The 139,608-nt window shown below is 35.1% G+C and overlaps 3 protein-coding genes across 8 annotated transcripts; all 3 read left to right on the top strand.

Annotated features, from left to right (window-relative positions):
• The first annotated feature begins 20,463 nt into the window (after positions 1-20,463).
• On the top strand, positions 20,464-58,525 carry LOC128243531 (uncharacterized). Of its 6 annotated transcripts, none has more exons than XM_052961359.1 (3): positions 20,464-20,669; positions 52,212-52,816; positions 52,980-58,525. In XM_052961359.1, exons 1-3 carry the CDS (start codon positions 20,485-20,487, stop codon positions 56,504-56,506), a joined length of 4,317 nt encoding a protein of 1,438 aa, XP_052817319.1. In that variant the 5' UTR covers positions 20,464-20,484; the 3' UTR covers positions 56,507-58,525. The 6 variants fall into 6 exon arrangements, 3 of the variants coding, with proteins under 3 accessions (XP_052817319.1, XP_052817321.1, XP_052817320.1); XM_052961361.1 differs by lacking the exons at positions 52,212-52,816; positions 52,980-58,525 and adding exons at positions 39,782-39,888; positions 40,784-43,675; XR_008262842.1 differs by lacking the exons at positions 20,464-20,669; positions 52,212-52,816; positions 52,980-58,525 and adding exons at positions 27,205-27,362; positions 39,782-39,888; positions 40,784-43,674.
• A 16,850-nt stretch (positions 58,526-75,375) lies between these two features.
• On the top strand, positions 75,376-78,407 carry LOC128244828 (uncharacterized). Its single transcript, XM_052962919.1, has 4 exons — positions 75,376-76,160; positions 76,506-76,650; positions 77,301-77,486; positions 78,065-78,407. The coding sequence occupies exons 1-4, from the start codon at positions 75,710-75,712 to the stop codon at positions 78,405-78,407; spliced, it is 1,125 nt and encodes a 374-aa protein (XP_052818879.1). The 5' UTR covers positions 75,376-75,709.
• Positions 78,408-118,361: 39,954 nt separating this feature from the next.
• On the top strand, positions 118,362-128,038 carry LOC128244037 (putative uncharacterized protein DDB_G0271606). The gene is made up of 9 exons (XM_052962055.1): positions 118,362-118,459; positions 120,387-120,474; positions 122,805-122,860; positions 123,153-123,517; positions 123,757-123,828; positions 124,189-124,457; positions 125,165-125,265; positions 126,540-126,675; positions 127,790-128,038. The coding sequence occupies exons 1-9, from the start codon at positions 118,362-118,364 to the stop codon at positions 128,036-128,038; spliced, it is 1,434 nt and encodes a 477-aa protein (XP_052818015.1).
• The last annotated feature ends 11,570 nt before the right edge of the window (positions 128,039-139,608 follow it).

Genomic DNA, 139,608 nt, shown 5'->3' with positions numbered 1-139,608 from the left:
AAAGCAGTAGTCGAAGGTAAGTATATATTGTCCCAGTCATGTGTTTAATATATATATATCTAACATCCATTTGCAGAATTATGCGGGCTTAACCTAAAATCCCACAATATTTATTTTTCACTCGCTTTTTGCGAGTATGCGCGTCTAAATTTAAACCCTGAGTTAAGGTAATAGAAATTACAATATTAAATAGTTTAGTAATAATATGTAGTATAATGCACAAATAAAACACGCACTCATCTGTCCGTATTTTCATCATTTATTAACCTTCCTAAAAGAACTTCAGACATCAACTTCAATAGCATTCGTCGCTACTGAACAAAAATAAAGGAGCGTCAGCAGTGTTAAGGTCTTGACTTATAGACCCAGAATGCGGTGTTTAGGTATGGTAAGGGGAACCATCCTGGGTCGTGTCTGATCAACTCAGAGGTGTGTCGGGAATAGTAAGGGGAAGAAACATTGGTCGTGTCTGAAAGACTTAGAATGCGGTGTTTAGGGTATGGTAAGGGGACCTAACCTGAGCCGTGTCTGGTAGACTCAGAATGCGGTGTGTCGGGTTTAGCGGGGGGAAGTAACTTGGGTCATGTTTGATAGACCATGAATACGGTGTTTAGGGTATGGTAAAAGGCATAGGAGGTATGGTCATAAACTGATATTCAAATCACAAAATGGTACATGCACATTGATTTATAACCATTTAAATATTGGCCTCGGTTGTCATATAAACAATTGATGTAATTAGTCACAATCATTTTAAAATCCATCAAAAATTAACTAGAGTCTACTTAATCAGTACAATCTTTGTATTCAATAAAAAAAATAACAACATGATAAAATATTACATTATAAACAACATAATAATCAATAACGATAGAAACATTTATTATATGCCTATCAAATTCCTTTTCTGTATCCAGCAGTGAAAATTCAGCACGCAATATCGGAGGGATTTATAACTACGTCATTGCTCTCTGCTATATTTACCACGTGATACACAATTTCCAGGAAGGTAGTACAAAGAAAGTAAACAATGGCTACTTCTGATCAGGTTTTTGCAGTAACATTCACTGGAAATGATCTTCCTGGTGCCTTCCATGACTTAAAACGCTTTCTCCACTCAAAAAATATTAGAATTGAACTAACTTTAAAAAAATGTTGTATTGGGAATAAACGTTAAAAGAAATTATAGCTGCATTAACTTTATAGTTATACTTCTAAAATACTACATTTTCTGTTAAAAAAGAAGAGAAACAATTCCTTACTTCCACAATTTTGAAAAATACTTATACAAGTATATTCGAATCAATATTGAACGTGAAATAGCTATTATGAAAGATAAACAAAATGTCCATTCGAAAAAATGCGCTGTTCTTTTATAATCAACAGACATATAATACATTTTAAAAAGCCAGTTTGTCTTTTTCTTTTTATTCAAATCCTTTTATGGGCATTTTCTTTCCTCTTTATTTTATTTTTCTTCGCCCAATCTATCTCCCCCTTTTCTATATCAGAAAATCGCAAAAAATGGGTTTTTTCATCATATGAAAGATACTTTTTACATACATGTTAAATGTGTTCCGCGTATAGCTGTACGAAGTGCCTTTTGTATACGTTTGAATTAAAAAGGTTACTTCATGAGGCTACATACTACTTATCAAAATTCTCAGCATGGCTTTATCTGAGGCAATCTTCAAGGATTTTACAATAATATAAGTTCCTGAGATGGTCAGATTTGACTCCAGGGACATTAATTAAACAAGTTTGGTAATAGGCCACTACATCAGGCTATAAACAAAATATCAAAGGTCTGGGCCATGTGGATTTAGAGACGACGATCTATCAAATTTTACTATAGAAGTATATAGAAAACGTCCCGGGGTGTGGCCATTTTTGACCTTATGGGGATTATTCAAACAATTTAGGTAAAAAGCCACTAAATGAGACTATAGACCAAATATCAAAGGTCTTGGTCATGCTGTTTCAGAGAAGACAATTTCAATTTTTCACTATATAAGTACATAAAAAATCTGGGACTTCCTTGTTGGGACCAGCTTTGATCCCAGGAACATACTTTCAACAATATTGGTAACCGGCCACTACATGAGGCTACATACCAATTGTTAAAACGTCTCGGCCTTGCTGTTTCAAAGAAGAAGTTTATCAAAAGTGTTACTGTATAAGTATATGGAACACCTAGGACCCCTTCGGCGGGGTCTTTTTTATCCAAGAGACATAATTTGAACACTCTTGATAAAGAATCACTATATGAAGATGAATACCTAAATCCCCCCAATTGACTATAAAAGAAATTGGTGGATTCAAAGCCATACATGCCTAGTATTTCTTCTTAGTTCGAGACCATATTTCTTTTTCGGAAACCTTTTCCAGGAGGCGGAATGGAATTCCGGGCATGATCACGAGTGAAATATTTACTTTTGGTGTTCACAAAGGTGAACTATAAGATCTAACACTGCAATGAGCACTTAATGAGTATAGATGTCATAAGGTTATGAATAATAATTAAACCTCTTCCAAAACTGTCTGTAAGAAGAAAAGAAGATGAAAAAGAAGGAGAAGTAGGAGAAGAAAAAGTAAAATAAGAAGAAAAAGTAAAATAAGAAGAAGAAGAAGAAGAAGAAGAAGAAGAAGAAGAAGAAGAAGAAGAAGAAGAAGAAGAAAGAGAAGAAAGAAGAAAAAAAAAAAAAGAAGAAAGAAGAAGAAAGAAGAAGGAGAAGTAGAAGATTTACTCTTCAACTATGCCATTTCTCGTCATACATAGAAACATGCAGAAAGAAAAATATCAAAAATCACATCGTTATGATAATTATAATAATAAAGAACAAAGCTCAAAAATATTTATATTCCTTTATATATCAAATGAATAACAACAAAATGGTATGTACACTGATTTTTATCTATTTAAATAATGGCTAAAGTTGTTTGATTAACAATTGAAGTTACATAGAAACATTTTCAGATTGCAGTTTAATTTAAGAACGAGGCCAATAAAAGCAACAATTTTAATAACAATAACTAATTACATGAACATAAGACATACACTAGTTACAATACAATTTAAACAATGACATAGAGGATATTTGTTGATTTCAGTGTAAGATCGTATTTTAAGTGTCGTAGAAAACATGTTTCAACCCATTCTTAATCATTAAGATTTTAATTCATTTCATGTAACTATAACATATATCTTATCTAATCTTGAATTTCAAATTACGTTTGTGGCAACATTTTCTGATTCTGAAGTGACGCAATTTGTTTCGATCAAGGGGAAGTTACTGCAATGTATTTTATAAGTTGTCCTTAAAATTGATAATTTCGCTCTTTAGTTTGCAGTGAAAATATCAAATTGATATGTTCACTGTTGTTATTTCAATGATAAAACTCCATATTTCATCGAAAAGCTTGAAAGAAATTTGATATATATTTGAATCATCAGGAGTCATGGTATTTATTTTTTGTAAAAATAACAACAACAACAAAAACAAATTATCTAAATAAGTATGTTATATACTACTGCCATTGCAAAGGTTTACATATATGAAGGGGAGTATGCATTTATATCAAGGTAATGGTGCCTGTACTCAAACAAACAGTGAAACTCACTAAGGAATATAATAACATCGTTTAATGTATTTTCTTCGAATAATGTAAAAATATGGACAATTCATAAAAAATGGAAATCGTCTTCTATATCCCTTGATTTGCAACATAAACATAACCTTTATATACATTTGATACGATTCCGTGTATATCTGAGACCCTTTTGATTACTGAAACGATGAACAGAAAGCCTAAGTCTACAAAAGAAAATGCGTAGCCTTTAAGGTAAAGCCTCAAAATAGGTGTCATATTCAAATGTTGTTTTAAAATAATTGAATAGTTTTAAATAGAGATATTTTCCACTCTTGCTTTAAACAATCAACCTTTTAGTTTTAAATTCACACAAAAAATGACTTAACACTCGTTAAATTAACAATATCAAATACAGAAGCACAACCATAGTTACTCAAAAGCTTTCTAACATTACAGATGTAACAACATTATTTACCGGAAACTGCGCAAATACTAACTACTCTAACGATTCTTTTACAAATGTTCTATATGGGGAATAATAAAATTATTTCTATCAAGCTCAGTCATAATTGTGTACAAAACTATACAAATTTTATCTTGTTTTACTATAAGTTACTTTACTGTTTACTGTGTACTGTTTAGAAAATTGTCAATATGTAGTATTCAAATACATTCAAAGTACATGTGTAACCTACAAGGTCATAACTGTATGTATACATGCAAATCATATATAACGAAAGCACATTAGCACGATATTTATTAGAACAAACCCACCAAGACCAACTAACTTAAAAATATTGGTCATGACGATTTTCATGTTCATAAACAGTGAAGTTAAAGTTGAAGATCCCAAGTACAAAATAAAGTTATCAAACACACAGGGGAGTATCACGTGATCACTATAGTACATTGGCCGTACAAGATGGCGAAATATTCGACCGCATCAACACATAAACTTGGCGTTTACGGATGGTAAATATTAAGGTAAGATCTTTAGAATAGGCGCAGAGTACCCGCATTGTAACACAGTTTACTCGCGTGTGTTTTGTTTTTCGAAGGTTTGCTTAGTTTAAGCCTGAAACTCGATACAGATTTTATTTATGTGAGTACATTGTCCGTATCAGTCTGATTTCCGTGTGTTTTAGCGCAAAAAGCAGGAGTATGAAACAAAAGTCTACAAAATATTGATTAAATTTGCAAATATTTACTTCGTTGTAAGTTTCAAGTGATAGTTCCGTGTTAAACAAAAGTTCTGGACAATTTTCAAAGCGAGTACATTGTCCGTACAAAATATTTATGAGTACATTGTCCGGACGATTTTTTAATTAACCTATAAGTGACATTTACATTACTTTTTCTTTATTATGAAATATTTATGAGTGCATTGTCCGAACGATTTCATGCTTATAGCATTTCTCATTAATAATTTCAAACTGTTCCCTTCTTTGTAGATTATGCTGCACTACAAGTCTGTCCGGCCTACTTAAAACGCTTTCCAGACGAGTTCTGAAATGAGTCGGATTAATATTTCGTGTAAGTAAGCACTATTTTATCTGTTTATTATTAAATTTCTTCGATGTGTATTTTATAGAAATAGAAATATTCCCTATTATAATAAACCCCTTTACCTCTTTAAACAATTTTCGATGTGCAAAGTGAACGGAGAACACTTATTGTATGATATTAAATGTGCTATGCATTTTAATTATAGTATAATATACATACAGTACGAAAACAGTACAATACATGCCCTAGCATTTAAAGTTTATAAATATATTATACCTCCATCCAATATGTCAAGTTATTGAAACGATGCTTAATTAAGAATAATTCCACCGTCTATGATTGGCATACTCATTTGTGTTGCTAATTTAATGTATAGCACGTGTAAATCCATGCCATCTATTAAAATGATTTGTATTAGTTCGTCTGTTTGTGGGTTGAGAGTCTGGCTGTTCGTTGACTGCGACTCCTTAAGAACCGGTTATATATTCAGCCAAACTTTGGTACACATATTGCACGATAGAGTATACACATGTCCAACAACAACATTTATACTTCTACATTGTTTTATTTATGTTCATTTTTCGACTTTGAAACAACATACGAGGGTTATCGTTCGCTCTTGTTTAGTAAAACGATGTATATGCGTACAATGCTTTGCATTTTATTTCAGAATGCGTAGAAGAAGTCCACACTTTCGCTCCATAGACCCAAACAAAAACGAACTAGAAGAAATACCACTAAACGAGGCATCCAAAATGATTTAAACCGTGAAACAAAAAGCGGAAAACATTTTTACCCAGCAAAATTGTTTTCTCCAGCAAAATGTCATACACAAGTAATTCTCCAAGGAATGACACCAGTTCTATCTCCTTTGAAATCACCATTCCGTTCCCCTCTCTACAAGGTTTCGCCATCAAAATACAATTGAAATTGCCTGAACTGTAATACTGAGAATTAGAATCAATGTATAATATGTTAGTTTGACAATTTCATTGAAGTTATCGTTGTCGCTGTGTTGTCACGTGTATGTAAGACATTCGAAACCGTCAAATAGTTTACGTGTGATGTCTTCTTTTTCACCACAAGCATAATAGTGCATTGCTTAAATTGGTGAATAAAAAGAAACTATTATGTATTTATTTTGATTGTATTCATCACAGACTATTTATCACTATTTTGTAAATTTATATTGCACATTAACAGTTCATGGCACAAAACTTTTCTATTGGTGTTGTAAAGTGGAATCAAATAACAATGTGAACAAAAAACTATATGCATAAATATGATCCTGTAAAATAATATGGCAAATATATGGCATTGCATGGCACCACATGAATAAACGTTAAATTTACTACATCTAGATTATTATGCTCTTTAAGGTATTAGCCGCGTAATACACACTTTTTCAAAAGCTTTAACCGACAACATAGTTATAATCACGGTACACTATGGGACTTTTATCCAAATTTTGAAGATTTTTTACCGTGAATTAAAAAAGTTATTTATGTTTCATTACACCCACCCCCAAACTCCAAGGACTACAAAAAGCGACAAGTAAATATTTTGTCTATATTTGATTTTTTTTCGCATTATCAGAGATTATGAAATAAACACAACAGTTTCTGGTAAAATAAACTTCAGTTAACAGAAAACTTAAGTTCAAACGAACACATTATTGATACACATGGAAAAAAATCATTTTGATTGATCTTACGATTCTTCGGAAAAGAGCAGTTTTTCGATGTTTGAAAATATATAGCAGTTTTATAAAATTCATAAAAAATAGTTAACTATAAGGCAAGCTGCTGAAATCATTTTAGATATTATCTATGATGTCTATTGAACAATTTAAAAGACAATTTATGATAGTTTACCGTCCAGTTTTGAAGAAAATATACATAATGTCATGTTACCATACATTTTTATAGCTAATAAAATGCTTAAAAATCAACCTTTTTCTTGTAAAAAATTATAAAGCTTAATTGGACTTATTCATAAAATGTACTCTTTCAAATAAATGAATTTTACTTATGATACTAACTCAGAATACAGAGTTTAAAACAAATGAGTGAACTTTTAAACTAAAATATATGAAGAAACAAGAACACTAAGTGGGCTCGCCCCTCCAAAAATATCAGAGTGAAAGTTCTCAACTAATGTTGTTTTTTTTTAATATTATAACATGTAAACAATCTCTGTGTGTAATTTGATGTATGTCTGTTTTATTTCGTCATTGGCATTCTAACAATTAGTTTTTTTCATAATAATTCTTCACTCTTCAACATTTGAAGTTTGGTTTGTTCCCATGCTTTGTACTTGTAGTGTTTGCACAGATGATAACTACTCAATGCTGAGTCAATGCTGATTTGGTTTTCATGCACCTTCAGGTACTTTACCCATCAAGAATGTTTAGTGCTGTAAAGGAAAAATGTTGTACTTTAAAGCCTTTCTAACTAATTAGTATAGATAATTACACTGCCATACATATACAAAATAAAATATAAACAGTTTAATATTTCTCGACATTATTTTGAAAAAAAACAACAACAAGCTGATACATAGATGTATATATATAAAGAAAATTATTAAATTTATCAATACAATTCATCATCATCATCATCATCATCATCATCACCCTCATCATCACCATCATCATCATCATCATCATCATCATCATCATCATCATCATCATCATCACAAACTTGTACATATAAAAATATGTAACATGTACATAAGTACATGTAAAATATGAACATGCTGACTAAACATTTAGCTAATAAAAATGATTTAAGAATTCCAAAGATAAATTAAAAAAACAAACGTTTTTGAACACATCAACGTACAAAACTGCTCAAGGATACTTACATTCAGAGCCCTTTGATTCCATGCCGTGTTGACAGTTCGTTTTTTTTCGAGAGAAAATCTTCTCTTACGCGTATATTTCACTTATAATCCATGTCTAACTGTAATAACTCAAATTGTTAGATGTATCGTAATCAACTGTCAGCGAGTACTTTAAGTGTTTATTTATTTTAAACGTATATTCATGAGAAAAACATCACAATGTTTCCAAATCCTACGATGTAGAAATTCCATTATTGACCTATGAATAGCCGGGAAATACCTTCCGTTTCTAAAAATAGCAACATCCGGGACAGGCCGAATACGCCCGATGTTCGTCGCGATCTGTTACGGCGAGTGGCGATATATGTCGATGTTACCCGATGTTTCCCGAGTGGTATAACATGGCTAATACCTTAAAGTGCAATCCAATGTCTCTGCATTTTTGATTTGCTGCAGAAAGGATTTCCACAGCAATGGTATGGCGCCTTTTCATCATGGATGTGCTCGTGTTCGTTTAGCCCCGATCTGCTTTTAAATACCTTCCCACAATGCCGGCACATCAATTCTTTTCTAGACTCCTGAAATTAATTTCAATTGGTTTATTACACATTTGCATGTTTATGATAGATGGTGGCAATGAATTTAAAAACACACCAAAAATACGTTGGATTAACAAAAATAATCAGGCTTAGGCGAACCCCTCATGTCACCCTTCGCATATTGTGTCGATATGGCATGTGTCGTATTCATGACATACCTCATGTAAAATGAGTCACGCGCAACAACGCGCAACTTCTTTTTCCATTTGTTGTATGGTTTATGAAAGATATATTACGCCATTCCAATAAAGCACAATCAAATAATTAATATAATATGTTTGCTAGACTTCTAATTAAAATTGACATAAATAATCGTTAAAAAAGGCTAGATTAAGTTACTTAAAAGCACTGCGCTCTATGGCGTCAGTAAACAATGTCGCACGCGCTTTTAGTGTAATAGTACAAAAGTTCGTTTTAAACGTCATTTTCTCCACAAATTGATAAATTTACATATGCAAGAAAAAGATAAAATCATGTTTTTTCCGGTCCAGATTAAAAAATCCGACCCTCGGACACGCTGCGAGACCGGTAACTCGGCAAGCCTCGTTACCGGCTAACGCAATTGCCCTCGGGTCGCATTTTTCTGCAAACATATATATTTTATTGCGCTTTATTGAAATGGCAAAATATATATTTCATAAACCATACAATAAATGAAATAAGAAGTGGCGCGTTGTTGCGCGTGGCTCATCTTACATGGGGTATGTAATGGGGTATTTCTGATATAAACTTATCTTAAGAAATTGATTCCGACAATAAAAGCCTTTTTAATTTTTAAACAGGCATACGTATACGATGACATGTATATTTGAAACATTTACGTACCATTGTGGTGAATGAATAGTGATCAGATCGTGAAATAATAAAGAACACATTTAAATCTGATTATCAAACTTATTTGTTTTAAAGAAATCATTTCATAATGAAGAAAAAGTAATGCAAATGTCACTTATAGGTTAATTAAAAAATCGTCCGGACAATGTACTCATAAATATTTTGTACGGACAATGTACTCGCTTTGAAAATTGTCCAGAACTTTTGTTTAACACGGAACTATCACTTGAAACTTACAACGAAGTAAATATTTGCAAATTTAATCAATATTTTGTAGACTTTTGTTTCATATTCCTGCATTTTGCGCTAAAACACACGGAAATCAGACTGATACGGACAATGTACTCACATAAATAAAATCTGTATCGAGTTTCAGGCTTAAACTAAGCAAACCTTCGAAAAACAAAACACACGCGAGTAAACTGTGTTACAATGCGGGTACTCTGCGCCTATTCTAAAGATCTTACCTTAATATTTACCATCCGTAAACGCCAAGTTTATGTGTTGATGCGGTCTAATTATTCGCCATCTTGTACGGCCAATGTACTATAGTGATCACGTGATACTCCCCTGTGAAACAGCGACAGCAAAATCAGCAAAATACTGTCCCAACAAACTTTGGCAATTATTGTAAACCCAGTAGAATACAAATTTTGACTTCAAAAATGGTACATTACCAAACCATGACTACACATATAAAAATATACAAACATAAATCCACAATGTTTTGTTTGCATACAATCCATTAATATTCTAAGAAAACCAATGCCTGTACTTAGCAATTTCAAATCAGTTTCCAGGGTAACCAAACTTCTTTAAAAGTAAACAATTAGTTTTCGCCGTTATTTCTATTGTTGAACTTTTTATAAGCATTGCGTATTTGTTCACTGAACATAGACTAGTTTATGTATTCGTAACTAGGCATTATCTTCTTATGATATTCAAACTCAACAGTTAAATTATGCCGAAATGAAAACTGGACAAATGGATAGGTTGTTATTGCATCCATATATTTGTATCTATATATTGCATTATCAGAAAACAACTTGAACTCGTTTACCTTACTGAATATTTTACTAAACCTTTGGTCTAAATAATTTTTAACTTTTGAAATTATGTGATTGCAATAATACTGTTCTTAGTAACATATTCTGAAAAGCGTTTTTCGCAGGACCAAAAAACTGTTTGTATAATTGTTTGGTGACAAAACTCATTTCCTGAAAACATTGAGTTTAATACTTTTCTTCAATTTTGTCCAGGTGAGATGTACAGAAATTCATGTGGTCGAACCGTTTCAAAAGTGTCTTTCTTAGGAAAAGCTTTCCAAACCGTGTTTATACAACTGTTTTACCATTACAGCCCAAAATTTCATCTGTAACAACTGTTATGTTTTTTTGCTTGAAGTATAATTTAGCAACTGCCATGAACTGAATGCATATAAAATGCCGGAGTCTCATTAAGTTTGATAAACTATTCTCAACTCTGTTCACATCTACAACAAAGACGAAACCATTCATGCGTAAAGTCCTCAAAAATAACTTTAGATCCTCTGTTTTCTTTATAAACGCTTGACAAAGTTCTATAAAAGAACGATAAATTATATCAAATTTAAGTCTTTTAAGAAATGATCTAAATATCTCAGGTTCAACAAATGAATAGGCTTTTGATTTTAAACACTTGTATAGTTTTATCGTTTGATATATGCTCATTGAAGGTATATTTAAATATCGTACAAAACACAGCTGTCTACTGTTTTCGCCATTTGAAAAATAAAATTTGGTGACAAAGTTATAAAGAAAATGCTTTTCAGCAGTTTTTCTAGGAACTTTTAGCTGTTTTTTTGGACTGTTTTCTAAAATAGCATAAAATGTTTTGTTTGTTCTGTCATAAATTTGAGACAGATATAATGGAGTAAATTCGTCAATATTTGAACAAGTCGAAATATTCCTTCCAAAGTACTTGACGCAGGTTTCTATCGAGTTTGTATAGCCATGGAGTGACAACAAGTGAATCAACGAAAAGTTCGAAGAACGTTCGGTGCATATAAAGGATTTCGATAATTGTGGATGATATAAATTAATAAAACTAGCATAAAACATGTCATTTCTTTCGGGGAGAAAAGAAGGGTTTTGAAGAAATAGTAGGTTATTTATCATCACAAGGTGCAATAAATGAGCGTTTTCTCGTTTATTTCTTGCCGTTGTTTGTGTTGCGTAAAATATGTTCATGATTTGTTCATATGTGTGGAAATGATAGTTCACTAGATCTGTAGAGTTATCAGATGTAGCATTTAATAAGGTTACAGGTAATTTCTCAATATGGTCTTTTTGTCTAAATGAGCGGAGTAAGAGTTCCTCGGGGGGAATTTTAATTTTAACACCTTTGTATATAAGCAACTTCATCAACGCTGTCGACTTACTATTTATAGCTAATTCTAAAACAGTCAATCCCTTCTGATTAAGGCAAGATGTCAAAACACCATTATCGGTAAACGAAATCATAAGTTTGAATACAACAAGACAAATTGTTTCAGAAACAAAGCTGACATTGCTATTAAAATTTCCTTGAAATCGAGATATTTTATGTGTAAACTTATGGACTTGGCAACGATTCCGTAGTCCGTAGCAGGTAGAACACTTTAATATCTCATATCTCTTGAAAGAAGACGGCTGCTGCGTGTTGATGTCATGAAGCAGAACTACAAGGCAATGTGAAGTAATATATCCAGTGCTGTCAAAGTCTAGAAAAGTGGCGAACACCTTTGTCTTAAATAACTTATCTCTAGGCATTATATGTTTAAGGTAAATGTAAACTAAGTTATAACTTTTCCTTCGAAGTAATTGTTGCATTATAGCAATCTTGTCTTCCATATTAAACACCCTATATCGATTCAAAAAGCGAGACGCTAATGAAAAACAGTATTCAGTCGCCGATAGCTGTTTTTGTTCTTGCTGAACTGAATGTGGCCTTGTCAAAAAAAATATCAAACATAATTTCAGATCGGACATACTTGCGAATGAATATGCATGTATTTGGCTAGATATGTAATTTGTGACTGTCCTATTAATGAAAAGCTTTGAAGTAACTCTAAAGTAGCATTTCGCCTTTTTGCTACCAGATATCTAAGTAATTCGAAATGCCCGTTCTTAAAAATATCATGAAGCATACTGTTGCCGTTCTCATCTTGCATCATTGAAACATTAACATGTAACCTTTCAATAAAAACTTTGAACATTTTACTCCACGTTTTGTCTTTTGCGTCCTTTGCGAATTCTTCTTGGTTATTTGATAGTTTGAGAAGGTACGACACATATTGTTGGAAATTGTGTCCAAATCCGGACTTTGACTTTGACTTTGACAAAGTGCCATAGTTATTGATGAAGTAATGGAAGGTATCAAATGCTCTACAGTGAATCGTTGAATGAAAGGCGTTTGTGTTATTAAAGCAAAGAAGTGATTCAAACAGCATCTCATGACGTTGCAGTAAAAAGTGAAGGTATTCAACGTTGTTTCCACAGGCTGCATAATAGATGGGTAAACAATCGTCTTCGTCTCTTCGGTTAAAGTCGAAAATTGTAAGTTCAGTTATATTTGGTAAAGCCACAGACATTGGCGATTTGGCATGCTCAAAACCGTGTCCGGCTTTGCATTTCATATTGGTCAATTTTACCAATTCTAAATGGTGTATTTGTATATTGTCTTTTAACACCGGCGTTTCCTGGCATTCAACTTTTCTCATGTATGCGTTGTTCAGTTCAAGGAAAAGTCGAACAATTTCAGTACGATTACTTTGAAGTGCAGCGATCAAAGCAGGGCGACCTCCTCGATCCAGACAATGAAGTGTTGAATGCGTACTGTTTTTCAACAACTCTCTAACGACCTTCAGGTGGTTCTGCCGAATAGCTGCATGTAATGCGGACTCACATGACAATTCGCTCCAGTCATCGAAAAGAACGTACATCGAATCGTTTTCAGGGACCATGTACCCTTGTACTCTAGCAGTGCCGTTTGGAATCCAGTAGAATTCATTAGTGCATAACACACATTTGTCATAAATTCCTGCTTCTAAGGGGAGTTTAACGAGTTCGTTATTGCCATTTTCAGCTGCAATGTACAGGTATTTCCAGTCAACAAAAGAACGATTGAACTGTAAAAACCCTTCAACCGCTTCGATACGATTAATCATGCAAGCAAGATGCCATAGTGACAGGCTCAATCCATTCTTTTCATGGAAATTATAAGACGAAAATAAGTCATCGTTTAACATTAGTTTGACTGTTTCTGTATGTTCATTTTGGGCTGCTATGTCTAGCAACCCGTAATTCCAGTGCTTGAAATTAGTTGCTATCTCCACAGCGTCATAGGAAGTTAACATATTGGAAAACATTGGCATGCGAAAGTGTATATCCGCTCCGTGATTTACCAGCTGCTTTAAAGCGTCTGTATATCCATTTTCTACAGCAATAAACGCCACTGAAATGTTTTCAGTACTAAAATGATTGCCGCCGGAAAGTGGTGGAACAGTATCTCCGGTATTTCTTTCATTTTGCCTCTTTTAATTATTCTTACCACAGGTCCTTCTGAACATTTCTTCTCCATTCTAAAGAGGACATTTTAGGTATGTTTATAAACTGTTCTTGTAGACCTGGACCCTCATTAGCAGATTGTATGTGTAAAAGTAAAGCGATAACATCAAAAGTAAAATTAGAAGTATTAAGTTCATGCAGAATATAGTGCGCATTGGCCTGATGACCGTTTGAAAGAGAGAGTCTATACCCCAGATCGGGGCAGTCTTCTTCCAGCCACTTGAACAACGAAAAATGTTTGAACTCAATTTCGCCATTTAAAATGTCTGTGAACTGTTGTATAATGGATAGTTTCTTTTCAAACATGGAAAGTGATACATTCTCGACAGCATTTAAAGAAATGACGTTCCGTATATTTTCTGGAGTTTTAATAAGAGAGGTTGTCACCAAGACTTCCAAAATGGATTTCGAAAAATCGAACCCGTGTCAAACTGGTCTTGATAATATCGATTCAAATTGTTTATTTGGTTCTGCTGTGTAAAATCTGCATTAACAGCAATCAGGAAAATTGTGACGTTCTTTTCTCTAAAAGACTGGTTAAAGTATAGATCAATGTCTTTTAAATTCCGGGTTTCAAGGTGATGAAAGTCTGTCCTATTTAAATTATATTTAAGTCTTTCATTACGTGGTAGCCTTCTACACGTTATAAGAAACTTGATCCAACTTGGAAATTTATTTGCACGGCGTTCCATGAGATAGAATATTTAGTTACTTTTTTCAAACGAACATGTTTCATTACATTCATCCAAAGCATCGATTATTATAAGCCTGCAGTCTTCACTTCCATCGGATATATTCGTTCGTTCTAAAGGGTGAATGATGCATTTGTCTATGCAACCAACCGGGTAGGAGTCGCATTTATCGTCTATAAAGAAACGTAATCATTCCTCGTTAATATTATCAGTAAATTCTGGAATATTGTTTGATATCATTGAAACTAGTCGTTGAATGAAGACTCCTACCTCGTGTGTTTTCCATACATCAAATTTACAAACATGAAAAGCAATCAGCCTTTTTCTCAGTTCTATACCTTGATCACCTTCTTTGGCACATGTTATGTGAGCAGCAATAGCAGATTTCCCATACCCCATGTCAGCTTCGAGTAGAATGCCATTTGCCTTTCTGTTTTTCAGTTGTTCATCCAATAACCGAAACATCCATACCCGCCCAACGAGAGGTCCATGCTGTTTGAAGTAATCGACAAGCAGCGGCGATGCTGGAAATATAGGTGAATACTCCTGAAGACAACCTGTAAAAAATATTCCTACTTTATCATTTTCATTATTGTTAAATGTTGAAAAATGAACCTTTAATGCATAGTGATGTGCCAACGATAGCATTTATACTTAAGCATTATACACTATCTAAGGAATTAATTCGACTATATTAATGAAATGAAAGTAATAAAAAAAAATGATCCGTTTTCTCCATGGATGGTTTGATGTGTAATCTAGTGAAGATCATCGGTAACCCTGGTTGCATATACAACAGTGCAATTGCAAAAATGACTATGCACGCTGCTATAAGACAAGCAACCTAACATTCGCCATTTTAGTCTAGTTTCGACTCCACTTTAAATATTTTAGATACGTGTTTATCTATATCGATGCATAATATAAATCCGTACAAACATTGTTATCAGCTGCAATGTGTCTGTGTCAAAATTTATATCTAAATATATCGGTCGTAGTCTGCAAACATCGGCCCTGCTTAGGTTGTCAGCTTCTTGTCAAAAACAGAAATTTTAACGAGAGATATGATAACAAAACAAATGTATACAAGTATGTTTCAATGAATCAGAGAAACTGTAAAGAAATAAAATAAAACACTGCCTGTAATAGCCTGCTTATGAGGCAAGATACCATGCATATATAAGATTATATATAATTTAGTTTGTAAATGTTTAAAACGCCATTAAAAATACAAATTTGTTATAACATGTAATATTAATGATGAAGGTTTAAATATTTAAGTTGAAGTTTGGCTTTGTAATCTTGGAGTAGTGTCTTTTGTTTAAAACTACTTAGGGAGAGCACACCAAATTACATTTGTAAAAAAAAGTCAAAGGTGATAATCAAAAACGCAAATATCAAAAGCAAACAAACTTTAAAAGCGCTTATAGTAGAGTATCACCTGGTTTATCGTTACACAAACAAATCAAGTATAGATCTGTTTCAAAAATTCTGGATTAGATTTTGCACAAACCCCTATTTTTTGTTTATCTTCGTGCAAAAACATGAAGTAAAGACGTTTTCAATTCAATGTTTAAGCAAGCAGAGTTGAACAAATATATTGTAAGGCAAAAGCAAAATAGTACATGTGGTTCCTGTGACACTTCTTGTTCGAAGTATTACACCATGTGCCGCGTGGTTATGTTTTTTTAGCAAATTATGCCATTATTATTATATATGGCCAGCCCTTAAAATTTAGGTTTGGGCGGGTCACCAGTTTCATATTAATTTATGTTTTTGGCCGGAACTAAAGTAACATATGGCAAGCTTTTAAAGTATAGCGTACATGTTGAAATGTGATTGAGATGTTTGAGGATTTTTTGCTCATAATTCATAGCACTAAAATTTAAGAGCGAAACTATAATCAATCAAAGAAATGTTAAAAAGGTGAATTTTGAATGATAAGATCTCAGAATAGTTTCATTCTCTCAGTATTTTTTATGGTAAATGCCATTCAAACGTACCGTTAAGAGATCAATATAATAAAAACGATTTGGGATGAAAGGGTTGACGAGCATTTGTGAGCTGTGTGTGCGGCATATGATAATACCAGGGAGTATGTAATAGAGTAATGCACCAGTCAATTGTAACCGGTAATGCGGTGGTTTTGTATTCGCGCCAAATAAAGCGGGGAATGGGCATTGCTTAGGGTGCCTGGGGTTCGGGGGCATTTGTCGGGGATTTTACCATTAGTTCGTCCCCACAGGGCGGGGGTTTTACCCGGGCTTGGCTGGACTAAAAGTCAAAGTCCTCGCTATTCTCCAGACCTGGATGGATCGTGATTACAATTGACTGGTACATACTATAAACATATGCAATGATTTTTTACAGTTGATACCTTAGAAGACTATAAAAGGGTCGGAAGAAGAAAAAACGGTTGACTCATTAGGCTTCAAAGGGGAATAACACAATATCTTGAAAGGAAATATTGAATATGTATTTTCAAATAATAAGTTCATTCCTTAAATTTCCATTAAAAGACTGATTAAAGTAGTTACTTAACTAATCTGTCGATACAATTTTTACACGCATGGTAACGGTTAATATCAGAAAATTTATCCCATCTACGTATGGGAGGCCTTTGTGCTAGGATTGGAGATCGCCCTCGTTTACGTAAGAGAGCCTCTGTCCTAGTATTGAGGATTTCACTAGGATTTTAGATTTCCCTCATCTGCGTGGGGTCGTAGGATTGGAGATCTCCCTCGTGGACGTAGGGAAGCCTGTGTCCTAGAATTGAGTGTTTCACTCATCTACGAAAGAAGCCTCTGTCTTAGAGTTGGAGATCTCCCTCATCTGCCTACGATTGGAGATTTCCCTCGTTTTTGAAGAAGGAGCCTGTGTCCTATGATTGGAAATCACCCTCGTCTACGTAGGGGGAGCCAATGTTCTACGATTGGAGATCACCCTCGTCTACACAGGGAGAGACAGTGTTCTACGATTGGAGATTTCCCTCGTTTACGTAGAAGGAGACTGTGTCCTAGGATTGGAGATTTTCTCTCGTTTACGTAGGGGGAGCCTGTGTCTTTGGATTGGAGATTTCCCTCGTTTACGTAGAGGGAGACTGTGTCCTAGGATTGGAGATTTTCTCTCGTTTACGTAGGGTGAGCCTGTGTCCTTGGATTGGAGATTTCCATCGTCTACGTAGAGGGAGCCTGTGTCCTAGGAATGGAGATTTTCCTTGTCTACGTAGGGGAGCCTGTGTCTTAGGATTGGAGATGTTCTTTATATACATAGGGGGAACATGTGTTCTAGGATTGGAGATTTCACTTGTCTACGAAGGGGAGCCTGTGTCTAAGAAATTAGAGATTTCCCTGGTCTACGTAGGAGAGCCTGTGTCTTACGATTGGGATTTCCCGCGTCTATGGATGGGGAGCCTGTGTCCTAGGATTGGAGATTTCCCTTGTTTACGTTGGGGCGCCTGTGTCCTAGGATTGGATATTTCCCGCGTCTATGGATGGGGAGCCTGTGTCCTAGGATTTGAGAGTTCCCTTGTCTACGTTGGGTAGGGGTCTGTGTCGTAGTATTGGAGATTCGAGGATTGGAGATTTCCCTCGTCTACGTAGGCGGTTAGGGGGTCTGTGACGTAGGATTGGAGATTTCTCGCGTCTACATAGGTGAAGCCTGTGTCCAAGGATTGGAGATTTCCCTCTACGAATGAAGAGCCTTTGTCCTAGGACCGAGGATTTCCCATGTCTACGTAGGGGCAGCCGTTGCCATAGAATTGAGGATTACCCACGGCGAGGAACGGGGAGCCTTTGTCCTAGAATTGAGGATTACCCACGTCTCAGTAGGGGTTGCCTTTGTACTTGTATTGAGATTTTCTCTCGTCTACGTAGGGGGTGGGGGAGGGAGGGGTTTCTGTGTCCTAGTGTTTAGGATTTCCCGTGTCTAGGTGAGGGGACTGGAGGCAAACAACTTTTATGCCCCGATTCTTTCCTGTTTCTCAAGAGTTGAACAAACTTTGTCAACAAAAATGATTTTCCTAGACAAAAAGTTTTTTTAGTTCAGATTTTGGTTGCAGTGTCAAAATTGATAGAGTAATAGGCAAATATGTTACGTTTCTGTTTTTGAGTTGATGATTAAAAATAATCCTTAGAGTTTGGCGATAATTACCAATAAAATAGGAAAAGGTTGTATTTGGAGAGGGAAAGGGACATAAATAAAAGCAATAAAACGAACAACTTTCGTGATTCTAACATCCGTCAATATTATATAAAGCATAAAAAATTGTTTTGGGTTATTCATTTATCATGTATGTACCAGCATTGTGAATGAGATATTTAACGTACTGATAAGCTTGTCAGTTTATCGAGGCATTGGCAATACATTTAATATTGATCCGCAATTAATCTTGGTATCCTTTGACAAGGGTAGTACTTGCTGATTACAGATATGTAAAACAGCACAACTTAATGACCAAAAATGTAGTGTAGATAATGTATTTAAAGATTGCAACTTTGTTCTTTATATCAAATAATGCGCACGAATACTGTTCTAGTTTGCAGTCCTTTAAAGCTGCACTCTCATAGATTGACTGTTTTGACATTTTTTTTTTATTTTATAAGTTGGAATGTGTCAAATGTGGCGTAATTGTCTGAAAACTTGGGATATTAGAGTGCTGATAAAAGATCAGATCGAAGTATTGACGTTCAAAAAGTGATGTTTTTTAGTTAAAAAGAGTTACAAACGCTTTAAGAGAACTGATTGTTTTGCAGTTTTCGAAATCATTGAGATCTGTTCTATTGTGAGTTATCTTTAATGACTGAATTGAAAGCATTTTTGCGAAAATCAGCTGATTATGAGACAAAAAATAATTCAAATCGGTCAATCTGTAAGAGTGCAGCTTAAAGACCAAATAGCTTGTACGTAATACCCTTGTGTTGGTGTATTGTCTACATATTATTTCTCTCTACACACTTCCGAATGTTGCAACGAGTATACAGGGTCACCGGAAATCCCAAAAAGTACATATTTGTTCATAAGATACCTTTACCATAAATATTTTTTATATATATATATATATATATATATATATATATATATATACATCATTAGTGTTTTTTATTATATTTATTTACTCCCATATCGGGCGAAATATAATAGTGCTGAAAGAAGTATGTGGATAAATTATTACGATACAACGCTAGTTATTGAACGCTGCCGTACATCGACCTTAACCTTGAACCACCCCATTGAAAAGAAATGTTTTTGGTTGAAACCATTTTTATATTTTAGTAAATGTGGCATTGAATCCAACGCCTCAAGAGCAATACCAAGTTTAGGCTTTTCCTTACTTTAGCTTCCTATGCACCATCTTTGTTTGACACCAACACACCCTTCCGCCCGCCCAACGACATCCCAATTGTGATAACAACCTGGTTAAGATAATAGTTATGTGATTTCAAAAGAGAATTAAAGTTTTGTTCATTATCATTAGTTCGATATCAACCTGACTGAACTTTAAACTTAATCATGTCAGTCGCCCTTAAGTTATAGCAGTTGAGTCTTCAAATAATAACACATTGTTTGTTTGTAAAATTCCTGTAAAATGTTATCCTTTTTTAAATGGACAGCATAAGCAGCATATAATTTCTACATTAATTAAAAAACACCCACATGAAACTACTAAACTAATTTGGCCCTATATCTATTCTGAGTTGTATAGATACAATATTTCAATCAATACAATCTTTACAAATATTCTTATTGACCTTAAGATAACCGTATATTGAAACGTAATACTTCAGTGTGAATCGAAACTAGACTAAAATGGCTAATGTTCAGGCAAGGGACATGCTTATATATGAACGAAGAATGAATTATTTTTCATGTAAGATCGCTCTTGATAAAACAGGCGAGGCCGTGTTGCCTTTTACGGAGGACAAACTCAAGAATGTACATCAGCAAATCTCACAACAGGTCGGAAATCAGCCTATTTGTCAACAACGATGCAGTGAGGTTATGCGAGATGTCAACAAGTAAGACTTTCTGCATTGCTCTTCTGTGAACATCTTTACGGTAATATGATACAATTATTGACAAGGAAGCTTTTGAATATGTTCTGATATTCACTAGCAGATTTTGATAATTGAGTACTTTAGTTTGACAAGGTTATTGGTATATCTTAAATAAACGTGTATTCTTAAAATCCAAATAAGAAGCCATATTTATGTACGACATAGCAATCGTGACAACTCGGCCATTACCGGCAACCTTCGAGATAGACCTCGTAAATAGTAGATATACGAAAACGTGATGAGGCCGCTGGCGATTAACACCATCTTAATCTGCGTAAAGAAGGCCCATCTCACAGTCATAAAAACATGTACAATGATATAAAATCATGCTTTTCTATTAATGGGCAACTGTCGCCTATGTTCCCAAGCTTATGTAGAGTCCGATTTTATTTTCTATTTACCTTAACGATTTAGACGTATTCCTTAAAAGAACATATTCTACTGTTTCTATAGAAGTAGATGCAAATGAGACAATTATGTACCTCAGTTACTTACTCTCTTGTATGCTGACTACACTGTTCTCTTTGCAGACAATGCACGCGATTTTCAAAAAAGTCTTTATTGTTTTCAAGACTACTGTTTGCAATCGAAAGTAAATGTTAACCCCTCAAACACTAAACTAATTGTCTTTGGTGCCAGAAATCTGAAGAAATTTATTATTAGCATTGCTAACCAAGTACTAGAGATAGTTAATGAATATAAGTACCTTCTCGTCCACCGGTAGCTTTTTATACTGCCGTAAATATTTAATAAGCCAGGCTAAAAAAGCAATGTATGCTCTATTTCTTAGAATTAATAACTAGACTTGCTTTTCGACATACAACTGAAGCTTTTTGATTCTACCATTGTTCCCATTCTAACGTATGGATGTGAAGTCTGGGGTTTTGAAAACCTCGATCTGTTGGAGCAACTTCATTGTATTTTTTTGCGGCGGATTATATAAACTAGAAAGAATACTCCACGTTACAAGCCCTACTCAGAACTTAGATACCCTCTTAACATAATAGTTTAAACCAAAATGATAAGTTACTGGAGTAAACTCGTTTCATCTCATGACTCGAAAATAAGTTTCTTGATATATAAAGACATTTTACATGGTCATATTTCAGTTTGGGCCAGTTACATCAAGTCAATATTTGATTCAACGGGTTATTTATACGTTTGGCTTAATCAAACAAGAGTACCTGCAAATCATGTCAGTAAACTTGTGAAATCTAATCTTGTCGACCAACTACAGTAAATGTACATGATAGCATTCGAAATCAACATAGTCCAGGGCATGCATGAAATAAAAATTAGATTTAGTGCAAGTATGGACTAAACGTCAGCATTTTCCCACTCCAAGTAGAAATCCTTACGTAATGTAAGTTTAATTCATATTTTGCTTATTTTCGGCTTTTCTTGCCATTAAAACAACATTACTTTTCGATGTTTGTAATAGTGGGGTTAGGGTGAGCTAGCCCAGTTAGCTTTATCAGTTGATTGCCAATCATGCCTTTGTTTCGGTTTTATAGGGTTCAGGTTGCGCACTGAGCATATTCAGTATACCCAGTCCTGTGTGTGCGTGGGGGGGGGGGGCTTTAATTGTCTACGGCATTAATTTGTTGTTGCTTTTACAAACAACACAAAACAGCATCTGAAAGTTACTGAATTGAACAAGTTTTGTTAATATTAGCCTAAAGCATGACATATTTAGTCGAGTTACTTAAGTGTTTTGGCAATGTATAACATTACAGTTTCACATTGTTCAATACTCAAAACAAGAGACCTTCTTTAAATAGCAATGTTTCATTGCTCAAAGCTTTTTGATCACTTTTCACTTAATATGAAACTTTTTATGTCTGACTCCATGAAATGCAAACAATTATAATTCAAGTAACTTTCAGTTTCAAGATCAACATGTCCCTCAATTGGGGTTTCAATATAGGGTAAGACACGATCTACATGAGCCATCTGTATGCAATCAAATGTTGAGTATATCTTTGATTCCATTCTTATTACTTGGTAGATTGGGAGACTTCACATTCTCCCACCTCAGATAAGTAGATCCATTAGTTTAACCATACTAGAAATTCTTATCTTGCCCACGGGCGAAGATAAAATGCCCGTATGGAACTTCTTTTAATGGTCACCACATTGTAATTACCTCCCTTGTTGAAGACTGTCGTCTGTAGCGCATCATGGAAACCTTGTCTTGTGGCAATATTTAGAACGCTAGTTAATTATTTATCGCTTTAAATGTTACCAAAAAACAGTTTTCACGCACCTTTCAAGAAATAATGCTTCACTCTTCTTAGAACTATTTAAAGACCGATCAAACCATTCACATACTCTGAATCATGGCGCGAATATCCATGACAAACAAGGAATTATCGCATATCCGTAAGCAATTATTTTCACTAAGCACAAAAGAGTTCCAGCAACAAAAATAAATTATTACTTAATTTTGTTTAACTGAGGTGGGAGAGAAAGCATCTACCATAGCCGCTCGTGTAAGATAGGTTTATCCCGACCCTCGCGCAGGGTGTTTTGCGGAAACTTGCTAAACCTCGTTTCCGCAAAACACCCTACGCTCGGGTCGGAATGAACCTATCTTACACTCTCGGCAATGGAAGATACTTATAATCTTTCTTATGATTGACCTCCATGCATGACTTTAAAGATTTGCAATTACAAAATGAAATCTTTAGCATATGTCCTAGTCTTTAACAGTAAATAAGAGAACTAAGGCATACCTCTAACAGGCAGTTATGCATATGGATTTGTCAATAGTTTCTATATTTTTGTCTAGATATATAATGCATAATAATAGACTTGTATTTGTATTTAGAAACTGATTATAAATTTTGAGGTTGCATGCGATTTAACTAGTTTAAATACCCAGCCATATTCTAGGCTAACAATTCCAAGACGGTAACCACAACACTTACACTATATGAATACTTGGCATGACATTATGTTTTTTTATAATATTGTTTGAATGTTTAATTTTTACACATTTATAATTGCTATGTCAAAACCTCAACACATTTTCCTCAAACAAAAATCCGATTCTGTTTCTTGGAAAGTAGTTGTACTGATGTTGTTTTTTTCTGAGGCCATGAGAAAGAACACTGGTGGGGCTTGAACCAACAAACTTGGATTGGAGGCCGACACCTTGTGACTAGACCACATTCACCTTCTCACATTCATTTCAAAGAGCCAAATTCACAATATGGCATTGCAAATAACATTGATTGTACTTTATTTAAACAATTTCTTAAGCTTTAAAATATAACAAAAAATGTTTCTTCATTATTCAAACCGAAAATGCCATATTGGGGATTTTTCCGTCCAGGTTTGCATTGCCTTCCGATAATTGTCATTTCGGGGTAAATTCCAGTGCCTGAAATATAAAACATAAAATACAAAAGAAAATTGTAATGAGAAATTTCATATGAATATTAATGATTAATTTAAAAGCCTGTACAATTATATTAAAAAGGATTCACAAATTATTTAATGCCACACAAATTATAAGCTGTACTATCACAGGTAGACAGTTGAGACGGTTTGTTCCCAATTTCCAATCGGTATTTTTCTCACTTACAAGAAAATTATTACCAATTATCTCTTCGCGCATCAAACTTACCTGTACTTTCTATACTGTCAACCTCAAAACTTGTACATGCAGCATATTATTCCACTGTCATTTTTTTCTGATATGGTTCCTGTTATTTGTGATTTGAAATTCAAGGTAAAATCAATTATAATTTCTAATTGCCAGTTTTGTTTGTAAGAAGAATCAGAATACTTAAATATTTTGGGTCTGGCTGCTTTCATGGACTTCGATTTCCCTGGTTGTTTATTGACAACTCGTTTTCGACTCGAAAGTTAACGTCTGTAATTTTGTTAGTCGTATCCTTATGAGGTGTAAGTTTAAATGAGTTTAAATGCGGACTTTTTTGTCGCTTTGAATGTACTTCTTCTTGTTCTCTCGTTACTGTTTCCAATCCGTTGTCATATTCAGAATCAATAGGACCTTAAATAATGTATGAATAAAGCCTATTATAGGGGGTTCAGGTGTTTTTAAATAAGTTCGCATGCAGATAAATATCCTTTTAAAAACAGTCTGTCATAGAATCGAAACGTTTTATTTCGTCCAATTTAGTCAAGTATGTGAAAAGTTATAACTATTTTTAGTTTCGCTATTGGTAGTCATTATGTAATCAATAACATCATTGAAATATGAAGGGTTTTCGGCAACGTTTTGATAAGCTTGTAATTCAATTACATTGTAAAGCTTCTTGTATTATAAATATGAATACTTTTTTGCTACAAACATTCGGTATGTTTTTCCTGACTTATCTTTCAGACTTTATCATATGTAAGATGTTTTACTGTCTTGGTCATGTATCCATAGCAACTGCTTCGGGGAAATGTTAATTTGAAAATATTCGATGAAAAACAACAACAAAGAACTTGGTTGAGGCAACAACCAGATACGAGTTAATTGTCTTTATCATATGTAAGATGTTTTACTGTCTTGGTCATGTATCCATAGCAACTGCTTCGGGGAAATGTTAATTTGAAAATATTCGATGAAAAACAACAACAAAGAACTTGGTTGAGGCTACAACCAGATACGAGTTAATTGTTATGTTGCCTAAGTTAAACTTTATGTCGGGTTATATTTATGACATTTTTTGTTTTTGTAAAAAACAGCATCCGGTATAAGTTTGCAAATCCGGTTTACTTGCAAACTTAGTTTTTTTATTATCTTAGATATCAACTTCAAAAGCGACACATAGAAAGTTTGCCCATTAAATAAGAAATATTTTAAGCAAAATTAAAAAAAAAGTTTTAAGAAATATGAAAATTTTAATTCCAATATTGATTTCTCCCGTTGGCCACCAATTGGATTTTAGGTCCCCCGCGGGGTTTTGGCAAACTCCAATTGGAGAATTTTCCATATGAGCCGAAACGGGGGAAAAAATCAGCAATTTGAAAAAAATCAAATATTACAATTTGGAACAGAAAATTACATTTCTATGTATGTCTGTAGTACTAGATTCATAAACATAATTAAAATCTAATAAATAATCAAAAATTATGATTTTGTAAAAACGGCTCTCCAATTGGGGAAAATTCCAATTGGAGAATTCCACAGTCAATTTCTATAGATAAAAGCCACCAATTGGAGTTCACAGAAGTTGGTGATCACAAAAGTTGGAGGAATCACCAGTTGGAGACTTTCACCGTATAACATCTGCTGGGGAGAAATAAAGTTGTGATATATACATGTCATGATATTATTGCTCATTAATTTAATATTGTAGATTATTCAAGAAAATAACATTGCAAGATGTGACCTGATTTCGAGTATTACATCGGTGTTTTCACTTGTGACGTTGTGTGCAATCTAAAACAGTGATCTTAAATACAACTGCGTTAGATTTGCGAATTATTTATCCTTTTCTGAAGCCTTCTGGTCCTAGATGCTCGAAAATATTAAATACTTTTAAAAAGAATAACTTACTAATTTTCATTTCCTGGTGGGCTCAATTTGTGTCTTTCAGTTAATCGAATAGGTTAGAGAACACCATCTTATATTGTCAGTAGGTACATTAAACTATGTTGACTTAGTGACAAACTCAATTTGATCACTCAAATTTAAAGAAAAAAAACCTTTCGATGTGTATCTTTTATCCTATGCAAAAGTGGCTTCTTTTTATTATTTCGTTTCCATCACTCACGGTATGTTATTTTTCTTGTCATATGAAATGGGTACATATATGTATGATAGCACTATCACGAACCTATTACCAGTATAGGTTAAACAATTATATCTAAGTCAGTGATATTATTTATAAATGTTCTATAACATTGTATATTGACTTAATACTTCGTAAAAAAATAAGCTCAACAATCATTCTTTGTTTCAGAATTCATCCATTTCAAATGATTCTTTGAAAAGGAGCCATTATCTCGGTTCACTTATTGTCAGGGTTTAGGAGCTGTAGCTAAAAGCAGTGACGAAATTCGTTTACACTCTTAAATTGTGCTCAGTTACATTGAACACCTGCCATAACTGAATGATAGCTTTACATTGATAAATAAGAAGTAAATATATCCAAATACTATTGCAAGGGGTATTTTTTTGCAAAAGTGTATAGCCCTTCACGCAATTCATGATAGTTTAAAAACTCATGTCTTGAATGACATTATCTTTGATCAAGTATACGTTCTAAGCATTAGGAATGATATTGTTCATATTGTTTCATCCTGCTACCTGTTTGCATGTTTTTGTTCGTTTATCAAATATACGCATGTACTTTGCTTATCAATATCATGTCCACGTGTTTGTGAATGGAGGATAAAGATACTGTAATAATGTTTCAAAGATGAATATCGTTAAACACGTTGATTAAATATTAACATATTTTTAAATCACATTTATGAGAGTTAGGCGAATATTTTGTGATGGATTTTATATTTGCTACTGTACAGTAGGGGAGGTTACTGCGTAGGAGACGAACATTTTCTTAAACCGGTTTAGCATCAAATCAAGTAGGACCTACTCCGGTGACCTCAGACGAACATTCGTGTAAAAAATGGATTGAAATGGACAATCATAAAATTTTGGGCTATGGACTTATTGAAGACAACTGTATGGTAAGTCTAAATGCCGTTTGTTTTCATGATGGTTTAAATGATAAGAATTGTTTGTTATTTTTGATCACGCACAGGTATGCCCCCCCCCCCCCCACATAGTGACATTACTCCGCAAAGCTTTGTCTGCTTTTTCCCCGCAAAATTTCCTCGGGAATGGGCGTAACCTAGGTTCCCTTTGGTGCGAGGACATTTTCCCATCAGTTCATTCCTGCAGGGAAGGAATTTAAGCGGGGGTTAGTCCACCTAAATGGCCTTCAGTCTTTTGAAGATTTTTAGACTATGGCAGACTCGAGACAGGGATACATAATGTAGTTAGTGTCGGTTAGAACCAGCCGCCCACCCGGGTAGCCCAGTTGGTTAGAGCGCCATGCTAGTGTTCCGGCGGTCGTGGGTTCGAGCCCCACACCGGGCGCACTTTTCCTCCCAGGTTAACTTGAATAACAAATGTCAAAATAATAAAAAAGTATCCCTGATTGCTAATTATTGTAGCTTTATAAAGCCGGGGTTGGCTGAACCGAAAATCCCACTATTCCCCGGACCTGGGGAGTTCATGGTTACAATTGACTGCAATCATTTTTTTGAAAAAAAAAGGTAAAAAAGTGTTAAAAAAGTGTTATTGTTTATCCTTCAAACTAAATTCAATTGACGCCAAGTCTATTGCTAACTATTGCACCAGTCAATTGTACATAGAAACAGTGATTCTTCACAATCATGTGCTTATTTGTTTGTCATACTGTACCAAATTATTTGGGAATATTGTTAGCACATGTTTTAATAATACCATTTTACCTCAGGACAATTTTTCAATAAGAACTCAGTCAAGTATGAAATATTTCCATTTTGGAAGAATGCTGTAGATCTTTTACATTTGAAGATTTGGAAATTATTATTGGTTATTCTTTAAAAAGTGTCAAAATTTGAGTAGATCTATGGTAATGCAATTAGTAGCTCAAAATTTTAATCCTTCAATTAAAAACTGTTTTACTTAATGATAAAGGAAAATTATTCATTTTATTAAACAGATGTACACAAGAAGGTATGCAATTCTAATTTTGTTAATTTTATCCAAAATTGAAAACTTATGGCTAAGTATCTGTAGATGTTGATATATATTATATATATACAATTGACTGTTTTTATTGCTTATTAGTGTTGGGAATCGGACTGAAATATTACTATAGATAATCGGTTTATGAAAACAATCAATGATCGATTATTAATCGTTTTAATCATTATTTAACTATCTTAGGTCATCATATATAAGGCATATAGATAAACTACATGAACCAGTTTAAGAAAAAATGTTCCCTTACAATATTATTTGTACATTTATTTGTATAAATTACATTATTTATTCAGAACGCAACTATACTTTAGTGTTTACAAGTTACTATTACAGATCATGAGACTGCAGGCTCTAAATTTTGTGTACGGTATTGAATACATGTGTAAAGTAAACACAAAGAAAAATATCAATTTCGTTTTGATAATCAGTCAGTAACAAGTAAAACAAACAGTTGAATATTCTGTGTTTTACAAGAACATTTTCTTTCAGAAAACTGAGAAAACTAAATTATTACATGATTTAAGAAGTAAACAATACCGGTAACATTTTAAAACCACAAAAGTGTGATGTTGAGAACCAATCCTTTTGCAGTTAAATTACAAAGAAAATTTGTAATAAGGTACTGTAGTGAGCTACTGACATGATAATATGACTAGATAACACAACATAGTACCACATGAACATTTCAACATTAACATGTATTGACCAGAAACAAAATATATTTTCAAGACAATCTTTTAACTGGTAGTCGGTAGTGGTTACGTCTCTTGTTTCTATAATCGATTGTTCAAATTTCACTATCGATTGTCGCTGATGAAGGCCTTTCCGATCAATTGTCGATTATAACTGATCTTCGGCACAACACTATTGCTTATACTTCAGCGTTTTGAGATTTCATTAAGTTTCAAGTAATATTTTTCATATACTATATCAATATAATTTCCATGTTCTTTTTTTTTAATAATGATATAGATAGACTATACTAATTAGTGATGTTCTGATGATCAATTATAATGAAAAAATAACTGGTATGTTCCTGAAATCAGTTTTTCTTCTTTCATCTTGTCAATTTTGTTCAGTTGTAATCATTAACAATATGGCTAAAGCAACAACAACATTAATAGTGGGTTTTTTTGGTGAAATTTACTGCCTTACTGCCTTCTTCCCTAGTGAAAACTTGTCCATTTTTCACCATATTTTATGTTTTCCAAATTTGATAAGTGGAGATTTCATAACATTAATGAATAAAAAATCTTGAAAAGACTTACTATGAATTAACAAAATAATATATGCATAAAAATCTTTAAAACATGTAGTATATAGAATATTTTAGCACAAGCCCACGATCATGCACTGGTGAAAATTATGTCATCGGGGCTTGTTCTAATTCTGAATTTAATATAGCAGGGCTTGAAAAAAAAAAATATGCCAAGCAATAGAGTAATAATTCAGGCTTGTTCATCCCAAACTCCAATTTCGATGATATATTTTGCCATTAAAATCTAAATTAGATATTTAAGCCTGATTTTGTATTTTTCCCAATGTCAACTTTTTTTCCCAAATTGTATTGTACAGGTGGTAAAAATAATTCCATAAAATACACTAACTAGATATTTTCAATCCTTTACCTAACATAAGTAGAGTAAAGGATGATGAGTTTTTGTACAAGAATAAAATTACAAGTACGGTACCAGGTATTGTCAAAAAATATTTCTTCTATTAATAAACAGCAACGTGAGTGGAACTGATTACCAATAGTCAAACCAGTGTGTGTATACCACGTGATAAATTACGTCATATATGCTACATCGGAAGGCAACATTTTGCTTAAAATGAACACTTAAATTAAAGATACCTTTTCTTTTACACCACCATTATAAATGAAACAAAGGGCAGTCTATGCCGCTTAAAGAGCCCCGCATTTGTTTTATTACCGACATTTGATAAAGTCATTAGTTTCATCAAACGCTTCGCCCGTTTTCAAAATCATGTTTTGACAGTGCTCCGTCCGACGGCCGTATTGTGAAAAGGTTTGTCGAAGTGTTTAAAGCAATTAAACTCGCAATCAAACTCTGGTAAATGGCCGAAAGCAAGGCTCCGTAGGTGGCGTAGACTGCGCTTTGTTTCATTTAAAATGGTGAAGAAATAGTAAAGTTATCTTTGCTTAAAGTCTTTTTAGCTCACCTGTCACTTTGTGACAAGGTGAGCTTTAGTGATCGCCTTTTGTCCGGCATGCATCGTGTGTCGTCCGTCAACAATTTACTTAAAAGACATCTCCTCCTTAACCGCTTGGCCAATATTAATAAAACTTCATAGGGATGTCCCTTGGGTGGTCTTCTATCAAAGTTGTTCAAAGAATTCAATTCCATGCAGAACTCTGGTTGCCATGGCAACCAAAAGGAAAAACTTTAAAAATCTTCTTCTCCCAAACCACAAAGCTTAGGCCGTTGATATTTGGTAGTTAGGATCACCAAATAGTCCTCTACCAAGATTGTTCAAATTATGGCCCTTGGGTCAAAATTAGCCACGCCCCGGGGGGTCATGGGTTTTCTCTATATATTTATAGTGAAAACTTAAGAAATCTTCTCCTCTGAACTTACTTGGTCTAGAGATTAGATATTTGGCATGATTCATCGTCTAGTGGACCTTTACAAAAATTGTTCAAATTATGGCCTTGGGGTCAAAATTGGCCACGCCCCGGGGGGTCATGGGTTTTCTCTATATGTTTATAGTGAAAACTTCAAAAATCTTCTCTTTTGAACTTACTTGGACTAGAGCTTAGATATTTGGCATGATTCATCGTCTAGTGGACCTCTACAATGACTGTTCAAATTATGGCCTTGGGGTCAAAATTGGCCCCGCCCCCGGGGGGTCATGGGTTTTCTCTATATGTTTATAGTAAAAAAAATCAAAAATCTCCTCTGAACTTACGTTGCTTAGAGCTTAGATATTCGGCATGATTCATCGTCGAGTTGACCTCTACAAAGTTTGTTCAAATTATGGCCCTGGGGTCAAAATTGGCCCCACCCCGGGGGGGTCATGGGTATTTGCTATATGTTTATAGTTAAAACTTCAAAAATCTTCTCCTCTGAACTTACTTAGACTAGACCTAAGATATTTGGCATGATTCATCGTCTAGTGGACCTTTACAAAAATTGTTCAAATTATGGCCTTGGGGTCAAAATTGGCCACGCCCCGGGGGGTCATGGGTTTTCTCTATATGTTTATAGTGAAAACTTCAAAAATCTTCTCCTTTGAACTTACTTGGACTAGAGCTTAGATATTTGGCATGATTCATCGTCTAGTGGACCTATACAAAGACTGTTCAAATTATGGCCTTGGGGTCAAAATTGGCCCCGCCCCGGGGGGTCATGGGTATACTCGATATGTTTATAGTTAAAACTTCAAAAATCTTCTCCTCTAAACTTACTTGGACTAGAGCTTAGATATTTGGCATGATTCATCGTCTAGTGGACCTCTACAAAGATTGTTCAAATTATGGCCCTGAGATCAAAATTGGCCCCGCCCCCTGGGGGGTCATGGGTTTTCTCTATATGGTTATAGTAAAAAAAATAAAAAATCTCCTCTGAACTTACGTTGCTTAGAGCTTAGATATTTGGCATGATTCATCGTCTAGTGGACCTCTACAAAGATTGTTCAAATTATGGCCTTGGGGTCAAAATTGGCCCCGCCCCGGGGGGTTAGGGTATTCTCTATATGTTTATAGTTAAAACTTCAAAAATCTTTTCCTCTGAACTTACTTGGACTAGAGCTTAGATATTTGGCATGATTCATCGTCTAGTGGACCTCTACAAAGATTGTTCAAATTATGGCCCTGAGATCAAAATTGGCCCCGGCCCCTGGGGGGTCATGGGTTTTCTCTATATGTTTATAGTGAAAAGTTCAAAAATCATCTCCTCTGAACTTATGTGGCTTAGAGCTTAGATATTTGGCATGATTCATCGTCTAGTGGACCTCTACAAAGTTTGTTCAAATTATGGCCCTGGGGTCAAAATTGGCCACACCCTGGGGCTGATGGGTTTTCTCTATATGTGTTATAGTAAAACTTAAAAAATCTGTGCAATATATGACAGGTGAGCAATTCAGGGCCATTTGGCCCTCTTGTTTTAAATCAAAATATTGCCTTCTGACGTTGCATTTATGACGCAATTTATCACGTGGTTTACACACACTGCAAACAGGAACTGATTCCCAACACTTCAGTTCTTTAAGCATTCTGTGCAACTCTCCAAACTTGCCCCAGGGTCTGAAGTAAAAAAAAAATGACCTCATAAATATTCTGCTTTGTGGCATGTTATTAAATGCTTGATCAACACATATCCACTGAATATTATATATATCTTAAAATGTCTGACCTCATCAAATGCAAAAGAATCAGTTACTACAATTCAAAAAAAGATTTTGGTATTAATTTTCTGTCACATAGCTTAGACTTTAAAATTCTAATTAGCTCTTAAAACATGATTTAACATAAGTCATATATGCACTTGCCACTTGACCATTACAAGTTAAAAGGCCATAAATCACTGACTGTGTAAATCACTGATGGTGCAATCAATTGGAAACAAATGGAAATATTACTAGATTTTGATTGGATGCCTTCATTCAGAGTTTATTATATATCAGGATTTTGATCCAATCACATTGTGTGTTATACCTAATCTGATGACAAAACAATTTTTAGGCGGAGCTAAATTAGTCCCACCCAATCAAGAAAGGAACATTACTTTGAATTTGTGTCATTAAGAAACAAAACTCTTCCATATTTCTGTATATTTTCTAAGCATTCTCGTTCATTTAGAATGTCAAGTGTCATCTTTGATCCCATTTCTAAATGTAAATAAAATCCCGTATTGCTGTTAGCATTTCTTATTACATCATCATATCATTTTATGTTTAAATAATTGCTTTGCTTATTTATTAGACTAGTTAATAGTCAAACAGACAGTGTTTCTGTAATGAATATGGAATTCTTTATAATTGGAGATTTTGGAAATGGAAATTTAAGGGGTTTGCTTTAAGAATGAAGGCAATGAAAAATAATACATTTTACATAAAAAAAGTTGTTAAAATTCAAATCTAAATCATACTCTTTACCTGAAAAAGATTTTATTTATTTATTTTTTTATTCTTGAAGTAAAGATATATATATGTCATATTTTCCATTTTAGAATTTTTAAAGAAAGTTGAAGAACTTGAGAAAAAGAAATTTTAGAAAGAAAATTTTCAGTCATATGATTAAGTGAATGTATCAGTTAGTCAGAGACCTAATGTTCTACTTTGCTTTGCAAATGCTTTGTCTTTTTAATTGTAGTGCAGTGAAAGTTGTGTTTCTTTTATGAATATATATGGTACTCTTTATAATAGGAGATTTTACTTAATCATACCCTCATTGAACAATTTCTTATAATATAAGGGAATGGTTTCTGGAGGAAAAATAATTAAAGTAATAGATTTTATAGTATCAAAAAGGCTATTGATTGAAAGTATTAAATTAAATCTTTATCAAACTCTTCACTTTGATAATAATTTAAAAATTGAATGATTCTAAAAATATCGAGCTATATGTATTATGAAGCAATTTTGTGTCAAATTGTCTTCGTAATATTTGATATCTTTTATTTAATAGTTCTTAATGTTTTTGTCCCGTAAGTCTGATGTACATGTTGTCTCTTTTGCTGTTCAGATGTAAATCTTTTATTCATATGAAATATATGATATTTGGTATGAAAATTAATGTTATCTTATGAGGAATTCATTTATATTCTTTATAACATAGAACCTTTAAATTATATGCAATATTTCATACATTTTCTTTATTTCCTTTTACATCTGAAGGGTTTCATAATGGTTTTTAATTCTTCAACAAACTGTTATTTCTTGTGTCTACATGTTTCCTTTAATTTTAGCACCTTCATTATTTTATGTTCTAACTAATCTTTATGCAACAGGCTTAGCTAGACAAGTTTTGATAGCTAAGCCTGAGTGAGACATTTCAGACATTCTTGTTACTTCTTAACCTTTTAAAACAACAATATTTTTCATATAAAAGCCTAAGGATCACTTTTATTAAGGACTTCGAATTGTATGGTGTTCCATTACATTATTTTATACTTTGTGTGTTACCAAAGTCAGGACGTTGTGTTACAAATATTATTTTCTAGGAACAGTTTAATAAGTGTGTTTAATAATTTGTGTTACAAATTTAAAATACTTAAACACTTGTGTTACAAGAATCATTGATGACACTGTATAAATTACTTCTACTGGTGTTCCATAGAACTGTATACATGTGATTATATTCTGGACGTTATTAAAACTTTAAAACATTCATTGTGAGTTGCGTCAGGATTTGAACCCACACATTCACGTCATTATAGTTTGGTGGATGAATCTGGGGGCACAGCACTGTTTAGCTGCTGTGACTTTCCCGGTACCTCTGAGTGTGTGGACCAATCAACAGCCAAGCGAGAAATTTCCATTATAAAAGAAACTGACGGACTCCACAATGAATTTCAGCCATTTCCAAAAGGGTAACCATCATCTTTTTTACCCTGTTATCATGATGTGCCAGCCATGCCGCAGTCATTCTTACCACCACTGCAATCGGACCAATTCCCCTGGTACTCCACACCAAGCCAGGTCAACATCTTTTCGCAAAAGTCAGATGAAGCTGCGGGACCGTATAAGAATGACTGCCTTCATGAACAGAAAAGACTCCCAAAACATGCCATTTCACCACCTGGACGATGCTGACCTGCAGAAGTTGCGCTTCAACTCTTTGACTAGAATAACATCAAACTGTAAGGCAAATTCTAAAAACCCTCAAGAAAAATTTCAGGCAACTATTGAAGGTCATTGTGCAGCAATTTCCTTCCTCAAACTCCAAAACAATGACCTCAAAGTTAGTGACCAAGTGCATTTCAACAAAAACATGGAATTATCAAAGCAGCTGGACCGTCAATCTGAAATACACGCAAAGGCTATGTCAAAACAAATAAAGATAAATCAGGACCTCACAAAGAAACTTGACCACATGGTATCAGAATCAAAAAAGGCTACAAATACAGAAGAGATTGCTCCACTAAAACTGCTAAACTCAAAGCTTGTTGAGAGACTCAACAAGGCACAAAAACAACTACAAGATCTAAATCTATGTTACAACCAGACCTCACAGACACGACAAAAAATAATTGAAAAGGCCAGACAGGAACTGAAAGATATGGCAAGCGAAATCGTTGTGCACCGTTATGATGACTACTGGGACCATGAGGAAGGAAAACACAATTGCCGGCAATGTGGCAGTCAGGAATACCATTCAAAAGATGAGTGTCTTGCTGTGGATGAGAAGTGTGGGTGCTGTAACAGAGTCGGACATTTCACTCTTTTGTGTAAACATCTATATAAACAACTGTAACCGGCAAAAATTTGAATTATTCAATCTCTAGATAATGTTTTAACGTTTGGAGTCCAAACTTAAATGTATTTGGGGGGAACTATTATGAAGCAATTTTGTGTCAAATTGTCTTCGTAATATTTGATATCTTTTATTTAATAGTTCTTAATGTTTTTGTCCCGTAAGTCTGATGTACATGTTGTCTCTTTTGCTGTTCAGATGTAAATCTTTTATTCATATGAAATATATGATATTTGGTATGAAAATTAATGTTATCTTATGAGGAATTCATTTATATTCTTTATAACATAGAACCTTTAAATTATATGCAATATTTCATACATTTTCTTTATTTCCTTTTACATCTGAAGGGTTTCATAATGGTTTTTAATTCTTCAACAAACTGTTATTTCTTGTGTCTACATGTTTCCTTTAATTTTAGCACCTTCATTATTTTATGTTCTAACTAATCTTTATGCAACAGGCTTAGCTAGACAAGTTTTGATAGCTAAGCCTGAGTGAGACATTTCAGACATTCTTGTTACTTCTTAACCTTTTAAAACAACAATATTTTTCATATAAAAGCCTAAGGATCACTTTTATTAAGGACTTCGAATTGTATGGTGTTCCATTACATTATTTTATACTTTGTGTGTTACCAAAGTCAGGACGTTGTGTTACAAATATTATTTTCTAGGAACAGTTTAATAAGTGTGTTTAATAATTTGTGTTACAAATTTAAAATACTTAAACACTTGTGTTACAAGAATCATTGATGACACTGTATAAATTACTTCTACTGGTGTTCCATAGAACTGTATACATGTGATTATATTCTGGACGTTATTAAAACTTTAAAACATTCATTGTGAGTTGCGTCAGGATTTGAACCCACACATTCACGTCATTATATATGTAATAATTTAAACAAATTTGAAGAGCTTGAGAACCAGAAATTTACAACTTTTAATATTTAGTGTAGCATCTTTTCTGTACTAGGTAGTGTCAAGGTTTTTTCTGCAGTCCTACTGTGGGGACATTTAAAAGTGTCTGACAAGTTTATGATATACACAGAATGGTGTCACTGTTTCCCACAAGGATCATAAAAACAATGAAAAGGCCTTTTTTCAAAGAACGAAGTCATTCAATACATAGGAAAAGCAATAAATAAGGCCATTTCATAGTAACTTAAATATAGACTTAGAAAAAGAAAACTTACAAGTATGGTGGTGCCTAGAATTATGCTATTTAAATGACTTATCAGTATGTGGAAAATGCAGCTATTATAATTTCAACAACTTTAAGGTTTAAATGACAGTATATTAATTATAAATTATTATTCACAAGTAGTGTTAAGGTCAATATGTTTTAAATTTTATTGGGACTTTCCTTAGTGGCGGTGGGGGACAATATTGTGCGAGTGTTCTTCAGGGTTGGAGCTGTGGAGGATGGTATATTAACGTTGACACACTTTAATAATTGTTGACACTCAAATAGGATTATCAAATATATATTTTGATATTTAAAATATCCAATCAAGTTCCATTTCTTGAAACACATATATGATATGTAAACGTGAATTAATCGCCAAATTATAATAAATTAAAGCTGCACTCTCACAGATTTACCAATATTACAACTGTTTTTTTTTATTTTTGTCTTGGAAAAAGCAAATTTTTGGTAAATATAGATCTGCAAATCAATGATTGAAGATTGCTGACAAAAGGTAACATCAAAGATTGGCATATTTCGGTCAGAAATTAATAATTAATGGCTTAAGCCTTACTAACGATTTAAGAAAACTGCATAAAACATTAATATATATGTGTGGCATGTTAGTATTAAAAGTTTAGCAACTAAAAAAGAACACAAGTCATGCATTCACTGACATATAAAACAATAAAATTGTATTGTTCAGAATTTAAGATATAAAGAAGAATATAGTAAAATTAATGTACATTTTTATTATTTTTAATTCAATATACATAAATCACAGACCTATAAACCATAGTTTATAGGTCCATGACAATATATCATTGAAGGCTGACTGACCCTGATCAAATTTTGATAAGAAATTTTTCAGTAGCAACTCTCTGTGACTGTTATCTTTGCCTTCATCTAAAAGCACCAAGTATTGTCATGGTAACTGTCTTTACTGTGTATAATTAAGATCTTAGTTGGTCATTTTCCTACTGATATTTATTAAATATAGTCAATTTGCCTGCTAATAGTTTAAATGATCTTATTGACAAAATAAAGTGGAATGGTTGAAAAAAGCATATCATTAAAATTTGCTGTTGGAATATATTCTGTGGAATAAATAATAGAATTATATAGAGATATATATAGTTACTTTAAATAAGTTTTGTTTTTAACTAAATTACATAAAAAAATGAATTGAACTGTTGTTTTTTCACACAAAAAAAATTTGTTCATTCCTAGATCTTTTGATGAAAAAAATATGTTTTAGATCACCTGCATCATTGTCATAAAAAAACATTAGCCTATTCAGATCACTAAAACTCAAAACATGTTCAAGAAGTGAAAGCCCAAAATTGGCAAATACTGAGACAAATGAACTTGGTTTTGTTATATATCAGTGTGTGTATATCACATGATATGTGCAGTCACAAATGCTGCAACAGTAGGCAATATTCCTTTGAATGACTTAAAAGTTAAAACAGAAGACAACTTTTATTTTTCTTCACCATTTTGAATTAACTAAAGGACAGACTATACAGCTGCAAAGAGCCCTGTATTTGTTTTCTTACCGGTGTTGATAAGATGATTACTTTTCTCAAACACTTTAAAGCTGCACTCTCACGGATTTACCATTTTGACAAATCTTTTATTTGTTGTCTTTGAATGAGCCAATTTTTGCCAAAATATCTGCTATAAGTGATATAAGACTGCTGACATAAGATCTGACTAAACTAATTTTAATGGCATAAAGCATTACTAACAGTTTAAGAAAAATGCACAAGTATCCATTTTTTAAATTAAAATCGGTGATCTGATTTTTTGTCAGCACTCTTATATCACTGGTTTCCATTCATTTTCGCATAAAGTGGCTCATTCCAAGATAAAAAAAAAACTTTTTCAAAACGATCAATCTGTGAGAGTGCAGCTTTAATATACCTGTAAAGACTTGTCATAGTGTGCCAAGAAACTAAACTCTCAATCAAACTTTGGTAAAAGATCAAATGCGGGGCTCTGTGTGTGCGGCATAGACTGTGCTAATTTTTATTTAGTATGATGAAGAGCTAGTTAAGTTATCTTCATATGAAGCAAAAAAATGTTTCAATACCCTGTATGAATTTTCTTCACCGGATATTGATTCATAAAAAAACTTGCTGTAGGGTGCGGAGCTACTTTTCGCTATATGTCTAAATGGAAAAATCTTCTCCTCAGATCCTGCTGGCCTGTTTTCAAAATAATGTCACAGAAATGTTCCTAAGGTTACCATCTGTCAAATTCCTTTACCATATGTTGATCCATAAAAAATATGGTTTCAGAAGGGGGGGATTAGTGGGTGTGGTAGTGGATCTTCACCAAAAGTGTTCAAATGTCCCTAAAGTGAAATATAGCCCTGAGTTATTTACACCCCATAAAGTAGTAGTCTTACACATTTATTTGTTCATGTTCTGTCAACAACTATGCCGTGTTATTTCAATTTTTATATAACTTATATTGTATTATGAAATATCATTGATAATATAATTATGTAGGATTTGAAAAAACAACAACTGCATACTGTTATAAATAAAATATGTATATTTTACCAATATATTATCGATGTTGGCCTGTCCAATTTGTATTTTTCCGAGAGTCAATTTTGTTCCCCAATGTGCAAGGCACAAGCGGTGAAAATAATTCCAATAAAAGTCACTAATTATTATTATTGTTATTATTATTAATAAACTATTACTGTTTCAGGAGATAAACAGAAACACAGAGGTGCTATACTTTCTGATGGAAAAGACAACAAAAGCATCTCCCATCATTTTGGCGTGGCTCAGATCAAGAGGAGAAATTTAAAAAAGGTAATAACTGAGCAACTAAGAACATGCAAGTTGCACTGGTTAGAGTGTAAGACCCATCTCGCTTCATGAGAATTGATAATCATCAATGTATTAAATCAAGAAATTGAATGTAGGTGTCTTGTCTTTTGCAGTGTTTTTGAAATAGAATTTATTAAAAAAAAAAACTAAATTATTTTTTAATATGATTGTGAATGTGTGATGTTTTCTTCTGATCATTCTCTCTCAAAACCAGATATAGCAAACAAATTTCAAGTTGTAGATTTTTTTGTTTTACTTGTAAATATAGTTCTGAGGTTGTATTTTAGGCAAAGCCTTTTTATTCTGCTCAATACAAACTTATTTTGTAAGAATTATGGCCCTTTGTAATTTTTAAACAAATACATTTTTTTTATGTTTTTGTAAGCCCATTATAAAGGGACATTTAATATTTTCACCAGCTGCATTATAAAGTCAGACCGAAAGTGTCTAGTAAGTGTTCAAACAATAACTAATTTAGAATCCTTTCTCAAATCAGGTGAGCAATATATATAGGGCTATCTCTATGTTTTTCTGACAAAAAAACAATCAATATTTGAGTTAAATTGACAAATATTGTTGTAAAATGTTTTGTGAAGACATACAATTGGATTACTTTTGGGTTAATAGGATTATGGTTTCTGCACATAAAAATATTTAGAATAATATTTGGGTCAGTCGGTTCATGTTCAATATTACTGATAGTATAAGTGGAAGCAGTGACTTAAAATAAATTACCAAACAGTTTATGCTCAATTGCTTTGAGTTAACATACAAGATATGACACTTGGAATACTAGATCTTGGTGGCATAAATAAAAGACCTTGTTTTGTCACATTAACTTGTAATCAAGCACTAACTTCCTCTAAATTCTCTTCAGGTGATGGTTGGGCACAAACAAGAAGACATAGATCACAGGCGTATAGCATATGAGTAGACAGGAGTTTCACACTCTGCCAGACTTACTTCCTCAGACGAGCAGATTTAGGCTTCTCAAGATCACGCACTGCACACTAAGACATAGTCTTTGACTACAACAAGGCCTTAGGGGATGAAAGTACAGAGAGGTCCAATTGAAATCAATTCTGTGCTGCGTCATTTCTTTATTCTAGAGGTTGATGGACATGATTTATGGCATCAAGTGTGCAGTTTGTCAACTAACTATCAACACAGCAGTCTTGTTCACCAGCTGCTCAACTTGAGCTTTTAGCTTTATTGCTTGAAGCCACTGTATAAGAGGAGGGAAGGTGCAGACTCATCAAAAAGTCTCAAGGTTGAAACTAGGAAGAGAAGTTTGTCAAGAGTGTGAATATTTGCTTTGAAAACAATTGTTACAATGATTTGGTTTCCTTTGAAACTTGATACATACTATGTGTATGTTGAATGAATTGAGATGCTTAAATAAAGAACCACTATTCAAATATCAGGAAACTGCATTTTTCATACTAAATTGGTAAATGATGTCACCATTTCCTGTATGTATTTAGATAAGATATGTTTCCACAATTAATATTTTTAGGGACTATTTCTCAACGTAATGAAATAGATTAAATTTGTACAGCGTTATATGAGCTTAATATGTGTTTTCTGTTTCCTTAAAATTGATGAAAAATTGTCAGAAGGTAATGAGACCAGTATCCATTACTGCAATCATACAATAAAAAATACAGGGACAAGCCCACTGCTCATATAATATGATTAAACCTTGTTTAGGGGCATGAGGCAAACAGAGTTACTTTCAAATGTTAAAGATGCACTCTCACACTTTGGATGTTTTGACAACTGTTTTCATTTTTAGCTCTACTGGCCAAAGGCCAGAAGAGCTTATGCGATGGTAATGTGTACGTAGTATGTGCGTCTGTAAACAATCCTCGTTTACATGATACAGCCTACAGTTCCTTTCGAAAACCAGCCAGATCCGCCCATGTATGCCTAGTTTATGGGCCTTGATAGTATACAAAAATCAGTGTGTCAGTAGGCAATTGCTCGTTAACATGATACAGCCTTTTTGATTGTATATCAATGAAACTTGTACAGTATCTACATATCCATATGAGCTCGGTTCCTTTCGAAAACCAGCCAGATCCGCCCATGCATGCCAAGATTATGGGCCTTGATAATAAAAAAAAATAGTGTGTCAGTAAACAATTGCTCGGTAACACGATACAGTCTTCAGTTTTGATTGTATCTTGATGAAACTTGTCCAGTATATCCATTAGAGCTCAGTTCCTTTCAAAAACCTGATCTGCCCATGTTTCCTGGATTATTGGCCTTGAAATTATTAGATGATGGGCCTTGATAGTATAAAAAATGCTATTTTGTAATAAATGCTTGCGCATATGATACAGTCTTCAGTTTTGAGTATTCAGATACCCATAAGGGGTTGGTTCTTTTCGAAAACAGTGATGTTGACCACACAAACCCAGCCAGTAGAGCATAGGCCCTTTTGGGCCTCTTGTTTGTTTTGGATTGGTACCATCCAGTCTTTGCGAAAAATGCATGGAAACCAGTAATATAAGACTACTGACAAAAAATTCAATTGCAGACTTTTTTATTTAAGTTAAAACATTGATGTTTTATGCACTTTTCTTAAACCGTTAGTAACATTAATCTTCGAAGGAAATATGAAATCTGGGATTTGATGTTTTGTCAGCAATCTTTTACCATTGGTTTACTGATATTTACGCAAAAATTTGCTCATTCCAAGACAAAACAAAAGTTGTTAAAACGGTATATCTGTGAGAATGCAGCTCTAAATGTTTTGGCAAACATGTTTTTGATTTGGCAGCACAATCAATCTTGAACATTGCTTGATTTTACTGCTGTATTAGAAATTACAGGGGTAATGGGGGATTTTTTTTAGTGTTTTTATTGCTTTTTGTGATTCATACAGTCATACTTCATTCCCCAGGGCACAACTTACAAATAGACAGAACATGAAAATGGTCATTTTAAAAGGTCAAGGACAATGCAAGTTGAACAATCATATTGTTCATGGCTTGTATTTTTGGTATATTTTGTTGCATATATGCTATAAAAAAGTTGAAAGTTAAAAATAACTTCATAGTTGAAATGATGGCTTTGAATGGTTTTGTCAGTTGAGAAACAGCACTATTAAGAAATATGTTAATGGTACTTTATTATTTTAATCAATTTTAGATATTTGTATGAAAATTATTATCTTATTTTGTACATGAGACCTTTTAAACAGTTATTTATAATTTAACAATGTGTAAATGATCAAAACTTAAAGCTGCACTTTCACAGATTGTCATTTTAGACACTTTAAAAATTTTGTCTCAAAAGCTGATTTGGTTATCATTCCTTTAATTCAGTCATATTAGATAATTCACAATAGAACCAATCAAAAATGTTTGGTAAGACTGCCGAAAAGTTCATTTACATTAAATTGTTCGTAATGCTACTATACCCATAAAACATCATTTTAGCCATAAATATGACAAAATGCAATCTGATCTTATTTCAGAAGTCTTATATCACTTAAAATTGGGTCTATGCAAAAAATGGTCTATTTATAGACCAACAATAAAAGAGAGCCGGTAGTCAAAACGATCAATTAGTGAGATTGCAGCTTTAAATACACCTTTTTAAGTCCGCTGTAAAATTCCAATGGTTTGCCTCAATCTTTAAAGCTAGCATACTGTTTAATTGACAGCCATACTTTTTGTTTAAAAGTGTCATGATATGTTTGTACAATGTGTTTATATAATTCATTAAAGAAGTCAAAACAAATTTGTTTATCTTGTAATTTGTTTTCTATTATTTAAATGACCCAGACGAAAATTGGGAACGTCAGTGCTAGTTCTTTTACTGCTAATATTCAATGAAGTTTCTATTGGTGTAGCAGCAAGGAGGTGTTACATTAAGGATGCATCATATAAACCAAATTATACATTCATATGCACAACATACAGGCGTGTAGCCACCTTTACGTGAATACGCGGCTGAAAAAAACATGGTTCTGAAAAAAAAAAAAACTGAAGTAGCAGTATGCGAACTTGACTACATGATCCAAAAACTGGTTATTTTCCAGAATGCACTAGATTGCACCATGGTTTTCAAAATTTTCTGAGGGGGGCATGCCCCCGAACCCCCCAGCACATTTATGAATCCACATGAATAGAGGGGTAGCTACGCCCCTGACATTATTGAAACCACAGTGTGGCTAAACAACACTTGTATGATTATCCTACGCAGTGATCTCCCATGGAAAATGCGATCGCCAAAGAATCTAAAGGGGATGTTTATATGGACTAGATTTGAAATACACCAAGTGTTTAAAAATGTTGATTTCAGTCACGAAGAGAATCAACCATACTCCTCACTTGTTGGAGTAAGATGAAAAGTCCACTTACCGCGGGAAAGAAAGTACATTGAAAATATTCATTTGATTCAATTGACTTTATCTTTTTATAAATATGTTGCAATACATAAAATACGTTATTTTTTTTTATAATTGTTCACCCATGTTGAATTTTATTTGGCAAATTTATTTGAGATTTATATATTAAGAAACTCAGTTTTTTAGTATGTGAATGGTTTGGACCGGCTTCCTCAGCCGCTAAAGGGATATGTTTATGACATACTTTTTTAAATCTTTCTCACTTGAGTATTTGAGTGAATTTAAGTGAAGCGTACAGGGTTTTGAAAATGCATCTTTTACTTGGATTTTATAGCTTGTTATTACGAAATAAAGTATTGTGAATCAAACTAAGTGTTAAAGCTAAGCTATTGATGGCTGGAACCCTAAATGTTGATATGTGCTAAAATATATAGTCTTTGAAGTCCAAAATTTTGAAATGCGTTACAAACACGATTCAACAAAAGGCTGTTGCACAATCAATTGATTGACATAATATTCGAGTATGTGTTATCTGCACCGGCATGGGCTTGCTCCCATCTTTTTTTAAAAATGCAATTGAAGTATAAAAGAAAATCAACCTGGTTACTATTATTTCTGCAAATTCAGTACCAAGGAGTAAAATAAATATAAGTGTTCAGATGCATTACGAGAAAAATATATGTCTGGTGTTAAAACATGAGAGAGTCTCTTTAAACAGAAAAGTTTTGGCAGATAGTCAGTCAGATGATCATAATTGTATAAATAATAGCTTTTAAACGTCGTCATTCCTGTTCATCAGAGGTCGGATGATAAATATAATGCATAGCATCATCGCACTGGAGTACGAGAACGTTGTATACAGAGTATGTTTAAACTGAACATGCGTCTGTTTATTTCGATGTCCTAAAACGTTTAAACTGTTTAAAGGAACTATAACATTATGAAACAACAATTCTGATTACAGAAACTCATTGGCTCAATCTTTCCACATCCGCCCCTCCTTCAGAACAGAAATTGAATGGCTTAAAATGTTGGGCCGGGGTAGGTGTACTCCTCTAATTTACAGTCCGAAATAGGGCATTTTTATCTTAATATTGTATTTTCCCCGATATTGACTAAGAATGTATAAACGGACGACTGACCCCCCCCCCCCCACTGAATCTTCAAATGAGTACATGCATTAATACCGTCTCCATAGCCTATTGGTTAAGGCGTAGCCTATTGAAGTCGTAGTCGTGGGTTCATTCCATGGTCCATTTAGCTCGATCCCTTTGCCGCGTGATGCCTGCCTCTCGGTACTTTAAGGATGAAAGTGGTTTAGTGGTGTAGGTTTCTGCTTCTTACCCATGACTATGTGGGTTCGATCCCTACCAGGGCTACTATCTCAAAAATGACACAGTAACAGTTTCTAGCCAGGAAACGGACTAGAGAGTGATTTTATCAGCTAATCACCTTTAGCAAAATCGAGCTTGTTTATTTTAGTTAGATTTAACCAATGAAAGTTGTACCCCTTCATCGGTGCTTTGAAAAATAATTAAAGGACCCTGTTTGAAGCAAGTGCTTGCGCTTTCACGGGTAATCCTTGACCGAGTGGTCTTAAGGAATACATTCAGTGTTCTCTAACCTTAAAGTCGATTAAAATTTCAATATTATAACCAAGTACCACCAGGAAGTATCTTTGGAAAATGCAAAATTAAGCAAACAGTTTGATTTTTTAGATTTATTAGTGAAATATGCATTTTGATAAAACAGTTTTCTGAAAAGGAATAATAAAACTACACATCTGACGCAGTTGTATATAATAAAACTGCTTTAGATTACACACAAGTTGAAAATGCCGATTGTATACGCGAAATCAGGTAACAACTAACATCTTGCATTTGTTATTTTCTTGAATATTCTATCAATATTAAATTAATTAGCAATTATATGATGACATGTACATATCCCAACTTTTTTTTAACCCAGCAGCTGTAATACTGTGGAAATCTCCAACTGGTGATTTCTCCAACTTCTGTGTTCTCCAACTTCTGTATTCTCCAATTGGTGAATTTTATCAATAGAAATTGACTGTGGAATTCTCCAATTGGAAATTTCTCCAATTGGAGAACCGTTTTTACAAAATCATAATTTTTGATTTTTTTTTAGATTTTAATAAAGTTAATAACTCTAGTACTCAAAACATAAATAGAAATGTAATTTTCTGTTCCAAATTGTAATATTTGATTTTTTTCAAATTGCTGATTTTTTCCCCCGTTTCGGCTCATATGGAAAATTCTCCAATTGGAGTTTGCCAAAACCCCGCGGGGGACCTAAAATCCAATTGGTGGCCAACGGGAGAAATCAATTTTGGAATTAAAATTTTCATATTTCTTAAAACTTTTTTTTTAATTTTACTTAAAATATTTCTAATTTAATGGACAAACTTTCTATGTGTCGCTTTTGAAGTTGATATCTAAGATAATAAAAAAACTAAGTTTGCAAGTAAACCGGATTTGCAAACTTATACCGGATGCTGTTAAAACAGGTTTCCATAGAAACGATTATTGAGAGTCATGGGAGTTTTCAAATTCTTTATTGGAATGAAAGTGTTATATTGCCGAGCAATGCTCAACAATGTTCAAAAACATAATCGCTGGCAGGAAATATTGCATATCAAAATATAATATAAGACATGGGTTGCTATGGCAACCATTTTCACGTATACGTTTTTTTCCCATTCTTGACAACTTCAGTAAATTTGTCAGCACACATCTAAAATTAAACATAACAAGTAACAAAAAGGAAATCATAAGTGCAGATTTTTTTTAAAGTTTTTGTAAAACTGATTTTAAATGTTTCCATATTGAATTATATACTATTGAAAGAAACATAAATATTTGAGACCAAACATTGATCTTAAACCCATATCAAAAATCTACTTTTTCCATAGCAACCAACTCATTTAAACAAAATAAGTACTCTTCGATCACCTGTACATATTGGATTTATGCACATTATGTTCAAAGTTACATTTGAAAACGCAACTACACTTCTTATATTTAAAACTTTTAAAACTATGAGTGACTAACTATTCAATTTCTATCCAGATAATGAGTGAGTTACTTTGATTGTTCACGCTTTTGTTGCAACAGTATTTTCTTCCTATTTTCATCAACTTTTTGCGACTAACTTTATTTTAGACTTTCCATTTTTTTCTAATTCACCTTATCTGAATTATAAGTTAGTGAGAGGGTTTCTGGTGGAGATTTTTCAGGTTTGAGGTGAGAGTGACATTGAATAAGTTTTGCTTTGCTTGAAAGTTGAAAAAATTCTTTCGCAAGTCATACTTGTGTAAAAGTATTTGATTTTGAACATTTATCCTATACGAAGCTTCTTGCTGGGATCTCTGCCTCTCATCTATTCATCTATTTCACGTTCAATGGTCAAAAGTCCACCCATCTCTATCTCTGTTATTTTCTGTGTAAGATTAACTTTGTTACTCTACTGTTTAATGTTCTGTTTTTCCTTCTTTCTTTGCATTTTCTTTCCCTCAGCAGTTCTAATATATTTTCAAATATTTGTATTTGCTTTTCCTTAATCTTATTCTGAATGACTGGGGCATTTCTTGCGTCTTTCAGTGCAGACATTTTTTCGTCTTCGGCCAATGTAGACAGCCACTTCGATGTTTTGTTTTGTGTCCACATAAGTTAGTGCGGATGGTTTAGTTCTCAAAATCATATCCAAACTGGCAAAGTCTCAGAAATGATGTTAGTGCATGGTATCTTCTAAAGACTATCACGATCACCTTAAATGTTAACTCCCCAGTAATTTCCACCAGGCAGTTTGTATTATGCTTGTCTTTTTAGAATGATAACTATACTACTGCAACAAATTTCAAGTGACATTTTTATTTCAACAGAGGAAAACACCAACTCTCCTGCCATCAATGTTGAGGCATCTGTTGACCATCGCTTAAGCCATATTGTTAACTGAAGAAGGTCATTATTGAGCTCTCGTGGATTTCTGACGCTTTCAATAAGTCTCCAAAATGGCACTGTTATCAGTTTATCGATGATTCCGAGTGCCCAAATGCCACCAAGGTGTACAATTTCTTGGATGTCAAACAGTATACTTTTCAGTTAACCATTTCGGCTTGACCATTCTTCCAGGAAGTTAGACATGTCTTCAAGATGGTGGTATGTAGCACCAGCAGCACAAAATATGTGGTTATAGCGCTGCCCTCTGTAATTTATTAAGTTATATCTTTTACCTTGTTCTTGAAGATATGCCTGAAAATGACTGCTGACCCCTGATCGTTCACATCCCCTACTCGAGAGAGCTTTGCTAGCTGTTTCTAACAAGACGCGTAGTCCCACATTCAGCAATATTCATGGAGTACGGACTCTCCCTCGGCTACAATAGTTCTCTTATACATTTTCAGGCTTTTCTCAACTTCTGTAGCTAAATCTAAAATTAGATGCATTTTGCAGAAATATGAGCACATGTTAAAAATCCTTATATACCTTAGAATACTTTCTCTCAGTTTTTTCAGCTTCCTGATGAAAACAATGTTGGTTGATCCTTGATCGGAAATGGTGGTTCTAACAGATCTTTACGGCATCTATATGGCCTTCAGTATTCATTGTTCTTGAGAGATCCTCAACCGGGTTGAAGAGATAATCATGGAGTGTCTGCATCACCTCTACCTACTTTAGAAAGGCCGGTTGACAATGTTCCATCTTTAGTTGTTACTTGGAAGCCTTGATAATGTTTGTGAAATTTTGAAGTAGCATCAAAATGAAGTGTGTTGCATGCTTCATCTTCTAGTAGCTTTGATGCAACTTGTGTATTTGCAACATGCTTTGCTTCTAATATCAGTCTACTTCTAACTCCAGTACTTGGTAATCGATACAGGTTCTTTCCGGCTAGATTTTGAACAACTATTTCAATTACCGAATTGACCCTTTTTGACTTACTTCACTTTCTGCTATCAGTGCCGTAATAGTTTCTCTCGGCTCATTACTAAATTTTCCATTGTAGTAGGTTTCAATAACTGGATCCTCAAGGATAGAGTTTGTTGCTTCCAGTTCTTTAATTTTATATTTTTCTGTTGAATGTCATCTTTAGGTTGTTCTATGGCTTCTTTGTGTCTTTCCACAATCTGATTATTTTTTCAACGCATACTTTAGTTAGAAGGTTTTTCTTGTCTTTCTTCAAACTGACCACACATCATCTTGATGTATCTCGTTAATATGTTTAATTATCTCAATTGGCTCTTTTTTTCTCAGTACTTTGTACAGGCATGAAATTACCTTATCGCTTCGCTTTATCTTTTTATTCAAATTGCGAACAGTGTTGGATGATAGTTTATGCTTCGCATCCTCAAGCTTTTTCACAGCCAAATCAAATGTTTCTGAAAGTGTTTTGTAGTTTCATTACAAGTTTTTACTGCATTCAGCAGTGAGTTGGCATCTTCTGATGTTTTTTGTGATATTCTTCACTTTATTGCTAGTAACTTAAAGTAAGTTTATCAAACGTTCAACTTTTTTTTCCGAATTCAAAATTTGCCCTTTAAGGTTTTCCTTTCCTCTTCAATGCAATGAAGAAATTCTTTTCATCTCCATGTTTTTCTGAGAAACACCGCTCATTTGAGATTTAATTTTAGGTATCTGTTTAATTATCTGTGCAGTTGTGTGTTGTATTTTTGGTTGCTCAAATGCAAAAGTAGTAGCTAAGAACGACTGGTTTTATTCATTCTTCTTAGCCCATGTTAGGTTTTTGCTTTCTGTTCAAGACGAAGAATCTTCACTCGTAGATGACCATCTTTTCTGGATTTCAGGGCTGGAAATCTAGCCATCAGCTCAACAATTGCCTCTTTTTTATGAGTTCTTCCTCTACACATCCAATATTCTCATTAGTCAGTAAATCTGAAGTAATAAGGAATAACTCACTAGACATACTTTTTTGCTGTCAGCATATAACTTCTGAATTATATTGAAACTAAATTCAGAAAAGAATACAGAAAAGGAAAAAGACACAGTTTAACAATTAACAAAGTTAATAAATCAACGGATGACTTAAATCGTGCGGCTTTTTTCATGAGAGGCTTCTAATTAATTAAGCAATCTCATTTGCCGAATTATAATGATTTGATACACATAAACAATGTTTTAAGTCAGGGGACTATGCTGATAACTGCTTTATTTCTATATATTCATCTACGGTGATAACACCACAACAAACAGATTCACTACTTTATTAGTTACCATTGTTTAATAAGTATCAGCAGAAATCTGCAGTGTTAATGCTCTTGACTTAAAAACATTGTAAATCCAACGTGTGACATTCATTTCACTTACAAAATGTAACTTACAAACCAAAAAATGATAATCAACAGAAATCTGCATTGTAATAAGCAGAAATGGAGGCAGGCAGTAGTGGGTGCGTGTGTGTGTGTGTGTGTTGGGAGCGTGTACGAGCGTATGTGCATACATGCCTGCGTGTGAGAGCGTGTATGAGTGTGAGGGCGTGCGTGCGCGCGCGCGCGCGCGCGCGCGCGCGCGCGCGTGTGTGTGTGTGTGTGTGTGCGAGTGCGCTCACGTGTTTGTGTGTGGGGTGGGGGTGCGAGCGTGTGCGCATACATGCAATCGTGTGCACGCGTGCTTGAGTATGAGAGGGTGTGTGGGTGTTCGTTTTTACGCATGCGTGCGTGCCTTTATTGTACCTGCGTGTATGTGCGCATGTTTGTACGTGAGCTTTTACAACTCTTAACAAATAGATCTTATAGAAACTATTTAATGTGTTCATTCATAAAAAGTGCTATACAGATTGGATCATGTTTTCAATTCGGACTTCAACAGAAGAAACAAATGTTGAATTATAAACTCAACAAAAATAAACCATAGCTGTAACATATTATTGATCAGTGGTTTATACAAAACTAAACTCTTATTTAGATAAACAGTATTTCGATTAACGTCATGTTTAACGTTTTAATACGATACGTATAACATAAGAAACAGATATAGGAGTTACACTTTTCTTGATATCAGGCCATTTAAGAAAAAATGAAAACATGCATTTAAAAAGATAAAATATTAAACGAACAGTTTTTTTACAAATTAAAGAAAGGCGCTCTTCTTTCAGCGAAACACGACGCCGTTTTTCCTCGAAAATTGACGTTTTAGACGAATTTAAGATAAACAAACGTACAACAAGAGAAATAAAAATATATGTCCGTGAACGTTTTCACGAGACGCACTTGAGGTTGAAATTGTATAGCGCTGAACGAAGAATTGATGAAAATACCGGTTGTTGTAGCTGGAACGCAAAAAAATGAGAGACGTCTCAAAATTGACGTCAGTGGTATATTTTGAAGACTCGTAGTTTCAAAACTGTTCCAAATATTGAAAAAGTAAAAACAGTCCCTAACTGGGCATATGCTCTTCTTTTCGTAAATTAAATTTCAGACATTAACTCGAATATTCGCTCAGGGTCGCGTTCCACCTTAAATGAAATGAGTATTTTTAAATATTCTTGAATGAAAAAGTGCACTGTTTGGTGTAAATATAATGACATCAATCCCGCAATTCATGACTTATATTAACACCAATAGTTCATTAATTTATTCAAGACAATTTTAAAAATACTTCATTCATTTAAGAACGTGTGGAATCCTTCGGACACCACACACTTTAACCAGCCCAACTGCAATAATACCCCGATAATAACATCAATCCCGGAATTAATTCCCTAAATGAACAGAGTAAACAACGTTGTAAACTAAAGATAGTTACGCCTATTGTGTTCTTGACAAATGGAAAACTGTGTATTCATCTGTAATCCCTGTAGAAAAATAAAATTTATAACAAGGAAGTTATTTGAAATGGTACACGTACAGCTACGTACAGCTACCATATGATCTCTAGTTTATGATTTTAATGCAAAATATTTGATTTTGCAGCTGGTGTATCACCTGTGATTTGTGGAGACAAGCGTTGATTGGGTTTCATACAAGTCCATGGGAAGTGAAATGGCATCAGCTTCAATCATGGGAATGGCCAAAACATCACATGAATCTAGTTGAAGTATTTATGCTGCAAAATTGGGATAAAGCTAACTTGAATGCGAATGATTTATCAGTGGCGTTAACCGTGTGGCAAAAGTGTTTAGTCTTTCCTGCCACACTGAGGCCTTTGGCTAAAACACTTCGGAAAAGCAGGAAAAAAATAGCTCACACAACATCGCTAGATGAAAATCACAAACAAACTGTGTTTAATGACATAAAACAGGTTATTCAACACGCGGATGTGGTCAACTACTTACATAATCCCGTCGAGATACAAAACAGTATCACTGACCTTGAAAATGGTGACCTTTTTGAATTTGAAAACGAGTTAAGAGAAATAATGAACAACACAAATGAAGCAAAAGAGAGACCACGAACAATTCTATGGATTCTCATAGCAGTGTGCATAGCCATTTTGGCAATTGCACTGATGTTTATGCAACAAGGGTTACCGATGATCTTCACTATACCACAATTCAAACCATCCATGGAGAAAACGGGTCAGATTTTTTTTTATTTACTTCATTTCATTAATATTGTCGAATTAATTCCATCGATCATTTTGATAAATAAATGCAATCTTCGACAAAAAGCTATGCATTAAAAGTACATTTTTCAACATTTAACAATAATGATTATGATAAAAAAACTAACGTTTTACAGGTTGTCTGCAGGAGTATTCGCCTTTGTTTCCAACATCGCCGCTGCTTGTAGATTTCTTCAAACATCATAAACCCCTCGTTGTCCGGGTATGGATGTTTCAGTTATTGGACGAACACCTGAAAAACACAAAGAAAAATGGCATTCTATTCGAAGCTGACATGGGGTATGGAAAATCTGCTATTGCTGCTCACATAACATGTGCCAAAGAAGGTGATCAAGGTATCGATATGAGAAAACGTCTTATTGCTTTTCATGTTTGTAAATTTGATGTTAAGAAAACACACCAGACAGGAGTTTTTATTCAAAGATTAGTTTCAATGATTTCAAACAATATTCCAGAATTTAGTCAGATTATTAACGAAAAATGTTTACAGTCCTTCAAAACCGGTCAATGCGACTCTGACCCGTTTGGTTGCATAGATGAATGCATCATTTTCCCTTTAATACGAACGAAAATATCCGATGGAAGTGAAGAATATAGGCTCATAATAATCGATGCTTTGGATGAATGCTATGACACATTTTCATTTGAAAAAAGTAACAAAATATTCAATCTCATGGAACGTCGAGCAAAAATGCTGCCAAGCTGGATCAAATTACTTATAACAAGTAGACGGCTACCACGTAATGAAAGACTTGAATATAATTTAGACAGAATTTACTTTCATACCCTCGATTCCCGGAATTTAAATGACATTGATCTATTTTTCAACCAGTCTTCTAGAGAAAAGAACGTCACATTTTTCCAGCTTGCTGTTAATGCAGATCTTACACAGCCGAACCTAATAGGCAATTTGAATAGGTATTATCGAGACCAGTTTGATAGATGGTATGATCACGGGTTCGATTTTTCGAAATCCATTTTAGAAGTGGTGGTGACAACTTATCTTAAAAAAACTCCAGAGAATATTAGGGAAGTGATTTCTTTAAATGCTGTCGAAAATGTATCACTTTCCATGTTTGAAAATGAGCTATCCATTATACGACAGTTCACAGATATCATTGATGGCGAAATTGAGTTCAAACATTTTTCGTTGTTTAAGTGGCTGGAAGAAGAGTGCCCCGATGAGAAATATTGTCTGTCCCTTTCTAATGGTCATCAGGCAAATGCGCATTTTATTCTGCATGAACTGAACACTTCTAATATTACTTTTGATGTCACCAATTTACTTTTACACATACAATCTGCTAATGATGGTTCAGGTTTACAAGAACAGTTCATGAACATACCTAAAGAAGCCATCTCTAGAATAGAGAAGAAATTTTCAGAAGCACCTGTAGTAAGGATAATTAAAAGAGGCAAAATGAAAGAAATACCGGAGATACTGTTCCACCACTTTCCAGGCGGCAATCACTTCAGTACTGAAAACATTTCAGCGGCGTTTATTGCTGCAGAAAACGGATATACATACGCTTTAAAGCAACTGGTAGATCACGGAGCGGATATTCACTTTCGCATACCAACGTTTTCAAATATGTTAACGATGCATGACGCTGTGGAGATAGCATTTAAGTTCAAGCACTGGAATTACGGGTTGCTAGACATAGCAGCACAACATGGGCATACAGAAACAGTAAGATTAATTTTACACGATGGCTTATTCTCCTCTTATAAGTTACATGAACGAAATGGAATTAACCTCTCACCATGGCATCTTGCTTGCATGTTTAATCGTAGTGAAGTTGTTGAAGTGTTCTTACGGTTCAATCGTTCTTTTGTGGACTGGAAATGTTTATACTTTGCAGCTGAAAAGGGCAATGTTAAAATCGTAAAACTCCTCTTAGATGCAGGTATTTATGATGAATGTGTGTTATGCACAAATGAATTATACTGGATTCCAAACGGCACAGCTAGAGTACAAGCAGACGTACACCAAGAAATGATTTCGATGTACGTTCTGTTCGATGACTGGAGCGAATTGTCATGTGAATCTGCCTTACATGCAGCTATTCGACAGAACCACATAAACATTGTTAGAGAGTTGTTAAAGGATAGCAAACATTCAACGCTGCATTGTTTAGACCGAGGAGGTCGTCCTCCGCTTATCTCTGCACTTCAAAGTAATCGTACTGAAATGGTTGGACTTTTCCTTGAAGTGAGCAACGCACACATAATAAAAGTGCAATGCCAGAAAGTGCCCTTGTTAAAAGACAATCTGCAAATAAACCGCATAGAATTGGTAAAATTGAACCACATGAAATGCCGAGCCGGACACGGTACTGAGCATGCCATTCCGCCGATGTCTGAGGTATTACAAAATATTATTGATCATACAAATTTGGACTTTAACCGAAGAGACGAAGACGAGTGTTTACCTATCCATTATGCAGCCTGTGGAAACAACGTTGAATATCTTCGCTTATTACTGCAACATCATGAGATGCTGTTTCAAAATCTTCTTTGCTCTAATAACACAAATGCCTTGCATTCAACGATTCACTGTAAAGCATTCGATACCTTTACTTATTTTATCAATTCGTATGACAAATTAAAGTCAAGGTCCGGATTTGGACAAGAAATGGAAGAATATGTGCTGTACCTGCTCAGACTATCAAATGACAAAGGGGAATACGCAAAGGACGCCATTGACAAAACATGGAAAAATATGTTCATACTTATGATTGAAAAGTTTCACGTTGATATTTCAATAATGTCAGATGAGAAAGGTAAAAGTATGCTCCACTATATTGTTAAGAACGGGCATTTTGAATTACTAGATTATCTGGTAGCAAAAAAGCACAATCTCGTTTTGGAATTACTACAAAGAGTTTCATTAAAAGGAGAGTCACAAATTCAATATCTAGCAAAATACATGCCTAAGCGCAAGTATGTCCGAACTGAATTAGTTTTTGAAAGTAGTTTGACACATCCAGTTGAGCACGATCAGAAAAAGCTTTCGGCCAGAGAATACTGTTTTTCATTAGCATCTAGCTTTTTAACACGACATGGGGTGTTTAAAACGGAAGAGAAGATCGCTATCTTGAAACACCTTCTTCGAAAACAAAGTTATAATTTAGCTGACATTTACTTGAAAAACATCATGTCAACAGACCAGTTATTTAAGTCAAATGTGTTTCGTATTATTCTTCATTTTGACAACAATGGACATATTACAAAAAACTATCTATTACTTCTTTTACATGACATAGAGACTCAGCACAGACCTGATTTCAAGAGATATGATATTTTGATGTGTTCGACATGCCAAGAACTACGCAAGAAGTGCTTAGTACATATGTTTACGCGTAAAATATCGCTATTTGAAGAAAATTTAATTAGCATTTTCGGCTATGCATATGAAAAGATATATTTTCGTGTATTTGAACTTATGATTAAATTGATAGATGAAGTAACCTTATCATCTTGTGTGGATCAACAGGGATTGAATCTTTTAGAATTAGCTATAAACAGTAAATCAGCAATGTTGATGAAGTTCTTTATGGACAAAGGTGTTAAAATCAAATTTCCCCTGAGGAACTTTTATTCGGCTCCTTTATGGAGAAAGAAAGTGAGACATTACATATGACCTTAGTTAATGCAACCTCGTCTTTTCAGTGTAGAGATATGATAGACTTTCATTTCCTGACACATAAACAAATCATAAACATGATATTGAATACAACAACGGCCACGAAAAGTGGTATTCAAGAAAAAAATGAGTTACTTATCCTTATGATTAAAAATGAAGTACATTTTCTTTATCAAAATCCGTTTTTCATTTCCGAAAGAAATGATCATTTCTACGCAAACATTATTGATATTCACAATACACGTATAACGGAATCATTTGTTTGCAAAGAAAATTCTGCAAATTTCTCATTTATTCATTTGTTGTCTCTACACGGCTATTCAAACTCGATAGAAACATGCATCAAGTACTTTGGAAATGGTATTTTAACTTGTTCAAATATTGATCATTTTACACCGTTATATCTTTCTCGTGTTTATGACAAGACAGACAAAACTTTTAATACTATTTTGAAAAACATGGACAACAAACAACTCGGAAACACAGAATCGCAACTTGCGCAAGAAGGCATATGACGGCAAATATTAATTGTTTAGTCTCTGAAGAAGGTAGGGTTATTCTTGAAAAGTATCACATATTTGATACTCACAAATAAGACCACAAATAAGTGAATGTGTATTAAGACTGTGCAGAAAAATAAGTTTTATTACTCTTGACTTTTGTTTTATTATAGATCGCTTGTATAATATAGACAGTAGAGACTGTTTGGTTTTGTACAAATATGTGTCTTGATGGATCTATAAATAATTAGTTTCCCCGTCAAACTAAGATGAGACATGTGTATGTTGTTATTGATCATTATGTTGTTAATAGTGTAAGATTTCATTACGTTGTTGTTATTGTAATATGCCACTATGCTGCTTTTATTGTCATATGGCAGTATGTTGTTGTTATTGAAATATACAATTATGTTTTTGATATGCATGATCATTCATTTTTCTTTAATAAAGTTACTTTGTACATAGGATATTTAACTATAATGTTAATGTGTTTTTGAAAAAAAAACTTTTTATGTTCAATACATGTTGAAATTGTGTATATTATAATTGCTTTTTCTGATGAGAGTTTTATGTGTTGCTGCTATGTATTATCATTAATTTTCCTAGTGTCGATTGCGCCCTATCCCTGTGTCATTAGACGTAGTCTACATTTAAAGTTTTTGCTCCTGGGTTTGTCATTTTTTCTGATTTTATTGCATACCAATATTGAATTGATCAATTGGATGGTTATTTATTTTTGATGGATTTCAATATGATTGTGACTAATTACTTTGATTGTTTATATGACAACCGAGGCCAATATTGAAATGGATAGAAATCAATGTACTTGTACCCTTTTGTAATTTGAATATCAATTTATGATTATTTTGTGCATACATAACGGTATGGGAATAAAACGTTAGTTATCTTTGTACTTTTATGACGAGATACTGTTTATGTGTCAAAGGTCAATAACTCATCATTTTCATATTTTTTTCTACATTTTCTGGACATATTGTTTAGGTTTAAATTATTATTCACGTCCCAATGGCTGCCAAAATAAGTTTGTATTAAACAATGTAGTACAGGGCGGTACCCTAGAAGAAAATGTTTACTTTATGTAATAGGAATTCATCGTGTTTTTTTTTTAGTAGAGTATGTTTTTGAGAATACAGGTTCACATATTTATATGAGAACATGGAGTCCAGTAAACCTCGGGTAGCCAGTATAGGTAACCGAGAGCTCATATTCGAGTAGAAGGTCAGAACCCCGCCCACTTGGTCATTTTGTTGGATAGGTACTTTTACTAGACGAGATACAGATGTCAATTTAAAACATGTGTACAGTGCTAGGGATATTCAATTCTATTCTCAACCATACTGCTTTGCTTTTAGATTTCTACGAGTCGCTGTTTAGAAACACCTACCTATGTGGTGAAAATATAATATCACTCACAAAAATAATAATCATATTTGTTCTTTTACATGTTTTATTTTTATCTATATATTTGTATATTGGTTGTACTTGTACATGCTCATTAAAATAGTATCATATAAAATAGTTTTTAATACATTTGATCCAAGTCGATTCAATAACCGAAGGGGTATGATGTGTAGCCGTCTATGATCACTCTTCAATCGAACACAAGTCTATAATTTGGGACAGAGTCAATAGGCTGGCGGTATCTCGAGACCGACCAATTCTGATCAGCAGCCAATTGTATAAACAATGGTAAATAATTACCTCGGTAAGTAAAACCACCGGTAAATTCCATGGTAATATTACCATGGCAGTAAATACGTTGTATAAAAGAAATTATCAAGGCGGTTAATTTACCAGGGTACATTTTACCAAAATGTCCCATACTGCAATAAAGTGACGTCATTTTCCCGCACAGCTGTCAGATTGGAGGAATCTATTTTATAAAATAAATGAACATCCACATTCCATTTCTATAAAAAAAAATCTAAAAGGCAGGTTTGATGACAAATTTCATTAAATCGGTCCAACAAGTTACATGGTATATATTCAACAAAACAGTACAAAGTATTTATAAGCTACCTCCGTGGCTGATCAATAAAACACATGCAACACTTCAAGGGGTACGTTTATTCTGAATTCAGGGGTGTTAATCTTTACTTCATATAAAACGGTCAACGAATACCGCAGGAAAATGCGAACATTATTGCAATGGTATGCAAGTCATAATGACACAATATTTCTGAATAATTTAAAAACAGAAATTAAGAGACAAGAAATTATACTTGCTTACACAAAATACAAAAACTATATTTGAATAAAATTTAATGGCATCGTCCGTTTTTCTCACGCTGACACCTGGAATTAATAGTCAGTTTCAACTTGTCATAGAAATGATGCACTGAGTTTCATAGATTTTTTTTTTTTTTTTGAGGTCTCGAGGACCCCTTTTATTTGCTCCGTAATAGGGACCATGGGGTCGGGGCCATCCCCATGGGTCCTTACAACATTCAAAAACAGTAATATTCAAAGTGCATGCAGTTATCAAGTTACAGTTTTAACAAAAATGTTTAGATATTTAGAATAGCAGTACTATATATTGCATATGTTTAATAAATCTGAGTTTGAAATGTTTTTACCTTCGAAAGCAAAAGTGGTAAAAGCATAGCAGCAGGTACAATGCACTTCAAAAGTGCCTTTTTATTGATTGAGATCAACATAAAAATGTACATTGTACTCGTATGATTTTGTTTTTCTTATCCGAAATAAGATATTATTTTATGCTCGAAAGCAAAAGGAGTAAAATAAGGCAACGGATGTTTATCAACAAATTATAAATAAATAACAGCTAAAGCTTAATAGTAAAGCTGGTAAACACTTATACAAGTTTACACATGACAACAGTCCTTAAGGTGTCTGACTAAGTGTCATACATTCTGAAAAAAGAGCCAAAATGAGACATCAAATAATAAAGTACTCTTTAACTAATTCTACTGACCGGTTATTGTCAGACCATTTTAATTGGTCTATAGTAGATATTTTAATGTCCAGTAACATCAGCTTAATATCTGTTTATTTCTGTTCATTGTTTATGCAGTTTCTACTTTTCCACATACGCCACTTTGTTTCTAACAGTATAGTGTTTATTATTTTGCATTTTGTTAGAAAAATAAAGAGTCCAAGCAAGGCTGTTGATAGTTGGTTTGTTATTTCTATTTGTAATGTGTTTAAGGCTATATTTTCGACAATCGGAATTATTTACTGCCAAAATGTTTGCGCGTGCTTACATTTCCAGAACAGATGAGTTAACTTTTCTTGTTCACTGTTGCAGATTTTACATAGTCCGTCTGAATAATTCATTTTGCTAAGTTTTTGCTGCGTGAAAATCGTTTGGTGTAATATTTTGAATCGCAACTGTTTTGCTTTTAATGACGCTTTTGATTTGTATAGACAACTCCAAATTTTGGTCCACGGAACGGAAATATTTAAAATATTATCCCATTTTCGTTCACTTCCTAACTTTGAAGTTTTACTATTAAACAGTTGGTGGATGTCCTTTAATTTTAAATCGTAGTAGTCTATATCTTTGCCTGTTTTTCGGCGTAGTTGGATGTTGTCAGATATTTTTATTTGTATGTTTGTAGTATGTTTAGCTTTATCGGCTTGTAAACATTTTGTAACTGCCGTTTTAATTGTGATCCATTCTGATATCCAGTTTCGTTTGTAATTTAATTGCGTGTATAAATCTTTATCATCTAGAATTTTTTCCTGTTCAGTACTCCAGATATGTTCGAGATTTATTAATTTACTCTTTGTGAAGGATCTGAAAAATAACGGATTATTGCGAAAGAATATTAAATGATTTCCGAACAGCCGTGTATTCATGTTTGATTCATTATTTGTCAATAGGTTGACAAAATCACACCAGTCACTAATAGCCTTTATATAGAAGTGATTATTTCCGAGTGACAATCTCATGTTTTTTAATGACGAGCATTTACATAAAAAATAGTTTTCTTCGTATCTGTCATCTTCTGATTTCAGATAAAATTTGTCTATTGTGTTCCAGTTTTGTGGTTCAGATTGAATGAATCTGTAAATAGATTTAACATTTAATGCCTTGCAAATTACGGTTATACTTGGCATGTTCAAGCTGCCTTGATCGCGTTGTAATTGACAAGTAGTTGTGTTTATTAACGGTTGTTTATTTTCCCATATAAAATCCGAAATAATTTTATCGATCATTTGCGAATACTTGTCCGATATACCGTTTATTTCGATTTCATAAAGAAGCTGAGATATAACAAACATTTTTACTATCAATACTTTCCCTTGCAGCGTTAAGTTGCGTGATTTCCAAATGTTAATACAAGATATTATTTTATGCTCGAAAGCAAAAGGAGTAAAATAAGGCAACGGATGTTTATCAACAAATTATAAATAAATAACAGCTAAAGCTTAATAGTAAAGCTGGTAAACACTTATACAAGTTTACACATGACAACAGTCCTTAAGGTGTCTGACTAAGTGTCATACATTCTGAAAAAAGAGCCAAAATGAGACATCAAATAATAAAGTACTCTTTAACTAATTCTACTGACCGGTTATTGTCAGACCATTTTAATTGGTCTATAGTAGATATTTTAATGTCCAGTAACATCAGCTTAATATCTGTTTATTTCTGTTCATTGTTTATGCAGTTTCTACTTTTCCACATACGCCACTTTGTTTCTAACAGTATAGTGTTTATTATTTTGCATTTTGTTAGAAAAATAAAGAGTCCAAGCAAGGCTGTTGATAGTTGGTTTGTTATTTCTATTTGTAATGTGTTTAAGGCTATATTTTCGACAATCGGAATTATTTACTGCCAAAATGTTTGCGCGTGCTTACATTTCCAGAACAGATGAGTTAACTTTTCTTGTTCACTGTTGCAGATTTTACATAGTCCGTCTGAATAATTCATTTTGCTAAGTTTTTGCTGCGTGAAAATCGTTTGGTGTAATATTTTGAATCGCAACTGTTTTGCTTTTAATGACGCTTTTGATTTGTATAGACAACTCCAAATTTTGGTCCACGGAACGGAAATATTTAAAATATTATCCCATTTTCGTTCACTTCCTAACTTTGAAGTTTTACTATTAAACAGTTGGTGGATGTCCTTTAATTTTAAATCGTAGTAGTCTATATCTTTGCCTGTTTTTCGGCGTAGTTGGATGTTGTCAGATATTTTTATTTGTATGTTTGTAGTATGTTTAGCTTTATCGGCTTGTAAACATTTTGTAACTGCCGTTTTAATTGTGATCCATTCTGATATCCAGTTTCGTTTGTAATTTAATTGCGTGTATAAATCTTTATCATCTAGAATTTTTTCCTGTTCAGTACTCCAGATATGTTCGAGATTTATTAATTTACTCTTTGTGAAGGATCTGAAAAATAACGGATTATTGCGAAAGAATATTAAATGATTTCCGAACAGCCGTGTATTCATGTTTGATTCATTATTTGTCAATAGGTTGACAAAATCACACCAGTCACTAATAGCCTTTATATAGAAGTGATTATTTCCGAGTGACAATCTCATGTTTTTTAATGACGAGCATTTACATAAAAAATAGTTTTCTTCGTATCTGTCATCTTCTGATTTCAGATAAAATTTGTCTATTGTGTTCCAGTTTTGTGGTTCAGATTGAATGAATCTGTAAATAGATTTAACATTTAATGCCTTGCAAATTACGGTTATACTTGGCATGTTCAAGCTGCCTTGATCGCGTTGTAATTGACAAGTAGTTGTGTTTATTAACGGTTGTTTATTTTCCCATATAAAATCCGAAATAATTTTATCGATCATTTGCGAATACTTGTCCGATATACCGTTTATTTCGATTTCATAAAGAAGCTGAGATATAACAAACATTTTTACTATCAATACTTTCCCTTGCAGCGTTAAGTTGCGTGATTTCCAAATGTTAATACAAGATTTTATTTTAGCGATGAAAGAATCATAAATAAGATCGTGGTTAATGTTATATCCATGGTGAATTCCAAGGGTTTAAACGTTGTTTTTTGTCCACGATATGTCCTTAAACTTCGGTGAGTTTTTTTAATCTACCTATAAGCAGACCGGTTGTTTTCGATTTATTTAGTTAAGATCCGGATGCCTTTTCATAGTCCGATAAATTGTGAAATATATGCGGAAGAGATTTTTCATTTCTGCGAAAAAGTTGAGTATCATCTACAAATATGCTGATTCGCACTTCTCTGTTATCCATATTGCGAGACGGAAGTTTTATACCCTCAATATTGTTATCCTGGCGGATCGCAGTTGCCATGGCTTCCGCTTGAAGGATATAGATCAGGGGGGCGATCGGGCACCCCTGCTTAATAGAACGAGACAGACTGAAAAACTCGGAAATGAAACCGTTGGTTTTTATTGCAGCTTTGGAGCCGTATAGCATCATTTTGATGTATGACCTAAAATTTTCGCCAAAATTGAATTTTTCCAGGCATTTTTCCACCCATAACCACTCAACCCGGTCGAAGGCTTTGGTTTGATCGAGAAAGATTATAATGCCTTCTTAATTATATTCATCGACGTATTTTATTACATCTTGTATAAATCTGTTCGCCTCACTAATATACTTGCCTTTTACATAACCTTTCTGATCGGTGTGAATAAGTTTTGGAAGCATCGGCTTAAGGCGCTCTGAAAGACATTTTGAAATTATTTTATAGTCAACGTTAAGCAATGTTATCGGCCGCCAATTTTTAAGCAAGTCTCTATCGCCGTTTTTATAAATTAATGATATAATACCTTTATATTGAGAGTCAGTAAGTTTTTTATTATCACATATTTCATTAACTACCATCAGGAAATCTTCTCTTATAATATCCCAGAAAAATTGGTACCATTCGGCAGTGATTCCATCCTCCCCGGGGGATTTCCCACGTTTAAAAGTTTTAATAACGTTGTCAAGCTCAGTTATGTTTAAATTTGATTCTAGTTTATCTTTATCTGATTCAGAAAGTTTTGTTGGTAATTTGTTTATTAGTCTGCCCATTGAGACGGAATCAGTGCCTTCAGAATTTAATAGCTTTTTATAGTATTTTGTTTGTTCTTCTAATATCGAATCTATACCATATTTAATCGTCCCCGAGTCTGTTTTAATGTGATGCCATAATTTATTTTTGCCGCGTTGTTTCTCTTAACTAAATAAGAAGTCTGACGACTTTTCGTTGTATTGAATTAAATTAGCTTTCGAGCGTAATTTATGGGCTTCTAACTTTGAATCATAATAGTCCGCTATGAGCTGCTTTATGTTTAATATTTTCTCAATTATTTCGGGAGTGAGGTCTTCAGATAGTAATTCCGAGAGTGTTTTTCTAGTTTTTAAATATTTGTTTTGGAGCGGCTTTTTGACTGGGAATATTCTAAAGTGATAGCTCTAATTTTAATTTTTGACATTTCCCACCATTCACTGCAACTAGCATATGACGTTTTATTATGTTTCCATGATGACCAAAATGTTTTGATTAGAGAAGCATATTCTGTGTCGTTTAATAACCTTGTATTGAACATCCATAGTCCCGTTCCGCGAGCTACATTTTCGGTATTTATTTTAATTTCAATTGTATTGTTGTCTGTAAAAATTCAAGGTACAATTTTGCATTGTTCAATTTCGTCATCAATACTTTTTGAACTGAGAAAGAAGTCTATACGGGACTTTGCATTATTTCTTATAAAGGTGAAGCACTTGGTGCCCTGATTTCTTCGACGCCAAACGTCTTCTAAGTTAAGTTTATTGCACAGGGCTTTTAATTCTTGACACCCTTCATCTGCTTTCACATCGACAGTTGCAGCCCCTTTCCGATCGAGGCTATTATCGAAAGTACAGTTAAAATCGCCTCCAATAATATGGTTACAATTGTTTCCTAACGAGTGCTTTAATTTATTGAAAAAAACATTTCCGATCATTGCCGGCATTTGGCGTATATACATTAGTAAGTTGATAACACGAGCCTTCCGAGAGAGTGGCTCTTAACGATATAATTCTACCGTGCTCGTCATTAAAGATACTATTTTCAACTATATGTAGGTCAATATTTTTTTAATTAAAATTGCGACACCTCTTTGATTGGCTACTGCCATTATTCCAAATAATATTCCCCCCCCCCCGTGATTTAGCCCATAGAGAAGCTTCGGATTCATTCGCACACTGCGTTTCTTGCAAATATACAATATCTGCTTGAGATAGTGAAATATTTTCTCACGCTTAATTTTATTCCGTATTCCGTTAACATTCAATGAGCCATTTAGTAATATAAGGGAATATCAAAGTTAATATGTACTATCTAATTTGCCTTGCTTGGTGAGCCTATCATTAGACGGGGACGGATGTGAGTCTTGACTTCTTAGCCTCTTTGGTCTGGGGGTGGCGAGATCAAGCTCGTCCGACATATCATCTACCAGAAAAGCGGCTAGGTTGTCGTAAAGACGCTCAGCGCCGACATTATTTACATGAATGCCAGAAGGGTCTTTTGCATCATACAGTGACTTCCCATTTTGTTGAAAGATTTCGTCATTATCGACGTAGTGGTAACGCCTAGTGGAAATGCAATGCTGCAAGACCGCTTTACAAATTTTGCGTTTTCATTGAAACGTTTGATCGGAGAACTTTTTCCAAGTCTCGGTATGCTGCTAGAAAACCCTACACTAGCCTTAGGCCACCTGCTTTTAACAGACACGAGTGCATCAATGGCATTTTTAACAACTGTATCTCGTTTATCATGTTTCAGGTCATTGGTACCTAAGTGAACAGCCACTAAGTACACATTGATTGGTGCTTGACTACTGTTCAATATAGCTTCGATCTCATCTAGGTTCGATCCCGATTTCGATAAGTTCAAAACATTGCCGTCTTTTATGTTATGTCGGCACGTGTTTGAGTCACCACTCACTAGTTTTGGTAGAGTCAGGAGATCTGTGTAAGAGCACTGACTTCCGGTTTCGCTAGGCTCCGCCCTCTGACTGTTTTCTGGTAATATGTTCTGGTTGCCGGGGGAGGGGCGTTCCCATCTCCGATTGCCGCGGTTGACGGAGTCTGTGTGACCTGCTGACGTTGACACTTCCGGTGTTGGCGTGAAGAGGTTGTCTGCAGCTGTGGTGGTTATGGGGCCGGTGTTGTCCGTAGATCGACACTCTGGTAGGGGGTTACCATCCCCGCCGGCGTTGGAGTTTGGCCTCTTTGATGTGTTAGAACCGTCCTCCGATGAAGAGTCTGAATTCTCCGAATTTAAAGAGTCTCGACCCTCAATTATGTCTGCCATATAGTTCCCATATAGTTATCTTGGGCACTTCATCTGGACATGACCTTCCTCCTTTCATAGAATTAATTTTCATTAAAGTGATCAATAATTAATATATTTAATCTAATATGTACCATTGTTTCAGTATTCCATGTATTTGTTAATTAAAGCTGGGGGTCCATTGTTATATTTTAAACTGAATTATTGCTGAAATTAAGAATATATGTAAGCAAACACCACTGATTCTTTTAATGTCAATTCTTGAAGAATTCCATTTATTTAATGCTGCATCCAGCCACTTTACAAATTCATAAGATTATTAAACTACATGCGACATTTGTAAAATATATCAGTTATGTTTATTATTAATGACCAAATTATCTTGAATCTTTTTCTTTGAATATGAATATGAATATTATATATATATATATATATATATATATATATATATATATATATATATATATATATATATATATATATATATATATATATATATATATATATATATTTTGTATAATTAAATTATGTTCCTACCCATAGGCTTGCAGTAACCTCAACTTGGCACTAAAAGTGCAATCATGTATTATAATTAACTTAATGAAATTATTTTTAGTGTCTGCTTATTTATATCATCATTGTTTCTGTTTAAAAAAGAATGAAACATGATCTCTTCAGTTATTGTCAGCACTATTTAATAATATTTTTAACTATTTAAAAACTAAGCTGTCCCATTGTTGATGTAAAATTTAAGTGTTAGAAGTACTTACTCATATAGTCACCATATTTCCATTTTACAGGAGCATACAGTCAATATACAAGGAGTGTAACATTTATTTTCTATTTTCATTAAACTATAAATGGTCTTAAATTCAAAATCAAAGTCAATTCTTATGTAGATACCAATAACCAGAATCAGCAATGTTAAACAGCATATAGTACACAAGCGGCTCCATGAAGTTCATTTTATGATGTTTTCTTGACGGCACATTTGTCATATAACCTCAGAACCTTGGTCCTCCACTGGTAGCAATCTAAAGAAAAGTAAAATTATTTTGTAATCATTAAAATTATATGTTGTCTGTGAAAATCAGCCTCATATCTTAAATGGCTGATTAATGAATATTGGGCGCGGATATGGAAATATGCCTTGGGGGGGGGGGGAAATTAACAGAAGCGTCGGTAAGAGATGATGGCTTTCACAATAAACAAACCAGTTATTAATATTTTGCTTTCACTCAAATGACAGTATACTGATAATTTACAGAAGAGAAAAACACATCTTATTATTACCTCACTGCTCTTGGTGTCTTTAATCATGTGCATATTATATGTTCTAACATCACACTGGCTCTGCTAGCTTTCGGAAACGGTTTCGGGGGCAGGTCCAAAAATATCCTCTTGAACACTAGTATCCGACATCGCGTTTTCTTCAGAGTCCACGTCGGAATGAGCAGACTTTTTGTGTCGTAACATATTATCTTGCCTTCCAAAATATCACACTGATGCATAGTCCTCAACGTCTCGAACGATACTGAGTAGGAGTCGGGACAGCATTCAGCTTAATATTTCTCCAATGGTCGTGATGGACTCGAGCTTGTTGGAGTTCTGCCTGGGCTTTCCTTCCTTAGAGGACGCCTCTTTTCTAGGTCGCTTGTTGTTCGTCTTACGAAGGCTTTCCGACTTGGCCCTGGGACTCTTGCGATTACGTCTTTTACTGGCTTCCGCCATTCGCTGTAACTCCAGATCTATCAATGTCCGGGTAGGCTTTGACTGGCGTTCCAGCATACTCTTGGCGATAGCCGTCGTCTGCTCAGCTGGTAAAACCATTCTTATCACCATTTTGGAATAAGGCACCTGATTTGTTTTGCGAACACCCTTTTTAAACTTCCTGTTTGCCGGCTTGTTATTTCTATCGAACAAATCCATTTTTAAATACACGTCTTTACCTCTCGACATACGCCAGTATTGTGTCACGAGTTTTAGTTTCCAGTCTAAGTTTCAAATGAACGAAAAATGTTCTCCTATCTTGAAACGTTTTATCGCAGCATACGCATTTATTAGAATAATACGCACTAGTATGCCCTATTCTTAAATGATGCAAAAGATTTCTCCAAAAGAGGAACACGTAGGCGCATTTAGTACATTGAAATATGCTATTTTCTTGCGCATTGCGTTCAATCTTTGCGGACGTTTTCTATCCCTCAAAAGTCCATCTCATTGTCTCTGTTGTATCTCATTGGAAAAAGGAGGGGCAGTGAGGAGGCAACGAGGAAGCAATGAGAAGGTATGAGGAGGCAATGGGGAGGTATGAGGATGCAATGAGGAGGTATGTGGAGGTAATGATGAAACAATGAGGAGGCAATGGGGATGTATGAGGAGACAATGAGGAGGTATGTGGAGGTAATGATGAAACAATGAGGAGGCAATGGGATGTATGAGGAGGCAATGAGGAGTTGTGAGGAGGCAATTAGGAGGTATGAGGAGGCAATGAGGAGGTATGTGGAGGTAATGATGAAACAATGAGGAGGCAATGGGGATGTATGAGGAGACAATGAGGAGGTATGTGGAGGTAATGATGAAACAATGAGGAGGCAATGGGATGTATGAGTAGGCAATGAGGAGTTGTGAGGAGGCAATTAGGAGGTATGAGGAGGCAATGAGGAGGCAATGAGGAGGCAATGAGGAGGCAATGTGGAGGCAGGAGGAGGCAATGAGGAGGTATGAGAAGGCAATGAGGAGACAATGAAGAGGCACTGAGGAGTAATGAGAAGGTATGAGGAGGCAATGAGGAGGTATGAGGAGGTAATGAGGATGTATGATGAGGTAATGACAATAACAATATAGAGGCAATGAGAAGGCAATGAGGAGACAGGCAATGAAGAGTCATGCCTCGCTTCCTGACCTCTCACTCCTTAACTAACCTTATACTTCCTCATAAAAACTAAAAACGTTTTCTATAACATAACTGAGAAACGTCTTCGTTAACAGGGCTGAAAATGCACCCTCCTTATACATGCACACAATTGCTAAAACTGTCGCTGTAAACATAACATCAGATATCGTTACATTTTTAAAACTAATTCATCTTTGTATGCCCTTTGTGACACGATTAATATCGCGAAGTCAAGGAATGTCTCTTTAGATATATGAATTATCATAACTTTAAAAGAGTCGCACTTTTAAAGTTTACAATTGAATAAAAATGAACTTAACCCCTCTTCTTTAAGCCTCAACATGATTAGACTCTTATATGATTTAAGATTCACTTCGATGGCATACGCAAGTTGCGTCATTCCATTATGTTATAACTTTCAAAAAGGAAACCGAGAATATCGAAATTATTAAATAAATATAATTGAATACAAATTAGTATACGCGCGAAAATGAAATCATAAGTATCGTTGAGTCACGAAAGCTTATCACGTGAATATCATTCTGAAATACCATATACTGGATTTGAAATTAGACGTCTGATTTGGTTAGTGTATTATTAGTATTAACTTTAGCCTAAGATACGTTTTAAACACCTGTATAATTATGTTTCTATATTATACATAAACCCGGAAATAATACCCTTAGGTTAGTTTAAAACGGCTGTTTAGATTCCACTATTATACATTGCATTTTCCCTTCGTTAAACGGGAAACAATCGCTTATATTTCAACATAAACATTAATTTAAAATAACTCGTTCAATACCTTTCAACCGAATCTGGTTTTATCAATGAGTAAAGAAACTTAACACTGTTTAAACCAAGGAAAACGTAACCGCAAAAAGTGGTATGAATAGATAACATGAAAACTGAGTCAATACATATTTTACAAAGTATGACTAATACTCAAAATACTGTCTCATATTCCTAAACGCTTTGCTATTGTATGACTTCGTATGAAAAAAAGTATCGCATCATCGCCCTCGTTGCCCCTTAAAATAGTTTCTTCATAGCGCTTAAAACCTCTTTTGCAGTCTTCCTTTTTAGTGGTTGCACCCAAAGCCTTCTCGATAGTATGTCAATTGCACAAAGCAGATATCGAACGTCATCATTCTGCTCGGCTAGGTTAAACACCGACAAAAGATCTATATCTAACTGCTCACCGATGGCTGACACACGTACATTTGCTGTCTTATATTTATGACGTCTCGGCCTCTGGAGAGAATAGGCGTCCTGATCATTTAACCATTGTTTAACGTACTTCTTCGTAAAAATTCCAGGATGCTTTTGCTCAACCATGTCAAACAGCTTCTGAGGTCCAGCAAATGCCGCTGGGTTTCTACTGTTAAAATCACACCGTCGTAAAATATCACCCCTTTCTGTGTCAGCCATGTGCAACGGTACAATGATGATATTGCTGACTTATATCCCAGTTATATACCGAGTCAATGACCAGCAGAGCTCGTAAGGTATGTATCTAAGATAAGAAACCCTACTAGGTGTTAAGCAAAACCGGAGTATGCAATTGCCTCCCCTGGTATAGCGCTCGTAATGTATAACAATATACACCCCACCTCTAGGGTTAAGGTCGAGGTTAAGGACTCCAGTAAGGCTTAGCTCGACTACGTCACACGCATACCATGGTTTAAGTGGCAAATGGCCCCAGGTGGCTCTTTCCCCCAGGTGGCTTTTACCCCCAGGTGGCTTTTAGCTCCAGGTGGCTTTTGGCCCTAGGTGGCTTTTTCCCCCAGGTGGCTTTTGGCCCTAGTGACTTTTGGCCCCAGGTGGCTTATGGCGCCAAGTGGCTTATGGCCCCAGGTGGCTTCCCCCACCCCCATAGTTCCCATACTTCTCTTAATTTATATCTTTCGGAAATAATTAATAAACGGGATTTTGAATAAAGTGAAACTCTAAACTCAGTAGAAAATATTGTTGTATTGTTGTTTTGGACTTTGTGAGGAATATTCTGTGCAAACATGCTCTTCTCTCGACCTCAATGTTTCTGGTGGTTACAACTCTATGCTCAAAGGGAGTAAACAATGATGTTTGATATGATATTACAAAGTAATCATGTATGCCGAGGTTCTTTTTATACTGACAAGACAAGTTTATATCATAGTAGTTAACATTTACTTATAATAACTGACACAACAAGTCATGAGAACAACGATTTAAATTAGATTAAACCGCGAAGAAGCATGCAGATTCGGTCGCGCGCCGTACACGATGCTTGTAGATTGTTAAATATTTCTTATTTAGTATTTGAGGGACCTGTAAAATGTGAACACATCTGTATCAATCCGTAATTTGAGTAATGTCGATAAGGGCTTCTGTCACAGATTTCATGTCTGCATTTTTTTTTAAATGTTTCAAAAAAAGATAAAATTGAAACTGACAGATGATAAAAATTTGAACAAATTTTGTAAATTCAAACATAACTTCATCAAATTTTTCAAGCGTAATTTATTACTACAGTTTAACCTCGTTGTCCAAGCATATGGTTTAAGGCTTATTAACACCGACCACTTATTTTCTAGTTTCTTTTCAATTTCGATTCAAATACTATTGTTGTCAACTTTAACGATATTGACATAAAATGTTGCATTGCGAAATGCCTTCTCCCCCAGCGCTTAATTATTATCGATATTCAATTTGTAACTCAAGTTTGCATTGATTATGTTATTGACAATCTATATTTGAGCTTTCAGCACTCTATTATTGGCATTGCGGCGCGTCTAGTACTTTATGAATAATATGCAATAATCATTCGGTCTGTCCAATTTAGTTCACTAGATAATGCAAATTATTCCGTGCCCCGCTTTATAGCAAACTCGTTGAGTGCTTTAAAAGGAACGAAATCACAACAAAATATGGTCGCAATTCAACAAAGTGGACGAAACACATTGCCATCAACAGACACTGTGTCAGGATAGTCTTTGTAATAACGTTTTATTTCCGTTGTTAAGTTTAACTGGGTATATCTGTGTACATTTAGTTTATATCGGTTGAATAACGGCTAGAATGAGCCATACATTTCGGATAAAACCAATGATACAGCTGAATCCTCAATAATGAATATTCTGTAATATGTTTAAAATTGTAAATCTGTGAAAAGTTAACCTTGTTGCGGCACGGTGAGCTCGAACACACGACCTATGGAACAAAAGCATTGCAAATTACAAATTCAGTCCTGACTGGCACTTCGGCTTATTTAATACTGTATTGTTCCCTATCGTTAGTTAGACATAAACGTGACTGAACTTGAAGCTTACACACGATAGTCGTCTTTAAGTTATTGCAGTTTGAGTTTGCAAATAATAAGACATTAAAATTGGTTATTGGTAAAAGTCCTGTAATTTGTTATCATTTCTTTAGAAATGGACAGTTTAGTAGCATATCGTTTCTACAATTGAAATTTAATTAAAAAGCACACACATGTGAGAACGAAACTAAGTTGGTCCGTAATCTATTTTGAGTTGTATAATTACATTTGTAATCAATATAAGCTTTACAAATATTTTCATTGAAATTGCCATAGCCTGCAGCGTGATACTACAAGGGAGATCGAAACAAGACTAAAATGGCGAATGTTCAGGTAAAGGATATGCTAAAAGATGAACAAAAAAGGAATCATGTTTCATGTCAGATCGCTCTTGATAAAACAGGCGAGGCCGTGTTGCCTTTTACGGAGGACAAACTCAAGAATGTACATCAGCAAATCTCACAACAGGTCTGAAATCAGCCTATTTGTCAACAACGACGATGCAGTGAGGTTATGCGAGATGTCAACAAGTAAGACTTTTTGCATTGCTCTATTGTGTACATCTCTAAGACTAAGGTTATGTGATACAAATATTGACTATAATCTGATATTTAATGGCAGAAAACCATAATCATTCATTTATTTAATAACACAGGGTTATTTGTATATCTTAATTCACCGTGGATTCTTACGAACACAATCAGCAAAAGTCTTCTTGACTGACATAATTTCTTGGAAAACTTCCATTTATACGTACATTGGAAAACGTAGTACGGAAATGACGTAAGTTGAATTGTACCAGCTTTGTCCGCTTCCAAATGTGTTTGTAATTGCTGAAATGTATATCAATGAGGTGCTATTTATAGATTATGAATATGAGAAAGGAACACCCCGATCCCATGATAAATACTTATGCATGGATGGATTACCATATTACTTGGTACAAATGTTGTCCTCATTGAGAAGATGTGCAGTGATCTTGACCCGGGTCCATACCTCAAAGATCAAGGTCACACGAGACAGTTAAAGGTCAGAATACACATGCTCGTGTCCGCGCTATAACTTACTTATGCATTGATGGATTACCATATTACTTGGTACAAATGTTGTCCTCATTGATGTCCATACATCAAAGGTCAAGGTCACACGAGACATTTAAAGGTCAGGGTACACATGCTCGTGTCCGCGCTATAACTTACATATGCATTGATGGATAACCATATTTCTGGGTACAAATGTTGTCCTCATTGATACAATGTGCAGTGATCTTGTATAGATAATTTCACATTAAAAGTTAGCAACGGTGGCGTTAACAAGGTTGTTATCTTAACCAGTTCTGAACAATCGGCCTATATCTTGCTTCGCCGAATATGTTCTGGAAAAATGAGAAACTGAATATTCATCCTTCATTTAATAAATTGCTTTTGCGCGGAGAAAAGGGTAATTCATAACATAAAAGTAAACTTAACCGATACACTTAAAACTTCCTTATTACCAGTAGTTTATGATATGTAATGAAATATATTTGCATTTGCAGATGGTGCATCACCTGTGGATTGTGGAGGAAAGCGTTGGTTGGGTTTCATTCAAATCAGCGGGAACTGATATGGCATAAGCTTCAATCATAGGAATGGCCAAAACATCACATGAACCTTGTTGAAGTATTTATGCTGCAAAATTGGGATAAAGCTAACTTGAATGCGAATGATTTATCAGTGGCGTTAACCGTATAGAAAAAGTGTTCAGTCTTTCCAGCTACAGTATTGCCTTTGGCTAACAAACTTCGGAAAAGCAGAAACAAGATAGCTCACACAACATCGCTAGTTGGAAATGACAAACTGTATTTTATAACATAAAGCAGGTTATTTAACACGCAGATGTGGTCAACTACTTACAAAATCCCCACGAGATACAAAACATTATCACTGACCTTGAAAATGGTGACCTTTTTTAAATATGAAAACGAGTTAAAAGAAATAATGAACAACACCAATGAAGTGAAAAAGAGACTACATACTATTGATAAAAAGCTTAACATGGTACATGAACACCAAACGAATACGTTTAGAACTATGCAATGGATTGTCATAGCAACGTGTATGGTCGTTTTGGCTGCTGTACTGGTGGGAGTAAACTTACCAGCCTTACAGACGATCATCAAAAGATCACAATTTCAACCACCAATGGAGAAAACGGGTCAGATTTTATTATTTTTTACAATTTACCATTTATTCATTTCATTAGAATAGTTAAATAGCATAAATAAAGTGAAAGAGAGACTACGTACTATTAAATGGATTATCATAGCAGCGTCCATAGTCATTTTGACAATTGCACTGTTGTATATGCAACCATGGTTACAGATGATCTTCACTAGACCACAAATCAAACCAAACGGGGAGAAAACGGGTCAGGTTATTTTTTTCTTTTACTTTACATTATCGAATTAATGCCTTAGATCATTTTAAAGTTTAAACGCAATCTTTAACACAAAGTTATGTATTAAAGGTTCATTTTTCAACATTTAACGATTACGATAATAATAAAAATAAGTAACGTTTTACAGGTTGTCTGCAGGACTATTCGCCTTTGTTTCAAACATCGACAATATTTGTGGATTACTTCAAACATCATGGACCCCTCGTTGGCCGGGTATGGATGTTTCAGTTATTGGATGAACAACTGAAAAATACCAAGAAAAACGGCATTCTACTCGAAGCTGACATGGGGTACGGGAAATCTGCTATTGCTGCTCACATTATATGTTCTAAAGAGGGTGACCAAGGTATGGAAATGAGAAAACGTCTTATTGCTTTTCATATTTGTAAATTTGATGCCAAGAAAACATACCAGGCAGGATTCTTTATTCAACGATTAGTTTCAATGATCTCAAACAATATTCCAGAATTTAACGAGACTATTAACGACTGTTTACATTCCTTCAATACCGAGCAATGCGATTCCGACCCGTTTGGTTGCATTGATGAATGCATCATTTTCCCTTTAAAACAAACAAATATATTCAGTGAAGGTAAAGAATACAGACTCATAATAATCGATGCTTTGGATAAATGCTATGAAACATTTTTGCTTGAAGAAAGTAACATATCGTTTAATTTCATGGAACGCCGTGCAGATAAGTTGCCAAGTTGGATCAAGTTGCTGGTAACGAGTAGAAGGCTACCAATAGTCGTGACCCGGAAATGACTCACTTGGGGTTTTTCCAATAATTTGGTCACGTGATGCCGGTACAAATACAAGCGCCATTTGCATTTATCAAAATGAGTACTGTTCTGTTTCGTAGCCGTTCTGTTGCCGACTTACAGCGTTATTTGAGAGAAAGGGGTGTCACATTTAGTGATTCTAGGAAACCTGCGTTAGTAGAACTCTGTAGTTTGGCAGAAGAGCTGAGGATTGAGGTTGATCCCGACGGATTATTAGAAGATCGGCCTGAAGCCGTCTGTCAGAAGCTGATGCTGAGTGACATGTGCCTTGTGTCTCCACAACGGCTGTCTGGGACTAGCGATCTGTCTATCGTGCCAGTTCTGTCAATTTTTGACATCTACAATTACTTAATAACTTTCAATAACTATGATCACGCCTCCCTAAGGGCATATCACCAACTTGAGGGATATTCTATGTTCCGAGATGGCTATACACGAGGTATTGAGACAGTGCCATATCCCAATACTGGTAAGACTCTGTAGGTATGTAGTTGTTTTAAATACTATAATTTGATGATGATGATGATGATGATGATGATGATGATGATGATGATGATGATGATGATGATGATGATAAAAATCTTGTCATTATGCATGTACATTTACCACCATTTTGAAACAAATAATGTTTTAAATAGCACACAAATTTCATGTGTGCATATAAATTTATGTCATGAAGTTTAACAGGAAAGGTTATTTTTCAATTGTTTTATCAGACGCTTAATTAATTGTTATGCTATCATTGCAAGTAAAAACAATTCAGCAGCATATTGAATTATGATGCATAAAATGTATGTTTTATTCTTTGTTGCAGCCTTTGTTGCTGTGAAAGCCAATGTGAAACCGCGGACGAATGATAAAGATCCAGTATCCAAGAGAGGCTACTTCAGCTGTTGGATCATGATGAAGAACAGTGACGAGGGATCCATTCTATCTGCTTATTGCAGTTGCAAAGGAGGGTAATGGTCTAATTTACTCCTCCTTAACTACACTTCATGTTTAATACTTGTCACAGATCTATGCAGAAAAGTATGTGGCCTGTCCTGGGAATCGGACCAGGGACCTGTTCTTGAAAGTTGTATGCTCTACCAACTGAGCTAATCAGCCCTGGAAAACTGATAAATTCAATTAATAGAACTGAGACATAGATTCCCTCTAACTTGCTGGACCATATATCCACTGGCTAGATTTGTTAAACTGCAGTGCAGTCTCACTGACATGCAGGGTACTGGCCACGGTCCCTTTGTTGGACACAATTTCTCACATACTCAGAAAAGTTTGAAGCCCGTCTGGAGATTGAACCCAGGACATCCTGTGCACAAAAAATTATCTACCAACTTATATAACCGGCCCTGGATAACTTGTATTCTCTGATCTGTATAACAGTTCAGTACCATGAACTTGAGTTATACAAAAAACATCCATAGATATAATCTAATATTTAATTTGTTATTTTAGATCATATTTTATCATAGCTTACTTATTGATACTCTTATATAAACCCATTCCAAATTATAAGATATAATTTGATGCCACATATTTATCTATAAGTTTGTTTAGGCATGGATGTTTTGTGGCTGCTCATCTTAATACCATTGCTTTTTGATAGCATTGATGGATGCTGTCGACATGTTGTGGCAACCCTCTTCGAAGTTCTTGACTTTGTACAAGACTTCAAGAAGACCAGCTGTACTTCAGGGCCATGTATGTGGGTTCGGCGTGCTTCTCAGGCCGATCAACTAGGCAAACCTATTCCTGCCTCACAACTTGAGACTTCAATTATGGTGGAGCCCAGGTATATTTCATTTGTCTTTAGTTAATTTACTTTAAGATAAGTTCTATATTTAGCACCCACCATATGAAATTGAGTCAGAGGTAATAGGTGAACTAAATGTTTTTTTAATAATAACCAGGCTGTGTCTGTATTAGTGATGAGCACAGGCTAAGTACCTATTTTGAGTTAATATAAAAATTGGAAAAAATAATTTCTCCTGCATTGTATGTTTTTTGATAAACATGTGTGCACATAAATTATTTTTTCCAATACTTATATTAACTCAAAATTATCTGCATGATACTACATGTACCAAAAAATGCAAAAAAAACCTATTAACTGGAAACTGATGTACTGTGATTTTTGTAACATGTTTTAATGAAATATTAAAGGCTATAAAATATTAGATTAACATCCCTCACCCCTGTCTGAAACCCAATCAATAAGTTATATATATATTTATATATGTATAAATAGATGTATTTTTAAAGATGAAAATAGACTGCCAACAAGCCCCATCTTAAGACAATAACCTTAACATTTCATACTCTGGCCTTTTCTTACTTGCCTACAGTTAAGGTTTTTTTTCCTGTTTGCAGCACACAGACAGCAATGCCCCTGTATTCGCCATTGTCTGATGAGTATCCAGTGCCAGATCCTAACGATTTCCTTGAAAAAGTGAAAATTCTTCAACCAACAGCCTGCGGATTACGTGCCATGTATGACTGCTCATATAAAAAGAATTGTACTTCATCACCTCTGAGCGTCAAAACACCAATGGAAAGAGCTGAACAATTTATGAAGGAACATATATGTGAAAATTTATCTTGTAACTGTTCTAATATATTTATGTATTATTATCTTACTTATTCAGAGAATGAATGTGAGCAAATTGAACAATTAACAAGAGGTCAATCAAAAATAATAACTGGCATCGGATGATAAAAGGACTATTAACTGCATCCAATTTTCATAAAATTACACATTCAACTGATTTAAATCGAACAGCAATTGCGTTACAAAAAAATTCAGTGTTTGCAGAAAACTCTATTCCAGACTCCATATTATTTGGGCAGCGATTTGAAAATAAAGCCCGTGACATTTTTATAAAGACACATAGGTTTAAACATAAACATTGTTCTGTAAAAGTTCCTGGGCTAGTTGTTTCTAATGAAGACCCAATTTTAGCTTGTTCACCAGATGAAATAGTTGATTGCAAAATATGTTGGAAATTTTTTGATTGAAATAAAGTGTATGTATAAATATAAGTGTTTTCACCCTAAAAATGCCTTGAAACTTTCAAATGTCTGTGTTGAAGATGAAAACAATAATTTAACATTGAGGCGTTCACATACATACTTTGACCAAGTAGAAGGACAAATGGGAGTAACTGGCCTCACAGAATGTGTGTTGGTTGGGTACACACACAAAGGCATTTGTTCCATAACAGTTGACTTTGACGAGTCATTTTGGAATAATTCTAAAAATAAATTGTTTAAGTTTTACACTGATGCATACTTTCCACTTTTGAAAAACATATGCTGTACAAATTGAAGGACTAATGCCTTGTCTGTATTCATCTCATGTAGACAGCATAACAGTTTTATTACAACTGTTATTTAGAACATATGTTAAAAGAATTGTTGCTCTTGTGAGATCAATTTATATCTTTAAGGTATATGGTGCACAAATGGCATTCCTGTATTTTTCCATCAATTTCATATTGATGCCTTGTGATACCATTATTTTGGTATAATTTGTACACCAAGTATATTGCTTTCCTGATATTCAAACATGAAAACCATGAAAGGCAATATATCTACAATCACAATATTGCAATATGCTGACCTCCTTTTTATGACAAATGTTACACACTGGCAAAGTTATTGTTAAATATTGTTTTGTTCTATATTTCAAATACAATTGGAGCAATCTTTAAATGAACAAAATTCATATTTGTATTAATGTGTTATTGAATAACATATTCATATTGAAACATACAAGTCTCTCTGCATGAGCTTTTGTACCATAATTGATGTATAAATACCATTAAACATTGTTCGATGTTTGCATCTGTTGTATAGTCCATCTATCTTCTGATATGATAAAAAAGCAAGTTATTAAATGAGGGAGTAATTAATCCAGTTGTTTTTGTGTACTTGCACCCAACTTTACCTACAAGATGTAGGTTTAAATGCTCGAGTGGAAATTCAAAATTCAGGTTCAAGAATGTAATCACACATTTATTACCAAATATAAGTATTGTACATACATATTGATTTCATACTTCCACTTTGGGTTTTGGTTTTATACAAAAGTATACATTATTCCCTGACATAAGAACACATGTACATAAAAATGCTTAATTTTTATACATAAAAAGAATGTATACTCATAAACCTATTTGGCAAAAAAGAGAATGTGGCATTTGCTTTAAGCGAGACATGGCTGTAAGTTGCTAACAACTGCAACAATTGTTGTTATTTGCCTCAACAGAAATCGAAACTTCAATGGAATTATGCCTGACAAAATTTTAAAGGTCTTCATTCTTCGGATAGCTCTTTCAACATGAATTCTAACAGAGGCAATAGATCTTGAACGTTTAATTGCTTTACTGCTGAGGCATTTTCCATGTGTAAATGCCGGTATATTTAGTGTAGCTTTCTTTGGAAGTAACAAGTGCCTTATATTAAAACCACGATCAGCCATTATATCATCGCCTTCTTCAATATTGTCTATAAATCCTGAAACTTGTACAATTTTGGCATCACTTATAGAACCAGGGTAAATGTTAGATATAAATGTAATAGCCCCAGATGGAGATATACCAATTAATTGTTTGAATGTATTTGAATGCTTATAATTTGACCATGTTGCCTTTTGAGCAGCTGGTCTCAATGGCTTTTGTACAAAATACTCAGTACAATCAATAATTGCACGTGTTCTTGGATATCTAGCAAATGATTGGGGTAAGTTTACTTTGACTATTTCTTTTGAAGGCCATATAATTAAAGCCTTTAAACACTGGTGTAACAAATTGGTCCAAGAGATAAAAATTCTACTGACATGACTATTAGATACACCAAACAGGTATGACAAGTGTTTGTTTCCAAATCCCATTCGAATTTTAACTAAACAGAGTAACATTTATTTAAATAATGATTGTGATGTTCTTTTTCTCCCTCGGGTTTGGTTGGAACGTGGAGTGTTCTTGTATTTACAATCCCAAAGCTTAGTATTTTGAGCTGCAGGCAATATCCAGTCAAAAAGCCAGTGAAGAAGTGCTACTGTTGGGAAACCAGTATATTGAAAACATGTAGCATTGGTTTTTAGAATATAGTGAATAAAGTCAACCGATGTGTTATCAGATGTCTGTGTTCCAAAGTCTTTTGTGCTACTAATACTCTCTATTTTAACATCTGGGCTATTTTCACACTGAATGATATCCTGAAACACAGGTAGGTTTAAATTGCATAGAAAGATATTTTCATGTCTGCTGTTATCAGTGCTAAAATTATCACGGTTGGAATATGTTAATTTAGACTTTTTCGACTGCTGTTGAGGTATTCTCCTCTCTGAAGGTCGTTTGCGACTTGAAGTGGCAATGGGTGTTGAGGTGTGGGTGGGGTAGGTGGCAGGTATTGGATCTATGGCTCCCTCAAGGAAGTGCTGAAAATAAATAAACTCATTGTTGTATCAGCTACAAAGAATTTAAGTTTTTACCAAAATACATTGACAAATAAAATTAACGACAGTGTGCTGGTCTTATAGAGTTAATACTCATAAAAAGTAATATCAAGCAACCACTGTCAATAATATAGGCCTGCAAACTGCACTTCCGATACGAATTCTTCATTTAACTAATATTTAGTCTTACATCAGGACATTACAAACAAACCTTCGAGCATACGAAATGATGTTTTCCAATTTTCTCAACCGATAGATCCTGATGTGGCCTGCCACAATTTTTGATCCACTGTTTACAACGGTCGTGGCTCTTTGTTGGTTTAGGAAATGGCTTAAAATAAACGTCTTTTATGTGTGGCTTGTCTTTATACCGACTGTCACTTTTGCAAGTTCCCCAACTGCAGCGTTTTGTAACCATGTTGTGTTTATTTACTCTTAAATTAAGATTGTTTTGCTAAAAACAGCGTTTAAATTTGGCGATATCGATTGACTTTGTTTGTACCGGTGTCACGTGACGTAAATATTGGAAAAACCCACATACGGATTTCCGGGCTTGAACTATTAATGAAAGACTTAAATATAATTTAGATAAGACATTCTTTCCTAACTTTGAACCCCGGAATTTAAATGACATTAATCTATTTTTAAACCAGACTTTTAGAGAAAAGAACATCACAAATATCCAGCTTGCTGTTAATGCAGATTTTACACAGCCGAACCAAATAGATAATTTAAATAGATTCTATCAAGAACAGTTTACTAGATGGTATGTTGGTGGGTTCAATTTTTCGAAACCCATTTTGGAAGCATTGGTGACAACCCATCTTAAAAAATCTCCAGAGAATATACGGAAAGTGATTTCTTTCAATGCTATCGACAAACTTTCACTTTCTGAGTTTGAGCAGCAGTTACCTATTATGCAACAATTCACAGATATTATTGATGACGAAATTGAGTTTAAACATTTGTCGGTGTTCAAGTGGCTGGAAGAAGAGTGCCCCGATATGAGGCATAGACTCTCTCTTTCAAACGGTCATCAGGCCAATGCGCACTATATACTGCATGAACTGAATACTTCAAATTTTACTTTTGATGTCACCGATTTACTTTTACACATACAATCTGCTAATGAGGGTTCAGGTCTACAAGAACAGTTTATGAACATACCTAAAAAGACCATCTCAAGAATAGAGAAGAATTTTTCAGAAGAACCTGTTGTAAGAATAATTAAAAGAGGCAAAATGAGAGAAATACCGGAGATATTGTTTGACCGCTTTCCAGGGGGCAATCACTTTAGTGCTGAAAACATTTCAGTGGGGTTCATTGTTGCAGATAACGGATATACAGATGTTCTAAAGCAACTGGTAAATCACGGAGCGGATATACACTTTCGCATGCCGACGTTTTCAAATGTTAACGCTGCATGACGCTGTAGAGATAGCAAGTTATTTTAAGCACTAGAAATACGGGTTGCTAGACATAGCAGCACAACACAGACATACGGAAACAGTCAAACTAATTTTACACGATGACTTATTCTCCTCTTATAAGTTACATGAACGAGACGGATTAAACCTCTCACCATGGCATCTTGCTTGCATGTTTAATCGTATCGAAGTGGTTGAAGTATTTTTACAGTTTAATCGCTCATTTTTGGACTGGAAATGTTTATACTCAGCGGCTGAAAAGGGCAATATTGAAATAGTAAATCTCCTGTTAGATGCAGGTATTTATGACGAATGTGTGTTATGCACAAGTGAATTATACTGGATTCCAAACGGCGCGGATAGAGTACAAGGACACATGTTCCCTGAATCGATGTACGTTCTTTTCGATGACTGGAGCGAATTGTCTTGTGAATCCGCCTTACATGCAGCAATTCGACATAACCACCTAAGTGTTGTTCGAAAGTTGTTGAAGGATAGCAAATATTCAACGCTTCATTGTTTAGATCGAGGAGGTCGCTCTTCGCTTATCGCTGCACTTCAAGTAATCGTACTGAAATGGTTAGACTTTTCCTTGAAGTGAGCAACGCGCTCAAAATAAAAGTCCAATGCCAGGAAGTGCCCTTGTTAAAAGACAATCTTCAAATAAACCGCATAGAATTGGTAAAATTGAACAATATGAAATGCAAGGCTGGACATGGTATTGAGCATGCCATTTCGTCTATTTCTGTGTTATCACAAAACATATTTGATCATACAAATTTGGACTTTAACCGAAGAGATGAAGACGATTGTTTACCCATCCATTATGCAGCTTGTGGAAACAACGTTGAATATCTTCACTTTTTACTGCAACGTCATGAGGTGATGTTTGAATCACTTCTTTGCTTTAATAACACAAACGCCTTTCATTCAACAATTCACTGTAGAGCACTTGATACCTTCATTTACTTCATCAATAACTATGACACGTTGTCAAAGTCAAAGTCCGGATTTGGACAAAATTTTGAAGAATATGTGTTGTACCTGCTCAATCTGTCAAATAATCAAGATGAATACACAAAGGACGCCTCTGACAAAACATGGAGTGAAATGTTTAAAATTATGATTGAAAACTTTCACGTTAATATTTCAATGATGTCAGATGGAAACGGTAACAGTATGCTTCATTACATCGTTAAGAATGGCCATTTTAAATTACTAAGTTATCTGGTAGCAAAGAAGCGCAATGTCACTTTGGAGTTATTACAAAGAGGTTCATTAAAAGGAAAGTCAGAAATAACATATCTAGCGAATTATATGGCTGGGCGCAATAATGTCCGAACTGAAATAGATTTTGATAGTTTTTTGACAAGTAAACATTCAGCTGAGCACGAACAGAAAAAGCTTTCTGCGAGTGAATACTGCTTTTCCTTAATATCTCGCCTTTTAAGTCGATATGAGGTGTTTAAAATGGAAGAGAATCTTGCTATCATTCAACATCTCCTTCCAAAACAAAGTTATAATCTTGTTAACATTTATTTGAAATACATCATGTCACCTGAACAATTATTTAAGTCAAATCTGTTTGCTTCTATTCTTAACTTCGACAACAATGGACATATCATAAACAATTATCTGTCATTTATTCTACATGAATTAAAGAATCAGCATGATTTCAAAAGATATGATATTTTGATGTGTTCTACATGCCACAGACTACGCAATATCTGCTTAGCACATGTGTTTAAGCTTAAAATATCACGATTTCAAGGAAATTTAAACAGCAAATTCGGTTATGCATATGAAACAATTTATCTGCGTGTATTTGAACTTATAATTGAATTGACAGATGACGTAATGTTATCATCCTGTGTGGACCAACATGGGTTGAATGTCTTGGAATTAGCTATAGACAGTAAGTCAGCAATGTTGATGAAGTTATTCTTGGACAAAGGTGTTCAAACTAAAGTTTCTCCTGAGGAACTCTTACTCCGCTCCTATAACCAGAACGATCATATTGGGGAGTTGCCTATTACCTTATTAAATGACACATCTTTAAATAATACAGATCTCGTAGACTTTCATTTCAGCACATATAAACAAATCATGAACACGTTAAATGACAAAACAGCCAAGAAAAGTGGTATACAAGAAAAATACGAGTTACTCATCCTAATGATTGGAAATGACGTACCTTTTCTCCAATATCCGTTTTTTCTTTCCGAAAGAAATGATTCATTCTTCGCAAACTTCATTGCTATCCACAATAAACGTATACCGGAATCCTTTGTTTGCAAAGAAAATTCTACAAATTTCTCATTTAGTCATTTGTTGTCAGTCTACGGCTATTCAAACTCGATAGAAACATGCGTCAAGTACTTTGGAAAGGGTATTTTGACTTGTTCAAATTTGGACAATTTTACTCCATTATCTCTTTCTCGTGTTTATGACAGGACAAACGAAACATTTCAAACTATTTTGAAAAACAGTGACGACAAACAACTCGGAATCGCAAAACAGCCAATTGTGACAACTATTGATAATATGATACACAAAGTAGAATACACGGAAGCAAAAGGATCTTTATCACTAGCAAGTTATTCGTTTGGACATGATTTAAGAGTTGAGATCAAATATTTTCAAAACATATTGCCTGATTTTGAATACACAAGGTCGGTTTTGACAGGTGAAAAAATACGCAAAATTTATGAAAAGTTCAAGAATGCACCTGATAATGAATATTAATTGTTTACTTTCTTAGGTAGATATATGTTTTCTAAGAACCATACAGAAAGTAAAAAATGAGTATTGCTTTTTGCATAAATATTGAGATTGTGCATTATAATAACTTGTATTGTTCCTTAGTTTATTTTCTATTATGTTTGTGTCCGGATGGGTTAATGAATATTCATTAAACATTTAACTAAGTTGAGACAGAGCTGTGTTTTCTATTTGTATCTAAAACTTCATTAATCATTATGCTGTAATATGTCATTATTTTGTTATTTTTGCAATATGCCATTATTTTCTTACAATTGTAATGTGCAATTATGTATGCAACTAAGGCCAATATTGGAGTTAATAGTAATTAATGCACATGTGTTAGTATATGATTTTCATATCAGATCGTTATTATGTATTTCATACGTAATGGTATGTGATCAAAATTTTATCAATTTTCACTATATACTCGTGACGAGAAACTGTATTGTGTAGAAGTTAAAGTCAAAAGTAAATAACTCTTTCTTTTCTTTTATTTTAGTTTTCTTGTCAGTATTGTTATATTAACATGTCTCTGTTAACTTTCGGATATACGATTTAACATCAATACTCCGTTGGGTATTCCTTTAACATACAACGTGCGAGAAAAGTTATAATTGTTAATGCTCCATTTTCATGATATTAATTATATATTAAAATATAGTTTTGCCGTTGCCCGATCCTGTTTTAAAGCAGAATGTATTTTTATATATATTTCGCCCTGTCGGTCTATTTTTCCCGGGCATAATACGACAAACATAATTCAATTTGGTTTTCTTCGTATAAAGAAATTCACGTGATATGCAAATTTCGTAGTGACTTTGTGTGCGCTATATTTGGACTAATCGAATAGTTTTATGGCGTGTGTGTTATAACAATAATTGCATTATTTTATCAAACATTTAAAAAATATCAAAAAGGTTACGAAATGCTTTTGTATATACAAACATTTCGATAAGTTAACATTACTAAAATATACTGGGACTGGGACTTTACACATACAGGATATGTGTGGTTAAATGTAGATAAATAAATGAATATTATCATTATTTTTATGCTAAATCAGTTAAAACATCCTGCAAGTTCTAATATGATTTTGGAAATGTATCGTTTTTCTAATTTATTGGAAATATTTAAAATATACTTAAGATCCTTGTGTAATACGGGCCCTGTTTTACTTCTTGCATTCCTCTAAATACAGCACAGTTTGTTATTCAGACCATTGTATTCTTGCTAATTCCCGCGTAAACAATTGTGTGAACTTTATTCTAAATATCATAATTGCTCATTTTTGATAAAAGAAAATACCATCTTACTTGTTATCATTACTTTCAAATTATTTTCACATACATGCTCCGGGGCTGATATTCATAAAACATCTTAAGTCATTTACTTACTTAAGTCATTTTCATAGGTCAAGTATTTCACTGTTCATATGATATAATAACTTAATAATATCTGAAATAATACATGTACATTAATTTATGTTATACACATAATTTATGTTATGTATTTTTTTTCGTTTGACCATGAACATTTAAGGAAATCGACTCAAGTAAGGGTTTGACTTAGAATGTTTAAATAGTACCAGCTCAGTTTGTATTATCATACCCCTGATTGGAAGAGTATAGAATTTTCGTTATTCTCCCAAAGCTTGTGTCACACTTAACACATAACTTAAAACATAAAAACTTAATATCCTAACCGTTAGTGTTAAAGGACCTGGGATGTTTATGCCCCAAAGAGTGTGTCTGTTCATCCGTCCGTCCAAACGGTTTCCGATCAATATCTGAAGAACGCTTAGACCTAGGGTTCTTATGCTTTGTAAGCAGGTTGGTCATGCCCAGCAGAGAGGGCCTTTTAATTTTGAGGTCAGTTATTCAAAGTAACCTCTAGCTTAGAATCGGGCTCCGATCAATATATAAGAACACTATTTCTGCTTTTGCGAAGTTTGTCAGCCAAAGGCAATAGTGTGGCAGGAAATACTACACACCTTAGCCACACGGTTGACGCTCTTGATATGCATTCATGTTAGCTTTATCCCAATTTTGCAGCATAAATGCTTCAACTAAGTCCATGTGATGTTTCGGCAATTCCAATGACTGAAGCTTATGCCATTCCAAAGGCCTTTGATTTGTATGAAACCCATTTCAATGTTTGTCTGCACAAACCACAGGTGATGCACCATCTGAAAATTGAAACAGATATTTTCTCAAAAGCATAACCAGTTCCTTGAGCCGTCGGGGATACCTGAGCGCATTCTTCGCATTAAGACTTAACATTTGTTACACATTATTCGTTACATTCTAGTAGGAACTATACAGACCAAAAAAACATGTTAATGGTAGCATTTTTACAAATATTGCTTCATCCGTTTTATATCTTTTTTAGTCCGGCTACATTGTGTTTTTTACAAAGGTTTTGGTTCACTAGTGAAATTCGCTATGGACTTTTTGGAGATTACCTCGGTAAAAGGCAACACGGCTTCTCCGGTTTTATGGAGAGCTATCATACAAAACATTACTATGTAGAAATTTATGGCATTGTGAACGTTATTAAGTTTTGGTTTTATATTACATTGGCTGATGTTTAACCAATTGGTAATCGATATCTTGGGCCATTTTTAGTGCATTGATATATAAAGAGTACGATATAATTGTACAAGACCAAAACAAAGGCTTCTTTATTTACACGTGTTCAAATTAAATTGATGTTTTTTTTATGATTTATGCTCATTGCTTTTTTCCTAAGTTGACACTTCCTGCATACTGTTATATATGAACACTGTACCACGTACATATAACTGTGATGTTCTTAAGGTTATCATGAATATTGAATATTATCACAAGTTAGTTGCGCCCTTGATCGCGTTAATGCATCACTACCACCGTAATAAACATGTTATGCATTTTTGTATATGTAATGCACCATTGAACTAAAATTAACCAATATTTTTTTATTGTTAACTCCCCTTCCCATACACTACACGCCGCATTCCGAGACCTTCAAGTCCCGCTTTGGCGAAAGGGGCGTCCACATATAACGTCAAATCTTGCATAAAAGTTTTTGCTCCACTGTGTACGCCCGTGGATGGCGAGGAAATCTTTCCATTTGTTCGCGTTAACTTTAACTGAACACTGGTTAACATATGTTATGCTCTAATTTATCAACAGTAACTATGTATGATACGATGATAATTGTGTTGACCCACTAAACGATGATGATGATGATGATGATGATGATGATGATGAGGATGATGATGAGGATGAGGAGGAGGAGGAGGAGGAGGAGGAGGACGACGACGACGACGAGGGGGTAGGAGGACGACGATGGTGGTTGAAATGGTGGTGATGATGATTGTGACGTTATGGTTTCCAAACGTGTTCCAGTGTCGACAAGTATCGTTGATGTGTATGGATGTGTATTTATTTTAAGTAAAAACTAGATTTATTTTATGCATTTTTTAAAACATTGGTACATATAATACAACATATACCTCAGATATGATTATGACAACAAACACAGAAATCTAACTCTAAAAACAATATTAATATATCTTTATTTTTAAACCATAAACGTTGAAACAAAAAAACATGTACAAAGTAAAATTGACAAAAATAATCAACAAAATGAATACACGTCTTTAAGCTGCTCTCTTACAGATATACCGTTTTTACAACTTGTTTTATTTTTTGTCTGGGAAAGAGCAAATTTTTGCGTAAATATCTGTAAACCAATGATAAAAGATTGCCGACAAAAGACCATATAGCAGATTTTCCTATTTCTGTTTGAAAATTAATGTTTTATGTCTAACGGTTTAGGAATAATGCATAACACATCAATTTTTGAACTTAAATATAAAAATCTGCGATCTAATCTTTTGTCAGCGGTCTTATATAACTGGTTTTCATGCATTTTCGCAAAACTTGGCTCGTTCCAAGACAAAACAAATAATGTCAAAACGTTCAATCTGTGAGAGTGCAGCTTTAATTGCAACTGGAAAGAAAAAAATAATCATATTTCTTATTGATCTACAAAGCTTATTTCTATTTGAAAGACATTAATTAAATTGTCTAAATAAACTCGATAAAACAGTTACAAGCAATCAAGAATTTCTTTCACAACAGAAATCATACCGTTCATGAACTGTTCAGTAATTTTATAATTCTTATATAACAGTGGACAGTAGTCACTAAAGCCTCACAAATTTACTTTTTTGTTCATTGGGTAAGGGCCGCGAAATTTGGAGATAAATTTAAATAAAAAGCACTACCACACATATACCACTCAAATTGTACCGCTGCATTTATAAAAGGCTGTCCCTACTGTGACCGAAACCGCCTCTTTCTACAATCTTGACTAGTTCAACTCTGTTTGACTCTGTGGATGCTATTGATGAATGAGGCACATGACTGGAACATACTACTCTTGTGATGAACATATAGTGACTTCATCCTACTGGTTGTCCTCTATAATGACATTACAGGGCCATATTTGTCATGAATGGAATATGTAGTGACATCAGCCAACTGGTTGTCGCCATATAACGACATTTATAGCAATTACATATAGCACGACTTTCGTCGCCTTATATCGTCATTATAGGCACGTACTAGACATTGGCTGAACATAAAGTGACCTCCGCATACTGGTTGCCTACCTAGTAAACACATTATGGGGACATACTACGCCTTAGCTAAAAATACACTTTCTGGTTGTCGCCCATTGGCCAATGACAGTGAAATGCGATGGCCTAAGCTAAACATACACTTACTGGTTGTCGCCCATTGGCCAATGATAGTGAAATGCGATGGCCTGAGCTGAACATCAATTGACATCTGCCTTCTGGTTTTCTATTAGAGACACCAATTTGGATGTACTAGTCATGAGCTGAACATTTAGTAACCGCCTAATGGTTGTCATTACTTTGGGTATTTACTAGCCCTAGGCTGACCATATTTAATGACCTCGCCTTCTGGTTGTCGCCCAAGTAAACACATAATAGGAACATGATATTTCTGAGCAAAACACTATAGTGACCTCCGCCCACTGATTGTCGTCTTATACTAAAAGGAATATACTAGTCCGAAGCCGAACATAATATATTGACCTCTGCCTACTAGTTGATGCCCTTGTAAAAAAAGTATAGGGACATACTTGGAACATATATTTACCACAATGAACAACCTTGTACGTAGAGTGCATACTTCAGCCACGTAGGATAAAGGCAAAGCACACACTTCAGGAAGGTCCAATAGCCAAATATACATAGCGTGTACATCCGATAGATTGTACAGATATCCCATCATCTTATCAATCCGGCATAATTTTATTAGGGGACAAAAGACAGACGGTCAATTATAACTCCTAAATCAAAAGAAGGATATAAAAGTGTTTCAAAATACCCTGCAAAACTTCATGCATGGCGAATGAACCAGCCAATTTAAGATGAAGATTAAGCTTACGCCCTCGCGTACTACTGACGCTACAGAGTTCGACAATGCAACTCGACGCAACCGATTCAAATAGTAATACATACGATATGATATCTTTTAGTGGATAAATAATCATTCTATGAAATAAAGAATGTTGAATATGAAGCTTATTGGTAGCAGCATTGAAACGGTGAGCAAACCGAGATGCAATGATCGATTAAACCGGTTTTCAAGCAATACTATATTCATTTAAAAACACAAAATGACCCTATGGCGTTTATTGGAACCAGAACCAACTTTAAGAGCACATAAACCCGTTTCAACTTGAAAAGTAACTCCATGACCAAAGTGGCAGTGCATTGCAGCAAAAATGAAAATACAATATGCCAAACAAGTATTTAATTTGGCTTACGAACAATCTCAGTGCCTAGTCATGGGTGCCCGTATTTGGCGAGAAGCAAGTGAAAAAAAATTCCGATATGCGGGGATTGGTTGTAGGCCATTTGACTACAAGCCCCTGACGTCGATTGTATTGTTAGAAATGTTTTGTGTTGATGATCAACGAGTCAACGGGTTAGTAAGAAAGATCTTATCAAAAATAATATATCCTTGGTAAAAAAGGTGTCTGACCTAATCTAAGATCTAATTTGACGGAGTATCGTAGAAATGGAATATATTTAATCCCATCGAGCGATTCAACCTAGGATTTGATAAATTTCACACGGGACAATTATTATCTTAATTTCCGAAAATTAGGGACCGTCAAATATTGAATGGAAACTCTAATGTGATCGCAAATATGGTTTACTTCATACCTAAATTACCGATAGTGAAAAGCACATAAGAACGGACGCATTCTTTAATGACTGATTGAGACTTAAATGAATGGTATACATGCATCGTTGCTTGGAAAGCGATGTTATTAGAATGATTGTTTAAGCAAGTTCATTCTTACTTCTTCAATCGGGGTACTCATATACATTTATTATCATTATTAAAGAAATATTAACTTATAAATGTTGTTTTTTTATCATTTTAAGTACAGTTGACTGCATGCACAGTCACTAGTGCAAATAAATCAAACATCCTTATTTACACTGTAGACGCCATATCGTACAGTAAGTGTAACCACCATATACTTCCGGACGAACTCCATAGCAAATCTAGAAGGCAAAACTTAAAGGTCACTTTGTCCAACCATACTACATTACCCTATCTACCACCAGGGCATCTATATGTTTATTCGTTCTTATCGTTGTTTTGTTATTGTTTTTTCGAAAGAAAAAATCTTATTTTAAGATCAATCTGTTAGAATGTTCACTTTCTTCTTCGACCAATAGTATTCTAAATCAAGTCAATATTTATGCGAAAGATATGATAAAAAGCCAACGGCTCAAAATGCATAGCATACAAGATAAATAAGTGGTTGTGTCACGGGAGAACATCAATACAAGTGTGTGAATATGCTAAATATGGTAACAGCCCTTAAGCTATTAATGTTAAATAAGAGATTTTAGATAAGTTATGACTCTGACAGATGGACAGACTGTAAACACAATGTTGCAATTGAACGACACACTTTATTTTCTAAGGAGTCGTAAAAAATTGACAATGCATCTTCCGAGATGGTTACATGGATGTTCAAAGTACTTAAATGAATCTGATCGTAAGTTTATTTCAATAAATATAATATAATATAAATATATATTTTTTTCATTTTATCAAACAAACAAATCAAAAATCATTAAAATACCTTTAAGTTAGTAGAATTGCTATAATCCGAGGTACAAATATATAAAATATTGTTTTTTTACTATTTTGCAAATGCATGGGTAACAAGCTATTCCCTACATTAACAAACGATATAGGATTCATATCTACTTGTATTCACAGGTAGGAAACTGGACAATGTTATCCTAAGATATAATAAATAAGAATTAAAATACTAAAACAGAAGAAGAAGATGATGAAGAAGAAGAAGAAGAAGAAGAAGAAGAAGAAGAAGAAGAAGAAGAAGAAGAAGAAGACAAGAAGAACTTTATGAAAAGAGTGATGAATGTGAAAACGATGGAGTGGCAAATACAGTACCCCGATTAAAACTCTCCAACAAAACAATATATTCGTTATGTTTCAAATGCATTCGCACGAATTCACAACAAATTATTGGACTTGTACAATGATTTTTTTTTAAATTTTAATAATGGCTTAGATGTACAACTAACAAAGCATCAACACAAGATATTAACTTATAACGATACAGTTTTAACAGTAATGTTCGGAAACATAATTGCATCAGCCTGAGACAAAGCAAGTACGAAACAGCAACCAAAAGCATATTCTAGATTTACTTCTTGTTAAAAAAACTTGTCAATTTCAAACGAATGTCCATGTCAATGTTTTGAGAGAAATAACGTTCAGAGTATTCTGAGCAAGTAAAGAATGTTTGTATTTCTGTCAACATGAAAATGCCTGCACTCAAAGACATAGTGATATTCACTCACCTAAGAAGCGATTCAAACAATATCATTACGCTATATTTGATATTGAAATGTTCGCATGCAAAATGTACGTTTAATTATAATCTACAATGACAAAAAGACGAAGTTCTGTTTCAATGTCAAATATTAAGTTTATAAACTTTAATAGATTTTACAATTTATAAATATACATGTATTTGCCGTTCGTTAAGATATAACAGTTTGATTCATCGAAAACTCTGAAAATCGCTATTTCTTTAATGACCCTGTAACAAATGTTAGCCATGGGGTCTAATAAATATTATTTCTATCAACCTCAAACATAGTTGTATACATTACAGTTCAAAATTTATCTTATTGACTGTTTCTTTCTTTACATCAATAGTTTCTACCTTTTACTACGTAAAACAATTAAAATCATAGTACATTACAATGTACAAAATAAAATTATCAAAGAATCATGATAATGAATAACAATAACATTATATTCAATATGTATAATGATGCTAAAAAACTGATAGGAACATAAAAACAATTTGACAATCAATACTGCGCGTGTTAACCCATTTTAATAGGAATGGATGTAGCTGTTTGAAAGCAAACAGTAACTGCATAGCATAAGTATTACAAACGATCTGCCATTTTTGGAAAGCATTTTTGCTTCCATTTAATGAACGTGTTACGGTGTATATATGTATTTATTTTTTTGTAGTTTTGCCTATCATATCATTGTTATCAAGACACAATGTCTGTCATTAGTATTTTGAAACAGTTTCCTGGTTTACCTTTGCAGAATTTTCTTTGCAAACAAAAAACTCCGATATACTCTCATTGTGAATGTCAGTGAAGTTATTTCTAATCAGGAGGGAGAGTAAATCAGTGTTTCATTGTATACCACTTGTAGTGACTGTTGTTGTTTTAAATATTTTTATGATATGTTTATTTTTTGTTTGTAAGGAAATAATAGTCTACAAGATCGGTGGAGTTTAAATATGATATATTTAACAAGGTAACGGGTAATTTCTCAATATGATCGTTCTGCTTAATGAGCGGAGTAAGAGTTCCTCAGAGGAAGCTTTAGTATTAACACCTTTGTCCATGAATAATTTCATCAACATAAATGACTTACTGTATATAGCTATCTCTAATACATTCAATCCCTGTGGGTCGACACAAGATGATAAGATTATTTTTTCTGTAGATTGAATCATAAGATCAAATACTCAAATTCAATAAGACATGATGTTGCATAAAACGAACCCTTGTAATCGTGATATTATACGCGTGGACTTATGTGCTAAGCAATTATTCCGCAGTCTCTGGCATGTAGAACACATAAAAAATTCATATCTTTTGAATTCATTTCTGTGCTGCATTTTGATGTTGTTTAAAACAAATGACAAATAGTTTTTTGTGACATTTCCAGTGTTGTCAAAGTCCAGAATGGTAGCGAATACATTGACTGAAATAACATTTTTCTTGAAATGATATGTTTAAGGTAAATGTCTACTAAATTATAACTTTTCTTTCGGTGGAGGTGTTGCAAAAACTTATCTTCTATTTTAAATAGTCCATGTCTTATTAAGAATCGAGATGCTAGTGAAAAACAATATTCACTCGGTGAAAGCTTTTTCATTTCTTGCGGAACTGAATGTGGACTTGCAAAAAACATATTAGACGTTAATTCAGTTCGAACATGTTTACGCTTAGGCAAGTGTGTTGATAGTTATGATATGTGTGACTGTTCTTTAAATGTACCTCTTTGCAATAGACCTAGAGTAACACTGCGTTTCTATGCTATCAAATAGGTAAGCACTTTGAAATGATCGTTCTTAACGATGTTATGAAGAATATTCCTACCACTTTCATCTGCAATCGCTGAAATATCAACTTAAAAATTTTCAATCATTATTTTAAACATTTTACTCTTTGTTTCGTCAGTAGCGTCGAGTGCATATTCTTCTTGATTGTTTGACAGAGTGAGCAGATACCATAACCATTTTTGGAAATATTTTCTATATTTGAACTTTGACTGGCAAAGTCAATGAAGATTTCGAATGCTTTAGAGTGAATCGTTGATTGAAAGGCGTCTGTATTATTAATGCAAAGAAGAGTTTCAAACTTCATTTCATTTTGTTGCATTAAATACTCAATTTATTCAGAATTGTTTCCACAGGCTGCATAATGGACAGGTAAACACTCGTCATCATCTCTTCGACTAAAGTCAAGATTTGAAAGGTACATAATAATTTTTAATACCACTGACATTGGTGAAATGGCGTGCTCAATACCGTATGCAGCCTTGCATTTCATATTCTTTAATTTTACTTATTCTGTGTAATTGAAATGCATGTTGTCTTCTAACATATGAACACTCTCCAATAGAATGAGCACAGTGTTTCTTCAAAAAAATACCGCCATATCTGTACGATTACTATGAAGTGCAGCGATAACCAGCGGACGACCAATTCGGTCTAAACAATGAAGCGTTGAATATTTGCTATCAGCACCTCTCGAACGACGTTGATATGATTCTGTCGAATAACTGAATGATAGGCAGATTCACATGACAATTCGCTCCACTCATCGAAAATAACGTTCATTGATTTATGTTCAGGAACCATATGTCCTTGTATTTTAACAGTGCCGTTTGGAATCCAATATAAGGCATTATTTGTGCATAACACACATCCATCATATATTCCTACTTCTAAGAGGAGTTTTGCGAGTTTGATATTACCTTTTTCAGCTGCAGAGAATAAACATGTCCAGTCCACAAAAAAAACGATTGTACTGTTAAAACACTTTAACCTCTTTGATACGATTAAACATACAAGCAAGATGCCATGGTGGAGAAGTACAATCCGTTTCGTTCATGCAACATATATAATGAGAATAAGTCATCGTATAAAATTAGTTTGCCTCTCTGTTTGACAGAGATTTCGGCCGTTAAATTTGAAATTGACCGTTGCGGTTCATGTATTAAAGGTGTTATCTTACAGAGATTTACAGTTTTTACTTCTGACCTCATTATTTGCAAAGGCATGTCCTAAGGGTTACATCATGAATAATTTCCAAGTATTTGATAGTCGTTCTCGTGATGAGCATGGTTTGGTGGCAGCTCACGGCACGTTAAATCTTGGTAAACGTCCAGATTTAATTTCATTTTTTTAGTTCCTACATACATTTGGTGCTTCCTTAAGTAAAAGAACATCAGTCAAACAAACCCCGTTGGCAGTATCATCGATTACCATAATGTTCTTCTGATTCATGGAAGGGATTAAATGACAACAGTTACCTTCAGTATATGCAGCTTTTGATATTAAAGAACTCTTTGTACGTAATGCTCTATTATCAGACTTGTGGACAGAGGGTGGCAGTCATGAACATATTTAGACAATTAGGTAATTAAGATAGAATTACTTACCTTCAGTCTGAAGATTTCAGATTGTTCAATCAAATAATGTCAGTGGATCCTGCAGAGAAAACACATCATTTAGAATGTTTCAGGACATTAATTATAAGAATTGTAATTGTGCTGACAATAATGATCTGACAATAGCCAGTGCTCTTTTCCGCCTCAGTATACATGTAGTTCAATTTGTAAATAGGAATTCAGAAATAATGACAGAAGAGTTGATCTGGGTGTGCTTTACTTCTTAACAGATTGCATATTCAACTTATAAGAGACAAAGCCGCTCTTACTTTGCGAAAATGCAAGCCAAACGGTCAGGAGAACAGTGTTGATGACCTTTTGACACCCACTTTGTTGAAAAGCTATCTATGCAGGATTATGTCGTTACGGACTATTCGAGTCCCCCCTACTGGGAGCAAGCCAAACTATATGTCATGTCATTGGTCAGGCAATTTGGTTTTTCCCACATGTTTTTGCCCATAAACTGCTGCTTAATCAAAATGGCTGCTGTTATTGCGACCCCTGCATCATTTGAAGGTTAAGAAAGAGCCTTCGTCAGAACTTCTTGAGGCTTGGTGTTGGCAGGAAAAATGTGAACTGATTAAATGTGATCCTCTAAGAGATATAAGATACTTTGGCTTTAGGTTTCAGGCCTTGCTCAAAGTGTATTTAATCAACGAGATATATGCCAGTTGGCGGAAATTGTTGATAATTTCAACCGCGAAGAATTGCGTTGCTTGCCTCACATACATATGCTGTTATGGTGAAAATTGAAGAAAAATAAAAAATAACAGCGTTTGAAGTAAATGAGCCATTTATCACAAAGCCATTTTTCTTCCTAAATGTGTAAAGATATACCAATGCAAAAACGTGCGGAAAATGGGTTAACCTGTCAGTAGGTTTGATAACTGTCTCCTGCCAATGATTAAATCTGAAGAGTTGTAAGCATTAGTTGCTAAAACAACAGATGTTGAAAAACACAAACTGAACCACAGCAAAGTGGTTGAAGCATTAAAAAGCCTTCATAAAACAGATGATGACATTTGATTTTATGGCTTTCTGACAATGTTTCAATTGACATTTGAATAATGTATATTATGTATCCGTAGTGCATTCACCAAAGGTTTATGGAGAGCTACAATACAAGAAACATATTTGTGTGTGTCTTCTTCCTATAGTAAATCCTTTACCTTAACGTTCGCCATTTTGTTTATTTTCGATATCCACTAATAAAGCGTGCCTATTTATAGCATTAAATAGTTTTGGTATTATATTACGTTGAATGCTTTAATACCAAGTACAATCGTTTTCTTTGTTGAGTGTGACAAGTAAAAAGTACGATCTTTTTTAACCACTCCTTCATGTACTCCTTTATTAACACATTTTCACATTCATCACTTTTTTATGTACTCGTTTTCTTAGCAGTTCCTGCGTACTATGTACAAAAACATGTACTCTTTTTTCAAATAACGGGGATCTTTTGAACATTGAATTTTATTGAAATTCGGCTTTGACCAATATTGCGTGATTTCATCATTATCACTATAATTATCATGTTAGACAACGGAAGAGGAGGAGAGGTTTATGTAACAAATAATCATGACATTATTTATTAATTTATTTTCTAGGATAACAAGCAATCTACGGATTTCTTTCACTTAAGAAATACTATCGTTCATAAGATGTTCAGTAGTTCTAATTTTTGCCTTACGGTGTGAAGCTTCTCATTTAGGCCTCGTCAATTGCGTTTCTTGATTGTCGGATTAAAATGTTAAATAAAACATATAACCTTTAAAGTTTAATACTCCAACATTTCACCATGCGCGTATTCCAATAAAAAAATAAGTACTGTTTGTGGTGTGTTAATCGAATACCGACGTCTTACATCGGCCAGATTTCTGCATAGGAAAGACCTATGCAAGTGTTTAAGGAAACATCTAAACCGCTCCGTAAAATGACCCTGTACTCGAGCGATATTATGGACTAAAAATACTTCATTTTAATGACGATTTTCCAAATCGGATGAAGTTATGCTTGAATTCACAAATATATGTTAAATATTAATTATCTTTCAGTTGCAATTGCTTGTCCGTTCAAAATAATTTATAAATAAAGTGACTCAGTTTGAAAACGCATTAAGTGCTACTTCCGGTGTAAACAAACCTGATTTCTCTACTATATCTCAAATTATGTAAAAACACTATCTAACAATTTCCGGTTCAGTGAGGGGCGGGACAGCATTTGTGACGACGTAAGGTCTGTGCGACCGGTTTTACAAACTACGCAGCGTGACGTCGAGGCCGTGAAAAAAAATCGTTGACGTTGATCGTCGAGTCACTCTTCATGAAATATGCAAGATGTTGGACAAGAGTTATGGTCGTTACGGAGGATAATGAAAGACAGTTTGAAAATAAGTCGAGTGAGTGCGCGTTGGGTTCCACGGCTGCTGACAGAAGATGAGATGAGCAAAATAGTACGGGAATCAAGCCGATTCTTAGCTCGGAACGAAAAGGAAGGAAACCGTTTTCTTGAGAAGATAGTCACTTGCGATGAAACCTGGCTGTTTAATTACGACCCTGAGACAAAACAGCAAAGCAGTCAATGGAATACTGCCGGTTCCCCGCATCCGAAGAAGGCACGATCATCACGTTCGATGGGAAAGAATATGTTCATTGTCTTCTTTGATGTGCACGATGTTATTCTACTCAATGCAGTTCCGCAGGGTTAATCTGTGAAGGGTGCTTACTATTCTAAGGTAAAGTGATATATAACAAAATTCATTTTTATCAATATTTAATTATTGATTAAATTTGTATAAAACAATGTTTAAAAAAGTTTAAGATTAAAAATATGTGATTGAATAAGTGTTAGTTTGAATTATGATTTTTGTTGAAGTACGCAAAACGCGACAAATGCATTATGTTATAAGCCTCGGTTATGTTTTCCATTTAAGGTTTTGGGGCGTGACTTGTACAGGTCGATGGCATTAAAGGGACCACAGGTGCATGTATGTGTATGTATGTATATATGTATGTGTATATGTGTACGTGTATAATAAATATATATATATATATATATAATTTATCTATATTTCTCCATTAAAATATCAATATATTTGTTTAGTTTCATTGCGACATCTACATGTATGACGTACACTGTATATTGAATCATTTATAAAAGCACTTATCCTTAATAAGACAACCACGTTAGTATATTCAACTGCTTTTACAGTAGAAGATGATCTTAATAAGTTTTTAGCTATCGATGGAATTCTTAAATATTTAGAATAAAATATATGTTGTCACATTTTTATTTTCATGAAATGAACATGTTGAAACCAACATTTACAAAATATTCATAACAATGCATAACATAAATTGGTAACCTGAAAATAAAAGCATATAGTTTTGAAAAGGTAACATATATGGAAAAAAGTATTTACAAAAAATCACAGTGTGTACAATGATAACATCACTTAGTTTTCCCGACTGCACGGCCAGTCCACACGAGCACAATTACGCTAGTTGATATACCACTGTGAAATGGCTTTGTATTTTTAGGAGTATAAATTAATAATAGAATACATTTTAAACAGAAAAGTCGTTAGTAGCATTATGTAGGTAAAACAAGTTTTTTTTTAATTTCCTTCTATTCCTTGCTAGAAAGGTCTTTTGAGTAGGTCTTTAATTCACCACGTAATTTAAAGTTCTAATAGATTTTGATGACATTATCAGAAACAATAATGTACAAAGATATGGTGGCTCCTTTAATTTGGTCAATAAAAATAATCAGAAGAAGAAGATGAAGAAGATTTATTGATGTTTACCCTTAAACTATACTGTTTTTCGTCATACACGGACATAGTAAATATAAACAAACATAAACAAAGTAAAACGTCATACGAATAATAATGAAGAAATAAATATAGTTATGTTCACGTGCCGTAATGTATCGTTAAATGATGGCCACATTTAATCATACTTGTACATTATTTTATTTCTTTTAATATTGGCTTAAGTTGTAAAATTAACACTCGAAGACATACGGTACAATTGTATTGAAAATAACCATACGTAATAAGTATCCTCCAATATAATACATGAAACAATAAACAAATACAGGGTCAAGCCCAGTAGGCAGACATTCAAATAAATATATTAAGCCATATATGAAAATACAAAGCATCTTATTCATGACAATGACAACAATACATACAATGACACTCAAAGTGGTGACGTTGTCTGCAAAATGAGTTCTGCAAAGGTAGTGGGATGTACATGTCTGCAAAATGTGCCTCACAAGCAGGTTATAATTGCTGTTTTAATAAATAAAACTCTTCGTTTACATTTCTAACGGTTAAATGTTTTATTTTATTTTATTAAGAATTCGCTTGTTAAATTTGTTTTTTGATGATCACAGAACTCATTTTCACAAACAACGTCATATATCAAAACAAAACAAATAATAAAGCATTTAAGATGTATTATTCATAATATAATGAAAACTACAGAAACAAGCGCAGTAATCAAATGATCAAATATAAACCATGTTAAGATGCACACGGTATGGGCCCAATCGACATTAAACGAGAGACACAAACGTACAAACACCATAAACAGTCCACACACGCATCAAAATAGCAGTATCAATATAAGATGATAGTACCGCCTAAGAACGGTCATTGAAACACGAGTTCAATGGAACATGAGTTTATTGGATGGGGGAGGGGACTAGAATGTATGCGCATAACTTCAAACTTGTCCCTTCATTATCATTTGAAAACATTAAACAAACATTTAAAATGAAACTTTATATTTCAAAACCATGCAAATAAGTAATACCGTCAATGTACAAACTGATAATGCCAATGGCCATGAATTAAAAAAAATAAAATTAAATATAAGCATTGTAAAGTTTGACAATCAAATTAAATCTTGGTCAACCCATAAGGATAAATATTCTAACAACAAAGAAGGTGTTTATTCAAACTAAACAGTGATTGTATATACTATACGTCAAATGATCTTCAATTAATCATGAACTTATGAAAAATACCTACCTAAATATCAAACCAATGTCCGTTATCAATGTTTTAAGATACGTTTCCATGGTAAACAACCATTTTTTTGAGAATAATCAATTAATCTTCATCGTCACCTATAATTTTGATCTTTTTATAAACATTGCGAATTTGTTCGCTTGACACAGATGAGTTTATGTATTCAAAATAAGGCGCCAACTTTTTAAAGTATTCCATCTCAACTGTTAAATGATGACGGAATGAAAACTGGACAAGTGGTAGCAATCGTATTGCATCAATGTATTTGTATTTATATACAGCATTAGATGAAAACATTCTGAAGTCGTCGACATTACGGAAAACTTGACCAACCCTTCTTTCTAAAAATGAATTAAAGATAGGCGATTTCAGGTATATCCTACTTAGAAATAGTTTTTGAAAATTCTTTTTTACAGGAATATAAAAATTATTGTGAAAACGATTAGTCCAACATCTAATTTGCTTATAACGCTCTGTGTTAAACATAGCTGATTCAATTTCGTCCATGTAAAATGTACAAATGTCTTCAGATCGTTTGAAAAGTATTTCTTGTACGTAAAGCTTTTCACATGTTGTCATCAAACGAGTTTTACCGTTACAGTCCAAAACTTCATCTGAACCAATTGTCATATTTCTTTTCTTTGCGATTATTTTTGATAAGCCGATGAACTGAATGCATATAAAACGTTTTAGTTTTAACATGTGCAAATAGCTTTGATAAGCTCTTTTATGATCTTCAGGTAAGGCAATAGCATTTTTGTTAGAAGTGTCCAATAATAAATCCAGGTCCTTCCTTTTCTTTAGAAACGATTGGCTAAGCCTTTCAAAAGAACGAAAAATCATTGTAAATTTAAGGTCTTTTAGAAAAGGTTTAAATAGCCCAATTTCAACAATTGAATTTGTAATAGATTTATAACACTTGTATTGTTTTATTGTCTTATATAGGCTTTTTAATGGTCTATTTAAATTTTGTAAAGAACAAAGTGATCTACGGTTTTCGCCGATTGAAAAATAAAACTGTGTTACAAGATTAAACACAAATTTTTTTTCTGCGTTGTTCGTAGGTAACGCGAGTTTGTTTTCTACGTTTTTCAAAACAGTATCAAATGTTTTGTTTGTACTGTCAAATACACGAGACAAATATAATGGAGTAAAATGGTCAATATTTGAACAAGTCAAAATACCCTTTCCAAAGTACTTGACGAGTGTTTCTATCGAGTTTGAATAGCCGTGAAGGGCCAACAAATGAATAAATGAGAAGTTTGCAGATTTTTCTAGGCAAACAAAGCATTCCGGTATAAGTTGATTGTGAATGTCAATGAAGTTTGCGTAAAAACGATCATTTCTTTCAGGAAGAAAGAACGGATTTTGAAAAAAACTTACGTTATTTCTAATCAGAAGGGAAAGTAACTCAGTGTTTCCTTGTATACCACTAGTCGTAACTTTTGTTGTATTAAATATTTTTATGATTTTTTTAAATGTAAGGAAATGATAGTCTACAAGATCGGTGGAGTTTACAGATGTGATATTTAACAAGGTAACAGGTAATTTCTCAATATGATCGTTCTGCTTAAATGAGCGGAGTAATAGTTTCTCAGTGGAAACTTTAATTTTAACACCTTTGTCCATGAACAATTTCATCAACATTGATGATTTACTGTATATAGCTAACTCTAAGACATTCGATCCCTGTTGATCAACACAAGACGATAAGATACTTTTATCTGTAGATTGAATCATAAGTTCAAATACAGAAAGACATGTTTTTGCAAATAAAGAACCGAAAATGCTATTAACATTCCCTTGAAATTGTGATATTTTACGCGTTAACTTATGTACTAAGCAATTATTGCGTAGAGTCTGGCATGTAGAACACATAAAAAAATCATATCTTATGAATTCATTTTTGTGCTGCATTTTGATGTTATGTAGAACAAATGACAGATAGTTTTTTGTAACATATCCAGTTCTGTCGAAGTTCAGTATTGTAGCGAAGACATTTGACTTGAATAACATTTCTCTTGAAATGATATGTTTAAGGTAAATGTCAACTAAATTATAACTTTTTCTTCGAAGGAGGTGTTGCAATATAGAAATCTGGTCTTCTACTTTAAATTGTCCATGTTGAATTAAGAATCGAGATACTAATGAAAAACAGTATTCACACGGCGAATGCTTTTTCATTTCTTGCGGAACTGAATATGGACTTTCCAAAAACATATCAGACGTTAATTCAGTTCGAATATGATTGCGCTTAGGCAAATATGTTGATAGGTATGATATTTGTGACTGTTCTTGAAATACACCTCTTTGTAATAAACCTAAAGTAACAGTGCGTTTCTTTGCCATCAAATAGCTAAGCAATTTAAAATGACCGTTCTTAACCATGTAATGAAGCATATTCTTACCCCTTTCATCTGACATCGATGAAATATCAACGTGAAAATTTTCAATCATAAGTTTAAACATTTCACTCCATGTTTTGTCAGTGGCGTCCGTCGCGTATTCTTCTTGGTTATTTGACAGTTTGAGCAGGTACAGCACATATTGTTCAAAGTATGCACCGAATTGTGACTTTGACTCTAACGTTTCAAAGTAATTCATGAAGTACATGAAGGTATCAAATGCTCTACAGTGAATCGTTGAATGAAAGGCGTTCGTGGTATTAAAGCAAAGAAGAGTTTCAAACAGCATCTCATGATGTTGCATTAGAAAGTGAAGATATTCAACGTTGTTTCCACAGGCTGCATAATGAATTGGTAAACAATCGTCTTCGTCTCTTCGATTAAAGTCCAAATTTGTACGATCAGCTATATTTTGTGATACCACAGACATTGGCGAAATGGCGTGCTCAATACCGTGTCCGGCTTTGCATTTCATTTTGTTTAATTTAACCAACTCTATGTGGTGTATTTGTATATTGTCTTTTAACACCGGCACTTTCTTGCATTCAACTTTTATTTTGTGTGCGTTGCTTACTTCAAGGAAAAGTCCAACCATTTCGGTACGATTACTTTGAAGTGCAGCGATCAGAGCAGGGCGACCTCCTCGGTCCAGACAATGAAGCGTTGAATGGTTACTGTCCTTTAAAATCTCCCTAACTACCTTCAGGTGGTTCTTCCTAATAGCCGCATGCAATGCGGATTCACATGACAATTCGCTCCAGTCATCGAAAAGAATGTACATCGAATCATTTTTAGGCACCATATTTCCTTGTACTCTAGATGTGCCGTTTGGAAGCCAATATAATTCATTTGTGCATAACACACATTTGTCATAAATTCCTGCTTTTAAGAGGAGTTTTACGATCTCGTTATTGCCCCTTTCAGCTGCAATGTACAGGCATTTCCAGTCCACAAAAGAACGATTGAACTGTAAAAACACTTGAACAGCTTCGGTACGATTAAACATGCAAGCAAGATGCCATGGTGAGAGGTTCAATCCATTTCGTTCATGCAACTTATATGATGAGAATAAGTCGTCTTGTAAAATTAGTTTGACTGTTTCCGTATGTCCGTGTTGTGCTGCTATGTCTAGTATACCGTAATTCCAATGTTTGAAGTTAGTTGCTATCTCCACAGCGTCATACATCGTTAAAATATTTGAAAACGTTGGCATGCGAAAGTGTATATTCGCCCCATGATTTACCAGTTGCTTAAGAGATTTAGTATATCCGTTTTCTGCAGCAATAAACCCCACTGAAATGTTTTCGGCACTAAAGTGATTGCCACCTGGAAAGTGATGGAACAGTATCTCCGGTATTTCTTTCATGTGTGCTCTTTTAATTATTCTAACCACAGGTACTTCATAAAATTTCTCCTCTATTCTATATATGACGTTCTTGGGAATGTCCATAAACTGTTTTTGTAGACCTGAGTCCTTTTTAGCATAGTGTATGTGTAAAATTAAATCGGTGACATCAAATGTAAAATTAGATGTAAAGACCGTATGCATAATAAAATGCGCATTTGCTTGATGACCATTAGAAAGGGAGAGTCTGTACTCACGAGGGCTCTTTTCTAGCAGCCACTGAACTATCGAAAAATGTTTGAACTCAATTTCGCCATTAACATTGTCTGTGAACTGTTCTATAATGGAAATCTCCTTTTCAAACATTGAAAGAGGTACATCGTTGACAGCCTTTATTGAAATGATTTTCCGTATATTCTCTTGATATTTTTGAAGGTTCGTTGTCAACAACGCTTCCAAAATGGATTTTGACAAATCAAACCCGTCTTTATACCACCTATCAAACAGGTCTCGGTAATATCTATTCAAATCGCTTACTGCATTAACGGCAAACAGGAAAATCGTCACGTTCTTTTCCCTAGAAGCATTAGACTGGTTGAAATATAGATCAATGTCATTTAAATTCTGGGGCTCATGGTTATGAAAGTATCTTCTGTCGAAATTATCTTCAAGTCTTTCATTTCGTGATAGCCTTTTACTCGTGACCAGCAACTTTATCCAACTTGGCAACATATGTGCACGTCGTTCCATGAAATCGAAAATTTTGCTACCTTTTTCATACATAAATGTTTCATAGCATTCATCCAAAGCATCGATTATGATGAGCCTGTATTCTTCACTTCCATCCGATATATTTGTTCGTTTTAAAGGGAAAATAATGCATTCATCAATGCAACCAAACGGATCAGAGTCGCATTGACCGGTTATGAAGGATAGTAAACATTCTTCGTTTATAGTCTCAGTAAATTCTGGAATATTGTTTGAGATCATTGAAACTAGTCGTTGAATGAAGACTCCTGCCTGGTGTGTTTTCTTGACATCAAATTTGCAAACATGAAAAGCAATAAGACGTTTCCTCATTTCCATACCTTTGTCATCCTCGTTGGCACATATAATGTGAGCAGCAATAGCAGATTTCCCATACCCCATGTCGGCTTCGAGTAGAATGCCATTTTTCTGGGTATTTTTTAGTTGTTCGTCCAAGAACTGAAACATCCATTCCCGGCCAACGAGAGGTTTATGATGTTTGAAGTATTTTACAAGCAGCGACGATGTTGGAACTAAAGGCGAATACTCCTGCAGGCAACCTGTTAAATGTTACCTATTTTATCATGATCATTATCGTTCAATGTCCAAAAATGTACTTTTAATTGCATAGCGTTGCATAACAGATTAAATTTTTACTGTAAAATGGTCTAATAGAAATTATTCGAATATGTTAATGAAATGAATATATGATATAATGTAATGAAATATAAATCTGACCCGTTTTCTCCATTGGTGGTTGGAATTGTAGTCTTCTGAAGAACATCTGTAAGTCTGGTTTCATTAACAACAGTGCAATTGCCACAACGACAATACACGCTGCTCTTACAATCCATTTAATTTCGCTTAATATTATAAATGATTTAGCTTGATCTTCACGTACTATGTTCAACTTTGAATCAATAGTTGTTATTCTTTCATTTTCTTCTTCTGTCCTTTTCAGTATTTCATCTAACTTGTTTTCAAACTGAAAAAGGTCACCATTTTCAAGGTCAGTTATACTGTTTTGTATCTCGAGGGGATTTTCTAAGTATTTGACCACCTCAGCGTTACGAATAACCTGTTTAATGTCATTGAATACATTTTGCTTGGCATTATTATCGAGCGATTGTGTGTGAGCTAACTTGTTTCTGCTTGTCCGAAGTTTGTCAGCCAAAGGCAAAAGTGTGGGAGGAAACTCTGAACACTTTTGCCACACGGTTAATGCCACCGATAAATCACCTGCATTCATGTTAGCTTTATCCCAGTATTGCAGCATAAATATTTCAACTAGGTTCATGTAGTGTTTTGGCCATTCCCATGATTGAAGCTTATGCCATACCAGTTCCCACGGATTTGTATGAAACCTTAACAACGCTTGTCTCCACAATCCACATGTGATGCACCATCTGCAAATTCAAACAGATCTAATTACAAACACTTACACCCATATTTGAGTAGTGAGGTAGACTTGAGCGTTTCCTTGTAATATTTCATTCGATTCATTCTATTAAGAAATGTGCAGATCCAAAACCATGTATACGGAGGATCCCCAATCAGTGTTTATTTTGTATAAAATACATTTTACGTTTTTATCGTTTTTAAATGAGGAGTTTAATGAATTTGATACAATTTAAACACGAATTAGATATTATATTTATAGCATAATTAGTTTACGGTCAAAACTGAGATCAGAGTTTCCCACACATATTCCCGTGTCCAAGTGCGAATAATTTCATTGGGTATTATTTGGCCTCTTCATCCGCATGAAAGAAAACAGTCCCACATAAACATATTGTATTTACAATAAAAACATAAATCATGTCTCAATTATCAACCTATATTCGAAAGTTCCACTTAAAAATAGCAAACAATGCATATTCATGCTAAACTTTTGATTTGGTATGTTATATGTTGTCTGTAGTGCACGGAATGTATGAATATTTACACATGTTTTGTACATTTACACATATTTTGTACTTTTCGCAATTTTTGAATGATATTCAGCCACATGGGTCTATGATCTTCTGGTAAGTAAATGATCTGTTTTTTTCATAGTTTGTGTGACGTCAACAGTTATCACGCGAGTGGGTTTATGTCATTCAGCTTTTGGAGTTTTAAAAGACCGTTTTTCAGTGTCACTATCGCTAATGACGGTAATGTTTTTGGACAGCGCTTATGAATACATTTTCCTGTGATACGGTTATATAATTGGCAAAGATATTACGGTAGTTATATATGAATAATATTGCATGGGTCTATATCGTTCCTGCGCTATTGGTTTTGGTCTAAGTAGTATTATTTTAATTAAGATGGTCTCACCTGTTGACGTCTCGTTTATTCCGGCTGCATTGTTGTTGACAAGGGTTTTGATGTCCGAGTTGTTGTGAAATTTGCTGATGAATTTGCTGGAGTTTACCTTCAGTAAAAGGCAACACGGCTTCTCCAGTTTCATGGAGAGCTATCATACAAGAAACATAGTTCTTTTTCTTTTCATTCCTAAGTAAATCCTTTACCTTAACGTTCGCCATTTTAGTCTAGCCTCGACTCCACTTTTAATATTTCAGCTACGTGTTTATCAGGATTGATGCACATAATAAATCTGTACAAACATTGTTATCAGTTGCAATGTGTCTGTGTCTAAATCTATATCTAAATATATCCGTCGTAGTCTGCAAACATCGGTCCTGGTGAAGTTGCCAGGTTCTTGTCAAAAACAGAAATTCGAGAGATATGATAACAAAACAAATGTATAAAAGTTTGTTGTAAAGAATTAGAGAAACTGTTAAAAAATATTTAAAACAATGCCTGTAATAGCTTGCTTATGAGGCAAGATACCTTGCATATATAAAATTATGTATAATTTACTTTGTAAATGTTTATAACGCCATTAAGAATACAAAGTTTGTAATAACATGTTATTATTAATGATGAAGATTTAAATATGTAAGTTGAAGTTTGGCTTTATCATTTTGGAGTAGTGTCTTTTGTTTAAAACTACCTAGGGAGAGCACACCAAATAGTTACTTTTTATCTTAATGTGCCAAACCATGGTATCAAAAAAAACAAAAACAAAAAATACACTATCTAAGGTCAAAGGTGGTGATCTGTTCCTTTATCAAAATGCAAACAAACTTTAAAAGCCCTTGTTGTAGAGTATCATTACACAAACAGAAAGAGAACAGACCTGTTTCAAAAAATTTGGATTCGATTTTGTACAAACCCTTTTTTGTTTAGTTTAGTGCAAAAACATGAAGTAAAGACATTGTAATCTCAATGTTTAAGCACGCAGAGTTGAACAAATATATTGTAAGGCCAAAAGCAATTCATATATGTGGTTCCTGTGACACTTTTTGTTCTAAGTGTCACACTTTGTGCCCCGTAGTTGTGTTTTTTCCATAGCAAATTATTCCATTAGTTTTAAATTTTAGGGTCGGGCGGGTCACCAGTTCCAGTTTTATTTATGCTTTTTGCCAAATAGCTGCGGTTATTTATAGCAAGCTTTTAAAGTCTAGAGTACATGATGAAATGCGATTGATATATTTGGAGACTTTTTTGCTCACAATTCATAAACAATGTTAAATCACTTAAATTTAAGTTCCGAACTATAATGTCGATCAAAGGAAAGTTTAGGTGAAATTTTGTAAGATAAGACCCCACAATAGTTTCATTCTCTTCATAGTTTTATGGTAAATGCCATTCAAACGTACCGAGAGATCAATATAGTAAAAACGATTTGGGATGAAATGGTTGACGAGCATTTGTAAGGTGTGTGTGCGGCATATGATAATAACAGGGATTATGTAATAGAGTAATATATACATGTGCAATGCTTTTTTTACAGATTAGGAGACTATAAAAGGGGTCGGAAGAAGCGAAAAACGGTTGACTCAATAGGCTTCAAAGGGGAATAACACGATATCTTGAAAGGAAATATTGCATATATATGTATTTTCTTAAAAATAAGTTCATCAAATAATTGTCCATCAAAAAGACTGATTAAAGAAATTACTTAACTAAACTGTCAATACAATTTTTACACGCATGGTAACGGTTATTATCAGGGAATTTTCCCAATCTGCATAGCGGGGGGGACTCTGTCCTAGGATTGGAGATCTCCCTCGTCTACGTAGGAGGAGCCTGTGACCTAGAATATGAGATTTTCCTCGTCTTAAAGGGGAAGCCTGTGCTTTAGTATGGGAGGTTTCCCTGGTCAACGCCGGAGGGAGCCAGTGTCGTAGGATTGGAGATTTCCCGCGTCTACGGAGCGGGGCCTTTGTCCTAAGATTGAGGAGTTCCCGCGTCTACGTAGAGGGAGCTTTTGTCCTAGAATTGAAGAGTTCCCGCGTCTTCGTAGGGGGAGCTTTTGTCCTAGGATTGAAGAGTTCCCGCGTCTACGTAGGGGGAGCTTATATCCTAGGATTGAGGAGTTCCCGCGTCAACGTAGGGGGAGATTTTGTCCTAGGATTGAGAAGTTCCCGCGTCTACGGAGGGGAGCCATAGTCCTAGGATTGAAGAGTTCCCGCGTTTACGGAGAGAGAGCCTTTGTCCTAGGATTGAGGAGTTCCCGCGTCTACTGAGGGGGCCTTTGTCCTAGAATTGAGGAGGTCCCGCGTCTACGTAGGGGAAGCTTTTGTCCTAGGATTGAGAAGTTCCCGCGTCTGCGTAGGGGGAGCTTTCGTACTAGGATTGAGGAGTTCCCGCGTCTACGTAGGGAGAGCTTTTGTCCTAGGATTGAGGAGTTCCCGCGTCAACGTAGGGGGAGATTTTGTTCTAGGAATGAGGAGTTCTTGCATCTACGGAGGGGGGGGGGGGGGGGCATAGTCCTGTGATTTAAGAGTTCCCGAGTTTGCGGAGGGGGAGCCTTTGTCCTAGGATTGAGAAGTTCCTGCGTCTACGGAGGGGGGCCTTTGTCCTAGGATTAAGGAGGTCCCGCGTCTACTGAGGTGGGGGGGGGGGGGGGGGGCTTTGTGCTAGGATTGAGGAGTTCCCGCGTCTACGCAGGGGAAGGGGCCTTTGTCCTAGGATTAAGGAGTTCCCGCGTCTACGATCGGGAGCCTTTGTCCTAGGATTGAGGAGTCTCGCGTTTACGGAGGGGGAGCCTTTGTCCCAGGATTGAGAAGTTCCCGCATCTACACAGGAGAAGCCTTTGTCCAAGGATTGAAAATTTCCCGCGTCTACTCAGGGGAAGCCTTGGTCCTAGGATTGAGGAGTTCCCGCGTCTACGCATGAGGGGGGGGGGGGGCTTTGTCCTAGGATTGAGGAGTTCCCGCGTCTACGCAGGGTAAGCCTTTGTCCTAGGATTGAGGAGTTCCCGCGTCAACGTAGGGGAAGCCTTTGTCCTAGGATTAAGGAGTTCCCGCGTCAACACAGGGAGAGCCTTTTTATAGGATTGAGGATTTCCTGCGTCTGCACAGGGGTAGCCTTTGTCCTAGGATTGAGGAGTTCCCGCGTCAACGTAGGGGAAGCCTTTGTCCTGGTATTGAGGAGTCCCCGCGTCTACGTAGGAGGAGCCTTTGTCCAAGAATTGAGGAGTTCCCGCGTCTCCGCAGGGGAAGCCTTTGTCCTAGGTTAGAGGAGTTACCGCGTCTATGTAGAGGCAGCCTTTGTCCAAGGATTGAGGAGTTCCCGCGTCTACGTAGGTGGGGGGGGGGGCTTCCGCCTAGGATTGAGGAGTTCCCACGTCAATGTAGGGGAGCCTTTGTCCTAGGATTGAGGAGTTCCCGCGTCTCCGCAGGGGGGGGGGGGCCTTTGTCCTAGGTTAGAGGAGTTCCCGCGTCTACGTAGGGGCAGCCTTTGTCCTAGGATTGAGGAGTTCCCGCGTCTACGCAGGGAAAGCCTTTGTCCTAGGATTGATGTGTTCCCGCGTCAACGTAGGTGGGGAGGGGGAAGGGGCTTTGTTCTAGGATTGAGGAGTTTCCGCGTCAACGAAGTGGGGGGGGGCTTTTGTCATTAGATTGAGGAGTTCCCGCGTTAACGTAGGGCGGCCTTTGTCCTTGATTGAGGAGTTCCCGCGTCAACGTAGGTGCGGGGGCTTTTGTCATAGGATTGAGGAGTTCCCGCGTCAATGTAGGAGTGCCTTTGTCCTAGGATTGAGGAGTTCCCGCGTCCACGCAGGGGGGGGGGGGATTGCAGATTTCCCGCGTCTACGTAGGGGGAGCTTTAGTCCTTAGATTGAGGAGTTCCAGTGTCTACGGAGGGGTGCCTTTGTCCTAGGATTGAGGAGTTCCCGCGTCTACGTTGTGCGAGTCTTTGTTCTAGGATTGAAGAGTTCCCTCGTCTACGTAGTGGGAGCCTTTGTCCTAGGCTTGAGAAGTTCCCGCGTCTACGTAGTGGGAGCCTTTGTCCTTTGATTGAGAAGTTCCGGCGTCTACGCAGGGAGGGCTTTTGTCCTAGGATTGAGGATTTCCCGCGTCTACGTAGTGGGAGCCTTTGTCCTAGGATTGAAGAGTTCCCGCGTCTACGTAGTGGGAGCCTTTGTCCTAGGATTGATGAGTTCCCGCTTCTAGGTAGGCGGAGCCTTTGTCCTAGGATTGAGGAGTTCCCGCGTCTACGCAGGGGAAGCCTTTGTCCTAGGATTGAGGAGTTCCCACGTCTACGGAGTGGGGGCTTTTGTCATAGGATTAAGGTTTTCCCGCGCCTAAGTAGGTAGACTAGTGGCCGTGGATTTTTATGTTCTGATTATTTTAAGTAACTCAAGAGAAAAAAAACTTTGTGAAAGTCCAAGTGTTTACGCAAGACAAATGTTGTTGTTTTAATTTAGATTACGGTTATAGTGTCACTAATATTAGAGTAATTGGCAAATAGGTAACATTTCTGTCTTTAGTTGGTGATTAAAAATAACGTTCAGAGGTGTTTGATCAACATTAATATAACAGGAAAATGTGTATTTGGAAAGGAAAAGGGGCATTACTAAAAGCAATAAAACGAGCAATTATCGCGATTCTTAAATCCGTCAATATTATATAAAGTATTATAAATATTTTGGGCTTTATATGTATCATATATGTACCAGCAATGAGAATGTGGTATTTGACGTACTGATAAGCTTGTCAGTTAATCGAGGCATTGGTAATACATTAAATATTGATCCACATTTAATCTTGGTATCATTTGAACAGGGGTAGTACTTGCTGATAACAGATATGCAAGACAGCTCAACTAAATGACCGAACATGTATTATAGATAATGTTATTGCAGGTTGCAACTTTGTTTTCGTTATTACAACTTGAAGCGCACGTATACTGTCCTAGTTTGCAATCCTTTCAAGCTGCACTCTCACAGATTAATATAAAACTGCTGATAAAATTTCAGATCGCAGTTTGAATATTTACGTTCGAAAATTGATGTGTAATTTCTAAAAGCGTTACAAACTCTTTAAGAAAACAGAAATGTTTGGTAGTTGTTGTTTTTGTTTATTCAAAAAATGAGATCAATTCTATTGTGCGTTCACATATACGACTTAATTGAAACCTTTTTTGAAAAATTCAGTTGATTCTTAGACAAAAAAAAATCCGTTTAAAATCAGTCAATCCGTTTAAATTTAATAGTATTCGTGTTGCCTACATATTCCTTCTTTATACACAAACCCCTGGCGATTGTTACCACAATACTATGGGGTCACCCGATATCCCTAATATACATAAGTGTATATATGATACGTTATGCATAAATAAAAAAGTATATTTTTATAATAATAGTGTGTTCAGATGGGGGGATCCAGGATTCTATATTAGAGGGGGCGTAACTTAGGGGGCATAATCTTTCGAAATGCGCCTCTCCCTTAAAACCGAATTTTATTTAATTTAACGTGTTGGGAGAGGTGGTGCGTGTACTCTCCCAAGTACATTTCTAGGCCGGAATGGAGCATTTTGAGCGTTGTTTTTTTGTTTGGAACTTGGACGATATATTTTCTTTATTTATTTATTGATTTTATTTTTATAGATTTATTTATTTTATTTTTATTTATGTATTAATTTATTTTGATTTATTTTGATTTATTTTGATTTATTTATTTTATTATTTATTTTTTTTTTTGGGGGGGGGGGAGCGATAGTGATTTATATTATTGATTGTCCCCCATATCGGACGGGGTATTATCGTGCTGAAAGAAGTATGGAGATAAATTATCACGATACAACGCTAGTTATTGAACGTTGCCATTGACAACAATATATAAAACAACTACTTCACCGATTAGCCTCGTGATTGTCAGTATACACTGAAGCCTCAGTCAAAATTCTATTACTTAGATAGGTGTTACCGTGCCACATAGTTGTACTCAGTTTTGTTCACTTATTTTGATAGTTACCGAAACGAGCCGAGTCATACCAACAACCATACGGCTGGTGTAAGCCGATCTTTTTTTCCTGCTCAAATAAATGTAAATGGAATAATGTGACATAAAATACCATCATAGACTTCGATGATCGAATGATGTTAATCATATAATTCCATTTCATAAATACAATAACATATAAATGGCATGAATATCCCAATTAAGAAATATGTCAGACCAGCTTAAATACGCGGTAATCTTTCCAACTAAGTTAAGTCTGATGAATAGTCGAGACTGTGCTTTTAAACTTTGTAGCGTCCTTGTTTTAGGGTAGTAAGCTCGTATGATCTTATAATTAATCTCTGTCTTCCTAATGTAGATTTTAACTGGTTTTAATCAGGATGACAGCTATGCCTGATAGTAAGCGCTCTGATAAGTTTAGTGTTATCGTAAAAGGTTTGGGATTCGACCCCTCCCCACCCACACACACACACACTTCCACACCGTGGGAATAGATAAAAGTATAAATGTAACTACACTTAATGGTTCTACTTTTTAAAAGGCCCTTCAACACACATTATCAGCTTTTTAAGAATGCACTTGTATTTATTCTACGACTGGGATTCAACGACATTTAAACATCCGTGTTGCACCGCATCTGAAAACCGTCGAAATCAGTTATCATTATCTTGGTTTATATTCATTTTTATGAATATTATTTTACGACATATAGACCAACTCAACCGTCGATGATTTGTTATTAATTTCTTCCAATTATACTGCTAGGGATACTTAAGACAAACATTAAAAATGACTATAATTTAAAAAAAAATAAACATGATTAAAGATTTGACAATGTTCAGAAATAATGATAGTTCTCCATACTATTTTCTCAGTCGATTTTGGCATCGGGCTGCATGAACGTCGCAGTGGCGACCGCCACTTCCGTAAAAAATGTAGAAGTTATTACGTATGGCAATCGTGAGTAGCAAGTTTTCACAAAAGCAGTCTTTTTTGCGGATTATCTGCGGAAGTAAGAATCCTGTTAACTATCGAGTATTTAGCGTGTATATGTAATGAAATATAAAAAAGTTCAGTTTTATATTATCTAAAAATTGTTCTGATGGACATACGAGTATAATAATATTGATTGTACATTCTTTCAAAGTTCAAAAACGCCCCGGCAGATCAATCATGAACGAAAATGCGGCGGGTAAAATTATAAGTATGGTCGCTGATTTCTGCCGGCAAAAATGTGAAAACACGCCATATGGTGGGGAGACAATACGAAAATGTGCGAAGTAGCGTAGCAAAATGCAAAATAAAAATGCAGGGCATTTTCGCCCCACCACTTGCCGTGTGGTCGCCTTTTTTGCCTCACCATTTGGCGCAATTTTATCCAATCCATTGGCGGATTTTTGCGTTCTTGTCCCACCACTTGATGCATTGCCACATTTTTGCACCGCCACATGGCGCATTTTTGCCTTTTAACCCACCACGTGACTCGACAATGATGTTTGCACCAACTGGGGAGGCGAAAAGACGGATGTGCGACAATTGTAGAGGCGCTTGATATATTTTGTACGCCGGCACTTTACGTATTTCCGCATTATCTCATTTTCGCCCGGCATTTCCGCACTGTTGCATTTTCGCTATATCGTCGCGAAATGTGAAAAACATGAAATGGAAGAAATCAGCCACCATATATAACATGTATAAGCGATGAGTAAGATCGCACTGTAAAGATGGGTCTCCTTTTTATATAGCAGCGGCTGTTTTGCTCATTAACACACAGAGGTTTATTATTTATATAAGTTTAGATTATTTATGGCATAATCTGAAATCCAAATAAACTATATGCGACATTACGGCTCACTTGCGTGGCATAAAGTTCGCGTGAACTGGCATATTATTATAATATTAATAATAATAATAATAATAATAATAATAATAATAATAATAATAAATAATAATAATAATAATAATAATAATAATAATAATAATAATAATAATAATAATAATGATAATGATATATGAAAACATGTATTCTAATTTTCAATATGGCCTTCAAAGAAAAAAAACAAAAGAAATGACATTATTCTTAAAAATAAGTCAGCTGTCATTGTTTCAACTAAAAGATACATTTACATGTAAGACTATTCAAGATAATGTCAATAAATGAATTCATACTTAAACATTCACTGACAGAAACTCAAAGGACATGACTATATAAATTACAAATTTCAATATGTAAGTTTACACATCGCCACGAACTATATAAATTATATATGCGTTACGGTGCCTCGTGTACAGTTTGTCGACGGACTGATTGCCATGAACTGTATGTGGCACAACATTGAACAAACAAGTTATAGTTTGGCGCCAACTAATCAAAGCGTAAAACACATCATGTCAACATTGTAAATATCCCACTCGTGGATGCGCTATTCGTGAAGTTTAGCTTGTGGCGCTCACTGGGTGAAATATATACCCATTGTACGCTAAAACCGTCAATCAAATACTCTCTTTCCAAAAAAACAAAAAAGAGATTTTATTATACATCGCAATGTCAGGTAAGTCACGAACAGCGCAGTGATGATTGCATGTGACGTAATAAGTCGTTTGATAATGTGACGTCATAAATAAAACGAAATGACGTCACTATCTCCAAGGCGAAAAGTTTGCAGACGATGGAGTACGCCGAAATCATCATAAACAACTCATGTAAGTTTATATAATTATACTTTACGAACAATTTGCACTAGTTGAACAATATTCAATAAATAAATAAATATATAAATATATTAATAAATAAATACTGCGAAAACATTGTAGAAAAAAACATTATTAAAAACAGTAGATCTTGTTGTATAGTGTTGTAGCTAATACCATGCATGATATACAGTGCAGTACACATTTAAGATGCATTCTTTCTCCCAGATAAGTTATACCACAAGTTATTCTTTTTTTTTAATTTACCAAAAAGGATGAATACATATCGAAAACAATGGTTCTTATGAAGGATACTTTGTTGAATTTGAAAGAAAGGTGCAGAAAGCAAGGTATTTCTACCTCATTAGTCAAAAGACAATAGTTGATAACTGTAAATCTTTTAGCATTCACCAGTCATTTAATATTTTTATGTGTTTTCAGCTATTAAATACACGGTTACAATCTTGTAATCAGAAATTATCATTTTCAATAAATACAAAATTTAGTAAGTAGTTTAAGGTTTATCAGTCGAAATTTATGTTTGTTATAAATGTGTAGTAGTAGTAGTAGTAGTAGTAGTAGTAGCAGTAGCAGTAGCAGTAGCAGTAGCGGCAGTAGCGGCAGTAGCGGCAGTAGCGGCGGCGGCGGCGGCGGCGGCGGCGGCAGCGGCAGCGGCAGCGGCAGCGGCAGCGGCAGCAGCAGTAGCAGTAGCAGTAGTAGTAGTAATAATAGCAATAATAGCAATAATAATAGCAGAAGTAGTAGTAGTAGTAGTAGTAGTAGTAGTAGTAGTAGTAGTAGTAGTAGTAATAATTATAACAATAATAATAAACTGTGTTTTATTCATTTACCAAAACACGTTTGACTGTGTACATTTGTAAGTTTGTTGAGTAGAATTATACCATGGAAACTACTGGGACAAGCCCAGCCCAGCCGCCTGATATTGAACCAAAATCTTGGTCATAGTCAAATTACCAATCCCCGACAGATACCAATTTTAATAGTATATCGAAAAATAAGTTAATACATTGATTTGCATCGATAAGTCTTCGATTAATACAGCCCTGTCGATCTATCATACGTCGCTTTATCTTTCCTTTTCACACCACTTCCGGCCTTTCAATTTCCCTGTATTTGGATTCAGAGGCGGCATGGACGCGAAGCGACTCCACCGGCAGCAGGTGCGCGTGGAGAACGAGAGACAACAGTTACGGAAACATCAAGACACAATATATGATGACACAAGCATGTAGGCTGTTTAGTAAATATTTTCTGAAGTTAAAACTTTAACATACATGCATGTCGTATTTTAAGACTACTGAATTTCACGTGTTGGTGATCTGACCGTGAGTTAGAAAGACCTTCAGAACAGGAAGATAAACTCTTTTTTTCTTCAAAAAAAAACATGTAGATGCATTTACAAATGACAGTCTGATAACGATGCAAATAGACTATCGAATTATCGTTATTATTTTCGTATGTAAATAACACAGAAATTACGCCATTATGTATTAAAATAAATTAACACTTCATATCAAATTAAAACAATACTTTATAGAGGACCGGAACTGTTTACCATATATCGCGATCTTAAAATATAAGAAATGTTATTCATTTTTTCAGTTTCTGAAATATAAGATCTGTTTATCGTATTTCCAGGTCCTAACACATAAACAAGTTAGCCGTATTTCCAGGTTCTAAAAGATAAGAAGTAGTGGCCATATTTCCAGGTTCTAAAAGATAAGAAGTATTGGCCGTATTTCCAGGTTCTAAAAGATAAGAAGTATTGACCGTATTTCCAGGTTCTAAATGATAAGAAGTAATGGCCGTATTTCCAGGTTCTAAATGATAAGAAGTATTGACCGTATTTCCAGGTTCTAAATGATAAGAAGTAATGGCCGTATTTCCAGGTTCTAAATGATAAGAAGTATTGGCCGTATTTCCAGGTTCTAAATGATAAGAAGTATTGGCCGTATTTCCAGGTTCTAAATGATAAGAAGTATTGGCCGTATTTCCAGGTTCTAAATGATAAGAAGTATTGGCCGTATTTCCAGGTTCTAAATGATAAGAAGTAATGGCCGTATTTCCAGGTTCTAAAAGATAAAGTATTGGCCGTATTTCCAGGTTCTAAATGATAAGAAGTATTGGCCGTATTTCCAGGTTCTAAAAGATAAAGTATTGGCCGTATTTCCAGGTTCTAAATGATAAGAAGTATTGGCCGTATTTCCAGTTCTTAAAAATAATAATAGTTGGCCGTAGTTCCTGTTCTTAATATAAAAAACTGTTGGTGGTATTTTTAAATTCTAAAAGATAACTGTTAGCCGTATTTCAAGTTCCTTAAAGATAAGAACTGTTGGCGGTCATGATGTTATCTCAAGTTCCTTAAAGATAAGAACTGTTGGTCGTAATCTCAAACTCCTTAAAGATTGGAAGTGTTGGCCGTATCTCAAGCCCCGTAAAGATAGGAACTGCTGTCCGTATCTCAAGTCCCGTAAAGATAAGAACTGTTGGACGTATCTCAAGCCCCTTAAAGATAAGAACTGTTGGACGTATCTCAAGCCCCTTAAAGATAAGAACTGTTGGACGTATCTCAAGCCCCTTAAAGATAAGAACTGTTGGACGTATCTCAAGCCCCTTAAAGATAAGAACTGTTTGACCTATCTCAAGCCCCTTAAAGATAAGAACTGTTTGACCTATCTCAAGCCCCTTAAAGATAAGAACTGTTTGACCTATCTCATGCCCCTTAAAGATATAAAACTGTTGCCCGTTTTATCAAACTCCTTAAAGATAAGATAGATGGCCGTCTCTCAGGCCCCATAAAGATAGGAACTGTTGGACGTATCTCAAGTTCCTTAAAGAAAGGAAGTGTTGGTCGTATCTCAAGCCCCTTAAAGATAAGAACTGTTGGCCGTATCTCAAGCTCCTTAAACTTAAGAACTGTTGGCCGTTATCTCAAGCTCCTTTAAGATAAGAACTGTTGGCCGTATCTCAAGCTCCTTAAAGATAAGAACTGTTAGCCGTATCTCAAGCTCCTTTAAGATAAGAACTGTTAGCCGTTATCTCAAGTTCCTTAAAGATAAAAAAAGTGTTGGCCGTATCTCCAGTTCCTTAATAATAAGAACTGTTGGCCGTATCTCAAGTTCCTGAAAGATAAGTAGTGTTCACCGTATTTTCAGTTCGAAGGCCCAGGAAAAGATACGGAAGCAACATGAGCGACTTGAAAACGAGAAAAAACATCTCAAGGAAAACTCCTTTCTCACAAAGGTACGTTAAACAGACATTCGTTGAGATCGTTAATGGGGGAGTTATTTCCTTTAGATTAAAAGACTACTTTTTCAGTCGTTAAAGATAAACTATTCTTTAACGGGGCATTCTTTCGAATAATTCAAATACCGCAACCTCAGTCGTTAAATGAGCATTCAGTTATTTTGTTTAATGACATCCATTTCGATTACATATGCCATGGGCAACTCTCTCAATCGTTAAAGGCACATTATGTCAATTTATTAGAGGGACATTCCGGATCATTAAAGAGACGTTTCCTTAAGATCGTTAAAGGCTCAATCGTTCGTCATGTGTCTGAAAGACATTCCTTCGGATCTTTTAAGAGTCACTCTTTAATTCGTTTAAGTCGCTTTTCACCTAGGCGACCTGGGTTCGATTCCCGTCCTGGGCGAATGTGAGTTTGTTTTGCGGTCACAAAGCCGGACAAGTGGGTTTTCTCCGGGTACTCCGGTTTTCCCCACAACACAAGACCACACTCTCGCGCAACATCGTGCCAACGAGAGTGATTAATATAATGTTGAAATAACTTGTTTCACAATCGTTGTAAAATAAAAAAAAGTTTAAACTATCATTCTGTTAATTTGTTAACGTGTTTACTCATTATTTATTTAGATGGTCTCACAGTCAGTCATTAAATGGCTTCAAAATAGATTCTTTAAAGGGGGGAGGGGGTCCGTCTCTTCGCGCGGCGGATCTGTGGGGTCATAGTAAAGCACTTGCCAATCAACCAAGAGCTCGCAGTTTCGATTTTAAGTCTCACCACTAAAAAATATACGAAGCGTCTTGCGAAAATCTAGGAAAGCCTAACCGGGGTTACATCCTGTCTGTGCACTTTGACCAATAACCTTACAAGACTCAAACTCTCACCAGGGGTGACGTCACGCCCGTTGTTAGTCCTGGCCCCAATTTCTCGAAACTTCTTAAGCTTAACAGGCTTAAGTCCCTTTTTTCAAATACCCAAAATACATACTGAAAATTAATTTTGATAAATGAAAAATAGTTTATTCTGATAATCATACAGATTATTCCTACATTATTTCTAAAAATTCTTGAAGAAGTAAATATAACACATTTTATAGAACAACAAAAATAGTGAGATTAGCTTAATCCTGTTATAAGGGACTTAAGAAGTTTCGAGAAATTGGGCCTGGGGGCATCGTTAAATAAAAGTACAACGTTAAACAGTGCGTGTGTATACCACGTAATAAATTGCGTCATAAATGCTGCGTCGAAGGGCAACATTTTGCTTCGAATGAAGACTTAAAACAAAGATAACTTCACTGTTTCTTCATCATTTAAATGAAACATAGCGTAGTCTACGTCGCTTACGAGGCCTCGCCTTCGGTCATTTACCAGAGTTTGATTGAGAGTTGAGTTTGTTAAAACACTTCGTTAAACCTTTCCACAAAACGGCCGTCTGACGGGGCACTGTCAAAACAATATTTTGGAAACAGGTTTATCGAAGTGTTTGATGAAACTAATCACCTTATCAAACTCCGGTAATAAAACGAAGGCGGTGCTCTTTAAACGGCAAAGACTGCCCTTTGTTTTATTTAAATGGAGTAGTAAAAGAAAAGTTATCTAAGACTTTGTTTTCATTTAAGCAAAATTTTGCCTTCCGATGTAGCATATATGACGTAATTTATCACGTGGTATACACACACTGTTAAGGGTTAGTTAGGTAAAGGACAATCTCCGTGGCCTAGTGTTTAAGGCGTCCGCCTTGGGAGCGGGAGGTCGTGGGTTCGATCTCGGGCCGCGTCATACCAAAAGACGTTAAAAGTCGGTACAAGTAGCTCCCTTGCCAGGCGCTCGGCATTTAAAGGGTATTGCTTGGAAAAGTGGTGTACTTAGTACTGGTTGAATCTAGGAAAGTTGTATCCACTGTATCGGTGCTTTAACACCGAGCACGTTAACGAACCGATAGGTCTCTTAGCAAGGAGCTAGGGTATCGCACCCGGATCTCTTGTATCTCACTGTTTCTTCACATCTTCCAATGTCTGTATTTGCTGTCACTTCTATCTCATGTCACTTATGGCATTTAAACACAATTTAAGTCGGTGATGGCGTCACGGCGGGGTCAAGCCATAATACAGCCAATGGGCGCGGGCAGACCTTGATAAACTCAAATAAACAAACAAGACAATCTCTCAGCTCAGTTGGGTAATCGGCTCTACATCCACCCCATTAAGGGTCGATCCATCAGCCCCTTAATTATAAATACCTACAATAAACAATGACTCAAGTTCAGAGCTCGTCCATATATTTTCATATCATCCATACAATAATAGTTTTATGATCCATTATAGGACAGACAAATGCTGCCAGAAAAACAACCTCGTGGAAACAAACCCAAGTCAAAAAGGCAAGTAGTATAAGAGCCAACAGTTTTCCAACCTAATTAATTTTAACAGGAGCATTTTACATTAAAAAGAAACGGATATGTTCGAATATATTAACACATTTTCCAAACCTTAATTATATATAAATGATGTAGTTCTCTAACTAAAACGCAGATGGAAGTTATATACGGAGAAAATTGCCTTAACCGTCCTTGGACCGTTGTAAAAACAATATTAAATAAAAAATTTGCAAGAAACATTAGTAAATAAAAAATACAGCGATATAGAATTTAACACGATTTTAAACTCTTGCAGTTGCCACAGCAAACCGGAAACCAAATCTCGGCTTTTCGACTTTGAAAAATCCGCGCCACGCAGCAGACGACAACTTCAAAACACCTCAGACACACCAATATCTGCGTCATCGTCTAGGAACGTGACTCCCATGGCAACGCACGCGATTGACACGCATACTGCGAACTATCGCGATATTGTGGATAACGTGGCTATAGGTCAGCGAGGGCAAAAGGACCAGCAAACCCCACAGGACCAACAACACCGTCATAACCAACAGCAGCAGCAACTACAACAGCAGCAGCAACAACAACGGCATCATCAACAGCAGCGGCCAATTCAACAACAGCAACAAGAAGCTTCAGGATCTGTGAAGAAATTCAGTGGTACGGCTGAAAATACATATGTTCAATCACCATTTTGATATTCATTATAGCAATGATTTAACTATTATTATTCCTTTTGTTTTAAAGGTACTAGCTTTATGAATTCCTAATAATGTTCATCTATGGTTTACTGTTTATAATACAAATGCTATCTGCCACTACATGTGCACATATATATTACAAACAGGATATCATGATGGTATAAATGCATGTTACGATGCATTTGTGTTTGCTTTCAGAAATAGAAAAGGAGGCACACTTTCGAGCTGCCCACCAGTCCAGGCGCCAAAGCCTACCGGCTGATCACAAAGGTTAGTGAAATGAAGCCCTCCTGCGTTCATATATCATGAATATAAAAAAAGAAAAACGTGTGATCAATCCTAACATATCAAAATGTTCATGTATTAATGTTTGTTTTTGTCTTAGGGTGACTACTCGGCTAAGTGTGTCTGAATGCGTTCAATCTTATAAAAAATGATTAGTGCTCACTCGATGTAATATGTCACTATCTGGAACATTTCTCTTACTGAAATTATATATCTGAAATTCGTCAAGATGTCGCGCAAAAAACATACAGACAGCTCATAAGCATGATCACAGTTTTAATGGTTGTTGAAAAATTCAACATGTAAAAATGTTAAAACTTCTTTTAAAAAATTGTTCTTTAACAGTGAAATTCCTTGAGCGAAAAGAGAATCCCGAGAGTTCCTTCCATTCCCACCCCTACTCCGGGGCCGGGGGGCGGCGAGGGTCACTTCGCCGGGGGTCTCTGAAGGATTCTGCACCAATACCGGAAATCCGGTTGAATGACCCGGAAACGGCGGACAAGGACATGCTGAAGCTCAAGCAGCTGTACAACCAGGCCATTGAGACCGTACAAAACGCGGACGAAACCACCATTTTGGAGGATAGACGTATGAGCCAGACCAAAGGACTCCGGGTATAAAATCTAAAATCTATTTTATCAGATGTTTATTAATTGTCGTCTGCATGTAAGTTAAAAAAGGAATGTCAAGGACTCCGGGTATACAATCGTAAATATATGTAACAATGCACCATTCAATTGTTACCACGCCCACCCACAGGTCCGGGGATAGCCGGGGAAATGGGCCGTGGTTTTACCTTTCAGGTGGCCCCTCAGTGCCGTGTGAATGCGGTGGTTTTGTCTTCGCGCCAAAATAGAGGAGGATTGGCCTAACATAGGGTCCCTTGGGTGCGGGGCATTTGGCGGGGATTTTACCAGCAGTTCGTCCCTGCAGAGCGGGGATTTTACCCGGGCTTGGCTGGACCGAAAGTCATAGTCCCCGCTATTCTCCGGGCCTGGGCGGGGGGGGGGGACGTGGTTATAATTGACTGGTGCACCAGATGTTTGTTAATTGTCGTCTGCATGTAAATTAAAAAAGGATGTCAAGTTCTGATATAGTGGCGCAACGTTTCGTTACGTTTTACATTTGCTTATATTTCAAAGGATATAAAACAGTTTGCATATATATATTCTAAATTGTTAAAAATTTGTTATGTTCTCAAATGAACACTTTGCTTAGTCATCGATCGTTTTACATCATAGCACCAAATGGTGATGCACTTTATCAAACGTTCCTAGAGTGTTCTTATTGAATCTGTAATTGTTTCCTTACATACATACAGTCACGACGGTTGTCGGACGCCGACCCGGCTTCTGTGTTGGACATACACGCCATTAAAGAGTTGGAGATGATTCTAAACGAGGCCAGGAACTACTCCAACAGGTTAGATATGAGTTATATATCCAGCTGTAAAAAACAAATCGTATGTTAACATATTATTGATGCGTAGTTCGGATATCTTTTATCCGGAATATTGATTTTCACTCATTCCTTTACAAAAAGCAATGGAACAAAATTGAATGCAGGATGATCTTAGATAGTTAACATAAACGTAGAAACATACATACCTGAAACTATCTTTTATTTGTAAAGTGAACATTTTAAAATATGCTACTGTTTTGCTTTTTTTCTAGCATAAGTACCATGTGTTATTACACACCCAAGTTTCTCATATAGGATTTCGACAACAGAGCACGAGCAGATCAATTGTAGGCGGTTGGGTACGAACCGGTCCTAAATTTGTACCAGTTAAACTTCTTATGTCAATGAGAGGGTAAAATAAACAATATATCCCAAAATGCATCATTTTAGTCTAAAATAACCAAACCGTTCGTTTGAGAGCACCCAAACCTCACAACCACCATCTAAACCAACATTATATATTTATGAGTACTCTCTTAAAAGTATGGGTTGAGTTCATTTGTTTCGAGTAATTGACAAACTAGGATAGGAATTGAAAAATGTCATTTATTCACATTAAATGACGTATATGGTTACAAACGAACAATATACATGGCCGAAACAAAGTTGGAGGTAAATTAAACATCCTCCAATAGAACATATTAAAGAATACAAAATGCATGATGTAAGTCAAAAAGTAAGATGACAGTATAGCAAAAAGCATGACTGATTGTGTGAAAAACAAAATATGTACAACATGAATAAAAAGAATTAAAAATTAATATGAACACAAACAGGCACGGCTTATAAGCGAAAAATGAAAGGACTATATTTGGTATGATACCGTGAAAACAAACTGGCCTATTAAGTGGGTGAGGTAGGGTGTGATTAAAAGCTTGTGAAAATACTGCGTAATCCGGGTTTGCATAAATTATCTGTGAAATTATTACGTTGTGAGATCAGCGAGACGAGACGGTTAAATAATACTATCAAAATTGGAAACTCGGTACTTATAATTTACTGACTGATGAGTTAGATCCGTTGAAAGTATCATAAATAAATTTATTTCTTAGGCAATAAATTGATTTTTTTGTTTCTGGCGAGGAGGAAGCAAGTCTAAAGTTGCGCATCCAAGTTGCGCCTCTTACGCAACATCCCTGATCTACAGCTAGAGAAGAGCAAGTGATCCGCCACCTTAACCACGTGATAGCCCATGTGCGTTAAACATACATTCACGTGTCACGTTTCTCCCACAGGAAGCCGATCACAGAGGACCACCATCGCCTAGACGTGGGTTCCAACCGCGCCCAAAAGAAGCGTATCGAACACCTGGAGCAAGTTCTCCGCCGCCTTAACCACTCGACAGAACAAGCGGACATTGAACCGGAAAAGGTAAATGCTATTTCAGCGGCCCATATATATGAACAATAATTGGTACAATGTAGTAATATTGTCAATATAGGACATTGATGATAATATTGAACGCGAGTGGGCAATATAGAAAACATGGTTAATCTACAGACGATATCAGAGATCGAAAATGTTTAGTAACCTGATTGCGCTTATGAACCTCAAAAAATGATTGTCAATTTTACTGAGTCAATAATATTGCAAATTTTATTGATGGATGGGCCTCAATAATAGTTCATCGTAAGCTCGTCTGTGTATCGAGGCGAAACGTCTGTAATTTTAATTGCCTATTTGGCAATACTCGTTGTCATTGTCTTGCAAATAATTATTTGGAAATTAGTTTAAAACTGTTAGTAGAAATGTTTGTTGGTGTGAAACTTATTACACAGCTATGCATATATGTAGCAGAGCTAATACATCGTCCGTCCGTCCGTCTTCCGTCAACAGTTGCTTCAAACGACTTCTTCTCCTAAACCACCTAGCCAATGTAGATGAAATTTCACTGGGATGTTCCTTGGGTGGTGCCTTTTTAAATTTGTTCAAGGAAATGAATTCCAGAACTATACTTGCCATGGCAACCGATCGGAAAAAAACTTAGAGCTAGCCTAGAGCTTATATATTTCGTGTGTAACATTAGATTGTAGTCCTCTATCAATAATATTCAAATCATGTCCCTGGGGTCATAATAGAACACTAACCCTTACCTGTCACGTGATTACATAAAGATATATAGGGAAAGCTTTTAAAATATTATTGCCCGAAACAGCTAGGCCCAGGCCCTTGAAATTGCATATGTAGTATTATATGGTGGTCCTCTATCAAGGTTGTAAAATTTATGCCCCTGGGTTTAAAATTGGCTCCACCCGAGGATCACGTGTTTAATATAGGAATATATAGTTTATAGCAAATACATTTTATTGTGTAAGATGTTTGAGACTTTAAAAGGAGACTATCTTGAATGTTACCAAAGTAACAACTATTTATTGTGTTAAATCAATTTGAAGTTAGTTATTCGGCTGAATTTGATAAGAAACTTTAGCCAGTAACGCTTAAAACTATTTGGGTGCATTCGTCCCAAGGGTAAAGTATATTTCAGATCCTGCAATGCAGCTACCTGCGTCTGTCCAAGGCAAACGTGGAGACCCTGGAGTCAATGATCCGCGAGAAAGGCATCGACCCCGGCATCCACATCCATTCTGACGTCACCGACATTGACATCTGGGACGGCATCCAAGATGAGCGGACAGACCTTCGCAAGGCTGCGGAAGAGGAGGCGACCGCCGCTGCTGCCAAGGCGGAGCGATTCAAAAAAGCGAAACGCTCGACGAAACCAATTCACGATTAAAGCAAAATTGACGTTAAATTAAGGAAATAATGTTTACTTGAACTACCCTAAGTTTATATGTTACTTGTTACTTGTTTTAAGAGAAGAATATATCTTAGCACATCATCAGGTCTTTTTTTTTAAGTTATTGCAAAATTATTACATCCAATTGTGGTTTTCTTTTCCATTGAGTAGTTGGAATCTTATGGTATTTAAATTAAATATGTATGCCCAACGCAGAAGCCGGTGTAACGTTGTAAAGTGACCCCCATAGAATAATGACCCCCCGGTCATTATTTTATATAAAATAATGACCATTTTCTATAAAATACTGACTCCCCTTATAAAATAATGACCCCCCGATTTTATCTGTAAAATATTGACCCCCCCCCCCCCCACTTAGCCTGTTACTAACATATCTATATCAATTCAAGTCACTGTCGTGTTTCTATGGCTTTTATATTTGTTGTTGTTGTTTTTGCTTCTGGAGCCGCTGCATGTTACTGCTGCAGAAGCTGCTGTGTCTACATCTATTGAAATGAAATATAAAATTGCTTCCATTTGAATTTCATTTAAATTATCATCAATGTAATACAATATACATAAGTCGCTTTAACGTAGCTGTATATGATTCAACTTCAAAGACAACATTGTTCTACTTCATCTGACGTTAGATAGCCTTTGTTCATACCGTGGAGGCATTGCTTAAAACGAATGTGTTAAAAATGCAAGGCTTTGAGGAGCTATTTAAGCAGTCACTGTTCGTGCCATGACTTACATCAAAGTCCATGATGTCACTGAGCGGTGTTTTTTATGTTTTATGCAGACTGCATCATTTCTAAAAATAGTTCCTTTGATTTACCTCAGAAAAGCCGCTCGTTCAACATCAAAGAAAACGACAGCGACACCGAAAGCAGTTCTACGTAAACGCGTGTATATATAAAGGTCTGTGGTAAGCAGTCAGTCCAACCTTGCAGCATGGACGAGAAAGATTACACAGATGTTGTAGAGTTTGTAAAAAATGGGAAGTATCCCGTTTCTGTAAAAGACAAGAACAAAAAGAGGAATTTTCGTAGAAAGTGCAAACCTTTTATTTTTGATGACGGGTTGTATTATAAGAAAACCAGCTCATCAAAACGTTTGCAAGTTGTTAAGAAAGGGAAGACAGATGACATCATTCAGAGCATGCATGCATCAGATCACGGAGGACATTTGGGAGTTTCAAAAACGTAAGTTTGATATAATGATTTCATTATCATGACCAAAAAGGAACTTGTGATTCCTGTGAGCCTGTGTTAGATATGACATTTAAGATTATTTAAATTAGTACGAAAGCTGAATAACAAAAGCGTCAAAACGTGACTGAACTCGTAATAACGAGATAAATATCTCGTAAAAACGACTAAGTATCTCGTTATAACGAGACAACTATCTTGTTATTAGACTTGTACGGATTATGACGGACACGGACACTGAGAGCGAACAACCGACAGGCAGGGGATACTCTCAAAGTTATTTCATGCTTTAAAACAGTCATGTATGTATAAATAAGGCGTATCAGATGAGTCGTTTTACAAACTAACATTAAGCTCTAGATCTTTGTATCAGTTATGATTAATTTTCGATTATAATAACTGTAAATATATTGTGAGAACAGTCCGAACGCAATATTTTGGTTTTCGCTGACAAAACCATTATACTGAAAAAGGTAAAGAATATATAACGGTACTTGATTTTAAAGTTTATAATATAGGTGAACAGGTCTTTGGATCATTCCATTATTAGATAAAACTGAAATAAAGTGTTTTGTCTATATATTGTCCGCTTTTCATGCCAATAGTAAATGATACTGGTTTATTTTGATATGCAGTGTGCAATATTAAAGTATAGTCCGTTTAAAAAAGCTGATTATGAGATACGAGTTTATTGTCAATAAATAGGGGTGTAATGATCGGATGACTCCAGGTAAATGTTATTGTTTTGATAAGTATTTTATTTACTTGATGCATTAGCATATTCACTTTAATTTAATTGTCCTCTAAAATGCTCTGTACTTAATGAAATTACAGATATTAATTTCTCATATAGAGTCGCTGGCCCAGTGGTATCGTTCAGATCTATGACGATAGCGGTTGTGGGTTCGAACCTCAAGTGAGGAAGTTTTTTTTATGCCCCCCCCCCCCCACAAAGTGGGAGGCATATAGTGATTGCACTGTCTGTCCGTTCGTCCGTTCGTTCGTTCGTCCGTCCGTCCGTCCCGTTTCGTGTCTTCGTCATAACTTCTTAACTGTTGAATGGATTCGAATCAAACTTCACAGAATTGTAAAGCACCATGAGAAGGTGTGTCGCGTCCAACTCTCAGTTCCCCAGGTCCAAGGTCAAGGTCACACTTAAAGGTCAAAGTTCAAATCTTTCGTGTCTTGGCCATAACTTCTTTACTATTGAATGGATTTGAATCAAACTTCACAGAATTGTAAAGCACCATGAGACGGTGTGTCGCATCCAACTCTCGGGTCCCCCAGGTCCAAGGTCAAGGTCACACTTAAAGGTCAAAGTTCAATTTTTTCGTGTCTCAGCCATAACTTCTTTACTATTGAATGGATTTGAATCAAACTTCACAGAATTGCAAATTTTGAGTTCAAACATTTCAAGGTCAAGGTCATCCTTCAAGGTCAAAGGTCAAATTAAGGTCAATGTGCTAGGGGGGCATTTGTCTCTTACAGTGACAGCTCTTGTTATTTCATTTTTGGAAAGAATTACATAGTTTGTATTTAGTAATGTTATGTAAAAATCTAAATCACGAGAACCTCACTTATCTCGATTTTGCATGTATAATTCAAATAAGGTCCGAGTACACATAATAAGTAGACAGTATCCTCCAAGTAAACTATAAGAATGCCAGGAAAGTATTTGAATTCCGCCGAAAAGGAAAAGGTTGTATCTGTGCACTTATGAGGATCGAACCCATGATCATAACATGTGTAGTGTTCCGCATTCTTCCATTATACCACTACGCCACAGTCATTGAAAGTTGCTTATGTAAACTCAAAACTAATTCTAATAATTCTATCGTCATTTAGAACATTTAGAACAACATGTATTGGATTTCAACTTGTCTCAGGTGCATCCATGGCTAGCTTTATTTTTAGTAATGATACTACAGTGAAACTTGTAATAGGTGACTTTCCGTGAGACCTTAACAAAAAGGTCACGTATGACTGGGAGTCTTTTAATTCAGGTCCACTAACGTCAAGTGTTTCAATTTATTATTTGTTCTTGTAAATCCTGATGCCTGTCTTTTTCTTGGATTATGGTATTTAAATTGATATAAGATATTCCCTATTTAGAATATGTATACGTATTTGCATTATTATTTGTCTAATTCCTTTTTACTTGTTTTGCAAGCCATTTTGTCTGCCGTGATATCATATTACTGCACATCGGTTGAGTTTTCAAATCCCGCGTTTATTCATCGGGTAATGGATAGGTTTATATGAGATTATATTTCCATCATATTTTATTATTGTTTGGTAATACTAAAAGGAGCAGGGATTTTGAAATTTCGAAATTTTAATTAGGTTGGTAGCTCCAATTCGATTTTCTCACAAGAAAAGTTGTTCGTACGGATTATATAAAATGAACTCGTGCATCCACAGATCGTCCAATTTTGGACATATTAGAAGTTATGGTTAAATTGACTTAACTCAGATAATAAAAGAGAAAAATAAACATTTTTGCCATAGCACACAGTAAAGTTAACACGCTGGTAAGAAATCCAAGATCCGAAGCGCTATATGTTAATGACTGAAAAATGCATGAAATTCGTTTAATTAAGCCATATTATCATCACGGGGTGCAAACATTACGGTCGTTTGTGGCGTCAGACAGGGAGTCTTTTAATTCAGTCAGTGACTTTATATAGATTTTTTTACGTCAGGCGGTCGTAAACAGGGTCGTATACGGCAGGAAGTTGTCTAAATCAGTGAGTCGCTAAGGCAAGGTTGACTGTATTTTGGTAACTTATCTGGACTAATAGTTATGTTTGCTTTGTTTCAGATGGGAAAAGATTTCGACTAGGTTTTACTGGAAAGGATGTTTCGAAGATGTACACACGTTTATACAGAACTGCGACAACTGTCAAAGAAAGGTGAACCTGAAGAAAGCAAAGAAGCCACTGCGACCTATCACAGTTCCCGCCGAGGCTTTCAAGCAAGTGGGCATGGACCTTATAGGTCCTCTAGAAACCTCTTATCAGGGTAAGTTTTGTCTGTCGGTTTGTTGGGCTGCTTTGGTAGACCCTGGTGACTTTGACTCGTAGACAATATATGTCGGGGCATTGTGGTGCCGCATAGCGGTGTTGCTGCATAAAGATGGTCAAACAAAATTATGCGGCGATTTTCAACGCATGCAGAGGGCATGTTTAGGCGGCAGAAAGGCCCCCTTTCGCCGCATAAAGAAACCCATTAAAACATAAACGATAATTACTAGTTACTTCTATGAAGTTTCAACCAGACCAGGATCTAGTTTTATGTACTCACTCTCTCTTCCTCTGAAAAAGTCTTAAGTTCCGAAGGTCATTCCATCTTAAGTGGGGGCATATTTTATTCACTATACATTATATAGGGAAAAAAATTGTGAACGCAACTTCTCCTACACCGCTTGGTGGATTTTGTTCAAACTTTCACAGATGATCAACCTTAATGTGTAGATGATCGTAAAGACAGGAATTTTGGCTGTGATTGGTTTTAGCAAAATTATGGCCTTTTGATGTTTTATTCACTATACATTATATATGGAAAAAAAATTGTGAACGCAACTCCTCCTACACCGCTTGGGGGATTTTGTTCAAACTTTCACAGATGATCAACCTTAATATGTTGATGATCGTACAGACAGGAATTTTTGCTGCGTTTAGTCTTAGCAGAATTATGGCCCTTTGTTGTTTTATTCACTATACATTATATAAGGAAATATTTGTGAAGTAATAATTTTGGTATTAATATACTTATTAATTTCATATTTGAACACAACAAAGCTTTGAACTGGACCTTCAAAAAAATTAATATGAAGATAACCTTGGCCTCTGAATGACCTTGACCTTCAAATTTAAAGCCTCATAAGGCCTTTGTGTTTGGAGTGGCTGCCACTATTTTTGTGACTAAAGTATACTAAAGAAATTATATATTTTTCAAGTTAAATTATATAAGAAATAACTGTTTTCTTAAAGCTTTTTAACAGATTTGTATATCCAATAAGCATTATAAGGAAAACAAAATATTTTATTACCTCCCTTAATTCTTTTTACTATATGTTTACATGTAGGATAATTAAAAGTGAGTGTTTCTTTACGTTTTATTGTTGACATTCCCTATTTAGACAAATGTTAAACCCATTTTTAACATAAAAATAAAAGCCTTATGGGACTTTAAAGTTTGAAATTTCCCAAAAGTGACTAAAACTTTGCTATTTATTTATTAGTTTTCTTCATGCTTGAGCACAACAACCTTTTTAAGACAAACTTAATATGCGCTAAAGATCAAATGATATAACATGTTACTAAGCATCATGTAGGGGTGCACCAGTGTCCTATGGACACATATCTAGTTGTTTTATGCGTGGCATGTCGCCGCATAAAGGTGGTCACCCTCTATATGCGTTGAAAATCACCGCATAAACGAGTCCGACCACCTTTATGCGGCAACACCGCTATGCGGCACCACAGGGCATAATAATGTTATGACCCCCGTAATAATACTATGACTGGGGGTCATAATACTATGACCGGGGGTCATAATACTATGACCGGGGGTCATAATACTGTGACCGGGGGGTCATAATACTATGACCGGGGGGTCATAATACTGTGACCGGGGGTCATAATATTACGACTCCTCCACACATAGGAAAATGAGTCTCACACAAACCACTATATGAGGGTTATTTTCTGTGTGAGGCAGAGTCATAATATTGTGCCCCCGGTCATAAACTGTGACTGGGGGTCATAATTTTACATCTCCCCTACACATAGAAAACGCCCTTCACATAGTACCAACGGTTGCACTGCTCATTTTTAGTCACTATTATGCATAAAAGTAATGATGCGACTCATATTTCTATAAGGATCAGTTTGCTAAGTTACAATATACTTATATTGATAAAATCACCATGTCCAGTCTTCACGTGGTTTGACGGTGAAGTTAATGCTAAATGATGGTGGAAAACAACCTACTGGGTATTTCACCTCTGTACCACCGTACTCATTTGAAACGTTGTAATACATTGTAGTCAGTTTAACTTGAGATTTTTAGTTACTGGAGCGGTAGAGACGTATCGGTAATGCACCTGTTGAGTGGTGGTAAACTGAAATAGATTTTACGCAGTTTACGATTAGTTACAAGCAAAGCGACCGCCCATGTGAAACAGGGCCATGTGCGAAAGCAACTGCATTTCTTTTTAAGCACTGTAAATATATGTCGTATTTTTACGGGAAAACCATAGTTTATTAAATTAAATTTTGATAGTTCTGTATTTTTACGGGAAAACCATAGTTTATTAAATTAAATTTTGATAGTTCTGTAACTTAAACGCCGTCGACGGTTGCCAGCTGATATGTCAATGTACCAGCTGTTTATGACCTGTCAGTCAAATATGATCAGGCTTATTAGTCCCCTACGAGGACTATAGGAATGCCCTCCGTCAGTCTGTCCGTCCGTCCGTCTGTCCGTCCGTCCGTCCGAAAATCTGGATCCCGCGATATCTTCAAAATACTTAAAAAAAATTCATGAAACTTGGAATAGTGATAAAGGGCAATATGGAGATTATGCACGTCTTTTTATTTATTTATTTTTTTCGTTTTTGCGTCCGTCTGTCTGTCTGCTTTAAAAAACATTCAACACATCTTTAACCTAACTGGATTCCACTATATCTCCAAAAGTACATTGAATTTTTTTATGGAACTCCCCTACCGGTGTAACCGAGATAGGATTGCCCTCCGTCCGTCTGTCCCGTCTGTCCGTCCGTCCAAATTTTGTTTCCGGGCTATTTCTTGAAGACTATTGGCCAGATTTCAATTATTTTTTTTAAGAGTTATAGCATTTGACTAGCAATTTGCAATTTTCAAGCGAAATGAATGGGGGATTTTTTTCTTAAAGTAGTTTGTATAGAACATATCAACTGTAAACTTGAGAAAGATATTATTAAGAAACAGAGTAGTGCTTTTTTATTTTCCTTCCATTTTTGTCGAGCCCACCTTCGGTGAACTCGACCCTTAGTCGCCAGGTTTTGATGTTCGCTATATGTGCGTGCATGTGTCCGTCCTGATTTTTACGGACCATAACTCCAATTTGAATGAAAATGGAGGAATTTCTGTAAAAACTTCACACAAGTGATCACCTCCATGAGTTCTAGTTCTGCGCGCATGAACTGGGTTTATGGGTCAAAGGTAAAGGTCTTCTTAGAGATCACTGATAAATGCTTGTGCAGGGCATATCTGGTAACTGCATGAAGAGATTTTTTTTACTATAACTTCACACAAATGTTAACTACCATGAGATCTAGTGTCGCACGCATCAACCAGGTCTCCAGTTAAAGGTAAAGATAACAGAGGTCATTAGAAGTGCTTTTCTAGAGGATATCCTATATGCATGAGGGAATTTTTATGCAACATCTTAAAACTGCGATGCTGGCCCGTAGACATGCAGAATGAAATTCTAGTTTCTATGCAAACTCAAACTTGAAAAGAAACATCTATCGGCTGGGGATATACTAGTATTGTCTTTGACAATGCATCGTTGATTAAAATAAGTATTGTAAAATGCTTACATTTATACATTTCAGGAAACAAGTACATTGTCGTTATAACAGAATATTTGACAAAATGGGTAGAGGCAGAAGGGATTCCAGACAAGTCATCTGAAACTGTACTATCAGTATTCACAAAGTTTGTCACGACACATGGTTGCCCCAGCGTATTAATAACGGATCAGGGGAGAGAATTCTGCAACGACTTGAATGAAAAGTTTTGCAAGCAGTTTGGGATAGAACATAGAATTGCATCAGCATATCACCCACAAACAGGAGGACATACTGAAAGATTTAACAGGACTTTGTGCGATATGCTTGTGCACAGTGTAGATTTGTCGCAGAAAAATTGGGACATTAAGTTACCATACGTACTGTTTGCCTATAGAACGTCTAAACATGAGTCGACGAAACAAACACCATTCTATCTTGTGTTTGGAAGGCACGCACGCTTACCAATAGAACTAGACTTAGCAATGCAATCGGATGATAACCAAGACTCTGAATTGTCACTAAAGGAAAGAATAGACTCGTTCATTAAACTGTCGTGCAACAGAAAAGAAGCATCGTCCAATATTAAAACGGCACAATCGAAGCAGAAGAAATATTACGATTCTTCACTACCTAAAGACGATACAGCAGGTTTTGAAGTCGGCGACCAAGTCCTTCTTCATAACACCAGAAAATTGACGAGAAAAGGAGGGAAATTGGGTCTAAAATGGAAAGGACCATTCAAAATAACAAAAGTAACTGGAAAAGGCACTTATTTCCTAGAAGGAATGAAAACAAGTGTAAGTGGGAACAGACTGAATCGCTATAGGCAGAGTAATGACGATGCTGCTACAGATAACACAGAAAAGCGACCAACTGAAGGTCCAAAAGATGACCACAGTCTAATAAACAAAGAAACAGGAACCCAAGCAAACGAGAAAGCGTTTGAAAGACCTGCAAAAAGAAACGATAAATCTGACGACTGCAATCTCCCTCCAAAAAAGAGAAGAGTATCGCGAGAAGATGTTGCAACACAACCTACCAATTCTACAGAATCTACTAATCAAGAACCCCAACCATTTCAATTCAGACCATCTAATCAAGAATGGCAGGAACAAATCTCGAGTGTATTTAAGTCGGCAGTCAAAAACACGTATGCATCCGGTCCAGACAAATATATACGACGAGACGCCAAACCTACTAAAACTGTAAACATGCGTGGGGATGGCAATTGTTTGTTTAGAACATTCAGTTATTTAGTTTTTGGCGTACAAACACACCATAGCTTGATAAGGCAAGCGATTGTTGACTTCATGAAAGAAAACGAAACTCTAATGAAAGGCATTACACGTGATTCGGTTTCCAGATATCTAGACACGTCAATGATGGCCTCCGAAAACACTTGGGGAACAGAAGTGGAGATATTTGCTTTTGCAACTCTCACCAGAAGCGTTGTGTATGTTTATTCACAGTATGGCAGTAAGGAACAGTGGCGTTGGTTAGAATACAAACCGTTAGGCCTCATTGGTGGTAATTTAAGGGGTCGAGCAGTGTACATTCAGAATTCCAGCGACCATTTTGTCCCGGTGCTAGAGGTAGATGGCGAAGAGTTCTCAAGAAAGCCATACAAACGAATTCGGAACCACATTCCAGAAAGATACCACGCCCTTATAAGTGATGACATATTAGATGCTGCTTTAGTGAATTGTTACGCAGACGAAGCCTTGCTATTAAAACTTGACAAAAGTGTAAAGACTGTATATGTGAAGGCTTTTACTAACACGCCTTACAATGTAGAAGGGCTGCGTGGGTTATCTGACGAGGTGGATGCAAATATTTTCAATATAGTATGTGACTGGAGCGATGTCGAAAACATACTTAATTGATAAGTGACACGTGCAAGAATAAATCAACAACTCAGTGGAGAACGATACAATTTATGCTAAATTTGGTTTAACATATTGCATCTGATGAGCATAACAATGCGTGCTAAATATACCTTGTGTGATTTACTAACTAAAATAATAGCTTAAGATATAAACATATGTGACATGTAGTTTTACCAAAGCACAGGTCAACACCCTGGGACGTTTTGTTGGATTCGCCTCTATATTCCATACAGTTTTAAATAAAAAGTCCTTTCGTTTATGAAATTGTCCTTATTATATACCGAACAACACTCCCGAACCACGGATATATAGGATCTCACATGAGTTGTCATATGATATAAGATTTTATTAAACGAGCTCAAGAAAATGTTACATAGCGAGCCTCGGGCGAGCTTTATAACATTTTCTTGAACGAGTTTAATAAAATATTATATTTTTTGACAACGAATGTGAGATTCGTTTTATCACATGACTTAAAACATAAAAATAAAACATATAAAATAAACCCTTTTTAACGCTATGAGTACGCACGCTTTTCACGCCTTTTTTCTATATGGAATGTATTGGCGGAAATGAGTCACGTCAAAGTTATATTACACGTGTTAAATATAAAGAAATTCGTAATGATTATATTACATGAAAAACAAGCGATGTCATGTGATAAAATCAGATCTAGCAAATTCAACGATAATGCTACCAAGACCCGTATCTATATTCACACAAAAGTAAAAACACTCTAGAGGCCACATTTTTATATGAATCTTTATAAAATTTGGTCAGAATGCTAGTTAATTCGAGTGAGTTTAAAACTGAGTCATATTAGGTCAAAATTAGAAGTATGTCCGTCCGTCTGTCCGTTTGTCCGTCCGTCCGTCTGTCTGTCTGTCTTCCGGTAATGTCAAACACCCCCGGGGACGTAGACATGGTTGCGCGTCAAAATCGCAAGAAGGTTTAAAGAGTAGTTTAAAAAGATTTAAAAGAATGTTTAAAAGGGTTAACTAGAAATACATTCTGCATGCCCACGGGCAGATGTCGAGCCCGCTTTGTAGGTTTAAATTTTCACAGAAAGATTCATAATGGACATTTGTGAAGATGAAAGAATGATAATGACCTTGACCTTTGATATTGTGACCCCAAAAACAATAGGGGTCATTTACTCAATATGGGTGATCATCCTATCAGGTTTGGCAGCTGAAGGTTGAACAATAATTAAGTTATTGAGCGGAAACCGTTTTCAGTTTTAAGGTCTATGTAACCTTGAACTTGTTATTTGACATTTGACCTCTAAGTGTGACCTTGACCTTTGCCACAGAGACATAATTTTTTCGCGCGACACACCGCCTTGCCATGGAGAACATTTATGCCAAATTATATTAAAATCCCTCCATCCATATAGAAGTTATGCTCCGGACACGGATTTTGCGCCGACTCCAAGTGTGACCTTGACCTTTGACGAGCGGATCTGGGTGGTGTGCGCGACACGTCTTCTAATTAAGGTTAAAATATATCTCAAGTTAATGTTAAATTCCTTCAAAAAATGAGCGAGATATTTCGTCACGCAATCTGATTGGCACATACGAAATAAACAAGTCTCCGTGACGTCATATGGGCTGGCCACCGCTCTTCCGAATAACGGACGCGATCGTCGTGTTAATAAGATGCAATCGATTTTCTTAGAAGATAATCCAATAAATCGACTATTATTCTTTTGATATAAGTAGAAATAATATAAATGATAATATAAATATAAGAAATGAACGCCTTCTCGCTATAGTTCAACGGGTATATGAATACAACAAGTAGCGTGCATAGTTAACGTAAACCCCTTCGGGGTTTACGAACTATGCACGAGACTTGTTGTATTCATATAATCGTGAACCGACGCGAGAAGGCGTTCATTTCTTAAATATA

Source organism: Mya arenaria, chromosome 8 (genome assembly GCF_026914265.1).
Source record: "Mya arenaria isolate MELC-2E11 chromosome 8, ASM2691426v1".
NCBI lineage: Eukaryota > Metazoa > Mollusca > Bivalvia > Myida > Myidae > Mya > Mya arenaria.
This window is presented reverse-complemented; position numbering and strand designations above follow the sequence as displayed.

Excerpts from the sequence above, each read along its gene's own strand:
- LOC128243531 (XM_052961359.1), top strand. The coding sequence starts at position 20,485 with ATGCTTATATATGAACGAAGAATGAATTATTTTTCATGTAAGATCGCT. Across the intron at positions 20,670-52,211 it reads GTTATGCGAGATGTCAACAA|CTGGTGTATCACCTGTGATT; the intron begins GTAAGACTTTCT and ends TTGATTTTGCAG. Across the intron at positions 52,817-52,979 it reads ACCATCCATGGAGAAAACGG|GTTGTCTGCAGGAGTATTCG; the intron begins GTCAGATTTTTT and ends AACGTTTTACAG.
- LOC128244828 (XM_052962919.1), top strand. The coding sequence starts at position 75,710 with ATGCCGGTACAAATACAAGCGCCATTTGCATTTATCAAAATGAGTACT. Across the intron at positions 76,651-77,300 it reads TATTGCAGTTGCAAAGGAGG|CATTGATGGATGCTGTCGAC; the intron begins GTAATGGTCTAA and ends GCTTTTTGATAG. Across the intron at positions 77,487-78,064 it reads TCAATTATGGTGGAGCCCAG|CACACAGACAGCAATGCCCC; the intron begins GTATATTTCATT and ends TCCTGTTTGCAG.
- LOC128244037 (XM_052962055.1), top strand. The coding sequence starts at position 118,362 with ATGGACGCGAAGCGACTCCACCGGCAGCAGGTGCGCGTGGAGAACGAG. Across the intron at positions 118,460-120,386 it reads ATATATGATGACACAAGCAT|TTCGAAGGCCCAGGAAAAGA; the intron begins GTAGGCTGTTTA and ends CCGTATTTTCAG. Across the intron at positions 126,676-127,789 it reads CGGACATTGAACCGGAAAAG|ATCCTGCAATGCAGCTACCT; the intron begins GTAAATGCTATT and ends AGTATATTTCAG.